Raw genomic sequence first — 144,179 nt, 5'->3', positions numbered from 1 at the left:
ATATTGCAGACATACACGGGGCATAAAGTATACCCCATGGGAAAGATAAGAGTCAAGGTGAGAGATAGGGGTAAAGAACACCCAAGAATGAACTTATACGTACTACCTGAGGGAGGACCATCACTTCTAGGACAGGAGTGGATCAAGAAAATAGACATGGAATGGCACTATCTAAAAGCCATAATGAGTGAGGACTCGGTGCAGACAATCAGCTCAGATTCTGACTCGGATGACGATAAGACCAACCCAAATGTGAAAGACAAGGCTAAAATGGACTTGCCGACTAAGGTTGGAAAAACGAAGGCATGCAGAAAGGCTTATGCTCCAGAGAAGAACAAAGTTTCAGAACAGATCTCCACCGAACAACGACAACATAGTTTGACAGAGAATTCTGAGTCTGTTCAGTTTAAGGACATATCCATGACGGAAGAACACCGAGCTCGGACTCAACTTTATTTCAAATTACGACAACAATTAGAACAATTGAGTTACCGTCTCGTACAAGAGATGAAAACAATGAAAAAGTTCTATGACACCGAATAGGAGAATCTGGAAAGACAACAGAAGCAGCTAGCTCAAGCAGAGAGCGACCATAGAGCCATCGTGACCAATCACCGATCACATCTCCCTTATGATGTTCAGGAGTTAGAATATTTGCAGAAAGAAGCAAAGGAAGAGGAATCTTCAGGAAGCCAGGATTTTATTCCAGTTCTTCTCTTCTCTACGACTCCTTACAAGCAGAGTTTGAGAAGTTGAAGGAACAGTATGAACAGGCCTGTGATAAAAATAATAACTTCCGGGAAGTTATGTCATCACTTCCTGTGAACTGTGAACTGTGTACATACCTCACTTCCTGTCATATGTCACTTTCTGTTGGACTGGTATAAATACTGGTCTGTTCAGTATTGTAAGAGGCTTCTACCAGAGGCATGGTAAAGACCTCTCTTGTATATAGTGTGTTTATAAGTTACTTAAAGCTTACTTTAAAGTTACTTGATGGTAAGTCTCCTTTTTCTTACATCAATTTAAGTAACTTAGTATTTACACTGACAAATACGAGACCTTCAGACAAACTCGGAAGTTAAGGATCCAGGGAACCACCCATCATGGAGAAAATCCTTAGACCTATTCGTCTGGACTTGGACCCGAATACACCAGCAGCTGGCAGGGTATGGAAGCATTGGTATCGTACTTTTGAGAATTTTCTGGATGAATGTAAAGCGGATGCTCCTGCTAAATTGAAGATACTTGTCAATTATGTGACCCCAAAAGTGTTCGAATATGTTGATGAATGGGATAATTACGAAGAGGTGATTCGGGCACTTAAGAAACTGTATGCGAAGACCCCAAATGAGGTCTATGCTAGACATCTACTGGCCACAGCCCGACAAGGGCCAGGGGAATCAATTGACGAATTCCTGCAAGAACTTCGCAGGCTCAGCGTAGATTGTAACTTTCAGGCAGCCTCAGCTGAGCTGTACCGCCAAGAAATGATTCGTGATGCTTTCATCTGCGGGATTGCCTCTCCATTTATATGCCAGCGTCTACTAGAAAGTAAAACACTTGAGCTACAAAAAGCTTTTGACCTAGCTTGTTCACTGGATTTGGCAAAGAGAAATGCAGACCTCTATCAGCTGCCCAGATCTCGATCTGCTGCTGTAGCTGCAACCAGACAATTCAAGCGGTCTCAGGTGAACCCTATCATGGGGGAATCTAATTCTGATAATTCTGATGAAGAAGAGGAGGACGACCCCACTTTAGCAGCCTCTTGGCAATCTAGGAAGGAATGCTTCTTTTGTGGAGATGCTTTTCACCCTAGGAAAACCTGCCCTGCTCGCAATGCAATCTGCAGTTATTGCGGGAAAAAAGGACATTTTGCTAAAGTTTGCCTATCAAGGGCCTCTACGAGGGCCAATCCAGCTAAGGCCTACCGAACTGCCCCAATTAGGGCCTATCAAGATGCTCCAGCTAGGACCTATCAAGCTTCCTCTCGAGCTCTCTCCCGAAGAAGCACACCGAGAGTTTTAGCCACTCTCTGTGCAACGACACCAATTACAGCTGCTTGCCCACAGAACCTGTCTCATGCAGCCACAAAAATTTCAATTAAAGGGCATACCTTAGATGCCTTAATTGACTCAGGAAGTACTGATAGTTTCATTAAGGAACAGATTGTTGCGAAATTGAAACTACATGTCTTCCCATCGGACCAGGCAATTGCGATGGCCCAGTCATCACTTAATACCAGAATCTCCGGCTTTTGTATTGTTGATATGACACTTCATGGTCGTATGTATCCCTCCACCCGACTTTCGGTGCTCAAGGACTTATGTAGTGATCTCCTCTTAGGACTGGACTTCCAAAAACAGCATAAGAAACTCACCATTGAGTTTGGTGGATCCAAACCCGGACTTACTATTTCTAATATACCGTCTAAATTACCATTTTGTGCATTGTCAGCAGCTTCACTTGATGAACCCTCATTATTTGCCAGTATTCCACCTCAATGCAAACCGATAATAACGAAATCGCGGCGCTTTAATCAGGAAGACCAATCTTTTATTGCGGCTGAAATCTCTCGACTTCTAGCAGAGGATATCATTGAACCATGTTCGTCGCCCTGGCGGGCTCAAGTCGTCATTGTCAAGAACCCTCTAAAACCTCACAAACAGCGACTATGCATCGATTATTCGCAAACCATCAATCAATATACCGACTTGGACGCCTACCCATTGCCACGCATTGATGATATGGTTAATAAACTGGCCGAATACAAAGTGTTCTCAACTTATGATTTAAAAAGTGCCTATCATCAGTTACCCTTGAAGGTCTCAGATAAGCAGTACACAGCCTTTGAGGCTAATGGACGGCTGTACCAATTTCGTCGCCTCCCATTCGGCATTACTAATGGAGTGGCTGTCTTCCAACGGGCAATGGATGGCCTGGTTAAGCAGGAAAACCCAAGGGACACTTTTCCCTATCTTGATAACATTACCATTGCAGGTCACGATCAACAGGAACACGACGCCAACCTCCAAAAATTTCGGGATGCCCTCCATCGCTGTAATTTGACCCTGAATGAATCCAAATCTGTTGAGTCGCAACCGACCATCAACATCCTTGGCTACTGCGTAGGCAATGGTGTCATTAAGCCAGACCCAGAAAGACTTCGCCCGCTCCAAGAGCTCCCGTCACCTAAGAATCCGGCTTCTTTACGTCGGGCTCTCGGTCTGTTTGCATACTACGCTAAATGGATTCCTCATTTTTTGGACAAAATCCAACCCTTGCTGCATGCTAGATCATTTCCACTTGGAACAGCGGCTGTTGCAGCCTTTAACCTTCTCAAAAAACAGTTGGAGAAAGCGGCTCTTCACTCCATCGATGAGAATCTCCCTTTCGTGGTTGAATGTGATGCCTCGGAGGTGGCGATCTCGGCTACTCTGAATCAGGAAGGTCGTCCTGTAGCATTTATGTCCAGGACCTTACAAGGTGCCGAGCTACATTATCCTCCGGTTGAGAAAGAAGCCACAGCCATCATAGAGGCAGTACGGAAGTGGAACCATTTTCTAGCTCGCCAGCACTTTACATTGATCACGGACCAACGATCAGTCGCCTTCATGCTCGATAATCGAAAACGAACCAAAATTAAGAATAATAAAATACAACTTTGGAGGATGGAACTGGCCTCTTTTGGTTATACCATTCTCTATCGGCCTGGCAAGGAGAATGTGGCCCCGGACACCCTCACACGGGCATTCTGCTCCACTATGTCATCCTCTACTCTCATGGATGTCCACAATGGATTGTGTCATCCTGGCGTTACGCGCATGCTACATTTCGTACGATCACGGAATCTCCCTTTTTCCACTGGAGATGTAAAGAAAATATGCTCAGAATGCCGGCTTTGTGCGGAATTAAAACCTCAGTTCTTCCGCCCCTCAGATGGTATACTCATACATGCAACCCAACCGATGCAACGACTTAGCATCGATTTTAAGGGCCCAGTGCCCTCTTCAACTCGGAACACATATTTGCTCACCATGATCGACGAATATTCACGTTTTCCGTTTGCCTTCCCCTGCTCCAATATGCTGGCGTCCACAGTAATCTGCTGCCTTGAGCAGGTATTTTCTCTCTGTGGCATGCCGGCTTATATTCACTCAGATCGGGGTCCATCCTTTATGTCAAGGGAACTCAAGGACTACCTCTCAGAACGGGGAATTGCTACAAGCAAAACAACACCATACCATCCCATCGGAAATGGGCAGGTAGAGAGGTATAATGGTATCATCTGGAATTCCGTACGTCTCGCTTTAAGATCTCGGGGCCTACCAGACCAGCAATGGGAAACAGTGCTTCCGGATGCATTGCACTCGATACGGTCCCTGCTTTCTACAGCCACAAATACTACACCTCATGAGTGGTTCTTTGGATTCCAGCGTTGCTCATCTCATGGGACATCACTCCCGTCATGGCTAACTACTCCTGGACCTGTATTACTCCGAAGATACGTTCGGACATCTAAAAATGACCCTCTCGTAGATGAGGTCGAACTAACCGATGCCAACCCCACCTATGCAAACATACGATATTCCGACGGCCGAGAATCTACCGTATCATTACGGGATCTGGCTCCCTGCCCACCAGGACCTAGTGGGACATCGGGTGATGGCATTTCACCAGGAAACTCTTGGGACCTATCGGGTACCCCTCTCCAGGATCCTGATCGGACACCAACTAGCTTGGTGCCGGTAGAATCCCGTGCTCAAGGTTGCGACCCTCCCAGTACCGCGCATGAAAGTACTGATCCGCCACAGACCAGCTCTGCACCTCCCTCTGAACAGAGGCAGTCCGACTTTGAACCTATTGGGGCTCGTACTCGAAGCCATGATCTCCCCGACCCTTCACAGGGCAATCCAGGCCACACAGACTCTGACCAATGGCCAACCGCATGTAAGCGGACCAGCGACCCTCTACGACGGGAATCCAAATGGGTGCGACTCTTCCTTGTTCGGCGGCTGTGGACCAAAAGGTAGACCACAGCCTCCTAATCCTGCAGGAGGGAAGAATGTGATAAAAATAATAACTTCCGGGAAGTTATGTCATCACTTCCTGTGAACTGTGAACTATGAACTATGAACTGTGTACATACCTCACTTCCTGTCATATGTCACTTCCTGTTGGACTGGTATAAATACTGGTCTGTTCAGTATTGTAAGAGGCTTCTACCAGAGGCATGGTAAAGACCTCTCTTGTATATAGTGTGTTTATAAGTTACTTAAAGCTTACTTTAAAGTTACTTGATGGTAAGTCTCCTTTTTCTTACATCAAGGCCCAGGCTACAATCCTGGAGGGGGTTAACTCGGCAACCTCCGAAAAGCTAGTTTCAGTGGAAGCATATGAGCAACTAAAGGTTGAACATGAGCAAGAAGTCCAAAGGCTGCAGGAAATTCTTGATGAGCTCAAGGCCAAGACAGACTCATCGGTAGAAGTTCCATCCATAGATGAGAAATTAGAGGTGAAAGACATGGCAGAACATGAAAGTCAAGATGTCCAAGAACTCATAAAAATATTGAAGGAAACCCAAGACAAATATGAGGCGGCAATGACCGAGGTTCAACAACTTGAAGAACAGATTCAACTGTGAATTCTTTCAGTGGAAGAAAAGGCAACTGTAAGAAACACAGAGACTGTAAGAATGGCCCCTGAACATGAGCTAGAGAGCATCAAGGCGCAACTTCTCCGAGCGCTTAAAGCCAAAGTACAAGAGGAAAAAAAGGTGAAAGCATTGGAGGAAAAGGTGGATGAAATGGAGAAGACTCTGATCCACAGGGTCCCCGTGGAAGAGTTAACGGTCAGCCAACTCCTTCATATGCTGAGAGACAAGACTCTGCAATGGGAACCATTTGAACACGAGCTTCAATCTTCAAAGGGAAGGGGTTCGGAGCTCTCAAAAGTTTGGGGAATAGTTGAGGTTGCAACACAGATTTTACGGGGCTGCCAAAAGTACGCTGAATCACGTCAATGTGAACTACAGAATGTTGAAACAGCTGCTCCAGTAGAAGGATTGAATAGCCCGATCAATCAATCCCCGATGGAAGGGGAAGTATTGGAATCACAAATGAGGTCATTAGTGAAGGATTGGCAGGAAACCCAGGAAGAGCGGGATGAATATGAACGCATGAAGAAGTCTCTTCAGGAAAGATGTCTAGGGAGGGAACAACAGTCGGCTAACGTCCAGTTGGGTAAGGAAGAAGTAGCAGGCCCTCTCGCTAGCCTAGCCAGGACGACACCGAATATTACCATGACCTGTTGAGTGACACGGAATATTACGATGACTTGGTCTGCCCAGCTTGTGATGAAAACTTCCGAAGTGCAGAAATCAGGATGAAGCACTTAAAGTCTAAGGAACATAGGGAGATGGTGGCGCTACAGCTGGCAGTGGATAAGGGAGCCCCGGGAGTCTCCAAGAAGCAGAAAAGAAAAAGACGAAGCAGAAGACGATAACCATCTAAATCATTATCACTTCTATCTTTAAGAGAACTATTGTATGTAACCGTTCACCTTTAAGAGAACTATTTTAGGTGTGGCACTACTTTGTTTGGCTTCTGTATACTGTAATACCGACGGTGACCACACCAGTATATAAGTGTTGTGTCAGGATTTATTGGGCAGATTCGCCCTGACCTTCGAATAGTAAAGTCCTGTTTTAAGTTACTCTTGGAGTCTGTGTATTAATTAACTAAACAACCCACAGACTTTACACAGAGGAACCTTGATGTGTGGATCCAGAGTAGTAATTCCACCCAAATTGAAGGATAGAGTGCTCAATGAGCTTCAAGAGGGTCATCTGGGTGGGGTAAAAATGAAGAACTTAGCTAGAGCGTTTGTGTGGTGGCCGGGAATCGATAGAGAAATCGAAGAGATGACCAAGAGCTGTACAGGATGCCAGAAGGTCCAAAACACCCCACCACAAGCCCCTCGACATCCATGGGAGTGGCCCTCATCTCCATGGCAAAGGGTGCACATTGATTTTGCTGGTCCCTTCATGGACTCGATGTTTTTAATTGTGGTGGATGCACATTCAAAGTGGCCAGAGGTAATAAAAATGTCCTCAACCACCCCAGAAAAAACTATTACAGTCTTACGAACCATATTCGCCAGGAATGGGCTGCCTGAACAGATTTGCTCTGACAATGGACTACAGTTTGTGCCTGAAGAGTTCCGGAGGTTCTTAAAGAACAATGGTGTTAAGCATTACACATCTGCCCCATATCATCCAGCCACTAATGGATTGGCCGAGAGGTTTGTTCAAACATTCAAGAAGGCTATCAAGGCAATGTGTAATGAAGATATACCCCTACAACACAAGGTGGACAACTTCTTGTTTGCCTACCGGAATGCGACACATGCGGTTACCAACCAAACTCCTGCCATGATGTTCTTCAATCGAAGACTACGATGCCGCTTGGATTTGGTTAAGCCAAACGTCCGAAGAGTTGTGGAGAACAGGCAGTTTCAGAATATGAATGAAAGACCGACCAGGAGTTTTAAGATAGGTCAACCAGTTTTGGCCCAGGACTACCGCACAGAGAAATGGCAGCCAGGAACGATTTGTACACGGCAAGGACCTCTCATGTATACCGTGGACGTTGGAGAGAGCATTGTAAGACGCCATGCTGACCAGATTCTAGAGTCACGGGAAAACGTCAACTCCACACCACGATCTGATACACCTGGCGATGAAACCGACGTACCAATTGCATCTACCGCAGAATCGGTGATATTGGAAGCAGATGAACCAAACAACGACATTGATCCTGACTCAACCTTGCCAGAAGAACCTGATACCCCAAAGAGGCGTTATCCAGACAGAATCAGGAAGCCTCCTCAAAGACTGAACTTATAATTGATTAACCTCAACCAATGTATCTAGCAACCGTAATTGTGATTGTAATTAGTTATTATTTAGTTGTTAAATGAATGTTATGTACTGTTTATCTAAAAGGGGAGGAATTGTTGTGTATGTGTACCTTTAAGAGAATAACTGGTCTCAGACTGCAGTACCGGCAGTGACCACCCCTGTATAAAAAGGCGCTAGCAGCCTTCTGTAGTTTCAGTTCTCCATTGTCTCCATTCAATAAAGACTTGTTAAACCAACTCCTGCATTCCGTGTCTCCATTAACAAACGGATTTAATACCCCCCCCACCTTTTTCTCTCCCCCCTTTCCTCATAGCTACTTATTGATCTGAATCCAAATTGGAATATTTGAAAGGAAACACTCGGACCAGCCAGAGAAATAAAGTCCAATAGAAAGAAATAAAATAATATACATCGAAGAGAAAAAAAAACAACTGGAAGACTTGCCAAAAACTAAAAGGAAAATGGAAGAAAATAACAGGAAATAGTAGCAAAAAGATTTAAAACAAATGAATTAAGGGGTAGAGAAAGGTGAAATAAGATGCAAATGATGCACAGACAAAAACATAGAAGAAATAAAGACTATTTTACATTAAATAATTATTTTCTAGTACAAACAGGAAATAGGAGCACCTAGGAACTGGAGAAAAAGAAGAAACTGTCGTCTGGTACAAGTCCGGTTTGTTCCTCAGTCAGGACTGGAAGCTTGCCTGCCTTTCTCAATGTGCCATTCACGTTTCATTGACAGATACGCTAGGGTAAAGAAGTGGGGGAAAATGGCTAGAAAATTTCAAGAAAGCTCAGCACTACTTTTTTAATATTGGCATCTTCAGTGTTTTATGACATGCCTATCTCCCCTACTGTTGGAATGTATTAAATCTCTTCAACAGGTTCCTGATTAAATCCATTTCCTGCATCTGAGGGAAGATTTCCTCCAGTCGTCACATTTTAGGAAATTTCACTCTGTTCACGACGTCGCCAACGCCGAGTAGGAATATTTCCTTTAATCACTATGTGTTAATAACATTGTAACCATAGTAGAATGATTTCCTATGTTCCCTATTTATAGCAAAATTATAAAGGAATTCTAAAATAAACTTTCCCATTTTGTTTTTGATGTCAGTAACACACAGACAGCAAAATAATTATTTCCAAAGCTATGCAGACCAATAAACTGGTTAAGGATAATGTCCCCAACACCATTTACCATTCTAGAGTTATGATTTCATGGAAAAAATGAATGAGGGCAGGATGAGAGTCGATTGCTTGACGGTGAGGATACAGGAAGGTGTAGGATGGCATATTTGAAACTCGGAGTACAATGATAATTGTATTGATCACAGAAAAAGATAAGAAATAAGTTAGAGATGAGAGAGAGAGAAATTGTCTGATGAACAGTAAGCTGATTCTTGTATCCTGTCCAGTTTGGCGCTGGCAGAACCTCCCTCAGATATGGGAAAGTCTTCGGCTTCTTAGGGAATTGAGGAGGAATTGAGGAGAATGTATGAGCATGAAGAAGGAAGATTTCTTGAGGCTTGTTTAGAAACCAAGATGTTTCAGGAATTCTGTTTCAGATCAAAAGTGAAAGTGAGGCCAAATAGATGGAAATGAACCAATCATCAAAGGTTAGAGGTGGTAGCTATTGGCTGGGGTTGAAAGGGACATGGAAAAACTGTCTGAGTAGAACTGAGAAAACCAAAAAAGTTCATTGAGAGCTGGACAAATTCCTGAGTGTGGTCAACATAACTGTGTATGGCCTGTGATTGCCTTTGGGTGTCAGCAATTAATTTTCCATTTTTCTTTTTCGCTAAATTGGATGGAGGTTTGTGTGGCTGATTGGTAGGGGGAGAGTGCACGTGGATTGGGGGGTCTGGTGTGCACAAGTTACTGTATGGATAAGGCTCAGTGGACCGGATGGTCTTTTGCTGTATTTTATTATATCTTGTACATTTATATCATGCACGGTGGCATAGTGGTTAGCACTGTTGCCTCACAGCGCCAGAGACCCGGGTTCGAATCCGGCCTTGGGCGACTGTCTGTGTGGAGTTTGCACATTCTCCCCGTGTTTGCGTGGGTTTGCTCCGGTTTCCTCCCACAGTCCAAAGATGTGCGGGTTAGGTTGATTGGCTATGATAAATTGACCCTTAGTGTTAGGGGGATTAAATACGTGGGGTTACAGGGATAGGGTGGGATATGTGTTGGTGTAGGGGTTACGGGGATCGGGTGGGATATGTGTCGGTGCAGGCTCGATGGGTCGAAATGGCCTCTATCTGCACTGTGGGGTTTCTGTGATTCTGTGATTCTTATTATTCTATTGAAGGGCATAGAGGAGATCAAGATTTAGTGATTCAACATCAAATTGAAAGGAAATGAAGGCAATGTGCACTGGGAACATGTGACCTGATGGAAGTTATGCATGGGTTGGATGATGAGTGGAAGAGGTCATCGATATGGTGAAGAATATGGTGAGCTCTGGGGAATTCCTGAATTGATGTCAAAATAGGCAGACGATGAACTGTCGAGAAAAAACTAAATAGTCATAAAGCAAACATTGGTGAAAGACCATATAATAACTTGTTCAGGAATGTGTAGTACCTTGTCCTGACAAAAGATTTGCAATGTTTAAGGTGATGACAAATTTATTACCAAAGTGTTCAAGAGCAGAGCTCCAAAAGTGCAAAACCCATGGAACAAAGCCTTTGTGAAAACAGTGCTGCCAACATGCTGAAACCTGTACTGGAGACATCCGATTAGTTCAGAACTTCAGGCTAGCAGTAGTTTCCATTACTTTACAAATTACAGATGTAAACACAAGAGGGTAGTAGTTGGAAAGGTTGTCGTCGTACGTGTCTTCACACTGTTCCCTTTGGGGAACTGTATGAAGTGGTGGAAGGATTTCTGGCCACGTTAACGCTCCTTCCGTGACCATAAACATCTACATACCAGCCATTAGGGTGGTTAGTCCTATGGCGGGAGGGTTTTACGGGCTCCCACAACCCATACGAGGGGGGGGCCACCCACACCCACGGATGCAAGTATCCCGCTGGATGTCAACCCAGAATTTAGAGCCGGAGCTCCGACTCCACTTGCCGGGACTGTCTGGAGCGGGGCTCGAAACCCTACGCCTTCTGGCCCAGCGGCGGGGATGCTACCGCTACGCCAAAGGCCCACTCCAGTTGGAAAGGTAAAAGGTGTCAACTTTTTTATGGATGAGAGGATTTCCTGCAAAAAGGAAAGGTCGAGTGGGAGAGACTGAAGATGGCAGTGCAATAAAGGAAAATCCATTGCCAGGATCATCAAAATTATGGAGAAAAGGGAAAAAATGGGGTGTAATGACCAGCTCTCTGTTTGAAAACTAGCAATTGAGCAATCAGGATGGAAGAGTAGTGGAATGTAGGATTCACAGAAATCTCAAGAAATCATTTTTCAAGGTGGCAGAAGGGCCAAGATAGCAACTAACAGTTCTTCTCAATAGTCACATTTAGGAGGTCTGATGGTGGATTTCCAGATCCTTCTGACTTTGATAAGGGCTCGGTGCATTCTACAGAATAGTTATGAAAAGCAGCCGAATTAAAGCAAGTTACAGTACCAGCTCTGACCCTGCAGACAGTTGTGAGGTAGGAAAGCTCTTGCCAGTTTTTATAACATTAGTCAATTCGCTGGCACAGACCGAAGGAACAGAGTAACATTAATAGTTGAACCAGGGGAAAAGCAGCAAGTAATTCTCAAAGACCATGGCAGTTGGCTGATTTATAGTGCCACACAAGACCAGTCTTGTTTACGGTTGGTGTGAGGAACACAAGAGCTGTAGCTTAATGTTCTGCATCAAAACAAAATTGCTGGAATACCAGCAATCAAATAAAATGTGCAAAATGTAATACAATAATGTCTCAGGTTATTTCCATTAATATACTGTAAATATATTCCCAGTGTTGAATTGTGTAAACCTATTTATAATTCAGAACTTAATTAAGCCATGTAACAGATGCCCCAGAATATGTTTTAGGATTAGATATTGTTGCTGAGAGTCAGAATTACAATGACAGTTGATTTTCCATTCTTATATAGCAAAGCGACATAGTTCTCTTTTTTTTCTTCTCGCTTTCTGTTGAGGATGAGACGTTCAGTGCATTGCCTCATAGGGGGGAGTAACTCAGTTACAGATGACAAAGACACTGGTATGCATTAGTAAAGTTATAGGCAGCCCTGGGGAGGGCATTAAAATTACCCGTTAGTTTCAGTAGCAGGAAACGATTAGTTAAAAAGCTTGTGGGAGTCAGTTCAAGCTTCTTCAGTTCAAAAGGCATATGCTAAAAAATCACAAAAGTTGACCACATTGCTGGTTCCCATGAGAAAACATCACTGCTAAAGCTGCTGTTATCTTTTCAGAAGTCTGATTTAACCACTTGCCAGGATTACTTTTTCAGCCAACAAGAGAATAGTGACTGTTTTTGAAAATCATATATTCTTAGCATCAATCAAAGCAGCTATGGTGGTAGTCATCTATTGACCTCTGAAAATACAAAACCAATATATTTTTGGGGTAGAACAGATTTGTTTTATTGCAAAAAAAAGAGAAATTGTCCGTACACTTAGAAAACCACAATGTATGCGGTTCAATTTAGAGTTCAGAGTGGGAAAAGACCATTCAGCCCATCAACCAAGCTCTACCCAGAATCTATATGATTATTTTATCATGGTTTCCTTTTCCCTTTTTTTTTTAAAGAAATACTAAGCCCTGAAATGATACCATGGATTAACAGCATATCAACACTCAATACATTTGTTTGAAATTCTCTCTCCATTGAGTGGAGGCAATAACCCATTTATTCTAAATGTGTCCACTAAAATAACAGAAGAATTTCAGATGAGCGTGTTAATTATTCGCACACTAGTATCCCACGGTGTAATTTTAGGGCCTAAGTTTTTACCCTCTACCTCTCTGGGTGGGGGGAAGGGGGGAGAAAACCAAAGTAGTGCGATTATAATCTCTCTAACCTTCAATTATCCTCCTCAACAGTTACTGATCCAGCTCCCGTGTAAAAGTATCAAACTGACCGCACATCAACTTTCTTTTCCGGGAGGTTTTTCCAATATCCACTCTCCATTGGGAGGAAATAAAGTTTTATCTAATCTCCAACTTTAGTCAAGAGTTGTGAATTTTGTGCTCGTCTCCTTTAGTTGTCCAAGTTAAATATTTTGCTCATTTCAACTTCATCTATATCTTTCCTAATTTCAAAGACACGTAGGATCATGTTTTCCCTCGATCTGTTTTCCAACAAAAAACAAGTTATCGTTTGAGCCCTTTTTTGTAACTTCATGCACATTGAATTATTCTGGTCATCCTCGTCAGTTACATCACATTTCCTTTTTGAATTTAAAAAATAATTTATTTAACATTTGTCTCAAACAAGGACTGAACTTTTCTTGGTGAGCGAGAGATCAGGCACCTGTTGGTATTGAGTAAATATAGTAAGTAATGTTGCAGTACTCTATTATTACCACCATAGATTGCTAAGCAAATGATCTGAATGCTCTAACAAAAAAGGACCTGTGGAATTTTCAACACGTATTAAAAAATGTTAATCTGTTGTGACGTATTGATTCCTGAAAATTAACTGTTGATATTCATTTGAGAAACTTCCAATAATTCTCTCTTAGGCAGTCCCTCAGAACTGAGGATGACTTGCTTCCACATTAAAAATGAGTTCTCAGGTGACTGATGAGTCCAATGAGGGACCTACAGTCTCTGTCACAGGTGGGGCAGATGGTGGTTGAAGGGATGGGTGGGTGGGGTGCTTGGGTTGACGTGCGCTGCTTGCGCTTGCTCCCGGCGAAGAGACTCAAGTTGTTCGGCGCCTTCCCGGATGCTTCCCCTCCATTTTGTGCGGTCTTGGGCCAGGGATTCCCAGGTGTCGGTGGGGATGTTAAACTTTTTCAAGGAGGCTTCGAGGGTGTCCTTGAAGCATTTCCTCTGCCCACCTGGGGCTCTCTTGCCGTGTCGGAGCTCCGAGTAGAGTGCTTGTTTTGGGAGTCTCGTATCGGGCATGCAGACGATGTGGCCCGTCCATCGGATCTGATCAAGCGTGGTCAAAGCTTCAATGCTGGGGATGTTGGCCTGAGCGAGAACACTGACGTTGGTGCGCCTATGGTGCCAATGAATTTGCAGGACCTTGCAGAGGCAGCGTTGGTGGTACCTCTCCAGTGCTTTGAGGTGCCTGCTGTACATGGTCCATGTCTCTGAAGCATACAGGAGGGTGGGTATCACTACTGCTCTGTAGACCATGAGCTTGGTGCTGGGTTTGAGGTCCTGGTCTTCAAACACTCTCTTCCTCAGGCGACCGAAGGCTGCACTGGCACACTGAAGGCGGTGTTGGACTTCATCATCGACGTCTGCCCTTGTTGACAGTAGACTCCCGAGGTATGGAAAGTGGTCCACGTTGTCCAAGGCCTCATCATGGATTTTGATAATCGGGGAGCAGTACTGTGTGGCGGGGGCAGGTTAGTAGAGGACCTTTGTCTTATGGATGTTTAGTGTAAGGTCCATGCTCTCGTACGCTTCGGTGAAGGTGTTGATGATTTGGAGTTCAGCCTCAGTGTGCGCAGACGCAAAGGCCGTCTGCATACTGTAATTCAGTGACAGAGGATGGGACGACCTTGGATCTGGACTAGAGGCGACAGAGTTTGAACAGTTTCCCGTTTGTTCTGTAGATTAGCTCCACTCCAAGCACAGCTCTTCCTCCCACCCTCAACTAATTTCGCCCCCCAAAACATTCTCTCTTTTTACAATATTATATCACCTTCTAAGTTGACAGTAAATCTTCTCATTCACCCTTAGCCCTGTGCATGAACCCAGGAAAGGTCTTCCCTGACCAGATGTCCCTTGTCCCAGCTGTTCCTTAGTCACCAGCTGGCTGTAATCTGCGTTGATGGTTTACTCCTCCAGAAAGGGAAGCCGTCTTCTATCCTCTGCACCACTCAGCTGCTTATTAAACGGTTCAGCTGAAAATGATTTTCTTCCACCCGCCCCCCCATTGTCAAAATGGTAAGCTTTAATAAATGATAATTCCATAAAGCATTTTCAGATCTAAATGAGGTATGGGTTTGAGAAATAAAGATGCAACATCGTTTTACAACTGAATCACTATTTGGAGATTGCTATTCAGAAGACAGGCTCATGTTTTTAATAGGTCAGAGATGAAACTTCTGCAGCATTTGCAGACATGATGTACTGTCAGTGAAGCACAATTCTTGCTGTAACAGTACAGTTGCTCTTGACGAACACATTTTTCCAAGTGGTACTTGCCATATGTTTTGGAACTGACGGGAGGATCACCAACAAGTTGCCACTGCTACCACTGGCTTCAAAAAAAAGTGTTTTAGTCCAGAGGAAACTACTTAATGTAAAATCTGGAGTACACTTCATCAAGTATTAGATTTAAAAACCTGGACGTATGATTTCTGCAGTAATTACGTGAACAATCTTTTGCTGGATGTCCAGCCAATGCAAAATTCATATGTGTAACCAATGCATTGGCTTTTATGGAATATTTATTTTGTACACAACCAAAAAAATATATATTTTGGAATGAGTATATTGTTCAGTGTGCCAAATAGCTTAATCACAGCAATGCATTCTCCTACTAATAGTACATTGGCTGTGGAATCGTGCATTCCCTATTAATCTTCAAGTCAAGTCACTCTGACTGCGTTCACAACACTTGGAATAAATATGTAACTGTTTGTTTTGGTAGCAAAACAATGCCAGCTTTCTTCTGTAGAAACAAAACAATCAGATCAAATTCATTTATATTAGTGCACCCTGCCCATAATAATGGTCCTGATGAGAAGATGATTGGTCAATTATGCAATTATCCACTGATTAACGCTTTCTTTTGATGAGCACAGCTGTAGCCCTGAGGGATGATCAAGTTTCATGAAAGTAGTGCTTGTCGATGTTTAAAAGATAAATCTTTATTATGTTGGTGTATTTTACTAGACGATCTTTTTATACAGTGCATCAAAGTGCGTTTTATGATTGCAATAAACAGGTTTATATTTTGCAATTCTACAGAGAGGAAATTCAGATAAATATATTAGAAGTTTGTATGTAATATTACGGAGCACAATTTCAGCATCTTAGTCAATAATTTATTTCCTAATTGTCTCAAAGATCCATCAAGCCATCTCTGAGTGGGAGGTGAATAAAAAGTTAAGTGGGACACTTTGCCAGAACCGACATTGTCAGGCAGGAAAACATCCATGGGTATGTGCAAATGCCTGCTCACATACGAAATGGAACAAGTATTTGAGGGGGTATGCATTTTAGTATGGCACAGTATGGTGTAAAGCAGAGCTGAGAAGGGGGCTGGAAGGAGTGGGGCTGGGGATTTAAAATTTCTAATGGCAGTGGAGTTTGTGGTATAGCAGTGAGGGTAGTTTGCAGATATGGGAGAAAGGAAGAAGTGGGGCAGAACTAGTTGTGGGAAGCATGAGCTTGGGAGTAAGACTGGCGGAATTAATTTGAGAACTACATCGTTTTCTATGGGGGAGAGGTGGTCGGGAGCTTCATAACCCTGGTAAGTAATGTTCATCTAGAACATTCTGGTTCATCTTCAGGGCTTTAACCACATTAAACATTTGAAATTCCATTGCATTGGCTGCTGGATACCAGTGGCAGCTTCAGCTGCACCTCAAATTTTAATTGCTGAAGGTGCAGTCTTCCATGGATGCGCTGGGCGGGAAGAAAGTGGAGCTGGGTTTGGAGGTAAGGTTAAAAAAAAGACTCTCATTTATATAGCGCCTTTCACGACCACCAGACGTCCCAAAGCACTTTAGTCAATTAAGTACTTTTTGAAATGTAGTCACTGTTGTATTGTAATGTAGGAAATGCGGCAGCCAAATTGCGCACAGCAAGCTCCCAAAAACAGCAATGCGATAATGACCAGATAATCTGTGTGATGTTGATTGAGGGATAAATATTGGCCAGTACACTGGGGATAACTCCCCTACTCTTCTTCGAACTCGTACCATGGGATCTTTTGACATCTGCCTGAGAGAGCTAAGGTCTTAGCAGAAAGTCGGCACCTCTGACAGTGCAACATTCCCTCGGTACTGTACTGGAGTGTCAGTCTAGATTTTTGTACTCGACTCTCTGGAGTGTGACTTGAACCCACAATCTTCTGATTCAGAGACAAGAGAGCTACCTACCCACTGAGCCACTGGCTGACACTCTAAAGGCAAGGCTAGAAACAGTAAAAAGGAGTGGGTTCTGGCTCCTGAAACACCAGCTGACGAAAGGGTAGGTATTGGAGCATGGCAGAGGCTGACAGCTGGGTTGGAAGGGAGTAGAAGTCAGTTAAGGAATGAAGTAGTGGCTGGGACCAGTGAAGAAAAAGTGGGTGTTGAGTGGGGATGGGAAGTGAAGAGGCGCCGGAGGCTGCAGCCAGTAACTGGACAGCAATTGGAGTTGAGGAATATGGCTGAGGAGTGGTAGGGGAGATCATAGGTTCATGCTAAGGAGGGCTGACCATGGGTAAAGTGCCCAGGAAGGGAAAAGAAATCAATTAAAATTAAACATCAAATATAACTTCAGATTTGGTTAAAGACAAATGGCAGAGGTGGGCAGAGTTGGGTGACTCATGTGATGGTGACATCATCAGTGGGAGGATTGAATGTTGTTCACTAAAATTAATAAAATCCTCCCACTGCTATTTACCAAAAGGAACATGAGAACAGGAGTAGGCCGTTCAGCCCCTTGAGCCTGTTCCATCATTCAATTCAGTCATGGCAGATGTGTATTTTAACTCCATCTGCCTGCCTTGGTTCTGTAACCCTTACCTGACAAAAATCCATCAATCTCAGTTTTGAAATGTTCAGTTGACCCAGCCGCAACAGCATTTTGGGGAAGAGAGTTCCAGATTTCCACCACCCTTGATATGAAGAAGTGCTTCCTGATATCACCCCTGAACAGCCTTGCTCTAATTTTAAGGTTACGCCCCCTTGTTCTGGACTCCCCCCATCAGAGGAAATAGTTTCTCTCTCTCTCTACCCTATCAACTCCTTTAATTGTTTTTAAAAACCTCAATTAGATCACATCTTAACCTTCTATCCTCAAGGGAATGCAAGTCTCGTCTGTGCAACCTGTTCTCATAATTTAACCCTTTAAGCCCTGGTATAATTCTGGTGAATCTGGGCTGCACTCCCTCCAAGGCCAATATATCCATCTCGAGGCACAGTGTCCAGAATTGAATGCAGTGCTCCAGATGGGGTTTAACCAGAACTTGCTGGAATGGTGCGGTCTCCTCTACATTGGGGAGACCAAACGCAGATTGGGTGACCGCTTTGCGGAACACCTCCATTCAGTCCGTAAGGGTGACCCCGAGCTTCCGGTCGCCTGTCATTTTAATTCACCGCTCCATTCCCACTCGGACCTCACCGTCCTTGGCCTCTTGTATTGTTCCACGGAAGCTCAACGTAAACTCGAGGAACAGCACCTCATCTTCCGATTAGGCAATCTGCAGCCTTCCGGACTCAATATCGAGTTCAACAATTTCAGATCATAAGCTGGGCCCCCATTTCATTTTCTCTTGTATTTGTTCCACTCCTTTTCCCCCCCCCCCCTTTTCTTTTGTTTCTCTCTCACACCTGGCAGCTATCTTTTGCCCTGCCAGTACACTTTACACCTAATCCCAGCCTATTACCATCTCGTCTAGCTTCTAACCTCTTTTACTTCTTTTGTTTCTTTTATTCTTTTGTCCGATCGCAGCCCTGCCTTCGATCTAGTTTCTTTTCTTTCCAGTTTTGAAGAAGGGTCCAACCCGAAACGTCAACTCAAATTTCTCTCCACGGATGTTGCCTGACCTGCTGAGTTTTTCCAGCTTTTTCTGTTGTTATTGCTGGAACTGAAACATCACTTCCATCTCTGTATTCCAGCCCTCTTGAGATATAGACCAACATTCCATTAGTCTTTTTAATTATTTTTTGTACCTGTCCACTAGCTTTTCGTGATTTCTGTACTTGACCCCTAAATTTCTCTGCTCCTCCACAGTTCCGAGCTTCTCACCATTTCGATAATACTCTGGTCTATCACTTCCCCACTTTATACTATATCTGCCATAGTTTGTCCACTCAATCTGTCAATGTCCCGTTGCAACTTTCTGCTCACATCTGCATTATTTACTGTGCCACCTAACTTGGTGTCAACAAACTTGGAAATCCGGCTCTCGATTTCTTCATTTATAAATAGAGTACAGTGCTCTGGGGGACACCAGTCGTCATGTTTTGCCAATTTATGTACACACCCATTATCCCTACTCTCTCTCTCTCCTACCTTCTAATCAATTCCCTACCTAATTCAATGCGCGCTCATTTTTTGTAGTCTCTTGTGTCGAATCTTGTCGAATGCCTTCTGGAAGTCCATGTGAATAACATCCATAGAACACTTCCTTATCTACCAAGTTAGTTACCATCCCAATAAATTCAACTAGTTTTGTTAGACGTGACTTACCCTTTACAGATCTATCCTGGCTCTCTCTCTCTCAGTTCATTTATGTCCAAGTGCTCAGTGAGCAATAGACTGTTAGGTTTCACTGTCACACTTTAGGCAATATCTAATGTTACAGAAGTGTTATTAAATCGTGACAATAGGAAATAGGCAAGCCAGACAGGGGCGCTCAAGCATTTTAATGTATTATTGATATAGCTGACCATACCTGAAGCGGGAGTTATTGATATTGAGTCCCCATGTTAGGAAAGTGCTCAGTTTTCCAGAAGAAACATTCTTCCTCTTGATAAACACAATAAGGAAACGAAGGAAGAAAAAACAAAATGCAAGGGCACAGCGCTATAAAATAGCAGTATATAAGTTCATGCCCACAGTCCTCCACATGCTGAGCTGATGTTAGCTATGCCACTCTGGGGAGGGGTGGAAAAGAGAAACTCACTCCAAGATCATTTCTTTTTTCAATATGACCTCGAGCATTGATTTCAATTTCAACTAATACAGATGTTCAGGTTTCTTTCTTACTCTAATCTATGCATTTATCACTTCTTCGATTGACTTCTCTAATGCCGCCTTCACTGAACCCTCCTTCCAACCCTTCACCAACTTTAGCTAATCCAGAATTCCATGGCCCATATCCTCTGATGTACAAAGTTCTTGTCCCTGTCCCTGCCCATCTTCATTGACTCACTTTACCCTACTGTAGCAAATTTAGCATTCTTGTCCTCCCTCTTCAGTTCTGCAGGATTTGGCTGGTGCCAACATCAGTGGGTGCATGTGCCTCAAGGATTTTTGGACTTTTAAAATGGATATGTACCCTTTTAAAATGGAGACGCACGTGGGCTGCGTTTTAAAAATGGAGTATGGACTTTTGGACATTAAAAGGGACTGCCTGTTGGTTTCTGTGAAGATAGCAGGAACTGTCTGACTTTTGGGTTGCCATGGGTCTCAACGCTGACGTCAAGAAAGGCAGGAGCCTTTTCATATTCGAACTTGTGTAATTTGGGGGAAACCACCTTTTGCCCATGGAGCCAGGATGTCTGGATGGACAATGAGGTTTGCAGGCCAAAAGTAACACCTCTGAACTCTTTCAATGAAGGAGCAGTCAAAAACTTAACAAACAGTTAGCACTTGGAGAACTGCTCTCTACAGTAATGGCCTACCATTGTTTTCTTCAAGATGACCAATCCAATTGAGACATCACCAGGAAGGCCAACTGCGACCATGGTAACCAGGAACCGCCCAGCTAGTTTTGTGTATTATACGGGGTTATAACTATGCTGAACTTTGGGGATGCGGGGGTTGCTTGCTTGCTTTTCTCTACCATCTGTAACGGGGTTCTCCGCATAACCACGCATCCGTCAACTCTCCAGGAACGCCCGAAGTGAGTGCTTTGTCGTACCGCCTGAACGTAACTCTCTAGGCCTCATCGCATGCCTCTGTTAGGCACGGTTTTGCCTCTGGAGTCAAATGGAGCCAGGACCGCGTGAATCAATGACAAGGGCTGGTAATTATATCCAGCATACACCTCTAGAAATCCCCAGACCGCCCGCGTGTTTTGCTGCTGAGGAACTGCAAGTGTCCAAGACGCAGGCTAACACGGATGTGTGTGTGAGGAGGCTTCCAAGTGTGGGTTCTGACCAAACTGGGAGAGGGGTTTAGTTAGAAGGGTTTTTCCCTCATCTAGGCATAGATTCTGGGAAGGGGTTGGTTCGGCAAAACCAACAGGGTGGGTATTTTAGTCTAAAGTTATAAGCTAGTGTCCACGGTCACCTACGCGTTCTGCCGTAAGTGAGAGTAGTAGGGATTGTCATTTTTGTGAGTGTAATAAAAGGAATCGATCTTTGACCAACCTTAACCATTTCATTTCGTCTGAGTATTATAATCTATCCATAGTAACTCCTTGGGTCCGAATTTAGGGGTTGTGGGGCTTGTGGTTCACGGTATAATTCGGAAGACCAACCGGGTGGCATCCAGTCACGGCCGGGTTACACAGTAATCCCGCTGGGGACGCTGCGCATCGGGCATAGGAGAAGACCTATCTGGCCTTGGTCTCTCTCTCTCTGGGATTACCCGCTAATCGACGGGCTGGGCAGGGACAATTGGCATAAGCTCCTGACGTCCAAGGGAAACAACCCAAACCAGGGAATATTTGTGGCACGGGTCGACTCAAGGGAGAGTCATAAAAACACTGGGCACGCAAGAACACCCTACAGTTCCCTCAATGGTTTTTTGCATCAGATTTAACCATTTACATTCAGCCAAATGTTCCTGTCCGCACTCTCCACTCCACTGACTCCAAATCAGTACTTGTTTCCTGCTTCCTCCGCTCAACTAAAGGAATAAAGGTTCATAAGAACATGAGAAATAAGAGCAGTAGTTGGCCATTCGGCCCCTTGAGCCTGCTCCGCCATTCAATAAGACCATGGCTGATCTACCTCAAATCCACTTTCCAGCACTATCCCCATATCCCTTGATTCCCTTAATAAACAAAAATCTATCGATCTCTGTCTTGAATATACTCAACGTCTGAGCCTCCAGAGCCCTCTGGGGTAGAGAATTCCAAAGATTCATCACCCTCTGAGTGAAGAAATTTCTCCTCATCTCCGTCCTAAATGACCGACCCCTTATTCTGAGACTGTGACCCCTGGTTCTAGACGCCCCAGCCAGGGGAAACATCCTCCCTGCATCTACCCTGTTGAGCCCTGTAAGAATTTTGTATGTTTCAATGAGATCACCTCTCATTCTTCTAAACTCTAGAGAATATACTCTTAGTCTACTCAATCTCTCCTCATAGGACAATCCCCCTATCCCAGGAATCAGTCTGGTGAACATTCGTTGCACTCCCTCTATGGCAAGTATATCCTTCCTTAGATAAGGAGACCAAAACTGTACACTACTCCAGGTGTGGTCTCACCAGGACCCTATATAAAGGCCAACATACCATTTGCTTTCCTAATTGCTTGCTGTACCTGCATGTTAACTTTCAGTGATTCATGTACAAGGAAACCCAGGTCCCTCTGAACACCAACATTTCCCAGTCTCTCACCATTTAAAAAATACTCTGCATTTCTATTTTTCCTACCAAAGTGGATAACTTCACATTTCTCCACATTATATTCCATTTGCCATGTTCTTGCCCACTCACTTAGCCTGTCTATATCTCCTTGCATCCTCCTCACAACTTACATTCCCACCCAGCTTTGTATCATCAGCAATCTTGGATATGTTACATTTGGTCCCCTCATCCAAATCATTGATATAGATTGTGAATAGCTGAGGCCCAAGCACTGATCCTTGCGGTCCCCCACAAGTTACAGTCTGCCAATCCAAAATATCCCGTTTATTCCTATTCTGTTTTCTGTCTATTAACCAATCCTCAATCCATGCTAGTATATTACCCCCAATCCCATGAGCCATAATTTTGTTTAATAACCTCTTGTGTGGCATCTTATCGAATGCCTTCTGAAAGTCCAAATACACCACATTCACTGGTTCCCCCTTATCTATTCTGCTAGTTGCAACCTCAAAAATCTCTCTCAGATTTGTCAAACATGATTTCCCTTTCATAAATCCGTGCTGACTCTGCCCAATCCTATTATTATTTTCTAAGTGCCCTGTTACCACATTCTTAATAATAGATTCGAGCATTTCCCCTACTACTGATGTCAGGCTAACTGGTCTGTAGTCCCCTGTTTTCTCTCTTCCTCCTTTCTTAAATAGTGGGGTTACATTTGCTACCTTCCAATCCGTGGGAACCGTTCTAGAATCTATGGAATTTTTTAAGATGACAACCAATGCATCCACTATCTCTATAACCACCTCTTTCAAAACCTTAGGATGTAGGCCATCAGGTCCAGGGGATTTAGCAGCTTTCAGTCCCATTAATTTCTCCAGTACTTTTTTTTTTACTAATTTCTTTCTGTTCTTCATTTTCGCTAGACCCTTGGTTCTCCACTATTTCCGGGAAGTTTTTTGTGTCGTCTTCCATGAAGACAGACACAAAGTATTTGTTTAATTTTTCTGCCATTTCTTTATTCCCCATTATAATTTCTCCTGTCTCAGCCTGTAAGGGACCCACATTTACTTTCGATAATCTTTTCCTTTTTACATACTGTACCTATAGAAGCTTTTACAGTCTGTTTTTATGTCTCTCGCCAACTTGCTCTCATTCTATTTTTCCTTTCTTTTTGAATTTCTTGGCCCTCCTTTGCTGAATACATTACAACTACTGTTTGTGGGCCTATAAACAACACCTACCAATGCTTTCTGCCCCTTGCTGTTTCTTGGCTCTACCCAAACTGATTCTATGTATTGATTTTCAGAGCTAAGATTCTTTCTCTCTACTGTCTTTATCCCATCCTTTATTATCAGGACTACCCCTCCTCCTTTTTGATTTTGTCTATCTCTTCTAAAAGTTAAGTATCCTGGAATATTTAGTTCCCAACCTTGGCCACTTTGTAATCACGTCTCCGTAATGGCTATTAGATCAAATCTGTTAATTTCTATTCATCTATATTGTTGCGAATGCCCCAAAATGTGCCTTCATTACCAGTAATAGAGCACCATATCAGATTGTGCTTGACTGATTTTCTGTGTTGGATCTTCATTAAATTTGCATCATTGTCTGGGTTACAAATTCGCCAGAGTTGTCAGTCATGATCATTGTCAAGTCACGCCTGTTGGCAAGTGCACGTACAGCACTGTCAGGTGGGTACAATATTGGGTTTGGCTGTGAGGTGCTGTATGGTTAAAGAGCCTGCTGATATTCACTGTCTCTGTGCACACATAAGTGAGATGCCAAAGGGTTGATGGCACACACGGAACCTCTCTCCCAGCATGAATTACAATCTGCAGGCAAGAGGATGGCAGAATAATGTTAAAATTGTTTTGTTTTTTAAAAAAGAGGCTGTGCTGTCTTTAAATTTTGCTTTTCAATAACTCCTGAATGTGGACACTAAGGTATAAATATACCAGTATGAACCCTTTAAGTAGTAATATTAGGCGTGTAGAAATAAATAGACGGTTGCTTTGAGATCATTTTGGTCAGGCTGGCAAATGGAAAGAGTTAAATGATTTTCCAATGAACAAAATGAGTATTTTAACTGGGTGCTTTAAGACTATGAGCTACTGTTATATAGCTCTTCAGTTTCGAGAGCGCTGTTGCTATTTCAGCACCTCGGAGATAAATAGCAAAAGCCAAAATTTTGACAGGGCTCGTTGTTTGAAACATTATCAAGGGATTAACCCGCAGCATTTTAAGGGTTTATATCCGCAGCACAGTTGCTGTTCGGAAAATGAAGTGTAGACGAGAGACTGTGCTAATGTTTCAGTGAGTGTACTTTTGGTACTGGAGTAAAGTACCCAATACTGCAGATCTATTGAATTATTAGGAAAGGTCATGCAATAAAATGCAGGGTTGATTCAGTAAATCTGATAATCCTTGAAGACTGTAGTAAAGTAGAGAGCTAAATGAATTAAGCATCCCTTGCTGTTTCCAGCAAGGCATCAGGAGGGAGCATACCTTTAATGTTCATGTGCTAAGAAATAGATTTGGGTTTGCAATTATATTCTCGGCAAAAGAGAAGCATGCTTTACTTTTATTACACCTGTGATAAAGGGGGGAATTTTGCCAGCCCTGGGGAGGCGGGTTTGGAGGCGGGACTACCGGGAAAATGGCAGAATCTGGGAGCAGGAACCCATCCCGCCCCCAATCCACCTCCGTGCCATCTTCCCAGGAAACGGGTAACTGACCCGCGCTGGGAGCCGCCTTCCTGAGGCAGAAAGGGGATTAGTGCCAATTAACTGCCTGTTAACAGGAAGTTAACAGGCAGTTTTTTTTTGGAGAATCCCTATTTTGACCCCTGAAGTGTGGGCTTCCCGACAGCTCCAAATCTCGCCAGGGTCAGCAAGGCGAGCCATGGGTCTGCCGGGGTCGGAGGGGCAGAGATGTCCGGTGTGCAGGTGAGTGATGAATGCAAGTGTGGAGAGGTAAGTGTGTGAGGTGTGTGTAAAGTGTTTTAATAAGTTTTACTTACCTTTACTTCTCCCTGCAGGTTTCCTCCCTTCAGGTGTTGGGAGTCCCTCAGCTCACCGGCACAGAAAGCAGAATTGCCGCTGAACTTTCAAAAGCTGCAGCCTTCTGCTTTCTGCTCAGGAAGGCTTTCTGATTGAGTCTTGATTAAAGACTCAATTAAGAAGACAGATTGTCAGTGTTTGGCAGCTGCACAGAGCTGTCAAACGATGACATTTCATCTGTCAAAAGCTCTTGACAGATGAAACGTCACTCGCTGACGTCGCCTGTAACCGGCTTTCCCTTAATTGGTGGACTTAACAAGGTCAATCAAGGGAAAATAATATGGGTTGGCCATAAGTCGATGGAAGCGGGACTAAAACCCAACAAGTGGGAGTCCCACCTCCAAAAGCTCCCCATTGACAAAATCCAGCCCAAAGTGATAGCTTTTTCTCCCCCAAAAATGAAGCAAAGTATTGTGAAGTACTATTGCAGCATTAACTGTAATCATTACATTTGTAGTTTGTTGAAAGCAATTCTCAACAATAATACATAAAATCAAAATGGAGAATTATTTGTAATTATTGCATTTATAACTGTACAGAAGCTTATGCTGAATACTGTTTCAGTTCATTTTAAATTAGGCTTGGGAAGTAAAATCTTTCAACGTAGATCTTGAGTATCCTGTCATGTTATGATAGTATCCTTTAAATAATGCTCCACAATTAACCTCCACATATCTAAAATATCACAACAAATCAATTTTTTTCTACACCTACTTTACTGTTCGCCACTCTCCCAATTCTAATGTTGAAATATTAGCTTGTACTAAAATGGTGCTGAAGAGTATATAAGCCTACAGTTAAGTATTCTCTTGGATCTACAGCAAATCTGCAGAAGTTTGACTCAATCTCTGCAAGGATCAAATTAACATCTCTATTTTTCTCCTCCGTCTAATTTTAGCAAAGAAGTTGGATTTGAGTAAAGAATTACATAGCTAAAGCAGGTAATTAAAAATGATTATTTAAATGAAGTTCAGACCCCAAGTTAGTGAATTTAATAAAGGAGAAGATTTTGAAGCATCTCTACAACAGTGACAGTGAATATAAAACACTACAGAGATATATTTTACTTGAGAGCATGGTTCCAGCAGGCAGTGCCAGATATTCTATGGTGCAGCAACAGGAGGAGCACGAGAGGGTGGCCTGGGAGTGCAGTAGGCATTGGTGGTGCATGGCTTGCAGAATCTAGTACCCCATGCAGTGGTTCTGCTGCAGCACAGTCCGCTACCTGAGAATGATGGAGGAGCAATAAATGAGTAGGAAATCACTTGAGGTGTGCCATCTGGTCTTTGATGATCTGCAAGATCAGGGAAACATCCACAATGCACTACTAGTGATGGTGAAGCTTTCAAGCTGAATGCCACTGGGTCCTTCCAGGCACCCACAGGGGATAACTCGGGAGTCATTTTCTCCCCCATTCACTTTTCTGTGCACCAATCCATAAGGAAGTAAGTGAAGTCTTGTTTCACCAAGCACCTAGCTACATAAACTTTAACAGTGACCACCAGGAGCAGCAGAGGTAGTGTTTCTAAACTGGAGTCATCTCCCAAATTTAAGGCCTCATTCACTGTTTGCACATAGCCATTTGTGAACCTATCCTACAAATGCAGTGAGTCCTATAGCATGCACAAAATAAGAAGGACTATTATTTCCTCTGTCATAAATTAATGCCTGTCAGTGCATGGTCCTAAGGGACATGGATGCTGGTTCTGTTTTGAGGCAATCAAATGTAACACAGCTCTTTGAAGAAGAAAGGATTGAGGGATGGATTCTTTAGAGTTCTGGGCTAACACGGTATAACCATATGTATAACCTGCACCACAATAATAGAGATTTAAATTTCAGATACGCACATGTCCGCTAGTGTCCCAGGGCATAATTTCAGGCACAATGTGTTCGACTCTTGTGTTGTGAACAACCTCTTGCTGGTTGTGCATGTGCTCTGCTGCCAAGTGATCTCCAGTTGAAGAAGTTGCACACTTTTTGAAATGCCTCTTGTTCAGCTTAATTTGAGCTTAAAATGTAAATGGAAGGTAAGTCAGAGTTAGCTGGTTGTGTGTGAATAAACAGTATTTACGTAGTATTATGTAATATTACATAGGGGGGAATTTTTCAGGGGTCAGCAGGAGTGATCAGTGGTGGGTTGGGTGGGAAAATGCTCTTTTTTTGACAGCGGGTCGGGACCCCGCTATCAATCCACCACCACGCACCTTTCCCAGATGTCTGGTCTGTCAGCACTGAACAGACCTGACACGCAGCGGCAGGGGAGGCAATTTAGCTCATTATGACCACCTTAACACCCCATTAAGAAGTATTTTGAGCACACCTTTACATTTTACGAGGCCGCCCAAGGGTCCACGCTGCTCGGGGATCACGTCGGGTAAGCAGGTTGGGAGTTGTATGACCATGCAATCATCTCATTACTTGACAGCTGCAAATGTGCTATAAAAGCTCCCATCTCGTATCAGTTCACTTTCCAAGGTCAGAAGCTGTTGCTTACTGCATTTGAAAGACAGATTAAGCTTTATGCAGGTTGCAAGTGTTTGGAGTAAACTCCCTGTCCAGTGTCACCGCATTGGAAGAACCTCTCTCACCATTGACAGATCGCTTCTGTCATGTCAAGTTCACCTGCCATCTATTACATCGGCATCGGTGCCCTTGAAACTATCTCCCCTTGATCCTCAGAATCCTACCATGATCAGCACCAACAACAGCACCAAACTTCTCTGCAATCAACTGATGCTGCACAGGACACAGGACATCAGCACCCGACCACATTGCTGCCAGGGATGGCCTCACCATGGCCAGATTTACTTCACTTGACGCTGTATACCCTGGCTGCCACATGATGCGCCAGGTTGGCACCACCCCACACCCACACCCTAAAGCATCCCTACAATGTCCAAGCCATTCCTTTCACACTCCAGACCACTGCGGGGGTACCATTATGTCTCACCATTCACTGCAACTCACTAAGCCACTTCCAAAAGTGTTCTCTCCTCTGTGTGCAAAGTGTTGAAAATAAAGATTTCAATGTTTGACAGCAGATTAACAGAAACTTCACATGAGCATTGGCTAAAACACCCAAGTGCCCACACTTGTGTGTTAGTTGGTATGATTCGACTAGGATGAAGGCAAGTGTGAGGAGTGGCTAGTGAGATGGGGAAGTGATAATGTAGAGAGAGCGGGATGGGTGGAGGTGCAAGGTAAGTTGGTGTGAGAAAGGATGTGCAGGAGTAGGGTAGGCAAGGCAGAGTGATGGGGATGTGATGAGTGGCACAGCAGGATGAGGTTGAGTGTGGCTTGGCACTAACATTTTGTGATCATCTGAGATATTGAAAGGTTTGCTCCACTGCAGCCTGGTCCTCCTGACGACATTCCTGCTTGTGCCCTCCTCTGCAATGTACAACCAGGCTGTGTTGGTCTCCTGAGGCGATCTCTTCCACCCATTGGAAGGGAAGAGGACCTCCCTGTGTGCTGTGACTCCCTCCCTAAGCTCTGGGAGGGAGTCATGGGAGAGCCTGGGTGCAACCACACACCTCTGTGCAGTGCTCGTCAGTGTTTGCAGCACCTCAATGCTGTAGAACACTGACAGCACAAATGTCAAAATAAATTTGCGCATGGTCCCTTTAAGGAAACCGGCTGATGTCGCGTTGTCGAATGGCGTCATCAGACCCGCTTCCTTCAGTTGGCTGGCAAATGCGCTGGGCGGGCTTGACGAGCCCAATCAGGGGAATATCATTTTGGACAGCGGGCTGGAGCCCCCAGTTGGGTCGGGACCCAACACTGACGTTGCCTGCCATGGACCTACCAAAGTTGGTAAAATCTAGCTCATAGCACAGTTACAGGCATTTTGGCCCAACAGGTCTATGCCAGTGTTTATGCTGCACACAATCCTCCACCCAACCCTCTTCATCTGACTCCCATCAACATATCCTTCTATTCCTTTCTCCCTCATTTGTTTATCTAGCTTCGCCTTAACTGCATCAATGCTATTCGCCTTAACTACTCCTTGAGGTAGAGAGTTCCATGTTCTCTGGGTGAAGTGGTTTCTCCTGCATTCCCTATTGGATTTATTAGTGGCTATCTTATATTTGTGGCCCCCAGTTCTGGTCTCGCCTGCAAGTGGGAACATCTTTACACTGTCAAACCCTTTTATAATCTTCCTTATGGAACAGAAATGTGAATGGGGGAGAAATTAACTCCTGTGTTATCCCCTGTGGGTGCCTGGAAGGACCCAACGGCATTCAGCTTGAAAGCTTCACCGTCGCTGGTAATACATTTTGGATGGGTCCCCCGTGGTCACCCCTCCATTTTCTCTTTAAAGAGTCTGTTCAATCTTTCCTGATAGTTATAACCTCTCAGTTCTGGTTTCATTCTAGTAAATTTTTTTTGCACCTTCTCCAGTGCCTCTATATCCTTTTTGTAATTTGGAGGCCAGAACGGTTCAAAGTACTCCAAATGTGGTCTGACCAAGATTCTATACTTTAACATACCTTCTCTGCTTTTTAATTCTATCCCTCTAGAAATGAACCACAGTGATTTATTTTTAATGGGCTTTATGACCTATTTTGTGACTTGATTTTTGGTTGAATTTGAATTTACGACCGTAATATAAATATGCTTTCATCAGTTAAGAGCAGATTTTCCATTAAAAAAAACAAAAGTATTCCTGTTGCTTTGAATTGAGCTGGTAGTTTTTTGAATTAGAGGCTATCAACTGCCTTGTTTCACATTGACCCAGAATTTGTTGGAGTGGGGCATCTTGCGGCATGCCCCATTATTTAGACTTTTTCTTCACCCTTCAGCTCAAAGATTTTTTTGCCCTGTAAGTTGCTTGAGCTGATAACGGTGTGGCGAGGGCAATGGGGCACTTGGGACCTTAGTGAATGATGGGACCTACAGTTTATCTCCTCAACCAATGAGATTTAAGGTTTGAGAAAGAAACCGGAATGATGGAGAAGGAGGTTTAATTAGTCAAATCAAGTACAGAAAGAGAAATAAAGAGAGGGAAAGAAAGATTGGATTAGGAGAGAGCGCACAAAGTGACAAAGGAAAAGTAAGAAAAAAAAATTAAAATAAAATTATATTTTAAAAATCTCCAACAATTTAAGACCTGTGGGAATGAGAGAGATTGGCATTGCAGGAACATAAATCTCCTCATTAAAAATGTACTCGCACTGTTGAATTCCAGCCCTAACTTTCTGCGGCAAGTTTAATTAGCAATTAATGCGCAAATGCAGCAACTTCAAGAAACTCGGAGGTTGAGGACGAGCTGCGGTTTTCGCGCCGCTAATGGCAAAGCGGCGCAAGTCGTTCAGCAACTTGTGGCAAATTGCAATTCATGGGGTGTCTCTTCCTTGCCACAAGTTGCTGGACGATTTACACATTAATAACTCATCATTATTTTGGCAGCACAGTCTGGGCCATTAACTCTTACACGGACAGGGATCCCATGAAAATACATCAGCAAATGCAATGACAATCATTGCCAAAAGAAGCTGTTGTAGAGATGACATTGTTTCTCACCACAAAGCTAGGTAATTAAATTATTTATTGCATAGCTTAACATCCTCTAATATTTCATGGTATCATGTAAGAGGACACTTCATCATCAACTAATATATCTACATCAGACTTCAATTTAATTTAGTACCTATCAGATGAGGATGTTGTATTCCCAAGGTGATCTAACCTGTACCATTACCATCTGTTCATCACACTCCCTCGTTACTGTTTGCTGTCCAGAAGGTCACAGTCCAGTATTTATTCTTGTCTTTCTTGTCTTGCATATGTTTCTAAATCCCCTGTGATTGTTGCCTTTCAACAATCGCTACATTAGCTGTATTTGTGAACTACTGTATATAATTTATTAATCTAAGATCCATTCTAGTGCATGCTGTCACTGAAATACGCTGTAGATCCAACACCAAAGTTTTAAATTTCAAACCTCCTATATTGCGTTTTAGTTGGAATCTAATGACCAGAAACTGAAATCTTAAAAAAAAACCACTCCTGTCACATAGAGTCACATAGAACCATTGTTAATGCTAAAGGTTCAGTCTTGGCTTGGTTCATATAACCTGTCTTGTTTAGGTCAGTTCAGGTTCTTTACTCATTTCTGTACCCATTGCTCATGCACTACATGCTAGTAATACAAAGTACAGATGCATCAGTACACCATTGTCACAGATCGCGAACTGTGAAAAAACAACACAATAACATTTGACTTGTATTTCTACCAGTTTTCTGTAAATAATCATTTATTCATGACTGAGTTTTAAAATCTTGTTTGGCTACTAACAATTGTACCTCTCAACTGTCCTCATTTAAATGGGGCATCCCAATATTAAACAGTGCCGCCAGGAAAAGCAGCAGTGATGCGGAGGACACTCAAACTGATGAAATCAGCTGATTTGCCAGTTCTGCAGAAACTCGAGCTCCCACCCCATGTGCCAATCTGAATTCCTCCCTTTCAACCCCTGGAGGTATGAGGTTGAGTGAGAAATTTAAGTCAATTTTTAGTCCTTTGCTGTATATTAGCAAGATGCAAATCTTTATATAATAGATCTTTATTGATGACACACTCATTATATAATAGTCAAGATATGGAATTCAAATGACAGTATGAGAGTTTGTGATTAGTAAGAGCATAGCAAGCGAAAGTTGACAGCCAGCTCATATTACTAGTTTTATGAGTGTGCTCCTAGGTCATTTTGGTCTTTCAGACTGTAGGAATGACTGATGCGTGCTGACTAATTTATGGCTTTCATTTTCACCTTAAGGAGATAGCAGATGCTCATGTAAAGATGATGTTCTAGCTGGCAGAACCAAGGCCAAAGATGTAATTATGTTCAGAAATGAATTTCCAAAGCAGGCTGCTTCTGATTTTGATTAATCATTTAACCCATTCTTAAAACTCATATGACCATTAATTTGTTTTGTGTATAATATTGGCAATCTGATTAATCCAATATTTTATGTCTGGTTAGATGGACAGAGTTTTTTTTGTTGTTGAAAATAGCATGAAAATATTTGTGCTCGTGGCTAAAAGACTAAGGTTTACAAAAACAAGGATGAGAGGAATATCATTAGGGCAGGAGAAGGAGATCGTAATAACTCGCTGCGTAAAAACATTTCTCCTAATTTCTTGGATATTTTGCCAATCATCTTAAATCTGTGTCCTCTGGTTACCCTGACCCTCCTGCCAGTAGAAACTGATGGTGGGGAGGCGCAGAATTTCTGCCAGGTTGCGCTTCGCCTGAAATGGGCCAAACCAGCATAAAGGATCGAGGAATTTCAAGCGCAGGTCATGTTCATCAAGTTTCCGCGATCTTTTGCGTTAATTTTAAAAAACATCATGCTGGAAGCCGGCCCCACCCCAAACACATTAATGAGCATGGCGAGTTTCTGTCAGTTGTGCCCATTTGCAGCTCTTTGAGGAGGCTCTTCAATAAAGCTTTTTTCTTAGGCGCAAAGGCACCAGTAGGCACATTTTAAAAGTTTTTAAACATGAAAAAATATTTGATTTGCTAAGAAACTGATTAGTGTACAGCAATGGAACTAGTAATTGGTTCTGTATAGTCTTTAAAGTCATTTTCAGTTATTTAAAATCAAGTTACTCACAGGTGTTGGACGAGACACGCTGATTAAAAATGCTTATTTTTTGAACAAACATCATTTTCAGCTGTATTAATAAAGCTGCACCAAGTTACCGCTTGTAAAGTAAATACATCAGGTCATACTTTTAAATGCAAGGGGAAAGAAATAAACGATTACATTCTAAAACGCTGCCCGATTGCGCTGGCTCTTGGAAGATTTTACGTTTGTGATTATGCAGAAGAGTTTGAGCGGAAACTTGAAATTCAGCGCAAATTCGAGCGCAATTTGCGCCCGGATTGCTGATTGTGCCCAAAGCGGATACTCTACCCCTCTCTATCTACTGTATCAAAACACCTCTATTAAGTTTCCCCTTAACCTTCTCTGCTCTAAGAGCAACAATCCTAGCTTCTCTAGTCTCTCCACATAAGTCCCTCATTCCCTGGTGCCATTCGGGTAAATCTCCTTTGTACTTTCTCTAGGGCCTTGACATCCTTCTTAAACTGTGCTGCCTGCAATTGGACACAATGCTCCAGCTGAGGCCTAACCAGCGATTTAGAAAGGTTTAACCATAACTTCCTTGCTTTTGTGCTCCATGCCTCTGTTTAAAAAGCCCAGGATCCCATATGCTTTTTGCCTTCTCAACTTGTCCTGCCACCTTCAAAGATTTGTGTATGTGAACCCCCTCAGGTCTCGCTGTTTCTGCACCCACTTTAAAATTGCACCACTTCATTTATATTGCATCTCCTTTATTCTCTGAGCAACTGAACTATTTAATATGGGATTTTTTTAAAGATAGATCAAGTTATTTTTTCAAATATTGTACATACAATTACAGTAGTCTCCGAAACCCGATTATGGTGATTTACAGAATGTGCTAAGATGAGACTGATGCCTATAAAAGGAAACTTATTGCAAATCAAGAGCAAGAACCTGAGCTAATTTTTCCCTTTCCTAACCCAAAAGCACTGAACCCAAAGCCAGCACTCCACTGTTCCAATGCTGTGACCACCAATGCCCAAGAATCAAACTGCAGATCATCTTGGACTCTCTGGCTCCGTAATGTACCAGGCAAAGCCCCCTCCCTTCATTTAAAAAAAATACATTTGAAACTCCTGGTGCTCACACATGGGGATAGCACATGGATGCTACAGTTGGTTTCAACATCCATACTCCAGGGAGGTAAAAAAAAATTAACCGTGGTTCCTGCTCCTGATCACTACCCAGTGTTTGCGCTAAAAAGAGCCTTTATGTGGGCATTGAGTGAGAAGAGAGTTGAGCTTGCCTATGATGTGCCACCTGATGGAGGGTCACACATGAAGAATAGCTGCATGAATGAGGTGCTGATCGAACTGAGCAGGAGTCAGCATCTTGAAGAAAGTTTGGAAAATAGAACTTGAAAAAATAGATTGAAGCTTACCGCAAACAGCTTACTCTTTAGTATTAATTCTCCAAAAACATAGCGTTTTCCCCATCAGTTCTCTTGAACTTGATGGCCAGCAGTAGTGCAGAGAAAATTAAAAAAACAAGCTTAGTAGTTTCTCCTCTGTTAAAGGTAATAAGATCACTCAAATGTTGCAGGGATAAAATAGGGGGATGTAAATAAGAGCATTTGTGCCTTGCATGCAAAGTTTCTGCAGTTTGGAATGAGAGAGATTGTCTAGGCAGTGTGGATGGAACCCTTGCACTGCATTGTATCACAACTAGTTCATGCTGCACTAGTTCATGCTGCACATGACCCAGGACTACTGCGTGCTGTCACTGAGTTCAGAAAATGAGAGATGAATCCATTTCCTTGCGCTGTCCAGATGAATCATGATCTGGGTAGAAAGGAATTTCTTAAATGTTAAAGCCTGCCAGCTATTTAGGTCAATTTTAAATGCAGCATTTTCCTCTTTTTAAAAAAAAAAAAATATATATATATTGCGTGCAGTTGTCTGCGAAGCCATTTGTCCCAATGAAAGCCGGTCACATTATAAGTAAGATGCACCTTTTTGCTTTGTAAAGAAGATGCCATGCTTTGATGTTATCCAATGAAAAATGCAAACCAATATGTTTCAGCTATTGAGTGCTTTGGTTGACTGATTTGATTTGTTTTGAAAAAGGCATCTGGGACCAACCTCTTCATTTTCCCAACCCCAGAACCTCATATACTACAGCTAAGGACGATAGTTCGCATATCAGCTTTGTAATTGTTTTTTGTGTTACATTTATATCCTATCTGTCTTCATTTTCACACTGTAATATTGCAGGAAATTGTATTCTAGGTATAGTATCAGGTTTAAAAATGGAAAATTGAATAATTAGAACAATAAAACACAACCAGTTTAAATTATATTCAGAAACAGCTAAACTCTACCCTAGTTTGTATTAAGCTTTAAATAGGGATTTATATAACTTTGCAAGTCTAGCATTTTGAAAGCAATGTTTTTGGAGTAGGATTGTGTATTATATCATAAACTCTAAAGTTTTAATTTTTGCTTATAAACTTTGAAGTTGAAATTAGGCCATGTGCTGTTCATAGCAGCGTATGTTTTTCCACCAATGACCCCTTTTAATAATCTTATGCTCGATTGTTAAAGTAAATGTTCTGGCATATCCCAGATGGAAGAAATAACTGAAGGAAACTGAAGTCTCGCAGTGTGATATCAGTAACATTTACTCATTTAATAAAAACAGCAAATGCTGGAAATACTCAGGTCAGGCAGCATCTGTGGAGAGAGAAACAGAGTTAACGTTTCAGGTCGATGACCCTTCATCAGAACTGGAAAACGTTAGAGATGTAACCGGTTTTAAGCAAGTGCAGAGGCAGGGAAAGAGGGGAGGAAAGAACAAAAGGGACAGTCTTGTAATGATCAATAACATGTCATTCTATAGTGGACACTAGGTGGAGCCGTAGAGCTGTATATAGCTGTATGTATAAGACTACACTACCCAGCTGTATGTATATTAAGACTACATTACCCATGAGGCACTAGGCTACCCACAAGGCAGCAGTCAAGATGGAAGCCTCTACAGATACTGTACCTAGTCCACATGTGCTCAATAAAGTAACTAGCAAAAGTTAGCTGTGTTCATAATAAGAATGTCTATTTATTAATGAACATAAGAAGTCTGTGATGGGTGGGAGGCAGGAGAGATTAAATGACAAAAGTGATGATTGTACAAAGCAAAGGTACTGGGACAAGTAAAGAAACAAAAGCTGGGTCTGGAGGCGGTGTAAATGGGTATAGCAGAATCATCAACAGCTGTTGTCTGGAAAAAATAGGAGCCGAGGTTATGATCTGAAATTGTTGAACTCGATGTTGAGTCCAGAAGGCTGTAAAGACCCTAATCGAAAGATGAGGTACTGTTCCTCGAGCTTATGTTGAGCTTCATTGGAGCAGTGTAAGAGGCCGAGGACAGAGTGGGAGTGGAGCAGAGAATTAAAGTGATATCCCCAGCTTGTTGACTATTAGAAAATATTTTGCTAATTACACCTGTAAGATTCTAACTGTTACGACCTATGACCAAGAAAAAAATATACAGATGGACAGAGGCAGACAGTATCTTATCTCACTTCTAAATTGTGTTTTTTTTTAAGTTATATTTTGAAACAAAGCTTCTTTCAGGTAAACATTAGGACTAGAGGAGGGAAATCAGGTGAACTTGCCACCTATCCTTAGGAGGTCGTGAGTGGATGGAATGTTAAGAGTGCTGAGTGCCAATGGAGTGAAGGGGAGCATACAGGAGTTGAGCAGGAAGCTTGGAGGGGAAGATGTAGGGGTAGCAATGCAAATGAAATGTTGGTAGGAAAGGGATGGAGTAGTAGGAAGGTGATACAGTCAGAACAAGGAGATGGAGGAAGCACAAGTGAATTGGAGGAGTGGATGGGAAGGGAACTGCTCAGGACTACATTTTTCCTGCAACTCCCAACTCAAATGCAGCCAGCAGGTAGTGGAACTTGCTTTCCCATCGTACAAGGCCATACCACTCAGCACCTGCCATCCAAAAGGAAAGAAGTAAAAGACAGGTAAGCCAGGTAAACGAAATTAGGGAGACAACAAATTGTATTTATTCAGTGCCTCTTCTGTGGTTGAGTTCACAAAGACGGATGGGAAAAATAGATGCTGAGACAAAGAAGATGATATTAGGAGGGGTAACCAAAAGTTTAATCAAATGCCATGACGGGGCGGGGCGGGGCGGAGCGGGGAGGTGGGGGTCTAAGGAGAGTCTTGAAGGAAGAGGGGGAGGTGGGAGGGTTTAGGGAGCGAATTTTAGCGGGGGGGGCATAGATAGCTGAAGGTATGGCTGCCAATGATGGGGTGAAGGAAAGGAGGGATGCATAAGAAGCTGGAATCAGGAATGGAAGAAGAGAAAGAGAGACAGAAGCAGATGAGTAGACACACAAAGAGAAACAGCAACACAAAGACAACAGGGACAGCTAAGGAAACTGATGCACTGCCACAGGAGATTGATTAGTTATAGTGTAAAAATCAAGACAGATAGTATAAACATTAAAAAAAGCATAAACATTATTACAACATTGGTACTGTATCTGAATATAATCATAAGCTGTGGTAGATGAAGTTCTGGTGTTGGGAAAATGAAGATGCTGGTCTTGGATGCCTTTTTTTAAAACAAAACAAATCTGTCAACTGAGGCACTTGTAACTGATGCATACCAGTTTATATTTTTAGTTGCAGGACATCAAAACATTGTATCTTCTTTAGGAAACAAAAATATATACCTTACTTTCTGGTATGATTCCAATCTGTGCTGTTAGTGGGTGAACTCAGAAAACCAGCCCTATTGTATCTACAGTGCCAAAGCCCATAACTTTCATGACTCAAATACCAAAATTTATCTCTCAATTTTATTGTAAAATCTTTTTACACTGTTTAGAAATAATACAATATTTGGTTAGACAGCCAATATCATATTGCTCCATATCAAGCTCCCTGGAAAAAGACTTTCTTCAAAACAAATCATTTTAAATGTCATCCTTGCTTCATGATTTAACTTAAACCACACAAACTTAAAGCAAAACAAAGTTACCATTGGAAAACACAACTTGTGCAGCGTATCACTGCTGTCTTCACTTTCCTGTCTTTTACGGTTTCCATATACGTGCACTGAAGCAAACATTCATGTTAGTGGCAGTAAGTAACCTCACTATTGTAGTATCCGTGTGTTGATAAAGACACTGAAAACAGGAGTTGGTTCATAGGTGTTTACTAAGCAAAGTCTGGAGGGGGGGGTTCTAACGGATATACACAATATACAGGCTTATATAGCCCGAGTGGCAATTACCGGCATTACAGCACACCTGGGGCTCTTAAAGGCACATACACTACAATTCCTCCCCTTTTAGCTAACCAGTACATCATATTTTAAGTAATTATTAATGACATGTTATAAGAAAAATAATATACACATTGCTGTAGTTAATTAATTATAAGTCAGTCTCTCAGGAGGCTTCCTGACTCGGTCCGGATAACGCCTCGGGGGTGTAGTAGTTTCTGGTGGTGTAGTAGGTTCTTTTGGCAAGGCTGATTCGGCTTGAATGCCAGTGTCGGGTACATTGGGTTCCAGTATCACCGGATCGGAGGTAGATATGGGTATCTCTACTTCATCGTTAGACGTATAGAGTTGTGGTGTAGGTTGTCCCTTTTCAGATGACTTTATGATTTGGTCAGCATGGTGCCTTATTATGCTTTCTCCGATGTCCACGGTATACATCAGTGGTCCTCGTCATGTGCAGATAGTTCCAGGCTGCCATTTCTCGGTACGGTAGTCCCGGGCCAAAACTTGTTGACCTATCTGGAAGGTTCTAGTTGGCCTTTCATTCATGCCTTGAAACTGCCGGTTCTCCACGTCCCTTCTGATGTTGGGCTTGACCAAATCCAGCTGGCATCTTAGGTTTCTATTGAAGAACATCATGGCAGGAGTTTGGTTGGTAACCATATGTGTTGCATTCCTGTATGCGAATAAGAAGTTATCCACCTTGTGCTGAAGTTTTATGTCTTCATTGCCCATGGCCTTTATGGCCTTCTTGAAGGTCTGGACAAACCTTTCAGCCAATCCATTGGTGGCGGGATGGTATGGGGCGGACGTGTAGTGCTTAACCCCATTGTTTTTTAAGAACTTGCTGAATTCTTTGGACATAAATTGCAGTCCATTATCAGAACAGATCTGTTCCGGCAGCCCATTCCTGGCAAAAATGGTCCTTAATACTGTGATGGTTTTTTTCCGTGGTGGTGGAGGACATCTTTATTACCTCCGGCCACTTGGAGTGTGCATCCACCATGATTAAGAACATTGAGTCCATAAATGGACCAGCAAAGTTGATGTGCACCCTTTGCCAGGGAGATGAGGGCCACTCCCATGGATGTAGAGGGGCTTGTGGTGGAGCGTTTCGGACCTTCTGGCATCCTAGGCAGCTCTTGGTCATTTCTTCGATGTCTCCATCGATACCTGGCCACGATACAAATGCCCTAGCTAGGTTCTTCATTTTCACTCCACCCAGATGCCCCTCATGAAGCTCCTTTAGCACTTTATCCTGGAGTTTGGGTGGAATCACCACTCTGGATCCACACATCAAGGTTCCTCGGCACACTGACAGCTGTTCTCTTCTTTGCGAGAATGCTGGCAACAGTGGTTCGCCGTGTGCTGGCCATCCCTTCACTGTTAAATCGTAAACCCATGAGAGTCGGGTCATTTCTCGTCTCCCTTTCAATGGCAGAATTTGTTACTGGTAGACATTCCACTATGGTAGAGTGGAACATCTCTACTGGGTCTACTGTAGGTGCCTCTTCTACCGTTGGCAACGGTAGGCGCGATAAACCGTCAGCATTCCCATGCTGTTTTGATCCTTTGTATTCTATGTTGTATTGGTGTGCCCCTAGAAAAAGGGACCACCTCTGTAGCCTTTGCGCTGTCATAATGGGAACACCCTTTTTAGGGTTGAATATGGAGATGAGGGGTTGATGGTCAGTCAACAAGGTAAATTTTTGTCCGTGTAGGTAATGGTTGAATTTCTTCACTCCCCATACCAGGCTGAGTGCTTCCCTGTCGATTTGGGCATAGTTACGCTCAGCTGAGTTTAATGAGCGTGACGCAAAAGCTATCGGCTGTTCTGAGCCATCAGGGAATTTATGGGATAATACTGCTCCTATGCCGTAAGGGGATGCATCGCACGCCAGTCTGATTGGCAGTGATGGGTTGTAATGAGCCAAAACTTCTTCGGATGTGATTAAGTCTTTGCATTTATGGAAGGCATGCTTACAGTCTTCGTTCCATTTCCAAATCACTCCTGTTTGTAGAAGTTCATTAAGAGGGTGTAGAAGAGTTGTTAAGTTCGGTAAAAATTTATGATAGTAATTTATTAATCCCAGGAACGACCTTAATTGTGAAACATTTTCAGGTGCTGGGGCTTTTATGACCGCTTCAATTTTTTCAGGTGATTTATGCAACCCTTCATTATTAATTATGTGGCCACAATATGATATCTGATTTTGGAAAAATTCGCACTTGGGGCGATTTGCTCGTAGGCCCTGTTCTTTCAGCCTAGTGAGCACCTGCTCCAAATTGGCAAGGTGCTCATTGTCGTTTTCTCCTGTTACAAGGATGTCATCTAGGTAGCATTGAGTCCCCGGAATCCCTTGGAGGACTTGCTCCATAGCTCTTTGCCAGATAGCTGGAGCTGATGCTACTCCAAAAACCAGTCGATTGTACTGGTACAGGCCTTTGTGTGTGTTTAACGTGAGATACTTTTTAGAGGCCTCCTCAACCTCCATCTGTAGATATGCCTGTGCCAAGTCAATTTTGGTGAAATGTTTCCCTCCGGATAGTGAGGCGAAAATATCTTCTATCCTCGGAAGAGGATACTGTACTGTGTGAAGGATCGGGTTTACAGTCACCTTGAAGTCTCCACAGATGCGAATTTTTCTCTGTTCTTCAGATTTATCATTATTCAATGCTTTTTTCATGACTGGAACGATGGGTGTTGCCCACTCGCTCCAATCTATTTTGGATAATACGCCTGCCTTTTCCAAATTCTCCAGCTCTGCCTCAACTGCTGGACGAATTGCGTATGGCACCGGTCTTGCCTTAAAAAATTTGGGAATTGCTGCGTCTTCCACTTTTATTGAGGCGGTGATGCCTTTCAAGGTTCCTAGTTTTTCTTGAAACACTTCTTTGGCGTTGGCCAAGACGTCTTTTAATCGTTCAGGTATGATGTCATCATTGTTTTTTTTTCTTACTGGTCACCGTCAGTGCCTGAATGGAGTGCCAGTCTAAACGTATCTTTCTGATCCATTCACGTCCCAACAACGGTGGACCACCATCTTGTAGAATGTATAAATACAACTTTTGTATTTCTTTGCCGTTGTATACAACAGGCACCCTTATTTTTCCTTTGGGGTATACTTTCTGCCCCGTATATGTTTTTAAGATAATGGATGTGTCTTTTAGAGGTATATGCGAAAATAGCCTCTCGTAATCCCGTCGATTTATTACGGTTAGAGCTGATCCTGTATCTAGCTCCATTTTAACTGGGGACCCTGCTATTGTGAGGGTAACCCAAATGGTTTGGTAATCATCTTTGGCAAGTACATTATGTAATTTGAGACAGCTTAGTCTCTTGTTTTTGGAGTTGCTATCGCTCTTTTGGTCTTCGGAGCTACTGTCCGTCATCATTTGTACCTTCCTGTACTTTCCTTTATTGATTTTTTTTTTTCTGTCTGTGGATTTATTTTGTCCAGATCGGCATACCCGTGCAATGTGTCCAATCTTTCCGCATTGCCTGCATGCTTTGTCCTTGAACCAGCAGTCCCTCTGGTTATGGGTGGATCTGCCGCAGCGATAACATTTTTCGAAACCCTATGTCATTTCATGGGTGCCAAAGTCCTGTGTCTTTTGTTGTATCTCTGCAGCTCCTCATGCTGCTGCTTCGTATGATTCAGCCATACTGAAAGCTTTGTCCAATGTTAAATCTTTTTCAGAAAGCAGCCTTTTTTGTGTTCCTTCACTTAAGAGACCGCAAACAAATTTGTCTCGAAGATAATCTGATAGTCCTGCCCCGAATTGGCAGTACTTTGATAGCTTTCTTAATTCAGTTAGGTAATCAGCGTTACTTTCATTCTTGTGCTGATTTCTCTTGAAGAATTTGAATCGTTCCGCTATCAGCAGCGGTGTTGGGTTTAAGTGCTCCTGCAGGGTATCAACAATTTCTTTAAAATTCTTGTCCTTTGGTTTGGCTGGAGTGATTAAATTTCGTAACAGCCCGTATGCCTTTGCGCCCATTAGGTTCAGCAGTACCGAAGCTTTTTTTTCATCTTCTATTCCATTTGCAGTGCAATATACCTCTACTCTTTCCACGTCTGTGGTCCAATCTTCTATTTCGCTATCAAAAGCATCAATATTGCCAGACTTAGGCATTTCAAAAAAGCAATGGCGCTTCCCGCGCTTTTCTTTCTTTTCAGCAGCAAAGATATGGCGCTTCCCGCGCTTTCCCGCCGCTGCTGCCGATGACGACGCTGTTTCCCGCGGTTTCCGTTCTTTTTAAAAAATTTATTTACAGTTGGAGACTCGTTCCCGCCGGACTTTCTCTCCAGGTCTGAAAGCTGACCTGCTTGCCGTGCCGGCCGTCTCCCGAGTGCTCCCTCCCAGTCCGCTATTGCTTGCCTCCGATTTCGCTGCCTGTCTCGGCTGTAGAGCCAGCCGCTGGAGCCCCAGCCCGATGCCCAGGAAGGATTAGCGCAGTACCTGCCACCAGCTTGGCCAGCTGGTGAAACCACAGCTTCTCTCACTTTCTTGAGTCTTCTGGACGCCCGAGGAATCGATGTCCTTGAGGTGCTGCCGAATTGCAGGTAAGTCCGTTTCCACTTCGTCGCCACTGTAGTGTCCGTGTGTTGATAAAGACACTGAAAACAGGAGTTGGCTCATCGGTGTTTACTAAGCAAAGTCTGGGGGGGGGTTCTAACGGATATACACAATATACAGTCTTATATAGCCCGAGTGGTAATTACCGGCATTACAGCACACCTGGGGCTCTTAAAGGCACATACATTACAATTATCAGTGAACGTAGTCTGTTTTGTGGGTCACAACACAGGCCAGCCTTTGCTTACAACAAGCAAACAGTTGTTGGAACGCAAATCAAGAATTCTTCTACATTCGTGCAGAGAAACAACGGTGGAATTCAAATCATTTTTCTATTCTTGATGACAGAGGAACAAAAATGTGATTTTTGCAACAAAGATCTTCCGTCAAATGTATTTTTATTTTCAATTGAAAGCCCCTTCAATGTTATCAATAGAATAATAGCTTGTCGTCCATGACGTGATAAAGCCGTAGCCATAACCCACTTTTCAGTCATTTGAGAGTTATCTGGTTAACCTCACTTATGAAGATATTTATCATGTGTCATGACCAACATGAGAGACATAACCTCTCTCATGTTTCTAAATGCCTGTAGTTTTAGATTACTGAATATTGCACCAAAGTTCCTCTATACTGTAATATACTTGGGTAGAACAAATGAAGGACAGAGACAGGCTGAGTTGCTAGTCCATGTGCTTGCTTTATTAGGTCAGAGCGAGCTGAGCATGCTCATACCAAACCATGTGATAATGCATTACACTTTTAAAGAAAATGTATGTGTTCCCCTCCAATACAACAAAAATATGGTCCCACCTTTCCCAGCATTACATATACCACATAATAAAAACTCCTGGCTTTGCTTTTAAATGAACTACAAATCCAGTTTAATAACAGGTTTGCGGAGCCTTCCTGATCTCCTTACAGAAGGTTTTGGTGTTGATCCAATTTTCAGGCTGTTTTGCTTTGGTTCCAAACTCAAAGATGATCCTGTTTCTATTTCAGATTTGTTTGAGCCTAGTGTTTCAGTTACTGAAGTCTGAACTGAGTCAAACGCATGTATGTGTTCATGATCAAGTGGTTCAAGATCACTGTCCAATCCAGGCCAGTAAACAAAGCTTCTTGCAATTGATTTCATACTGATGATCCCTGGATGTTCAGTATGAAGTTCAGCCAGAATTCTATCTCTCAAAGAAGTAGGTACCACCAGTCTGTTTCCCCACTTGATACAACCTTGTTCACATGACAATTCAATACAATTGTTATGGAATGGTCTCAATTCTGTGTCTATGCACTGATCAGTCCATCCAATCAAGGTGTTTTCATACAGTTTTTTCAGTATTGAGTCCTTTTGTGTCTCATCTGTAATCTCAGTTGCATTCATGGGAAAGTCTTTGTCAACTGCAACTAGCGTGAAAATCGCAGTTTCACTCCCAACACACGAGTCCTCATGTGGCAACCTGGACAAGGCATCTGCGATTGCATTTTGCTTTGAAGTGCGATATTCAATCGTGTACTCATATTGTGACAACAACACTGCCCAATGTTGCATTCTTGCTGCAGCCATTGCAGGGATGGCAGATTGCGAGGAGCGGTTTGTGATCGGTTATCAGGAACTGTTGGAATTTCTTGATTCCAAACAATATGGCGAGTGCTTCCTTTTCAATTTGCGTGTAGTTTCTCTTGGCTGTCATCCATTACATGGCTTTTGACAGCTCCTATACCAGAAGTATCACATACTAACTTAAGCTCTTGCTCTATGTCATAGTGCACAAGTAGAGCATCACTAGAGAGACTTCTCTTACAAGCGTCATAAGCTTCCTGTTACGCTTTTGTCCACTTCCACTGGATGTCCTTCCTGAGGAGCTCATGCAATGGAGCTAAGATGGTCATTAACTCAGGTAAGAAACCTGCATAGTATGGGACCATTCCAAGGAAAGATTTTAACTCAGACATGTTCTATGGCTTTGGGGCATTGATGACAGCATCAACCTTTTCCTTAACTGGTTGCAAGCCATTTGCATCAACTTTCAGTTGATAGTACACAACCTTGGGCTGTACAAAAGCACATTTTCTCCTTTTCAATTTGACATTATGGGAATTCAACCTTTGAAGCACTAAATCTAATATTTCTAGATTTTCTTCCTTGCTGCTTGTTGTGATCAGCACATTGTCTTGATTGCATAAGCAATTTGGAACTCCTTCGGGGAGGACTTTACACCATACGGCAGCTTGGTGTATGAATACGGTCCCTTGTGTGTGTTGATGGTGAGGTACTGTTGACTCTGTCAACATTCAGCCGAGCGTAAGCATGTGACAGGCCAAATTTGGAGAAAACCATTGACCCAGAGAGTGCTGCATACAAATCTTGCGATTTGGTAATCGGTACTGCTCATTGTCAACTGCTTGGTTGATAGTAACTTTGTAGTCACTGCACAAGTGTACAGTTTTGTCTGCTTTGGGCACTACCACAATCGGGGTAACTCATTCACTTTTATCAATTTTTACTAGCACTCGGTTCTCCCAGAGCTTCTCTAGCTCTTCCTCCACCTGACTTTTCAATGCATAAGGGACCAACCTTGCCTTGAAATAAATAGGCTTCACCTTGGGCTTGATGCGGATATGCGCGTCACACCCTGTGATGCCCTCATAACTGCCTGAACATGCTTTCATACTTGTTCAGCATTGTGTATAGTCGCTTCTTTGAAGGATCTCCACTGAAGACGTTTTTCTAGTCTAGTTTTAGCTTTCTCAACCAGCTTTACCCATGAGAGTTGGCGTGTTGCTGTAACTCGCTACAATAATAGGCAGCTTTACTGACTGGCCGTTGTGTTGAACTGTACATTCCATTTGTCCACATATCTCTAGGATTTCTCCGGAGTAGGTTTTTAACTCTATGGTACTCTTTGTAAGTGGTGTTTGATTAAACTTACTCTCAGATGTGTCCTTACTCATGATAGAGCAGTCCGTCATCATGTCAATACACATATCAATATATTGCTCATTGATCAAAAGTTTTGTATGGAATTCATTCTCATGACTGCTTGCATTGCAGCTAATGGCATAGATACTGTAGATGCCTAGTCCTTCAACATCAGGTGTGTTCACTTCAATATTGTGAACTCCTCCCTTTTGTTGTCGCTGCTTTGCATTGCCACTAGAATGGTTCTTATTTCCTGCTTTAGATCTAGCTCTGCAAGCTGTTGAAATATGACCTTGCTTCTGGCAGTGAAAACATTTTGCATTTCTGTATTGGCAGGACTGTGGTGAGTGATTTCCATTGCACCGATAACAATTCACTGAACTTCTCTCACCCACATGCTTTTGACTCGGTCTCACAATTTTAGGTTTGGTGGTGGCTTTGTGACTGTAGAACTCAGCTGCACTAGTCACTTGAGTTGGACGGAACTCCCTAGCATTCTTAGATGCCATCTCCATCGATAGCATGCAAAATTGCCCTATGTCAAATGTTAGGTTCAGAGTGTTCAGTAACTTGGACTGTGCGCGCTCTTCCACCAGTCCACACACAAACTTATCTCGCAATGCACGATCCAAAAATGTGCCAAAGTTACAATGCAAAGACAGGTTCTTAAGAGCTACAATGTAATCAAGTTACAATATAATCACTGATCGTTTCACTTTCTTTTTGGTTTCTGGTACCAAACTTATAGCTCTCTGCTATTTCTAACGGCTTTGGGTCGAAGTAGTCCTCGAGCTTCTCGACAATGTATTCAAACAACGCATTCTTCGCTTTCCCTGGCACGAGTAGGGTTGTCAACGTTATATAGACATCTGGTTCGATCGCCATTAGAAAAATTACTTTTTTCCGTTCATGAATTACTTTATTTTGAGCTTGAACATTCTCATCTGTACCTTCGGTCTCAATAATATTATTGGCCCTAAAAAAAATCTCTGTCCGCTCAATGTAAAAACTGAATGGTTCGCGAGCTCGGTCATACATGCCGAGGCTGCCGACGAATCCTGTAAGTGCGGCCATGATTGTCCCGATCCCGACGAACAGTGACTCAGCACGCTACATGTGTACCTGTGAGAATCAATGCGGCTGTTGATGTGTATACACACACATGAAGGCGAAGCACAGACGATTCAGCATCAGCATTAATGGTAAAAATCGCAAAAATTCAGTTTAGATGCCACAAATTCACCTAAAAATTGTCCGCTCAAAGGTTGAACACTGTGTCCTTCCGTGATCCCGAAAAATGGCTTTGGGGATCCCATCCTCATCGGCAAAAATGTAATATATGTGGGTAGAATAAATGAAGGACAGACACACCAGTTACTAGTCCATGTGCTTGCTTTATTAGGCCAGAGCGAACTGAGCATGCTCATAATAATGTGATAAACCATGTGATAATATATTACGCAAACCAATTGTCATGTACAGGTCATGCTTAGATTTTGTGTTCCAGAATCATACTCTTCAAATTATTAGATGCCTATTTGTTGCTGATTTAAAAAAAAAAAAATATTTTAAATCAGTTAAGGTGCCATCTCTTTCTTTCCATTCCATGTAGTGACTAGGATAGATTTTAACTTTCACTGCCATGTCAAAAACTGGCAGTAGCGGTTCGACCAATTTTTCTTTTCAATGAAGTTAATTGGTGTGTAACTGGTGTCCGATCCGCTACTGCCAGCTTTCACTCTATGGTGAAAGTTAAAAGCGATCCCTATAACTTAGCCAATATATAGTGTGGCCAATATTTGCAGAAGGGAGTGATTCATGAACTACTGACTCTTGCATGGGTCGTCAGTCAGTCTCTTATTCCCAATTTAAAATAGTGAGCATTTTTATAGTTTGTATGTTGCCCAAGAAAATCCAATAAAACTCCTTTGAGGAATCACTTGTTACTTTGATGGTACATTTGTGGAAATCTGTTTGTTAATTCCACTGGTATTTCTTCATGCAAGTGTCATAAACAAAAGATCATGAATGGCTCCAAGTACATTACACAGCAATAATTCAATCAAGAAATGCAATTGACTTTCTAAATCAAGAGAGCAAAGCTAGCACACTTGAATTGTAGTGGAACCCCCGAGAATGGATTTATGTCTGTAATTCATGTATATCCATTCAGTATTCTTCATATTATATGAAACTTAGTGAACTGCCATTATTCATTTGCAGTTCTTTTGATAGTGGAAATCAGTGGGGAAACAAAAACCAACTGAACAGTGTGCTGCAATGTGATGTACGGGATGGTTATGATGTCTAAAGGTGCATAATGCAACTCTTTATGTGGCTAGGGTCTACATTTACTGCGCTAAAACAAGCTTTCCAAAACTTGGCCATTCTTTTGGCTGATTGTCAATTAATGCTGAATAGAACTTTTACAATGTCGTCAGACATGTCTAAAGGTGGGTGGTGTGTGAAATGAGGAAAGAAAAGCCATGCTGGTGCTCTTCTGAAGCTAGAGCTGAGGCACCTTGTTGTGGCAGGGTGGAAGGAACTTTATTGTGCTACACCTGATCTGGGAGTGCTTGATGCTGACACTGGCACCTAAGAGGGAAAGTAATCTATTTCCAAGCACAAAACCGCCCTTACCTTGATGAGATACACATGAAAAAACTGTTGTTAAAAATGGCAACCACTTTACTGTTCAAACTGATGAGAAGCTGTGATATGTTGCTATTTGTAACACTATTGTGAAGCTGCTCAGATTGATGAAAAGATCACCAGAGAACTGATGCAATTTACGTCGAGGAAGTAAAGACGATTACAATCTCTATGCAAACACGCAGACTCTGTTAAAAGAGCTCTAAGGTCCCCTGCTGGTTTTAAAACACTTCACTGATAAGTTCTTATAAACATTTTTTGTTGAAATTTTGATTCACAGTGGAAATGACAAAACAGTTGTCAGTCACGTGGATTGAATAAGAAGGGAAAGACAGAGTATGAGAGTAAACTTGCAAGGAACATAAAAGCGGACTGTAAAAGCTTCTACAAGTATGTAAAAAGTAAAAGATTGGTAAAAACAAATGTAGGTCCTTTACAGTCAGAAACGGGAGAATTTATAATGGGAACAAGGAAATGGCGGAGCAATTAGACAAATACTTTGGTTCTGTCTTCACGGAAGAGGACACCAATAACTTCCTAGAAGTGCTAGGGATCCAAGGGTCTAGTGAGAAGGAGAAATTAAAGGAAATTAGTATTAGTAAAAAAAATAGTGCTGGAGAAATTAATGGGACTGAAAGCCGTTAAATCCCCAGGGCCTGATAATCTGCATCCCAGAGTACTAAAGGAGGTAGCCATGGAAATAGTGGATGCATTGGTTGTCATCTTCCAAAATTCTATAGACTATGGAATAATTTCTGCAGATTGGAGGGTGGCAAATGTAAACCCACTATTTTAAAAAGAAGGGAGAGGAAACCGGGAACTACAGACCGGTTAGCCTAACATCAGTAATAGGGAAAATGCTAGCGTCTGTTATAAAGGATGTGATAACAGGACACTTAGAAGATATCCACAGGATTAGACAAAGTCAACACGGATTTATGAAAGGGAAATCGTGTTTGACAAACCTACTGGAGTTTTTTGAGGATGTAACTGGTAGAATAGATAATGGAAACCACTAGATGTGGTGTATTTGGATTTTCAGAAGGCCTTTGATAAAGTCCCACATAAGGTTAGTGTACAAAATTAAAGCACATGGGATTGGGGGTAATATACTGGCATGGATTGAAAATTGGTCAACAGACAGGAAACAGAGTAGGAATGATTGGGTATTTTTCGGGGTGGCAGGCGGTGACTAGTGGGGTACCGCAGGGATCAGTGCTTGGGCCCCAGTTGTTCACAATATATATCAATGATTTGGATGAGGGAACCAAATGTAATATTTCCAAGTTTGCTAACAACATGAAACTAGGAGGGATTGTGAGTTGTGAGGAGGATGCAAAGAGGCTTCAAGGCGATTTAGACAAGTTGAGTGAGTGGGCAAATACATGGCAGATGCAGTATAACGTGGATAAATGTGAAGTTATCCACTTTGGTGGAAAAAACAGAAAGGCAGAGTATTATTTAATTGGTGATAGATTGGGAAATGTTGATGTACAAAGGGACCTGGGTGTCCTTGTACACCAGTCACTGAAAGCAAACATGCAGGTGCAGCAAGCAGTTAGGAAGGCTAATGGTATGTTGGCCTTCATTGCAAGAGGATTTGAGTACAGGAGCAGGGATGTCTTACTACAGTTATACAGGGCCTTGGTGAGACCACACCTGGAGTATTGTGTGCAGTTTTGGTCTCCTTACCTAAGAAACGATATACTTGCCATAGAGGGAGTGCAACGAAGGTTCACCAGACTGATTCCTGGGATGGCAGGACTGTCGTATGAGGAGAGATTGGGTCGACTAGGCCTGTATTCACTAGATTTTAGAAGAGAGGAGATGAAATGTATAAAATTCTGACGGGGCTAGACAGACTGGATGCAGGGAAGATATTTCCCCTGGCTGGGGGGGTCTAGAATGAGGTGTCACTGTCTCAGGATATGGGGTAGGACATTTAGGACTGAGATGAGGAGAAATTCCTTCACTCAGAGGGTGGTGAACCTGTGGAATTCTCTACCACAGAAGGCTGTGGAGGCGAAGTCACTGAATATATTTAAGAAGGAGATAGATAGATTTCTAGACACAAAAGGCATCAAGGGGTATGGGGAGAGAGCGGGAATATGGCATTGAGATAGAGGATCAGCCATGATCGTATTGAATGGTGGAGCAGGCTCGAAGTGCCGAATGGCCTACTCCTGCTCCTAGTTTTCTATGTTTCCCAACTCTCTCATGCAGAGAGATAACTACCATTGTTGTTATATTACACACACCAGCCTCAAACCATTTATCTGTAGAATGCAATGTGGATAGACATTGGTGGGTGCATTTCACACTTAGTCCAGTGATGCAAGAGTGCTGGACCTGCACACTTGGAAACAAGCACAGAGCTTTGCTTACCAGCTGGTTTAATTTGAATGTTAAGATGAAGCCAACAGTGGAGACTGCTAACATTTAAAATTAAGTTCAAAATATTGAGGTAGGCCAACTGACTCATCAAACTTGGCTTTGTGCTACACTTAAACCGCATGTATATTAAGTTAAGTGCCATGTTAGTGCCAATGGATTCTGACACACAGGTCATTGTGCATAGAGCATCAGCGCCAAAGTAAACTTTTCGCATTTGCTCAAGCCATTGGCTGGAATAACCTCTCTTTCACTCTGTCTTCTTGGTAAGCGACCTTAACAGATCCTGCAGGTTTACTTTGGGATTCTAACCAGCTGTGCGAGAAACAACCCATCGATATCTAATGGCACTAGCATGGCATTTCACCCTATCTACAAGCAGTTTAAATGTAGTATTGCTCAATGTAAAAGCAGGGTTATAACCATTCTGGAATGGGTCTCGCAGCTATTGTCTTTAAAGCAGTCTGATTTATTCTACCATTTTTGTGTTGATGTAGATTTGAAACTACTTAGCATCAATATGAAAGGGGTTATGTACAAAGTGCATTATCTACAGGAAACCAAGTTATAGGTTCTTCAACCACACAGAAGCATGAGCATGTTGTAGAATGAATCGTAGAATGGTCACAGCATGGAAGAAGGCCATTTGGCCCGTCTAGCCCAAAACAGCTTTCTGCAAGAGCACTTCAGCTGGACCCACTCCCTGTCCTTTCCCCGTAGCCCTGAAATTATTTTTCCTTCGGGTACTTATCCAACTCCCTTTATAAAGCTGTGATTGAGTCTGCCTCCTCCACCCGTACAGGCAGTGCATTCCAGATCCTAACCATTTGCTGAGTGAAAGAAGCACTTCCTCGTGTCGCCTTTGGTACTTCTGCCAATCACTTTAAATCTGTGTCCTCTGGTTCTCAACCCTTCTGCCAATAAGAACAGTTTCTCTTTAACTATTCTGTCCAGACCCCTCATGATTTTGAACACCTCTATCAAATCTCCTCAATCTTCTCTGCTCTAAGGAGAGCAACCCCAGCTTTCTCCCATCTATCCACATAACTGAAGACCCTCATCCCTGGAATCATTCTCGTAAATCATTTCTGCACCCTATCCCACCACGATCAGCCCCAACATCAGCAGCAGCACCAACAACACCACCTACCTTCTCCACAATCACCTAATGCTGCACAGGACAGAGGATATCAGCACCCGACCACATTGCTGCCAGGGATGGCCTCACCATGACCAGATTTACTTCGCTTGATGCTATACACCCTGGCTGCCACATGATGTGCCAGGTTGACACCACCCCACACCAACACCATAAAACATCCCTACAATGCCCAAGCCATTCCTTTCACACTCATGACCATTGCAGGGGGTACCGTTATGTCTCACCATTCACTGCAACCCACTAAGCCACTTCCAAAGGTTCACACAAATCTGTCCAAGAATGCACAAGGTGTTGAAAATAAAGGTTTCAATGTTTGACAGCACCTTAACAGAAACCATACATGAACATTGCATAAAGCACCCAAGTGGCTGCCCTTGTGTGTTGTTAGTTGGAATGATTGCACAAGATGAGGGTGAGTGTGAGGAGTGGCTAGTGAGATAGGGATGTGATAATGTAGATAGAGAGGGATGGATGGTGGAGGTGCAAGGTAAGTTGGTGTGAGTAAGGATGTGCAGGAATAGGGTAGGGAAGGCAGGGTGATGGGGATGTGATGAGTGGCACAGCAGGATGAGGTTGAGTGTGGCTTTGTACTAACATTCCGTGATCATCTGAGGTCATTGAAAGGTTTGCGGCACTGCACCCAGGTCCTCCTGACGATATCCCTGCTTGTGTCCTCCTGTGCAATGTGTAAGCAGGCTGTGTTGATCTCCTGGGGAGGTCTCTTCTGTCCCAGAGAAGGGAAGAGGACCTCCCTGCATGCTGTGACTCCCTCCATAAACATATGGAGCGGGGTTTTGGGAGAGCCTGGGTGCAGCCCTGTGCCTTTGTGCAGTGATTGTCAGTGTTTGCAGCACTTCAATGTTAAAATAAATTTGGCCATGGTCCCTTTAAGCAAACTGGCTGATGACGCATCATCAAATGGCGTCACCAGACCCGCTTCTTCTAATTGGCTGGGAAACGTGCTAGGCGGGGCTTAACAAGCCTAAGCAAGAGAAACTCATTTTGGACAGCCCGACGTCGCCCGCCACGGACCCACTGAGGTCAGCACAATTGCGGCCAGAGAGTTAACATGCACGTACAGCAAGCAATTAGGAAGACAAATGGCATGCTACAATTGTACAGGGTTTTAGTGAGAACTCACCTGGGCTATTATGCACAGTTTTGTTCTCTTTATCTGAGGAAGGATATACTTGCCTTAGAGGCGGTGGAGTGAAAGTTCACGAGATTAATTCCTGGGATGAGAGGGTTATCCTATGAGGAGACATTGAGTAGATTAGGCCTAAACTCTCTGGAGTTTATAAGAGTGTCTTGGGATATTTTTCAATGTTTTAAGGTGCTATGTAAATGCAATTTGTTGTATTTATCCGAGATAATTTCTGCAGTTGTGGGTAACTAGCTAAGGGTAGATGGTGCTGCATCTTTGGGAATTGGTGCACGTTTGAAAAATGTGTCTGGAGAGTACATACTTTTGCTGCTCAGATTTTCTTGGGGAAAATCAAAGTACACTTCCTGACCAGTGATTTAAAAAAAAAAAGAACTGTTCTAATTTTCACCAAATTCTAATGGAGTCATAAGTAAACAAAGAACAGCACTGCAGGTCTTAGAAATCAAACAAAGCTAGATGCTGGAAACATTCAGCAGGTCAGGCAGCATCTGTAAAGAAAGGGAAACTGTTGATCCTTCAGGTATAACCAACCCTTGGTCAAAACTGAAAGATATTACAGATGAACAGCATGTAAGAGGGAAAGGGGAGAAAAAAGAGCATATCCTCCACAAATGAAAAAAGGATGAGATGTAAAGTGATTAGGGGGAGAACAGGAGATGTTTAAAAAACAGAAGTGATAATAGTATTTGAGTCACATCCTCTACCATGTACATGATGTCCAATACATTTTCACCCAATTCTCCTCTACACTACCATGAATTCTAATCCTTTGATCAGCTAACATCTTATTCTGCACCATCAGAAAAATATTCTCTGGATATTGTTGAAGTAAAGTGCAAACATTTTTAATGCCCTAAAAATATTTTTTATCTTTTATATGGCTGGTTTGTCTCCCCCACCCCCCCCCCCCACCACCACCACCCCCCCAACAACCCCGTGTGCTGTTGTAACAATCTTAGTACTCATTCTAGGTACTCCTCTAGTTGCAGGAGTGAGTGATCTACTTGGTTGCTGAGTGTCATTTAGAACCTCCTGCAACAGAGATGATCCTCCTCCTCTTGGTTCTGGGTCATGTCTGTGGTGGTTACCTGGTCCAAGATTCTTTATGACATATACTAAGGTAGTTTGAGTCAGTGGAGGCTGGATTGTCCAGAGCTTGCATGACTCTGAGATACAGCAGCCTCTCATCTTTTGCGTAAGATTACATCCTTGTAGCTCATTCCCAATTAGCCACAATTTTCTCTAATGAATCTTATAGCATCAAAATACATTGGTTAAGTGTTTTACATGTAGCTTGTATTCATCGTGCATCCATTACTGTTTCCACATAATGACTTAGAATTACCTGTGAGCTGTCATAGCTATAATGGTGCAAAAACAGAAATGCTTGGGATAGTTTATTTAGTTCTTTGTTTTGTTGTGTTTGTCATTATCTTAATGAGCCTAGGATTGACATGAGCTTATTAAGCAGTCTTAAATGAGTCATTAAAAGCTGAATGATTTATTACAAAGCAGTGGTTAGCTTGAAAACAATTCTAAGAATGGATCTCAAGCTCATAAAGGCTTGAAGTACTCATCGTGCTTTCCCTTCAAGTGAACTGTTGTGCATTTGTGACATAATCTACTCATTATGTCTCTATATATTTCTACTGTTGTGCTTTAGTTACATCCCTATTGTAACGGCCTTTCTAATGTGTTGTATATCGTGGTATTGGCTTTAGCAGCGCATGCAATTTTTAAATATTGCACCTTTGTTTTAATGCACACGATTCATGAGTTTACCACCTAGAAGGACAAGGGCAGCAGGCGCATGGGAACACCACCACCTCCAAGTTCCGCTCCAAGTCACACACCATCATGACTTGAAAGTATATCGCCGTTCCTTCATTGTCCCTGGGTCAAAATCCTGGAACTGACTCCCTAACAGCACTGTGGGAGGACCTTCACCACACGGACTGCAGCGGTTCAAGAAGGCAGCTCACCACCACCTTCTCGAGGGCAACTAGGGATGGGCAATAAATGCTGGCCTTGCCAGCGACGCCCACATCCCTTGAACCAATAAAAGAAAATGTGCCATATGATGACATGCAGTGACTGTTATGTATGGCAACTGAAATAGACTATGATATTGTAAGTATTTTGTTATGTTTGTAGATTTTCTAAAAATAAAATTAGAAATAATGCAAACTAAATTCAAAATCTGGATCTTTCAAGTAGCTGGTAAGAGGTAGCACCGGCAGTTCAATGTGAATAAGTATAAAATCATTAATATGTTGGCAAGAAACCAAAAGGGGAGAGTTTATTAAGTGGAGATGTGGTCCAGTATACTGATTATGAAAGAAATTCATAAATTATGTTAATCACTGCTTCATACACAGAATATTGGAAAAAAGACTTTCATTTAAATAGGGCTGGATTTTGCCAATGGGGAGCTTTTGGAGGCGGGACTCCCTCTTGTTGGGTTTCAGTCCCGCCTCCATCAACTTCTGGCCAACCCACGCTATTTTCCCAGTGGGCTTAACAGGCCAATTAAGGGAAAGCCAGTTACAGAAAACATCAATGTATGATGTTTCATCTGTCAAATTTTTGACAGATGAATTGTCATCATTTGACAGCTCTGTGAAACTGTCAAACACTGACACTCTCTGTAGTTTGATGAGTTCTTGAATTCAAGACCTCATCAAACCTTTTTCTTTTGCAGAAATTAGATGGTTGTTGCATTGGAGAATGCAATGGCCATCTGTCATCTCTGCCGTGGAGGTGCGAGACTCTCCGCATACTCATCAATTGAAGCCTGCAGGAAGAAACAAAGGTAAGTAAACTTTTTCTAATACTTTCCACTTAACTCACACACTCACATCTCCACACTTACCATCACAGCACACTTTTGCAACCTTCCGACCCCCGCAGACCCACTACTCGCCTCGGTGACCCTGGCGGGGTTCGGAGCCTTCGGAAAGCCCGCACTTGTGTGGGCAAAAAGGGGATAATCCTCTTATCTGCCTGTTAACTACCTGGCGCAGGATGGCTACCCTGGGAGGATGGCACGGAGGTGGGTTGGGCACCTGCCCCCAGATTCTGCCATTTTCCCGGCAGACCCGCCTCCCCAGGGCTGGCAACATCGTGCCCATAGTCTTTCACAGCATCCCAAAGCATTTACAGCCACTGAAATACTTTTGAAGTTTAGTCACTGTTGTGATGTTGAAAATGTGGCAGCCAATTTGCACACAGCAAGCTCCCAGCCATGTGATAATGAGCAGATGATCTGTTTTTTCGTGATTTTGTTTGTCCAGGACATCGGGGAGAATGCTGCTTCTCTTCAAAATAGTGCCATGGTATCTTTTCTGTCTACCTGAGGGGACAAACAGGGCCTTGGTTTAACGTCTCATCTGAAAGACACCACCTCCGACAGTGCAACACTCCCTCGGTACTGCACTGAAGTGTCAGCCTCTGGTGAGGCAAGAGTGCTACCGCTGACTAGCATGGTACTAGTCGTTCAGCGGCGTATGACACAGTATGGAAGAATAGACTGCTTTTTAAGATCTCCACCATTTACCCTGCAGAACAACAATCCATCTTCTCAACGCCATGCTTAACAACTGCGCTTCCATGTGTACTCTGGCACCCAGAAGAACAGATATAGGACATTGAACAACTCCCAGTGACCTGCCCAAAACAGAGTCCCGCAAGTTCGTAAACGCTGATGACATTGTCTTGGCCGCGCAAAACATGAATCTGCCCATTACCGAGGAGACCCTGACCAGTGATTTACAGAGGATGGAGGCCTACTTCCTCCGATGATGACCTCAGCCAAACCCGCAAAGACCATCACCTCGACATTCCACCTCAACACCCATCAAGCAAACCAAGCTTTGAAAATCTCCTTTTGTGGCACAGGTAAACCATGCCAAAAAAACCTTCTATTTAGGAGTCACGCTCGATCGCACCCTGTCGTATAGACAATATCTCCAGAACTTGGGGAAGAAACTAAAGAGTAGAGTCAATTTGATCCAGAAGCTCACCGAATCCACATGGGGAGCAGACGCTCAAACCCTCCGTATGGCAGCACTCGCCCTGGTGTACTCTACAGCGGAGTACTGCTTTCCGGAATGGCTATTAAATCTGCATGTCAAATTCATTGATGTCCAGCTGAATTCTACTATGGGAATTATCACCGGTACGCTTTTATCGACATCAACACCTTGGCTGCCCATGCTTGCAAACATCGCACCACCACACCTACGCCACGAATATGCAGTCTCCATGGGAATTAACCACAACACTAGCACAGACATGCCGATCCAGGCCGACTTGAACAACCTACCACCAACCCGTCTAAAATCTGGAAGGCCATTTTGGACTGTCGCCAAAGTCCTTCAGCGATCTCACCTCAGCCTAGATGACCGATGGCGATGCTTCGAAGAACTGTGGCATACCAAATGGGCTCCTTTATAGAGAACTCCACAGTACAACCTGAAGGATCAAATCTTCCTTGCAAACAGTGGACAACCATCAACTGCCTCAGAACCGGTCATGGTAGATGCTGCCACCTTCTCTGTAGATGGAAGATTAAAGCATCCCCATCATGCGACTGTGGAGCTCCTAATCCGACCCTGGAGCACGCCATTGAGCACTGCCCTCAGAGGAAATTCACAGGCAGCCTACAAGATATCCACGCTGTTACACCGGAAGCTTTGGCCTGGCTATCTGACTTTGATATTGACATCTGATTTGCTTTGCTACTACCATACGAAGGAAGAAGCAGAAGTCGTTGAGCATTAGTGTATGCTGGGAATAATACTTGCAGACACAATCTCTGACAGAAATCTTCTGTTTGCACTTATCATTGCAGGGATATCTTTAACATTTATGCAAATAAGACTTTTGATTGCAGCAAAGGAAAACTCAGGCTAACTGTGTCTTAACCCTAATTTCAGCGGGTCAGCCCTAAAGTAGTGGTGGTGCAACAAGTTGTGGAGTGGCAGATATAGGTGTGCACTTGCAATTTCCACGATGGCTAAAAGCCACTCTCAAATTAGAGACATGGCCATGTAGAGCAGGCACCTCAAAGCACTGGAGAGGTATCACCAACGCTGCCTCCTCCAGATCCTGCAAATCCATTGGCAGGATAGGCACACCAACGTCTGTTCTCGCTCAGGCCAACATCCCCAGCATCAAAGCTTTGACCACGCTCGATCAGCTCCGATGGATGGGTCACATCGTCCGTGCTCAATGTTAGCGGAACAAAACAAGGCTTTTATTAACTTAGAAGGTAACACACAGTGGAGAGGTGTCTTCCATCCAGAGGTCTGCAGTACTGGATGTGAGGCACGCTGAGCCTGCTTACATAGGGGCCAGGTATGGGCGGAGCCCTACACACAATACAATACAAGGTGAGGAAACGGAACTGAGGTAAGGGAAATGAAACTGAAACTAAACCACAGTCACAGGCACAATCACACAGAGAATACAGATGAGTGATGAATGGCATATTTCATCACATTCACCCCTTCTATAGATTTAGTCTGTTCGGGGGTTTGATAGTCCTCTGTGACCGACGTGGCTGTTGTGGTGCCGCGGGTGTCGGCTGGGTGTCCCCGGTGGCCTCCTGGGTCTCTGCCGGGGGTGCCGCCAGGGTTGTTGAAGGGGTAGTTGGTGGGGGTACCGTTGGTCGATGTTCTTCCGGGGGTGATGAAAGAGTAGTGGGTGGGTAAGAGTTGCTGTGATCGTTGTTGCTGCTGTTGTCGTTACCGGCTGGGGCGACGTCTTTTATGGACACGGTGTCCTCCCTTCCGTCGGCGCGCCGGACATACGCGTATTGGGGGTTGGCCGCCTGGTTAAGGGTTGCAGCTAGGGCGAAGTCGGATGCATCGCTCTCCACTTGGAAAAGGATGGACTCGTCCACTGCGTGCATTGTTGCCTTCGCAATGTCTCCTTTTATGAGGGAGAAGGCTGCGCATGCTTCTGCTGTCGGGGAAGGAGGTGGACTTCATGAGGGGTCTGGCTTTGTCCGCATAATTGGGCACCCATTGGGCATAGTAAGCGAAGAGCCCCAGGGTTCTCTTCAGTGCCTTTTGACAGTGGGGAAGGGGAAGCTCCATGAGGGGGCGCATTCTTTCGGGGTCGGGGCTGATGACTCCGTTCTCTACTACGCAGCCGAGGATGGCAAGGCGCGAGGTGTTAAATATACATTTCTCCTTATTGTAAGTGAGATTCAGCCATTGGGCCGTACGGAGGAATTTCTCCAGATTAACATCGTGGTCCTGCTGGTCGTGGCCGCAGATGGTGACGTTATCTAGCTAAGGAAACGTGGCCTGCAGCGCGTTCTGGTCAACCATCTGGTCCATCTCCCTTTGGAAGACCGAAACCCCGTTGGTGACGCCGAAGGGAACCCTAAGGAAGTGGTAGAGGCGGCCATTCGCCTCGAAGGCGGTATACTGGCGGTCCTCAGGGCGGATAGGGAGTTGGTGATAGGCCGACTTAAGGTCGATGGTGGAGAATACCCGGTACTGTGCAATCTGGTTGACCATGTCAGATATGCAGGGAAGGGGGTATGCGTCCAGCTGGGTGTACCGGTTTATGGTTTGGCTGTAGTCAATGACCAGGCGGTTTTTATTGCCGGTCTTAACGACTACGACCTGGGCACGCCAGGGGCTGGTGCTCCCCTCGATGATGCCCTCCTTCAGGAGACGCTGCACCTCAGAGCTAATAAAAGCTCTGTCCCCGGCGCTGTACCACCCGCTCTTGGTAGCGACGGGTTTACAGTCGCGGGTGAGGTTAGCGAACAAGGAGGGGGGCGGGACTTTGAAAGTGGAGAGGCCGCAGGTGGTATGCGGCGGGCGGTTTAAAAACTGCTGGTTGTAGACTGTGAGTGGGGGGAGGGGTCCACCGTATGCCAAAGTGACACTTTGGAGGTGGCATTGGAAATCCAGCCCTAGTAGGACGGCAGCGCAGAGCTGGGGCAGGACGAGAAGTTTAAAGTTTTTATATTCCGTGCCCCTAACCGACAGGGTCACCACACAGTATCCACTGACATCTGTTGAATGGGACTTCGACGCCATCGAGTTCCGATGGCGCGTTGGCCGGACAGTGAGGGAGTAGCAGCGCACCGTGTCTGGGTGAATAAAACTCTCCGTGCTCCCGCTGTCGAACAGGCAGGTCGTGGCGTGGCCGTTTACCTCGATGTCCATCATGGACCTGGACAGATGATGTGGGAGAGCTTGGTCAAGCGTGACGGAGGCCAGTGTATGGCTGAGTGTGCTGCTGTCGTCGGCAGGTGAGGCGGTGGTCGGGTCTGGAGACAACATGGCGGCCGAGTGCGGCGAACAAAATGGCGGAGAAGATGGCCGCCCCCATGGCTCACATGAGGCACTGCTGGCGTCTGTGGCCTTGATCAAAGATGGCCGCCCCACGACTCACGAGGTACTGCTGGCGTCTGTGGCCTTGATCAAAGATGGCCACCCCCACAACTCACATGAGGCACTGCTGGCGTCTGTGGCTTTCCCTCTGCAGGCGTTCGCGAAGTGGCCTTTTTTCTGCGCCCGGAGCAGGTCGCGTTCCTTGCAGGGCAGCACGCCCTTTGATGTCTCGCCTGGCCACAGAAATAGCAGCTGGCGGCCCGATCGCGGGGCTCCACTGCCGCAGCAGGTCCCGGGGGTGGCGGTCCCGATCGATTCCGGGACACCGATGCCGTAGTAGGTCCCAGGGGCGGCGGTGCGAGGGGTATTGCGGCCGGAGTCGGGCCCGAGTCCCACGGTCGCGCAGCACTGTACCTGGAGTACGCCTCGAGGTCCCGATGGGCCACTTCCAGGGAGCGAGCGAGGGCTGTAGCTGCTTTCAAGTCGAGGTCCTTTGATTCAAGCAGTCTTTGCCGTGAGTAGTCGGACCGAAGGCCTTTCACGAAGGCATCACGGATATTTCCTTCAGCATGTTGTGCAGCCGATACAGCTTTAAAGTCACAGTCCCTGCTGAGTGTTTGTAGCGCCCGTAAAAATTCATCTACAGACTCTCCTGGCTGTTGCGAGCGGGATCTTAGGAGATGTCTGGCATACATTGAATTTACTGGGCTCCGGTACTGCTCTTTTAGCAGGTCGAGGGCCTCCTCGTATGTAGTAAGGTCCCGGATGAGTGCAAATACTTTAGGGCTCACCTGGGCGGTCAGAAATCTTAGTTTGTCGGCTTCCGATGGCACGCCGGAGGCTACCAGGTAGGATTCAAAGCAGCTCAGCCAGTGATCGAAGTCGAGGGCTGAATTCGCTGCCTGTGGATTTAGATCCAGGTACGGCGGTCGGAGGGCTCGCAGCCAAGTCGGCTGCTGGGGCTGGTCAGTCATTTCAAAATTTAGCCAATAAAATTGATATACCTATCAATTCATTCCATGAAAAGCGACGAGTTAAGATAGTAACTATAGGTTTTTATTGGCTAAATAACAGAGCCCACCCTCGTGGGTGATCGGTTCCAGCAAGGAAGAATACTAGCCAAGCAATCACCTTTATACCTGGGCAAGCAGGCGGAGCCATGGGCAGAGTCAGCTGAGGTATGCCTAGGTATAACAGCGTGCGAGGCAAGAGGTAACCTTGTGTAGGTGATAACAACAGTGTAACAATAACAGTGGTTTACCACAGTCCGCATGCCCGATACGAAACTCCCAAAACAAGCACTCTACTCGGAGCTCTGACACGGCAAGAGAGCCCCAGGTGGGCAGAGGAAACTCTTCAAGAACACCCTCAAAGCCTCCTTGAAAAAGTGCAACATCCCCACTGACACCTGGGACTCCCTGGCCCAAGACCGCACAAAGTGGAGGAGAAGCAACCGGGAAGGCGCCGAACACCTTGAGTCTCCTCGCTGGGAGCAAGCGGAAGGAGCGCACATCAACCCAAGCACCCCACCCACCCACTCCTTCAACCATCGTCTGCCCCACCTGTGACAGAGACTGTAGGTCCCGCATTGGACTCATCAGTCACCTGAGAACTCATTTTTAGTGTGGAAGCAAGTCATCCTCGGTTTCGAGGGACTGCCTAAGAAGTAAGAAGATAGTATCTTAAAATTCTGAGGAATTCCTGCCCGACTGCACTGATGCCATCAAAGGCCAGTCTAAAGACGAGGCTAAGGCCTTCGCTACAAGGTTGGAAAAGAAACCTTAACTCACACGGGTGTCTGGGATATCATGCATAGTGCAAGGAGACCTAAACAGATGAAGGGTTTAAAAAAAACATTCCCACTCCACCAATGCATTTCCCACACAAGTCTTTCTGAGGCCTGCTTTGAATGCGACTGTCTAATTCATAGCAATTGTGCTGAATTAAGGACAGTCTTTGAGCTATGACTGCTGAGAACTAGAGTAATGTCTGAGCTTATTTTACTTTGGGCCCTTAAGCAATCATTATCAAAACCATATTTTGATTACATGTACTTTAGTAGGATTTGAGTTCTCCTTCAGTGTATGGAAGAGCAGTATTTCCAATCTCCTCAGGTCATCTGTTCGTAAGAGATTTGCATGTGCTCACTGCATATGATGTTGCTTCAGGTTGATGCTAGTGCCAGCACAGAAAAGGAAATTGATCTTAAGCCAATATCTTGAATGGATTCATTTCCAATTATTGCTTGCTTATTTATCATGCATTGATGGCTAAATGCAGGTTCCAGTTGAACAATTTCCTTTCTAATATAATGGTAGAATTACAGCTGCATATAATGGTAAAAGCTATCATTTAGTATTTTAGTATCAAATTGCAAAACCTTAGTTGCTGCAAATTAAAATCACAAATTCGCAAAACATTCAGTCAGTGATCTAGAACAGGCGATTTGTGAAGGTGGAGGTGTGCTCAGTTAATTCATTATGATAAAGTTATACCATCAAACCTCCCACAGTCCAAAGATGTGCGGGTTAGGTTGATTGGCTATGATAAAAATTGACCCTTAGTGTTAGGGGGGATTAAATACGTGGGGTTACGGGGTTACGGGGATAGGGCTTGGGTGGGATGGCTGTCGGTGTAGGGACCGGGTGCTAGGGTTTGGATGATCAGCCATGATCTCGTTGAATGGCGGAGCAGGCTCGAAGGGCCAAATGGGCTACTCCTGCTCCTATCTTCTATGTTTCTATGACCTCTTGGCTTTTGGCAAAGCAATTCCTCATATCGGGGACTGATCTGATCAAGCTCTGAGCTTCTCTTTTCATTGTTATGAAGCTTCCATTGGAACCAGAGAAAACCCTTACCTTGCAGGCAGAGTCAGTAATAACAGATGGTAATAATAAGGCTCCATTGTGCTTGGTTAACAAATGCAACATAATTAAGTGATTAAATATCCATATTGTAGTATACACAATAATCACCACAAAAAGATTTTCAGATGGACTGGTGTCTGAGCCAAAATATCTCACCCACGGGTAAATCACCGATAACTCTTCTTAAACCACATCTTATAAATAAAGTTGGGAGGATGGGAAAAATGATTTGTATGTGGTCACCCATAGTAACGGATTGTTTCAGGTGAAGAAGCATCAGACAATCAGCATTCAGAGAGATATGCAAATTAGATGGATGGACATTTGGAGACTATATAGTTTAATTAGGCAAAAGCGTCAAGAAAAATTCTAGATTCCAAATGAACAATGCTTGTTGCTGAAAACCCCCTATAATTGCTCAAAGCTGCTGTCAAATTATCACACCTTAACATTTAAGATGGTGGATTTACAACACAAATATTGCATTTATTGAGTCCAATTTGTAATGTTGCCATACAGGTTTCTGACGTCATAATGTTAAATATAAAATATATCGATGTTTTGATGTACCCATGACATTAATTGTGATGTAAAATGCTCGTGTGTTCTCATTCACAAATGTAGCTTCAAAATTTTCTATTGGCTGAAGAAATTAGTACGTGTGTTATGGGAGTTGAATGTGGATTCCGAGAGAGAGAGCACATACTTGACCAAGGAAGAGGGAGACATAAATGGGTTTGACCTCATAGAACCTTTTCTTTAATGAGAAAACCCAACAGAGCCATGTGTCATATTTCATGATTACATCATGCACAAGTGCGCCAATGATTCATTTCAACAGAATTTGTACTTTGTGTTGGCAGCTTTGCTAGAGACTTTTCATCAAGAGCCTGCCCCTTTGTTTTATAAGTTACAAATTTGATAGCCCCGCTCTCTTGGTGTCAGTGAGGCATTTGAGCTGTCAGTTCCCAAAGGGCGTGTGTCGAAGCGCTGCCAACAATCCCAGTGTTAACCTGCCACGTTCATTAAATGGTCTGCTGGGAAGTCCCACTTTTTACTGTGACTTCCTGGTGTCCAGATTTAGCAAACCAGATATGTTCTCAATGGGGTTGTTGCTGGCTGAGCAAGACCTGTGATTCAAGAAGTGCTGATGTAAATTCCCCACTAATAAATTGGTTTTACATTGCTTTGATGCCATGTGCCCCAGCGTGAGCTTTGTAAGTGATCAAGTATCATAGAATCATAGAATGGTTACAGCATGGAAGAAGGCCATTCGGCCGGTCGAGCCCGTGCTGGCACTCTGCAAGAGCACCTCAGCTAGTCCAACTTCCCCGCCCTTTCCCCGTAGCCCTGCAAAATGATTTTCTTTCAGGCACTTATCCAACTCCCTTTTGAAAGCCGTGATTGAGTCTGCCTCCATCATCCTTTCAGGCAGTGCGTTCCAGACCTAACCACGTACTGAGTAAAAAAGTATTTTCTTATATCACCTTTGGTTCTTTTGCTAATCGCCTCAAATCTGTGTCCTCTGGTTCTTGACCCTTCTGCCAGTGGGAACAGTTTCTCTATCTACTCTGTCCAGACCCCTCATGTTTTTGAACACCTCTATCAAATCTCCTCTCAACCTTTTCTGCTCTAAGGAGAACAACCCCAGCTTCTCCCATCTAGCCACGTAACTGAAGTCCCTCATCCCTGGAATCATTCTCGTATTTCTTTTCTGCAGCCTATATAAGGCCTTCACATTCTTCCTAAAGTGCGGTGCACAGAATTGGACACACTACTCCAGTTGAGGCTGAACCAGTGTTTTATACAGGTGGTTCATAATTTCCATGCTTTTGTACTCTTAAACCGCTATTCATGAAGCCCAGGATCCCATAAGCTTTTTTAACTGCTTTCTCAACCTGCCCTGCCACCTTCAACGATTTGTACACATATACCCCCAGGTCGCTCTGTTCATGCACCCACTTTAGACTTGTCCCCTTTAGTTTATATTCCCTCTCCTCATTCGTTCTACCAAAATGTAACACTTCACACTTTTCTGCGTTAAATTTCATCTGCCACATGTCCACCCATTCCACCAGCCTGTCTGTCCTTTTGAAGTCTATCACTATCCTCCTCACTGTTCACTGTACTTTCAAGTTTTGTTTCATTTGCAAATTTTGAAATTGTGCCCTGTACACCCACGTCCAAGTCATTAATATATATCAAGGAAAGCAGTGGTCCTAGAACCGACCCCTGGGGAACACCACTGTATACCTTCAAGTCCGAAAAACAACCGTTCACCACTACTCACTGTTTCCTGTCACTTAGCCAATTTTGTATCCATGCTGGCACTTTCCCTTTTATTCCATGGGCTTCAACTTTGCTAGCAAGCCTATTATGTGGCACTTTGTCGAATGCCTTTTGGGAATACATGTACACCACATCAACCACATTGCCCTCATCAACCCTCTCTGTTACCTCATCAGAAAACTCGATCAAGTTGGTTAAACATGATTTGCCTTTAACAAATCCAGGCTTTCCTTCATTAATCCACACTTGTCGAGGTGACTGTTAATTTTGTCGCTGATTATTGTTTCTAAAAGCTTCCCCACTACCGAGGTTAAACTGACTGGCCTGTAGTTGCTGGTTTTATCCTTGCATCCTTTTTTGAAAAGGGTGTAACATTTGCAATTCTCCAGCCCTCTGGCACCACCCCTGTTTCTAAGGAGGATTGGAAGATTATGGCCAGTACCTCCGCAATTTCTTCTTTCACTTCCCTCAGCATCCGATGATGCATCCCATCCGGTCCTGGTGACATATCTTTAAGTACAGCCAGCCTTTCTAGTAATAACAACAGAAAATGCTGGAAAAACTCAGCAGGCCAGGCAACATCTGTGGAGAGAGAAATGGAGTCAATGTTTCGGGCCGAAACCCTTCTACAGAACTGTAGAAGGGTTTCGACCCGAAACGTTGACTCTATTTCTCTCTCCACGGATGTTGCCTGGCCTGCTGAGTTTTTCCAGCATTTTCTGTTGTTATTTCGGATTTCCAGCATCCGCTGTATTTTGCTGTAGTATCAGCCTTTCTAGTACCTTGTCTTTATAAATTCTTAACCCATCCAATATCTCCTCTACTTCCTCCTTTTACTATGTCTATCTTCTTCCTTGATGAAGACAGATGCAAAGTACTCATTTAGTACCTCAGCCATGCCCTGTGCCTCCATGCGTAGATCTCCTTTTTGGTCCCTAATTGGCCCCACCCCTCTTATTACCCGTTTACTATTTATATGCCTATAGAAGACGTTTGGATTACCTTTTATGTTGGTTGCCATTCTATTCTAATACCCTTTCTTTTCACCTCTTATTTTCTTTTTCACTTCTCTCAACTTTCTATATGTAGCCTGATATTTTATTGAGTCCCTGACCCTGATTCAATATTAGTTTTCTTGGGATTTCTGGCATATACTGTAAATACTGATGCAAAGTAATACTCAACACGTCCACCATTTCCTTATCATAGACAAAATCACTGATTTCGGTTTTTAAGGGGCCAACATTGCTCCAGACTACCCTCTTTTTCCTAATGTAATTATAAAAATTCTTTGTATTGATTTTGATATCCCTTGCACGTTTCTTTTCATACTCTCTTTATTTAGCTCTTACTATCTGTTTTGTCACCCTTTGCTGTTCTTTGTATCTTTCCCATTCGCCAGGATCTGTGCTTTTTTTGCATTTTTGTACACGTTTTCTTTAGTTTTACGCTGCCCCTCACTTCTTTAGTTTTACGCTGCCCCTCACTTCTTTAGTTTTACGCTGCCCCTCACTTCTTTAGTTTTACGCTGCCCCTCACTTCTTTAGTTTTACGCTGCCCCTCACTACTTTAGTTTTACGCTGCCCCTCACTTCTTTAGTTTTACGCTGCCCCTCACTTCTTTAGTTTTACGCTGTCCCTCACTTCTTTAGTTTTACGCTGCCCCTCACTTCTTTAGTTTTACGCTGTCCCTCACTTCTTTAGTTTTACGCTGCCCCTCACTTCTTTAGTTTTACGCTGCCCCTCACTTCTTTAGTTTTACGCTGTCCCTCACTTCTTTAGTTTTACGCTGCCCCTCACCTCTTTAGTTTTACGCTGTCCCTCACTTCTTTAGTTTTACGCTGTCCCTCACTTCTTTAGTTTTACGCTGTCCCTCACTTCTTTAGTTTTACGCTGTCCCTCACTTCTTTAGTTTTACGCTGTCCCTCACCTCTTTAGTTTTACGCTGCCCCTCACTTCTTTAGTTTTACGCTGTCCCTCACTTCTTTAGTTTTACACTGCCCCTCACTTCTTTAGTTTTACGCTGTCCCTCACCTCTTTAGTTTTACGCTGTCCCTCACTTCTTTAGTTTTACGCTGTCCCTCACTTCTTTAGTTTTACGCTGTCCCTCACTTCTTTAGTTTTACGCTGCCCCTCACTTCTTTAGTTTTACACTGCCCCTCACTTCTTTAGTTTTACGCTGTCCCTCACCTCTTTAGTTTTACGCTGCCCCTCACTTCTTTAGTTTTACACTGTCCCTCACTTCTTTAGTTTTACGCTGTCCCTCACTTCTTTAGTTTTACGCTGCCCCTCACTTCTTTAGTTTTACGCTGCCCCTCACTTCTTTAGTTTTACGCTGTCCCTCACTTCTTTAGTTTTACGCTATCCCTCACTTCTTTAGTTTTACGCTGTCCCTCACTTCTTTAGTTTTACACTGTCCCTCACTTCTTTAGTTTTACGCTGTCCCTCACTTCTTTAGTTTTACGCTGTCCCTCACTTCTTTAGTTTTACGCTGTCCCTCACTTCTTTAGTTTTACGCTGTCCCTCACTTCTTTAGTTTTACGCTATCCCTCACTTCTTTAGTTTTACGCTGCCCCTCACTTCTTTAGTTTTACGCTGTCCCTCACTTCTTTAGTTTTACGCTGTCCCTCACTTCTTTAGTTTTACGCTGCCCCTCACTTCTTTAGTTTTACACTGCCCCTCACTTCTTTAGTTTTACGCTGTCCCTCACTTCTTTAGTTTTACACTGTCCCTCACTTCTTTAGTTTTACGCTGTCCCTCACTTCTTTAGTTTTACGCTATCCCTCACTTCTTTAGTTTTACGCTGCCCCTCACCTCTTTAGTTTTACACTGCCCCTCACTTCTTTAGTTTTACGCTATCCCTCACTTCTTTAGTTTTACGCTGCCCCTCACTTCTTTAGTTTTACGCTGCCCCTCACTTCTTTAGTTTTACGCTGCCCCTCACTTCTTTAGTTTTACGCTATCCCTCACTTCTTTAGTTTTACGCTGCCCCTCACTTCTTTAGTTTTACGCTGTCCCTCACTTCTTTAGTTTTACGCTGTCCCTCACTTCTTTAGTTTTACGCTGTCCCTCACTTCTTTAGTTTTACGCTGCCCCTCACTTCTTTAGTTTTACACTGTCCCTCACTTCTTTAGTTTTACGCTGTCCCTCACTTCTTTAGTTTTACACTGCCCCTCACCTCTTTAGTTTTACACTGCCCCTCACCTCTTTAGTTTTACACTGTCCCTCACTTCTTTAGTTTTACACTGTCCCTCACCTCTTTAGTTTTACACTGCCCCTCACCTCTTTAGTTTTACACTGTCCCTCACTTCTTTAGTTTTACACTGCCCCTCACCTCTTTAGTTTTACGCTGCCCCTCACTTCTTTAGTTTTACACTGTCCCTCACTTCTTTAGTTTTACACTGCCCCTCACCTCTTTAGTTTTACACTGCCCCTCACCTCTTTAGTTTTACACTGTCCCTCACTTCTTTAGTTTTACACTGTCCCTCACTTCTTTAGTTTTACACTGCCCCTCACCTCTTTAGTTTTACACTGTCCCTCACTTCTTTAGTTTTACACTGCCCCTCACCTCTTTAGTTTTACGCTGCCCCTCACTTCTTTAGTTTTACGCTGCCCTCACTTCTTTAGTTTTACACTGCCCCTCACTTCTTTAGTTTTACGCTGTCCCTCACTTCTTTAGTTTTACACTGCCCCTCACTTCTTTAGTTTTACGCTGCCCCTCACTTCTTTAGTTTTACACTGCCCCTCACTTCTTTAGTTTTACACTGCCCCTCACTTCTTTAGTTTTACACTGCCCCTCACTTCTTTAGTTTTACACTGTCCCTCACTTCTTTAGTTTTACGCTGCCCCTCACTTCTTTAGTTTTACACTGTCCCTCACTTCTTTAGTTTTACGCTGTCCCTCACTTCTTTAGTTTTACGATGTCCCTCACTTCTTTAGTTTTACACTGTCCCTCACTTCTTTAGTTTTACGATGTCCCTCACCTCTTTAGTTTTACGCTGTCCCTCACTTCTTTAGTTTTACACTGCCCCTCACTTCTTTAGTTTTACGCTGCCCCTCACTACTTTAGTTTTACGCTGCCCCTCACTTCTTTAGTTTTACGCTGCCCCTCACTTCTTTAGTTTTACGCTGTCCCTCACTTCTTTAGTTTTACGCTGCCCCTCACTTCTTTAGTTTTACGCTGTCCCTCACTTCTTTAGTTTTACGCTGCCCCTCACTTCTTTAGTTTTACGCTGCCCCTCACTTCTTTAGTTTTACGCTGTCCCTCACTTCTTTAGTTTTACGCTGCCCCTCACCTCTTTAGTTTTACGCTGTCCCTCACTTCTTTAGTTTTACGCTGTCCCTCACTTCTTTAGTTTTACGCTGTCCCTCACTTCTTTAGTTTTACGCTGTCCCTCACTTCTTTAGTTTTACGCTGTCCCTCACCTCTTTAGTTTTACGCTGCCCCTCACTTCTTTAGTTTTACGCTGTCCCTCACTTCTTTAGTTTTACACTGCCCCTCACTTCTTTAGTTTTACGCTGTCCCTCACCTCTTTAGTTTTACGCTGTCCCTCACTTCTTTAGTTTTACGCTGTCCCTCACTTCTTTAGTTTTACGCTGTCCCTCACTTCTTTAGTTTTACGCTGCCCCTCACTTCTTTAGTTTTACACTGCCCCTCACTTCTTTAGTTTTACGCTGTCCCTCACCTCTTTAGTTTTACGCTGCCCCTCACTTCTTTAGTTTTACACTGTCCCTCACTTCTTTAGTTTTACGCTGTCCCTCACTTCTTTAGTTTTACGCTGCCCCTCACTTCTTTAGTTTTACGCTGCCCCTCACTTCTTTAGTTTTACGCTGTCCCTCACTTCTTTAGTTTTACGCTATCCCTCACTTCTTTAGTTTTACGCTGTCCCTCACTTCTTTAGTTTTACACTGTCCCTCACTTCTTTAGTTTTACGCTGTCCCTCACTTCTTTAGTTTTACGCTGTCCCTCACTTCTTTAGTTTTACGCTGTCCCTCACTTCTTTAGTTTTACGCTGTCCCTCACTTCTTTAGTTTTACGCTATCCCTCACTTCTTTAGTTTTACGCTGCCCCTCACTTCTTTAGTTTTACGCTGTCCCTCACTTCTTTAGTTTTACGCTGTCCCTCACTTCTTTAGTTTTACGCTGCCCCTCACTTCTTTAGTTTTACACTGCCCCTCACTTCTTTAGTTTTACGCTGTCCCTCACTTCTTTAGTTTTACACTGTCCCTCACTTCTTTAGTTTTACGCTGTCCCTCACTTCTTTAGTTTTACGCTATCCCTCACTTCTTTAGTTTTACGCTGCCCCTCACCTCTTTAGTTTTACACTGCCCCTCACTTCTTTAGTTTTACGCTATCCCTCACTTCTTTAGTTTTACGCTGCCCCTCACTTCTTTAGTTTTACGCTGCCCCTCACTTCTTTAGTTTTACGCTGCCCCTCACTTCTTTAGTTTTACGCTATCCCTCACTTCTTTAGTTTTACGCTGCCCCTCACTTCTTTAGTTTTACGCTGTCCCTCACTTCTTTAGTTTTACGCTGTCCCTCACTTCTTTAGTTTTACGCTGTCCCTCACTTCTTTAGTTTTACGCTGCCCCTCACTTCTTTAGTTTTACACTGTCCCTCACTTCTTTAGTTTTACGCTGTCCCTCACTTCTTTAGTTTTACACTGCCCCTCACCTCTTTAGTTTTACACTGCCCCTCACCTCTTTAGTTTTACACTGTCCCTCACTTCTTTAGTTTTACACTGTCCCTCACCTCTTTAGTTTTACACTGCCCCTCACCTCTTTAGTTTTACACTGTCCCTCACTTCTTTAGTTTTACACTGCCCCTCACCTCTTTAGTTTTACGCTGCCCCTCACTTCTTTAGTTTTACACTGTCCCTCACTTCTTTAGTTTTACACTGCCCCTCACCTCTTTAGTTTTACACTGCCCCTCACCTCTTTAGTTTTACACTGTCCCTCACTTCTTTAGTTTTACACTGTCCCTCACTTCTTTAGTTTTACACTGCCCCTCACCTCTTTAGTTTTACACTGTCCCTCACTTCTTTAGTTTTACACTGCCCCTCACCTCTTTAGTTTTACGCTGCCCCTCACTTCTTTAGTTTTACGCTGCCCTCACTTCTTTAGTTTTACACTGCCCCTCACTTCTTTAGTTTTACGCTGTCCCTCACTTCTTTAGTTTTACACTGCCCCTCACTTCTTTAGTTTTACGCTGCCCCTCACTTCTTTAGTTTTACACTGCCCCTCACTTCTTTAGTTTTACACTGCCCCTCACTTCTTTAGTTTTACACTGCCCCTCACTTCTTTAGTTTTACACTGTCCCTCACTTCTTTAGTTTTACGCTGCCCCTCACTTCTTTAGTTTTACACTGTCCCTCACTTCTTTAGTTTTACGCTGTCCCTCACTTCTTTAGTTTTACGATGTCCCTCACTTCTTTAGTTTTACACTGTCCCTCACTTCTTTAGTTTTACGATGTCCCTCACCTCTTTAGTTTTACGCTGTCCCTCACTTCTTTAGTTTTACACTGTCCCTCACTTCTTTAGTTTTACACTGTCCCTCACTTCTTTAGTTTTACACTGTCCCTCACTTCTTTAGTTTTACGATGTCCCTCACCTCTTTAGTTTTACGCTGTCCCTCACCTCTTTAGTTTTACGCTGTCCCTCACTTCTTTAGTTTTACACTGTCCCTCACTTCTTTAGTTTTACGCTGCCCCTCACTTCTTTAGTTTTACGCTGCCCCTCACCTCTTTAGTTTTACACTGTCCCTCACTTCTTTAGTTTTACGCTGCCCCTCACTTCTTTAGTTTTACACTGTCCCTCACTTCTTTAGTTTTACACTGTCCCTCACTTCTTTAGTTTTACGCTGTCCCTCACTTCTTTAGTTTTACACTGTCCCTCACTTCTTTAGTTTTACGCTGTCCCTCACTTCTTTAGTTTTACGCTGTCCCTCACTTCTTTAGTTTTACACTGTCCCTCACTTCTTTAGTTTTACACTGTCCCTCACTTCTTTAGTTTTACGCTGTCCCTCACTTCTTTAGTTTTACGCTGCCCCTCACTTCTTTAGTTTTACGCTGTCCCTCACCTCTTTAGTTTTACGCTGTCCCTCACTTCTTTAGTTTTACACTGTCCCTCACTTCTTTAGTTTTACACTGCCCCTCACTTCTTTAGTTTTACGCTGTCCCTCACTTCTTTAGTTTTACACTGCCCCTCACTTCTTTAGTTTTACGCTGTCCCTCACTTCTTTAGTTTTACACTGCCCCTCACTTCTTTAGTTTTACACTGCCCCTCACTTCTTTAGTTTTACGCTGTCCCTCACTTCTTTAGTTTTACACTGCCCCTCACTTCTTTAGTTTTACACTGTCCCTCACTTCTTTAGTTTTACACTGCCCCTCACTTCTTTAGTTTTACACTGCCCCTCACTTCTTTAGTTTTACACTGTCCCTCACTTCTTTAGTTTTACACTGTCCCTCACTTCTTTAGTTTTACACTGTCCCTCACTTCTTTAGTTTTACACTGCCCCTCACTTCTTTAGTTTTACACTGCCCCTCACTTCTTTAGTTTTACACTGTCCCTCACTTCTTTAGTTTTACACTGTCCCTCACTTCTTTAGTTTTACACTGTCCCTCACTTCTTTAGTTTTACACTGTCCCTCACTTCTTTAGTTTTACACTGTCCCTCACTTCTTTAGTTTTACACTGTCCCTCACTTCTTTAGTTTTACACTGCCCCTCACTTCTTTAGTTTTACACTGTCCCTCACTTCTTTAGTTTTACACTGCCCCTCACTTCTTTAGTTTTACGCTGCCCCTCACTTCTTTAGTTTTACGCTGCCCCTCACTTCTTTAGTTTTACACTGTCCCTCACTTCTTTAGTTTTACACTGCCCCTCACTTCTTTAGTTTTACACTGTCCCTCACTTCTTTAGTTTTACACTGTCCCTCACTTCTTTAGTTTTACGCTGTCCCTCACTTCTTTAGTTTTACGCTGCCCCTCACTTCTTTAGTTTTACGCTGTCCCTCACTTCTTTAGTTTTACACTGCCCCTCACTTCTTTAGTTTTACGCTGTCCCTCACTTCTTTAGTTTTACACTGTCCCTCACTTCTTTAGTTTTACACTGTCCCTCACTTCTTTAGTTTTACACTGTCCCTCACTTCTTTAGTTTTACACTGTCCCTCACTTCTTTAGTTTTACGCTGTCCCTCACTTCTTTAGTTTTACACTGTCCCTCACCTCTTTAGTTTTACGCTGTCCCTCACTTCTTTAGTTTTACACTGTCCCTCACTTCTTTAGTTTTACGCTGTCCCTCACTTCTTTAGTTTTACACTGCCCCTCACTTCTTTAGTTTTACGCTGCCCCTCACTTCTTTAGTTTTACACTGCCCCTCACTTCGTTAGTTTTACGCTGTCCCTCACTTCTTTAGTTTTACGCTGTCCCTCACTTCTTTAGTTTTACGCTGCCCCTCACTTCTTTAGTTTTACGCTGTCCCTCACTTCTTTAGTTTTACGCTGCCCCTCACTTCTTTAGTTTTACACTGCCCCTCACTTCTTTAGTTTTACGCTGCCCCTCACCTCTTTAGTTTTACGCTGCCCCTCACTTCTTTAGTTTTACACTGCCCCTCACTTCTTTAGTTTTACGCTGCCCCTCACTTCTTTAGTTTTACGCTGTCCCTCACCTCTTTAGTTTTACGCTGCCCCTCACTTCTTTAGTTTTACGCTGTCCCTCACTTCTTTAGTTTTACACTGTCCCTCACTTCTTTAGTTTTACACTGCCCCTCACTTCTTTAGTTTTACACTGTCCCTCACTTCTTTAGTTTTACGCTGTCCCTCACTTCTTTAGTTTTACACTGCCCCTCACTTCTTTAGTTTTACACTGCCCCTCACTTCTTTAGTTTTACACTGTCCCTCACTTCTTTAGTTTTACACTGTCCCTCACTTCTTTAGTTTTACACTGTCCCTCACTTCTTTAGTTTTACGCTGCCCCTCACTTCTTTAGTTTTACGCTGCCCCTCACTTCTTTAGTTTTACACTGCCCCTCACTTCTTTAGTTTTACACTGTCCCTCACTTCTTTAGTTTTACACTGCCCCTCACTTCTTTAGTTTTACACTGCCCCTCACTTCTTTAGTTTTACACTGCCCCTCACTTCTTTAGTTTTACGCTGTCCCTCACTTCTTTAGTTTTACACTGCCCCTCACTTCTTTAGTTTTACACTGTCCCTCACTTCTTTAGTTTTACACTGCCCCTCACTTCTTTAGTTTTACACTGCCCCTCACTTCTTTAGTTTTACGCTGTCCCTCACTTCTTTAGTTTTACGCTGTCCCTCACTTCTTTAGTTTTACACTGTCCCTCACTTCTTTAGTTTTACACTGCCCCTCACTTCGTTAGTTTTACGCTGTCCCTCACCTCTTTAGTTTTACGCTGTCCCTCACTTCTTTAGTTTTATGCTGTCCCTCACTTCTTTAGTTTTACGCTGCCCCTCACTTCTTTAGTTTTACACTGTCCCTCACTTCTTTAGTTTTATGCTGTCCCTCACTTCTTTAGTTTTACGCTGCCCCTCACTTCTTTAGTTTTACACTGTCCCTCACTTCTTTAGTTTTACACTGCCCCTCACTTCGTTAGTTTTACGCTGTCCCTCACCTCTTTAGTTTTACGCTGTCCCTCACTTCTTTAGTTTTATGCTGTCCCTCACTTCTTTAGTTTTACGCTGCCCCTCACTTCTTTAGTTTTACACTGTCCCTCACTTCTTTAGTTTTATGCTGTCCCTCACTTCTTTAGTTTTACGCTGCCCCTCACTTCTTTAGTTTTACACTGCCCCTCACTTCTTTAGTTTTACGCTGTCCCTCACTTCTTTAGTTTTACGCTGCCCCTCACTTCTTTAGTTTTACGCTGTCCCTCACTTCTTTAGTTTTACGCTGTCCCTCACTTCTTTAGTTTTACACTGTCCCTCACTTCTTTAGTTTTACGCTGTCCCTCACTTCTTTAGTTTTACGCTGTCCCTCACTTCTTTAGTTTTACACTGTCCCTCACTTCTTTAGTTTTACACTGCCCCTCACTTCTTTAGTTTTACACTGCCCCTCACTTCTTTAGTTTTACGCTGTCCCTCACTTCTTTAGTTTTATGCTGTCCCTCACTTCTTTAGTTTTACACTGCCCCTCACTTCTTTAGTTTTACACTGCCCCTCACTTCTTTAGTTTTACGCTGTCCCTCACTTCTTTAGTTTTATGCTGTCCCTCACTTCTTTAGTTTTACACTGCCCCTCACCTCTTTAGTTTTACACTGTCCCTCACCTCTTTAGTTTTATGCTGTCCCTCACTTCTTTAGTTTTACGCTGCCCCTCACTTCTTTAGTTTTACACTGCCCCTCACTTCTTTAGTTTTACACTGTCCCTCACTTCTTTAGTTTTACGCTGCCCCTCACTTCTTTAGTTTTACGCTGTCCCTCACTTCTTTAGTTTTACGCTGTCCCTCACTTCTTTAGTTTTACACTGTCCCTCACTTCTTTAGTTTTACGCTGTCCCTCACTTCTTTAGTTTTACACTGTCCCTCACTTCTTTAGTTTTACACTGCCCCTCACTTCTTTAGTTTTACACTGTCCCTCACTTCTTTAGTTTTACGCTGTCCCTCACTTCTTTAGTTTTACACTGTCCCTCACTTCTTTAGTTTTACACTGTCCCTCACTTCTTTAGTTTTACGCTGCCCCTCACTTCTTTAGTTTTACGCTGTCCCTCACTTCTTTAGTTTTACGCTGTCCCTCACTTCTTTAGTTTTACGCTGTCCCTCACTTCTTTAGTTTTACGCTGCCCCTCACTTCTTTAGTTTTACACTGTCCCTCACCTCTTTAGTTTTACACTGTCCCTCACTTCTTTAGTTTTACACTGTCCCTCACCTCTTTAGTTTTACACTGTCCCTCACTTCTTTAGTTTTACACTGCCCCTCACTTCTTTAGTTTTACGCTGCCCCTCACTTCTTTAGTTTTACGCTGTCCCTCACTTCTTTAGTTTTACGCTGTCCCTCACTTCTTTAGTTTTACGCTGCCCCTCACTTCTTTAGTTTTACACTGTCCCTCACTTCTTTAGTTTTACACTGTCCCTCACTTCTTTAGTTTTACACTGTCCCTCACTTCTTTAGTTTTACACTGCCCCTCACTTCTTTAGTTTTACACTGTCCCTCACTTCTTTAGTTTTACACTGTCCCTCACTTCTTTAGTTTTACGCTGTCCCTCACTTCTTTAGTTTTACGCTGCCCCTCACTTCTTTAGTTTTACGCTGTCCCTCACTTCTTTAGTTTTACACTGCCCCTCACTTCTTTAGTTTTACGCTGTCCCTCACTTCTTTAGTTTTACACTGTCCCTCACTTCTTTAGTTTTACACTGTCCCTCACTTCTTTAGTTTTACACTGTCCCTCACTTCTTTAGTTTTACGCTGTCCCTCACTTCTTTAGTTTTACACTGTCCCTCACCTCTTTAGTTTTACGCTGTCCCTCACTTCTTTAGTTTTACACTGTCCCTCACTTCTTTAGTTTTACGCTGTCCCTCACTTCTTTAGTTTTACACTGCCCCTCACTTCTTTAGTTTTACGCTGCCCCTCACTTCTTTAGTTTTACACTGCCCCTCACTTCGTTAGTTTTACGCTGTCCCTCACTTCTTTAGTTTTACGCTGTCCCTCACTTCTTTAGTTTTACGCTGCCCCTCACTTCTTTAGTTTTACGCTGTCCCTCACTTCTTTAGTTTTACACTGCCCCTCACTTCTTTAGTTTTACGCTGCCCCTCACCTCTTTAGTTTTACGCTGCCCCTCACCTCTTTAGTTTTACGCTGTCCCTCACTTCTTTAGTTTTACGCTGCCCCTCACCTCTTTAGTTTTACACTGCCCCTCACTTCTTTAGTTTTACGCTGTCCCTCACTTCTTTAGTTTTACGCTGCCCCTCACTTCTTTAGTTTTACGCTGTCCCTCACCTCTTTAGTTTTACGCTGCCCCTCACTTCTTTAGTTTTACGCTGTCCCTCACTTCTTTAGTTTTACACTGTCCCTCACTTCTTTAGTTTTACACTGCCCCTCACTTCTTTAGTTTTACACTGTCCCTCACTTCTTTAGTTTTACGCTGTCCCTCACTTCTTTAGTTTTACACTGCCCCTCACTTCTTTAGTTTTACACTGTCCCTCACTTCTTTAGTTTTACACTGTCCCTCACTTCTTTAGTTTTACACTGCCCCTCACCTCTTTAGTTTTATGCTGTCCCTCACTTCTTTAGTTTTACGCTGTCCCTCACTTCTTTAATTTTATGCTGTCCCTCACTTCTTTAGTTTTACGCTGTCCCTCACTTCTTTAATTTTATGCTGTCCCTCACTTCTTTAGTTTTACACTGCCCCTCACTTCTTTAATTTTATGCTGTCCCTCACTTCTTTAGTTTTACACTGCCCCTCACTTCTTTAGTTTTACGCTGTCCCTCACCTCTTTAGTTTTACGCTGCCCCTCACTTCTTTAGTTTTACGCTGTCCCTCACTTCTTTAGTTTTACGCTGTCCCTCACTTCTTTAGTTTTACGCTGTCCCTCACCTCTTTAGTTTTACGCTGCCCCTCACTTCTTTAGTTTTACACTGTCCCTCACTTCTTTAGTTTTACGCTGTCCCTCACCTCTTTAGTTTTACGCTGCCCCTCACTTCTTTAGTTTTACGCTGTCCCTCACTTCTTTAGTTTTACGCTGTCCCTCACTTCTTTAGTTTTACGCTGCCCCTCACCTCTTTAGTTTTACGCTGTCCCTCACTTCTTTAGTTTTACACTGTCCCTCACTTCTTTAGTTTTACACTGTCCCTCACTTCTTTAGTTTTACGCTGTCCCTCACCTCTTTAGTTTTACGCTGTCCCTCACCTCTTTAGTTTTACGCTGCCCCTCACTTCTTTAGTTTTACGCTGCCCCTCACTTCTTTAGTTTTACACTGCCCCTCACTTCTTTAGTTTTACACTGTCCCTCACTTCTTTAGTTTTACGCTGTCCCTCACTTCTTTAGTTTTACACTGCCCCTCACTTCTTTAGTTTTACACTGTCCCTCACTTCTTTAGTTTTACGCTGTCCCTCACTTCTTTAGTTTTACACTGCCCCTCACTTCTTTAGTTTTACACTGTCCCTCACTTCTTTAGTTTTACGCTGTCCCTCACTTCTTTAGTTTTACACTGCCCCTCACTTCTTTAGTTTTACACTGCCCCTCACTTCTTTAGTTTTACACTGTCCCTCACTTCTTTAGTTTTACACTGTCCCTCACTTCTTTAGTTTTACGCTGTCCCTCACTTCTTTAGTTTTACGCTGTCCCTCACTTCTTTAGTTTTACGCTGCCCCTCACTTCTTTAGTTTTACACTGTCCCTCACTTCTTTAGTTTTACACTGCCCCTCACTTCTTTAGTTTTACACTGTCCCTCACTTCTTTAGTTTTACACTGCCCCTCACTTCTTTAGTTTTACACTGTCCCTCACTTCTTTAGTTTTACACTGCCCCTCACTTCTTTAGTTTTACACTGCCCCTCACCTCTTTAGTTTTACGATGTCCCTCACTTCTTTAGTTTTACACTGTCCCTCACTTCTTTAGTTTTACACTGTCCCTCACTTCTTTAGTTTTACACTGCCCCTCACCTCTTTAGTTTTACGATGTCCCTCACTTCTTTAGTTTTACACTGCCCCTCACTTCTTTAGTTTTACACTGCCCCTCACCTCTTTAGTTTTACGATGTCCCTCACTTCTTTAGTTTTACACTGCCCCTCACTTCTTTAGTTTTACGCTGTCCCTCACTTCTTTAGTTTTATGCTGTCCCTCACCTCTTTAGTTTTACGCTGTCCCTCACTTCTTTAGTTTTACACTGCCCCTCACTTCTTTAGTTTTACACTGCCCCTCACTTCTTTAGTTTTACACTGCCCCTCACTTCTTTAGTTTTACACTGCCCCTCACTTCTTTAGTTTTACGCTGCCCCTCACTTCTTTAGTTTTACGCTGTCCCTCACTTCTTTAGTTTTACACTGTCCCTCACTTCTTTAGTTTTACACTGTCCCTCACCTCTTTAGTTTTACACTGCCCCTCACTTCTTTAGTTTTACACTGCCCCTCACTTCTTTAGTTTTACACTGCCCCTCACTTCTTTAGTTTTACACTGCCCCTCACTTCTTTAGTTTTACACTGTCCCTCACCTCTTTAGTTTTACACTGTCCCTCACTTCTTTAGTTTTACGCTGCCCCTCACTTCTTTAGTTTTACACTGTCCCTCACTTCTTTAGTTTTACACTGCCCCTCACTTCTTTAGTTTTATGCTGTCCCTCACCTCTTTAGTTTTACACTGTCCCTCACTTCTTTAGTTTTACACTGTCCCTCACTTCTTTAGTTTTACACTGTCCCTCACTTCTTTAGTTTTACGCTGTCCCTCACTTCTTTAGTTTTACGCTGCCCCTCACTTCTTTAGTTTTACACTGTCCCTCACTTCTTTAGTTTTACACTGTCCCTCACCTCTTTAGTTTTACACTGCCCCTCACTTCTTTAGTTTTACGCTGCCCCTCACTTCTTTAGTTTTACGCTGTCCCTCACTTCTTTAGTTTTACGCTGTCCCTCACTTCTTTAGTTTTACACTGTCCCTCACTTCTTTAGTTTTACACTGTCCCTCACTTCTTTAGTTTTACACTGCCCCTCACTTCTTTAGTTTTACGCTGTCCCTCACTTCTTTAGTTTTACGCTGTCCCTCACTTCTTTAGTTTTACACTGTCCCTCACTTCTTTAGTTTTACACTGTCCCTCACTTCTTTAGTTTTACACTGTCCCTCACTTCTTTAGTTTTACACTGTCCCTCACTTCTTTAGTTTTACACTGCCCCTCACTTCTTTAGTTTTACACTGTCCCTCACTTCTTTAGTTTTACACTGTCCCTCACTTCTTTAGTTTTACACTGTCCCTCACTTCTTTAGTTTTACACTGTCCCTCACTTCTTTAGTTTTACACTGTCCCTCACTTCTTTAGTTTTACACTGTCCCTCACTTCTTTAGTTTTACACTGTCCCTCACTTCTTTAGTTTTACACTGTCCCTCACTTCTTTAGTTTTACACTGCCCCTCACTTCTTTAGTTTTACACTGTCCCTCACTTCTTTAGTTTTACACTGTCCCTCACTTCTTTAGTTTTACGCTGTCCCTCACCTCTTTAGTTTTACGCTGTCCCTCACTTCTTTAGTTTTACACTGCCCCTCACTTCTTTAGTTTTACACTGTCCCCTCACTTCTTTAGTTTTACACTGCCCCTCACCTCTTTAGTTTTACACTGCCCCTCACTTCTTTAGTTTTACACTGTCCCTCACTTCTTTAGTTTTACGATGTCCCTCACTTCTTTAGTTTTACGCTGTCCCTCACCTCTTTAGTTTTACGCTGCCCCTCACTTCTTTAGTTTTACACTGCCCCTCACTTCTTTAGTTTTACACTGCCCCTCACTTCTTTAGTTTTACGCTGTCCCTCACTTCTTTAGTTTTACACTGTCCCTCACTTCTTTAGTTTTACACTGTCCCTCACTTCTTTAGTTTTACACTGTCCCTCACTTCTTTAGTTTTACACTGTCCCTCACTTCTTTAGTTTTACACTGTCCCTCACTTCTTTAGTTTTACACTGTCCCTCACTTCTTTAGTTTTACACTGTCCCTCACTTCTTTAGTTTTACACTGTCCCTCACTTCTTTAGTTTTACGCTGCCCCTCACTTCTTTAGTTTTACACTGTCCCTCACCTCTTTAGTTTTACACTGCCCCTCACTTCTTTAGTTTTACACTGTCCCTCACTTCTTTAGTTTTACGCTGTCCCTCACTTCTTTAGTTTTACGCTGCCCCTCACTTCTTTAGTTTTACGCTGTCCCTCACTTCTTTAGTTTTACACTGCCCCTCACCTCTTTAGTTTTACACTGTCCCTCACTTCTTTAGTTTTACGCTGTCCCTCACTTCTTTAGTTTTACACTGCCCCTCACCTCTTTAGTTTTACGATGTCCCTCACTTCTTTAGTTTTACACTGTCCCTCACTTCTTTAGTTTTACGCTGCCCCTCACTTCTTTAGTTTTACGCTGTCCCTCACTTCTTTAGTTTTACACTGTCCCTCACTTCTTTAGTTTTACGCTGTCCCTCACTTCTTTAGTTTTACGCTGTCCCTCACTTCTTTAGTTTTACACTGTCCCTCACTTCTTTAGTTTTACGCTGTCCCTCACTTCTTTAGTTTTACACTGTCCCTCACTTCTTTAGTTTTACACTGCCCCTCACCTCTTTAGTTTTACACTGCCCCTCACTTCTTTAGTTTTACGCTGTCCCTCACTTCTTTAGTTTTACACTGTCCCTCACTTCTTTAGTTTTACACTGCCCCTCACTTCTTTAGTTTTACACTGCCCCTCACTTCTTTAGTTTTACGCTGCCCCTCACTTCTTTAGTTTTACACTGCCCCTCACTTCTTTAGTTTTACACTGTCCCTCACTTCTTTAGTTTTACACTGTCCCTCACTTCTTTAGTTTTACGCTGTCCCTCACTTCTTTAGTTTTACGCTGTCCCTCACTTCTTTAGTTTTACACTGTCCCTCACTTCTTTAGTTTTACACTGCCCCTCACTTCTTTAGTTTTACGCTGCCCCTCACTTCTTTAGTTTTACACTGCCCCTCACTTCTTTAGTTTTACGCTGTCCCTCACTTCTTTAGTTTTACACTGTCCCTCACTTCTTTAGTTTTACACTGCCCCTCACTTCTTTAGTTTTACGCTGTCCCTCACCTCTTTAGTTTTACACTGTCCCTCACTTCTTTAGTTTTACGCTGTCCCTCACCTCTTTAGTTTTACACTGTCCCTCACTTCTTTAGTTTTACGCTGTCCCTCACTTCTTTAGTTTTACGCTGTCCCTCACTTCTTTAGTTTTACGCTGTCCCTCACTTCTTTAGTTTTACACTGTCCCTCACTTCTTTAGTTTTACACTGCCCCTCACTTCTTTAGTTTTACGCTGTCCCTCACTTCTTTAGTTTTACGCTGTCCCTCACTTCTTTAGTTTTACACTGTCCCTCACTTCTTTAGTTTTACGCTGTCCCTCACTTCTTTAGTTTTACACTGCCCCTCACCTCTTTAGTTTTACACTGCCCCTCACTTCTTTAGTTTTACGCTGTCCCTCACTTCTTTAGTTTTACGCTGTCCCTCACTTCTTTAGTTTTACGCTGTCCCTCACTTCTTTAGTTTTACACTGTCCCTCACTTCTTTAGTTTTACACTGTCCCTCACTTCTTTAGTTTTACGCTGTCCCTCACTTCTTTAGTTTTACGCTGTCCCTCACTTCTTTAGTTTTACACTGTCCCTCACTTCTTTAGTTTTACACTGCCCCTCACTTCTTTAGTTTTACGCTGTCCCTCACCTCTTTAGTTTTACGCTGCCCCTCACTTCTTTAGTTTTACGCTGTCCCTCACTTCTTTAGTTTTACACTGCCCCTCACTTCTTTAGTTTTACACTGCCCCTCACTTCTTTAGTTTTACACTGCCCCTCACTTCTTTAGTTTTACACTGCCCCTCACTTCTTTAGTTTTACACTGCCCCTCACTTCTTTAGTTTTACACTGCCCCTCACTTCTTTAGTTTTACGCTGTCCCTCACCTCTTTAGTTTTACACTGTCCCTCACTTCTTTAGTTTTACGCTGTCCCTCACTTCTTTAGTTTTACACTGTCCCTCACTTCTTTAGTTTTACACTGTCCCTCACTTCTTTAGTTTTACACTGCCCCTCACTTCTTTAGTTTTACACTGCCCCTCACTTCTTTAGTTTTACACTGCCCCTCACTTCTTTAGTTTTACACTGCCCCTCACTTCTTTAGTTTTACACTGCCCTCACTTCTTTAGTTTTACACTGCCCCTCACTTCTTTAGTTTTACACTGCCCCTCACTTCTTTAGTTTTACACTGCCCCTCACTTCTTTAGTTTTACACTGCCCCTCACTTCTTTAGTTTTACGCTGTCCCTCACCTCTTTAGTTTTACACTGTCCCTCACTTCTTTAGTTTTACGCTGTCCCTCACTTCTTTAGTTTTACACTGTCCCTCACTTCTTTAGTTTTACACTGTCCCTCACTTCTTTAGTTTTACACTGTCCCTCACTTCTTTAGTTTTACACTGTCCCTCACTTCTTTAGTTTTACACTGTCCCTCACTTCTTTAGTTTTACACTGTCCCTCACTTCTTTAGTTTTACACTGTCCCTCACCTCTTTAGTTTTACACTGTCCCTCACTTCTTTAGTTTTACACTGTCCCTCACTTCTTTAGTTTTACACTGTCCCTCACTTCTTTAGTTTTACACTGTCCCTCACTTCTTTAGTTTTACGCTGTCCCTCACTTCTTTAGTTTTACACTGCCCCTCACTTCTTTAGTTTTACGCTGCCCCTCAGTTCTTTAGTTTTACACTGCCCCTCACTTCTTTAGTTTTACGCTGTCCCTCACTTCTTTAGTTTTACGCTGCCCCTCAGTTCTTTAGTTTTACACTGTCCCTCACTTCTTTAGTTTTACGCTGTCCCTCACCTCTTTAGTTTTACGCTGTCCCTCACCTCTTTAGTTTTACGCTGCCCCTCAGTTCTTTAGTTTTACACTGCCCCTCACTTCTTTAGTTTTACGCTGTCCCTCACTTCTTTAGTTTTACGCTGCCCCTCACTTCTTTAGTTTTACACTGCCCCTCACTTCTTTAGTTTTACGCTGTCCCTCACTTCTTTAGTTTTACGCTGCCCCTCACTTCTTTAGTTTTACGCTGCCCCTCACTTCTTTAGTTTTACGCTGCCCCTCACTTCTTTAGTTTTACACTGCCCCTCACTTCTTTAGTTTTACGCTGTCCCTCACTTCTTTAGTTTTACACTGCCCCTCACTTCTTTAGTTTTACGCTGTCCCTCACTTCTTTAGTTTTACGCTGCCCCTCAGTTCTTTAGTTTTACACTGCCCCTCACTTCTTTAGTTTTACGCTGTCCCTCACTTCTTTAGTTTTACACTGTCCCTCACTTCTTTAGTTTTACGCTGTCCCTCACTTCTTTAGTTTTACACTGCCCCTCAGTTCTTTAGTTTTACACTGTCCCTCACCTCTTTAGTTTTACGCTGTCCCTCACTTCTTTAGTTTTACGCTGTCCCTCACCTCTTTAGTTTTACGCTGTCCCTCACTTCTTTAGTTTTACACTGCCCCTCACTTCTTTAGTTTTACGCTGCCCCTCACTTCTTTAGTTTTACACTGTCCCTCACCTCTTTAGTTTTACGCTGTCCCTCACTTCTTTAGTTTTACGCTGTCCCTCACCTCTTTAGTTTTACGCTGTCCCTCACCTCTTTAGTTTTACACTGTCCCTCACTTCTTTAGTTTTACACTGCCCCTCACCTCTTTAGTTTTACACTGTCCCTCACTTCTTTAGTTTTACACTGCCCCTCACTTCTTTAGTTTTACGCTGTCCCTCACCTCTTTAGTTTTACGCTGTCCCTCACCTCTTTAGTTTTACACTGTCCCTCACTTCTTTAGTTTTACACTGTCCCTCACCTCTTTAGTTTTACACTGTCCCTCACTTCTTTAGTTTTACACTGCCCCTCACCTCTTTAGTTTTACACTGTCCCTCACTTCTTTAGTTTTACACTGCCCCTCACTTCTTTAGTTTTACGCTGCCCCTCACTTCTTTAGTTTTACACTGTCCCTCACTTCTTTAGTTTTACGCTGTCCCTCACCTCTTTAGTTTTACACTGTCCCTCACTTCTTTAGTTTTACACTGTCCCTCACTTCTTTAGTTTTACGCTGTCCCTCACTTCTTTAGTTTTACACTGCCCCTCACTTCTTTAGTTTTACGCTGTCCCTCACTTCTTTAGTTTTACGCTGTCCCTCACTTCTTTAGTTTTACGCTGTCCCTCACTTCTTTAGTTTTACGCTGCCCCTCACTTCTTTAGTTTTACACTGCCCCTCACTTCTTTAGTTTTACGCTGTCCCTCACTTCTTTAGTTTTACACTGCCCCTCACTTCTTTAGTTTTACGCTGTCCCTCACTTCTTTAGTTTTACGCTGTCCCTCACTTCTTTAGTTTTACGCTGTCCCTCACTTCTTTAGTTTTACGCTGTCCCTCACTTCTTTAGTTTTACACTGCCCCTCACTTCTTTAGTTTTACGCTGTCCCTCACTTCTTTAGTTTTACGCTGTCCCTCACCTCTTTAGTTTTACGCTGTCCCTCACTTCTTTAGTTTTACACTGTCCCTCACTTCTTTAGTTTTACGCTGTCCCTCACTTCTTTAGTTTTACACTGTCCCTCACTTCTTTAGTTTTACACTGCCCCTCACTTCTTTAGTTTTACGCTGTCCCTCACCTCTTTAGTTTTACGCTGTCCCTCACCTCTTTAGTTTTACACTGTCCCTCACTTCTTTAGTTTTACACTGCCCCTCACTTCTTTAGTTTTACGCTGCCCCTCACTTCTTTAGTTTTACACTGTCCCTCACTTCTTTAGTTTTACGCTGTCCCTCACCTCTTTAGTTTTACACTGTCCCTCACTTCTTTAGTTTTACACTGTCCCTCACTTCTTTAGTTTTACGCTGTCCCTCACTTCTTTAGTTTTACACTGCCCCTCACTTCTTTAGTTTTACGCTGTCCCTCACTTCTTTAGTTTTACGCTGTCCCTCACTTCTTTAGTTTTACGCTGTCCCTCACTTCTTTAGTTTTACGCTGCCCCTCACTTCTTTAGTTTTACACTGCCCCTCACTTCTTTAGTTTTACGCTGTCCCTCACTTCTTTAGTTTTACGCTGTCCCTCACTTCTTTAGTTTTACGCTGTCCCTCACTTCTTTAGTTTTACGCTGTCCCTCACTTCTTTAGTTTTACACTGCCCCTCACTTCTTTAGTTTTACGCTGTCCCTCACTTCTTTAGTTTTACGCTGTCCCTCACCTCTTTAGTTTTACGCTGTCCCTCACTTCTTTAGTTTTACACTGTCCCTCACTTCTTTAGTTTTACGCTGTCCCTCACTTCTTTAGTTTTACACTGCCCCTCACTTCTTTAGTTTTACGCTGTCCCTCACTTCTTTAGTTTTACGCTGTCCCTCACCTCTTTAGTTTTACGCTGTCCCTCACTTCTTTAGTTTTACACTGTCCCTCACCTCTTTAGTTTTACACTGTCCCTCACTTCTTTAGTTTTACACTGCCCCTCACTTCTTTAGTTTTACACTGTCCCTCACTTCTTTAGTTTTACACTGCCCCTCACTTCTTTAGTTTTACGCTGTCCCTCACTTCTTTAGTTTTACACTGCCCCTCACTTCTTTAGTTTTACACTGTCCCTCACTTCTTTAGTTTTACACTGCCCCTCACTTCTTTAGTTTTACACTGTCCCTCACTTCTTTAGTTTTACACTGTCCCTCACCTCTTTAGTTTTACACTGCCCCTCACTTCTTTAGTTTTACACTGCCCCTCACTTCTTTAGTTTTACACTGTCCCTCACTTCTTTAGTTTTACACTGCCCCTCACTTCTTTAGTTTTACACTGCCCCTCACTTCTTTAGTTTTACACTGTCCCTCACTTCTTTAGTTTTACACTGCCCCTCACTTCTTTAGTTTTACACTGCCCCTCACTTCTTTAGTTTTACGCTGTCCCTCACTTCTTTAGTTTTACACTGTCCCTCACTTCTTTAGTTTTACACTGTCCCTCACTTCTTTAGTTTTACACTGCCCCTCACTTCTTTAGTTTTACGCTGTCCCTCACTTCTTTAGTTTTACACTGTCCCTCACTTCTTTAGTTTTACGCTGCCCCTCACTTCTTTAGTTTTACGATGTCCCTCACTTCTTTAGTTTTACGCTGCCCCTCACTTCTTTAGTTTTACACTGTCCCTCACTTCTTTAGTTTTACGCTGTCCCTCACTTCTTTAGTTTTACACTGTCCCTCACTTCTTTAGTTTTACACTGCCCCTCACTTCTTTAGTTTTACGCTGTCCCTCACCTCTTTAGTTTTACGCTGCCCCTCACTTCTTTAGTTTTACACTGTCCCTCACTTCTTTAGTTTTACACTGTCCCTCACTTCTTTAGTTTTACACTGCCCCTCACTTCTTTAGTTTTACGCTGTCCCTCACTTCTTTAGTTTTACACTGTCCCTCACTTCTTTAGTTTTACACTGTCCCTCACTTCTTTAGTTTTACACTGCCCCTCACTTCTTTAGTTTTACACTGTCCCTCACTTCTTTAGTTTTACGCTGTCCCTCACTTCTTTAGTTTTACACTGCCCCTCACTTCTTTAGTTTTACACTGCCCCTCACTTCTTTAGTTTTACGCTGCCCCTCACTTCTTTAGTTTTACGCTGTCCCTCACTTCTTTAGTTTTACACTGCCCCTCACTTCTTTAGTTTTACACTGTCCCTCACTTCTTTAGTTTTACACTGCCCCTCACTTCTTTAGTTTTACACTGTCCCTCACTTCTTTAGTTTTACACTGTCCCTCACCTCTTTAGTTTTACACTGCCCCTCACTTCTTTAGTTTTACACTGTCCCTCACTTCTTTAGTTTTACACTGTCCCTCACCTCTTTAGTTTTACGCTGCCCCTCACTTCTTTAGTTTTACACTGTCCCTCACCTCTTTAGTTTTACACTGCCCCTCACTTCTTTAGTTTTACACTGTCCCTCACTTCTTTAGTTTTACACTGCCCCTCACCTCTTTAGTTTTACACTGCCCCTCACTTCTTTAGTTTTACACTGCCCCTCACTTCTTTAGTTTTACACTGCCCCTCACTTCTTTAGTTTTACGCTGCCCCTCACTTCTTTAGTTTTACGCTGTCCCTCACTTCTTTAGTTTTACGCTGCCCCTCACTTCTTTAGTTTTACACTGCCCCTCACTTCTTTAGTTTTACGCTGCCCCTCACTTCTTTAGTTTTACGCTGTCCCTCACTTCTTTAGTTTTACACTGTCCCTCACCTCTTTAGTTTTACACTGTCCCTCACTTCTTTAGTTTTACGCTGCCCCTCACTTCTTTAGTTTTACGCTGTCCCTCACTTCTTTAGTTTTACACTGTCCCTCACTTCTTTAGTTTTACACTGCCCCTCACTTCTTTAGTTTTACACTGTCCCTCACTTCTTTAGTTTTACGCTGCCCCTCACTTCTTTAGTTTTACACTGCCCCTCACTTCTTTAGTTTTACGCTGCCCCTCACTTCTTTAGTTTTACACTGTCCCTCACTTCTTTAGTTTTACACTGTCCCTCACTTCTTTAGTTTTACGCTGCCCCTCACTTCTTTAGTTTTACGCTGTCCCTCACTTCTTTAGTTTTACGCTGCCCCTCACTTCTTTAGTTTTACGCTGTCCCTCACTTCTTTAGTTTTACACTGCCCCTCACTTCTTTAGTTTTACGCTGCCCCTCACTTCTTTAGTTGCCCACGGCTTTTTATTGGCAAGTAGAGCTCTTGCCCCTCGGGCATAAGTTGGTTCTGTATCACATAAAACATTATTTTAAACATCTCTCACTAATCATCTGTCATATTACCATTAACAGATTTGCCCAGTTTACTGTGGACAGTCTCTGCCTGATCCTATTGAAGTTGGCCTTACCCAAATCTAGAATCTTATAGCTGTTTCCCGTTTCTCTCTTTCAAACTCTACGTTGTACTTGATCATGTTATGATCACTATTGGATAAATGTTCACGCCCAGTTAGGCAGTTAACTAAACCTGCCTCATTACTAAATATAATATGGCATGCCCCCTTGTTGCCTCTGGGACATATTGTTGTAGGAAACTATCCCGGACACGCTCAAGAAATTTGCTCCATTTCTGACAGGTGCTAGTCTGCTTTTCCCAATCTATATGAAAGTTAAAATCCCCCATTAAAATCATTCTGCCTTTACTACACGCTTGTCTAATCTCTCTATTTATACAATCTAGCACTTCACAGCTGCTACCAGGGGGCCTGTACACAACTCCCACTACAGTCTTAAATCCTTTTATATTTCTTAATTGTACCCATAAAGTCTCCACTGCCTGCTTACCTCTCTTTATATCCTCTCATAATTGAAGTGATTTCATCCTTAATCACTAAGGCTACTCCTCCCCCTCTGCCATTTTCCCTATCTTTCCTGTAGACCTTATAACCTGGTATACTTAGTTCCCAGTCCTGACCATCTTGCAGCCATGTCTCAGTAATGGCTACAATGTTGTACCCTCCAATTTGAATTTGTGCCTGCAGTTCATTCAGTTTATTCGTTATACTCTGTGCATTTGTGTAAAGAACGCTTATTTGGGCCACACACCCTTGCCTGTCCTTCAGCTCCAATGTTTTACTCGCATGTTTTTTATTTCTCTCTCCTGGTTTAATCACTTTACAGCTAAAGGGAAAACTAAAAGATATAAAGCCTAAAGCACAATTTCTGACTGTTACTCTGCTCTCTCCCCTTTTGTTTGTTTTTGAACTATTTCTACTACAATTTTCACTTCAGCCCTCATCTCCCCCCCCCCCCCCCACCCCTGCCATTTACTTGTTTAAAGTCTTTGTGACCACATTATTTGTCCTTAACGCTCGGACCCTGGTCCCAGCCCAGTTCAGGTGGAGCCCGTCCCAAAGGTACAGTTCCTTCCTGTCCCAATACTGGTGCCAGTGCCCCATGAAATGGAACGCCTCTTTCCCACACCACTCCTTTTTAGCCACGTGTTCACTTCCCTAATCAGCTTATCCTTACACCAATTTGCAGGTGGCTCAGGTAATAATCCAGAGATTATAACCCTTAAAAGATCTGTCTGCCAGAAGTGGGATTCAAACTCACGCCTCCAGAGGAAACAGCGACCTGCGGCCTTAGACTGCTCGGCCAACCTGACTCACATTGTACATGGTTGATACACTCTTGATAGCTGTGTCAGTAATGTTGCTTCTTCCTATAGCAACAATAATGCTTATAATGTATAAAAATGTACACAGGCATGTTGAGGTGTCGGAAAAACATTGAATTATGAACTTAAGGAAATATTAACGAGGATGATCAAAAGCTTGGCTAAAGCGTTTGGTTTTAAAGGAGAGGAAGGTGGAGTGGATGTGGCTTTAATGTTTAGGAATTTGAATGTTTGGCCTAGGCAGCTAAAAGCAAGGCCACAAATGATGGGATGCACAAGAGGCCAGAGTCAGAAAAATGGAGCGTTTAGGGGGGAGAAGGTTACAGAGACGGGGAGAGATGTGGCAATGGACCAATTTAAACATACTGACAATTTTTTTGATTTGGGTGGGGGGGCCTGGAGCCAAAGTAGGTCAGTGGAAAAATTGTATGTGTATGAGTGGGAGTGTTTGTCTGAATTAAGTTGTCTTAATTCACTTTTTAGATTTTAAAGAATGTGCTTTTGATAGATTTGTGATGTGATTGCTACTGAAATTTGGTTGTAAACTTGTTTTTCTCTTTAATTCTTGTGGATGTTATCCAAAACAAATCCCAAAGGGGAAATCGATTCTTACTACCTGTTTTGTAATATTTGATGTAATCAGCGCTGTTCAATTAGCTGCCACTTGTTGCTTTTTTATGTACATGAAATTTGAGACAATAATGTTTCCAGTGTGACAGACTTTTGACACTGAAGTTTGATTGACTCTTACCCATGCATTTCAGACATGTACTAGATCAAGACTTTTAACTAGATAAATGGATTACATCTGCACAGCATTATTTCTTGCGCCTAGCAATGTGATATCAAACACTGAAAATTAATAACCGTGAATAATTTAAGATTTAGATGTTATGATTAAAAAAAAATCATGTTCCCTTTTATGTAGACGAGAAATATATTCGGTATTGAAAATTGTATTGTCAGATACACAATGTCTTTAAATATAATTTGGGTTCAGGTCGGTGAAATCAGACGCATTTTCATATATGCATATTTAAAAAATCAATTTAGTCTTTATTTGCAGCAGATTTCACGTACACCAACAAAGCTCACAGCATTGACCGCAGCCGCAGTAAGAGGAAATTGCACATCAATCCAATATGAGGAAACCCTTAGATCAGGGCACAGTGATTATCTCCTTCCTGAGAGCGTGGCCAGCCAACAACATCTTTCTGCTGGCTCCCAGTCAAGCGGAAGAACCTCTCTATACCTTTTTGTTATTATTACTGATCATTGTGCTCGGCATGCTGCTCCAGCAACAACTTTCCTTTGTCTCCCAGGCTTCATATAACTTATTACAGGAAGAAAAGATGCCCCGTTAATGGAACTGGGTCACTTTTGTTGAGTTAATACCTTGATATCCTTGCAATTTGTATCACTAAGTACCAGTTATCCTTTCTCTCAGCACATTCTTCCTGCAATCAATTGTTGTTCAGCCATGTGGATTTGTTGGCCACAAGTCTGGTTACAGCGTGTTCTTAGGCAGACTTGGAAGGTGACTAGTTCCTATCTCCTCCTCCAATGCAGTATTTTATTCAAAGACATACCCGACTTGTTTCTCCAACCTCAATGCTCATCTCTAACCACAGATTCTACTTCTCCATTCATTCACTCACTGGACAAACCATGGGGGAGAAATTCGGTATCACCCCGTTTGGGGCGCAATTATCGGCCGGGCGCAAAGTTTAGCGCCTGGCGCTAATTATTGCCTCTGACTACAAACTTGGCTTCTATCATCCCTGGAGGTGATTGGAGCGCTAAATCAGGCACCACACACCTCTCTCGGCGCTAACGCTGAGGAGCGAGGCTCTACCTCAGAGCGCTGGCGAAGCTCATGTGATGTCAGTCAGCAATGGAATACAGACACACAGGCGCTGGCCAGTTCTTAAAGGGGAGGGTCGATCTTGCTCTCCACCCACACTCTGCTCACTGCAGCCTTGAATCTCAGCTTGGAGAGACCTGTACATCAATTCTGCTGGAAAAAACAATGGAGAGGCCCAGGGAAAGAGCTTAGCGTGCAGCCCCCATAGTCTCTTCTAAATCGATGCAAGGAAATGAAAATGAACCTGCAAAGTGCTGCTCAGTGTCCAAAACTCCTTCACACTGCGTTGAATCTCTCCAGAAGTCTGTCTCTCTCTTAAAATGTGTGGTGCAAAAATGTAGCCAACAAAAAAGGCAGGAAGCAGTCGCCTTTAAATAGCGCTCCCCCAGTCCCTTCCCCACTGCAAAACGCTCCCCTCAACCTGTCGTTGCTAGCGGCAGGCAGTAAGGCAGGGGGCGCAACTTGATATCCGGTCTGGGGTGTTGCACACTCGACTGATGTCACGATCTGCGGGTGCAGGGGATCGTGGCAGTAGTGTTTAGTGCCACTGCAAAATGTCTGGTCAATTGAGTGAGCGGCACAAACATGGCCGCGCCCGGGCGCTAGTTGCTTTGTGCCGCATTAGCACCCTCTTAGGGCACTAATGGGAGGCGCAAAGCAACCAAATTTTCCCCCCATATGTTTATTGATTTCCTTATGTAATACCCACTGGAAATGTTATGTACGCTAAGTATGGTCATCAATCTTTAAATTAGACACTGTATTATCATTGTTATAAAACCCTGGGTTAAAGTTGCCCATGTGAAGGTACGGCAAGAACTTTTAAGGACACAATGTGACTAAGAGCAGACTTTCCATAATTCTGCACCAGTATCAACTGTTGCAGACAGTGAGGCTGCGCAGTCTCCAGGCAGAAACCCCAGGAGGAAGGGGTGGAGTCGGGTTTTTCGAGCGGGAAACGCGAGCGACTGGAAGAAAAGAGGGCAGGAGCTCTGAAAAGAGGGCTCAGGAGGCAAATGGCTGCCGCATCCCGTCCCGGGCTTCCAAACTCGGCTGCCGCCCTTCGTATTAGTAGCTCTGTATCCAGAACTCAAAGTGGGATTCAGTGATCGTGAAGAGAATTCAACGAAGGGGTTCGGAGTCGTAAGTCTTGCAGACATTATACATACCATGAGCTCCAACTTAAGCGCACCAACGAAAGAGTGCACTCGAATTTGGACACAGGGACAGATTCTCCTTTGAATCCATATAAATGGAGAATGTATGTTTATTATGTCTAGATTCATTCTAATGTATGCAAATGTCTAATTTAGGTAATTGACCCGTAATCTTCTTGTACTGTCTGACGTTAAAACTATAAAGTAAGATAATTAGAATGAAGCCATTGTAGTAGTGATCTCCTTACTGGACTATAGAATACTGTCTACAACAGAGACCACATCTCACATATATCTAGAGAACCGTGAAGGGGTTACACTTACATACAACTGCAAAAACAGTAATGAGGCACTGATTAGCTACTTTAAGACATTGTGGGCTAGAAATTCGTTATAGCCAACGAATGGGCGGTGTCGGTAGAAAAGTTGGAGAATTAGTGCCAGGCGCAAATGCTTCAAACTGCACGCAAAATTCATCCTCACTGCTCAATAAAATGATTGGAGTCCTAAATCAAGTCGTAAAACCCAAGATCATTGGCGTTAGACTTAAAGGGTGGACCAATATTAGCGAGAGTCGGCGGGAATTGTGGAGCGGCGGCAGTACAAAAGGCTCCTAGAGACCAGGTAGGCCTCAGTGCGGAGCGGGAATCGCAGAGCGGCGGCAGTACAAAAGGCTCCAAGAGATCAGGTAGGTCTCAGTGCGGAGCGAGAGTCGGCAGGAATCGCGGAGTGGCGGCAGTACAAAAGGCTCCAAGAGACCAGGTAGGCGTACTAATCTCCAGTCTCCCAACTTGGAGGGAAGGAGAGAAGTAAAAAGTAATCGAAGTGTGACGTCACCAGAAAGCAGGTAAGTGATTGGTTGGTGAGTATTTCCCTCTTTTTTAAACTTAAACTCTGTGGTTTATAGTTTCTGAAGTCTCTGTGGTGTAGCGGGGATTGTTTGTAAACCAGGGTCCTTAAATATACCATTTAACTGTAGTGTAATTGGTGGGATTGATTTGATTTAATTTAATTGCAATTAATTAAGGGGTAAGTCATGGCAGGACAGCCCGGTGCCGTGGGATGCTCCTCCTGCACTATGTGGGAACTCGGACACTTCCTGTGTCCCTGACAACCATGTGTGCAGGAAGTGTGTCCAGTTGCAGCTACTGGCAGACCGCATTGCGGAGCTGGAGCAGTGATTGGATACATACTGGACCATTCGCGATGCTGAGGACGTCGTGAATAGCACATTTAATCAGTTGGTCACACCGCAGGTAAAGGTGGCACAAGCAGAAAGGGAATGGGTGACCAACAGGCAGAGTAGTAGGTGCAGGCAGGTAGTGCACGGATCCCCTGTGGCCATCCCCCTCTCAAACAAATATACCGCTTTGGATACTGATGGGGGCGAAGATAGGAAGGAGAAAAACAAAAGTGGCAGTCAGAGAAATCAACGGTTTAAATCAAACATGGCCACAGTAAATGATAATTCTAATAGATCTAAGAGCGTTAAAAAAGAAAAAAAAACCTGAAGGCTTTGTGTCTTAATGCGAGGAGCATTCGTGAAAAGGTGGATGAATTAGCTGCGCAAATAGAGGTAAACGAATGTCTTTTGATTGGGATTATGGAAACATAGCTCCAGGGTGGCGAAGGCTGGGAACTCAACATCCAGGTGTACTCAATATTCGGGAAAGATGGGCAAAAAGGAAAAGGAGGTGGGGTAGCATTACTGGTTAAAGAAGGGATTAACACAATCGTAAGGAAGGATATTAGCTCTGATGATGTGGAATCTGTATGGGTAGAACTGAGAAATACCAAGTGGCAGAAAACGTTAGTGGGAGTGGTATATAGACCTCGAAACGTAATGCGGAGGTTGGGGATGGCATTAAAAGGGAAATTAGAGAAGCGTGCAAAAAGGGCACAGCAGTCATCATGGATGACTTTAATCTACATATAGATTGGGCTAACCAAATTAATAACAATACTGTGGAGGAGGAATTCCTGGAGTGTTTACGGGATGGTTTCCTGGACCAATATGTCGAGGAACCAACCAGAGATCAGGCCATTTTAGACTGGGTATTATGTAACAAGAAAGGATTAATTAACAATCTTGTTGTACGAGGCCCCTTGGGTCGGAGCGATCGTAATATGATCGAATTCTTCATTAAGATGGAGAATGAAGTAGTTGACTCGGAGACTAGGGTCCTGAATTTAAATAAAGGAAACTACGATGGCCTGAGGCGCGAATTGGGTAGGATTGATTGGGAAATGTCACTCAAAGGGTTAACGATGGCCAAGCAATGGCAAACATTCAAAGACCGCATGGATGAACTACAGAATTTGTTCATCCCAGTTTGCCATAAAAATAAAACAAAAAAGGTGACTCAACCATGGCTAATGAGGGAAATTAGGGATAGCATAAGATCCAAGGAGAGGACATATAAATTGGCCAAAAAAAGCAGTAATCCAGAGGATTGGGAGCAGTTTAGGATTCAACAAAGGAGGACAAAGGGATTAATTAAGAAAGGGAAAATAGAATATGAGAGTAAGCTTGTAGGGAACATGAAAACTGACTGTAAAAGCTTTTATAAATATGTGAAGAGAAAAAGATTGGTGAAGTCAAGCGTAGGTCCCTTGCAGTCAGAATCAGGGGAATTTATAATGGGGAACAAAGAAATGGCAGACCAATTAAATACATATTTTGGTTCTGTCTTCACAAAGGAAGACACAAATAACCTCCCGGAAATGTCGGGGAACATAGGGTCTGATGAAAGGGAGGAACTGAAAGAAATCAGTATTTGTAGGGAAATGGTGTTAGGGAAATTGATGGGATTGAAGGCCGATAAATCCCCAGGGCCTGATAATCTACATCCTAGGGTACTTAAGGAAGTGGCCCTAGAAATAGTAGATGCATTGCTGATCATCTTCCAACATTCAATGGAATCTGGAACAGTACCCATGGTTGGAGGGTAGCTAATATTACCCCGCTATTCAAAAAAGGTGGTAGAGAGAAAACGGGGAATTACAGACCGGTCAGTCTGACATCGGTAGTGGGGAAAATGCTAGAGTCCATTATAAAAGATGTAATAGCAGAGCACTTGGAAAACAGTGACAGGATCGGACAAAGTCAACATGGATTTACAAAAGGTAAATCGTGCTTGACTAATCTACTGGAATTTTTTGAGGATGTAACTGATAAAATAGATAAGGGAGAACCAGTAAATGTGGTGTATTTGGACTTTCAGAAGGCTTTCGATAAGGTCCCACATAAGAGATTAGCATGTAAATTTAAGGCACATGGGATTGGGGGCAAGGTATTGACTTGGATAGAGAACTGGTTGGCAGATAGAAAGCAAAGAGTTGGAATAAACGGGTCCTTTTCTGAGTGGCAGGCAGTGACTAGTGGGGTACCGCAGGGATCGGTCCTTGGACCCCAGCTATTCACAAGATATATTAATGATCTAGACAAGGGAACTAGATGTAATATCTCCAAATTTGCAGATGAGACAAAGCTGGGTGGGCGTGTGTGCTGTGAGGAGGATGCCGAGAAACTACAGGATGATTTGGACAGGTTGGGTGATTGGGCAGAAGCATGGCAGATGCAATATAACGTGGATAAATGTGAGGTTATCCACTTTGGTGTCAAAAACAGGAAGGCAGATTATTATCTGAATGGCAATAGATTTGGAGATGGGGAAGTGCAACGAGACCTGGGCGTCCTTGTGCACCAGTCGCTGAAGCTAAGCATGCAGGTGCAGCAGGCGGTTAAGAAGGCAAATGGTATGTTGGCCTTCATAGCGAGAGGGTTTGAGTATAAGAACAAGGATGTCTTGCTGCAGTTGTACAGGGCCTTGGTGAGACCACATCTTCAGTATTGTGTGCAGTTTTGGTCGCCTTATCTGAGGAAGGATATTCTTGCCATGGAAGGAGTTCAGCGAAGATTCACCAGGCTGATACCTGGGATGGCAGGAATGACGTATGAGGAGAGATTGTGTCGATTGGGCTTGTACTCGCTGGAGTTTAGAAGAATGAGAGGGGATCTCATTGAAACTTATAAAATTCTTGCAGGACTGAACAGACTAGATGCAGGGAGGATGTTCTCGATGTTCAGGGAATCTAGAACCAGGGGTCACAGTCTAAGGATAAGGGGTAGGCCTTTTAGGACAGAAATGAGGAAGAAATTCTTCACCCAGAGAGTGGTGAACCTGTGGAATTCTCTACCAGAGAAGGCAGTAGAGGCCAATTCATTAAATATATTCAAGAAGGAGTTGGATATATTTCTTAAGGCTAAAGGGATCAAGGGATATGGGGAGAAAGCAGTGACCCGGTACTGAACTTGGATGATCAGCCATGATCGCATTGAATGGCGGAGCAGGCTAGAGGGGCCGAATGGCCTACTCCTGCTCCTATCTTCTATGTTTCTAGGTGTAGTCTAATTGCAACTCCTCATTGCCAAAGGCTGCAGCACCTCATTCTCCGCATTGCTGGCTGTGCAGCTGCATCAGCAAGTAGAAGCAGGACAAGGAGAAGTAGCCGGAGGCCTGAACCAGGTGTATTCATGGCAGGTCCACGCCCCAGGGAGAGCGCCCACAGATTCTCCGATGAAGCATCGGAGGCATTGGTTTTCGCTGTGCAGAGACGGAGGGCGGTGCTCTACCAGGCAAGTGGCAGGAGGCCCTCGCCACAAGTCTTCCACACCATGTGGAGGGAGGTAACGCAGCACATCTCGGGCAGCACTGTGGTCCCCTGGACCCCCATACAGTGCAGGAAGAAATTTAAAAACCTCTCTCGGGTGATCAGGGTGAGTGAATGCTTAAGAACATAAGAAACAAGAGCAGGAGTAGGCCATAAGGCCCCTCGAGCCTGCTCCGCCATACAATAAGATCATGGCTGATCATCGACCTCAACTCCACTTTCCCTCCCGGTCTCCATATCCCTTGATTCCCCGAGAGTCCAAAAATCTATCTATCTCAGCCTTGAATATACGCAAAAGACTCAGCATTCACAGCCCTCTGAGGCAGAGAATTCCAAAGATTCACAACCCTCTGAGTGAAGAAATTACTCCTCATCTCAGTCTTAAATGGTCTACCCCATTATCCTGAGACTGTGCCCCTTAGTTCTAGACACTCGAGCCAGAGGAAACAACCTCTCAGCATCTACCCTGTCAATCCTCTTCAGAATCGTGAATGTTTCTATGAGATCACCTCTCATTCTTCTAAATTCCAGAGAGTATAGGCCCATTCTACACAATCTCTCCTCATAGGACAGCCCTCTCCTCCCAGGAATCAATCTAGTGAACCTTCGTTGCACTGCCTCCAAGGCAAGTATATTCTTCCTTAGATAAGGAGACCAAAACTCTGCACAGTACTCCAGGTGTGGTCTCACCAAGGCCCTGTACAATTGTAGCAAGATTTCCTTACTCTTATACTCCAACCCCCTTGCAATAAAGGCCAACATGCCATTTGCCTTCCTTATTGCTTGCTGTACCTGCATGCTAGCTTTCTGTGTTTCTTGCGTGAGGACACCCAAATCTCTCTGAACTCCAACATTTGAAAGTTTTTTATCATTTAAAAATTATTCTGTTTTTCAATTCTTCCTACTAAAGTGAATAACCTCACATTTCCCTACATTATATTCCATCTGCCACCTTACTGCCCACTCACGTAGTTTATCTCTATCCCTTTGCAGACGCTTTGTGTTCTCCTCACAGCTTACTGTCCCACCTAGCTTTGTATCATCAGCAAACTTGGATACATTACACTCGGTCCCTTCATCTAGGTCATTAATATAGATTGTAAATAACTGAGGACCCAACAGTGATCCTTGCGGCACCCCACTAGTTACAGCCTGCCAAATTGAAAAAGATCCATTTATCGCTAACCTCTATTTTCTGTCCGTTAACCAATCCTCTATCCATGCTACTTTATTACCCTCAACTCTGTGAGCCCTAATCTTGTGTAATAATATTTTATGTGGCACCTTATCGAATGCCTTTTGGAAATCTAAATATACTCCATCCACTGGTTCCCTTTTATCTACCCTGTTAGTTACATCCTCAAAAAACTCTAATAAATTTGTCAAACACGATTTCCCTTTCATAAAACCATGTTGACTCTGCCTAATCATGTTATGATTTTCTAAGTGCCCTGATACCACTTCCTTAACAATGGATTCCAGCATTTTCCTGATGACTGATGTCAGGCTAACTGGCCTTGTAGTTCCATTTTTTCTCTTCCCTCCTTTCTTGAATAGCGGTGTTACATTTGCAACCTTCCAATCCTCTGGGACCATTCTAGAATCTAGGGAATTTTGGAAGGTCAAAACCAATGCATTCACTATCTCTTCAGCCACCTCTTTTAGAACCCTAGGATGCAGGCCATTGGGTCCAGGGGATTTGTCGGCTTTTAGACCCATTAGTTTCTCTAGTACTTTTTGTCAACTTATATTAATTATGTTAAGTTCCTCACCCTCATTCGTCCCTTGGTTCCCCACCATTTTTGGCATGCTTTTTGTGTCTTCTACTGTGAAGACAGATACGAAATATTTGTTTAACGTTTCTGCCATTTCCTTATTCCCCATAATTTCTCCTGTCTCAGCCTCTAAGGGACCAACATTTACTTTTGCTACTCTCTTCCTTTTTACATACTTTTAGAAGCTCTTACAATCTGCTTTTATATTTCTTGCTAGTTTTCTCTCATTTTATTTTTTCCCTTTTTATCAGTTTTTTTGGTCAACCTTTGCTGATTTCTGAAACTCTCCCAATCCTCAGGCTTACAATTATTCTTTGCAATATTATAAATTTCTTTCAATCTAATGCTATTCTTACCTTCTTTAGTTAGTCACGGTTGGATCACTTTTCCTGTGGAGTTTTTGTTTCTCAATGGAATGTATTTTTGTTGAAACTTATGAAATATTTCTTTAAATGCTAGCTACTGCTTATCTACCACCATACCTTTTAATCTATTTTTTCAATCTCCCTTAGCCAACTTGCTCCTCATACCTTTATAATTGCCTTTATTTAAGTTGAAGACTCAAGTTTCGGACTTGGGCAAGTCACTCTCAAAATTGATGTGAAATTCTATCATATTATGATCCCTCTGTCCCAGAGGATCCTTTACTCTGAGATTGCTAATTAATCCTGTCTCATTACACTGTACAAGATCTAAAATAGCCGGTTCCCTGGTTGGTTCCATGAAATATTGTTCCAGAAATCTGTCCCGAACTCTTCCTCCATACTACCTTTGCCAATTTGATTTGTCCAGTCTATATGAAGATTAAAGTCCACCAAGATTATTGCATTACCTTTGTTACAAGCTCCTACTATTTCTTGATTGATATTCTGTCCTATTGTACAGATACTCTTAGAGGGTCTATATACTACTCCCACCAGTGTTTTCTGCCCCTTGTTATTCCTTATCTCTAGCCATACTGATTCTACTTCCTGATCTTCCTGAGATCCTTTCTCGCGACTGTCCTTATGTCATCCTTTATTATCAGGGCTACTCCCCATCCTTTTCCATTCTGCCTGTCTTTTCAACAAATGTTACATACCATCTGTACCACAATCACCACACACTGTCCAATGCATCACACCCCCAGCGCTCACTGACCAACAATCTCTACCTAGCAACAGTCACACCCACATCTCACACCTTGCACACAGTGACAGCTATTCAACTGTGGCAGGCACAAGGGTCATTATTTATTCGAATGCATGTGATATGTGTGATACGTTTATAGAAAAATGTATCAATGGTCTTTGAAATATTTTGTGGACTCTCTAATTTTACCTTTGCACCCAGGAGGATGCTGTGATATGGCATGAGACCGGGATTGTATGATGAGGATGGGGTGAGCTGCAGGGATCTGGGGTTTCATTCGTGTGAATCAGAGTTTGGTGAGCTGCAGCCCATTCAGAGAGCTGATTGTCTCACTGCCTCCTCTCTCCCTCCCTCCTGCTCCTTGTCCTCTTCCTCCTTGCCCTCCTCATCCTCCTCCTCCTCCTGAGGTGGTCTCGCAGTCCCTGCTGGCAAGGGCTGCGCCCTCATGATGGCCAAGTTGTGGCGCATGCAGCAGACCACCACAAAATGGGGCACCCACTCTCACAAGTACTGGAGGGCTCCTCCTGAGCGGTCAAGGCAGCGGAACCGTTGCTTCAATAAGCTGATGATCTGCTGGATGATGTTCCTGGTGGCAGCATGGCTCTCATTATGAGTGCTGGGCACGAGTGTTGTGGTTGCGGAGGGGAGTCATGAGCCAGGTGGAGAGCGGATAACCCTTATCTCCGAGCAGCCTCTCTTGAGCTTGGCGTGGTGGCTGGAAGAGTGCTGGCGCAGAATGAAGGCATCATGGCTGCTGCCAGGATAGTGGGCATTGACTTTAAGAATTCGCTGTGGGTGGTCACACAACAACTGCATATTAAGTGAGTGGTAGCCTTTGCAGTTACGGAAGATCTCAGGATTGTTATGCGGTGCCCGCAAAGCGATGTGGGTGCAGTCGATGGTGCCCTGCACCATGGGGAAGCCCCCTAACCTGGCAAAGCCACATGCACACTCATCCTGCTTCTCTTTGGTGATCCTGAAGCCAATGTAGTCCTTTCTCCTGCTGCAGAGAGCCTCAGTGACCCCCCGGATGCAGCGATAGTCAGCGAACTGTGAGATGTTAGCTATGTCTCCTGTTGCAAACTGGAAGGATCCGCTGGCAAAGAAATTGAGGGCCACAGTGACCTTGACTGCCACTGGGAGAGCCGTAGTCGCCCTGGTCTGAGGCTGGATACTGGTCAACCACCCCATTAGCACCATCTATTGATGCTAAAGGGAGGCTTTAAGGGAATGTATTTTTCCCCCCTGTGGCTTTACGATCATATCCAGGAGGTAGAGCTGGAGGAGCCGCAGCCCTTGTTCTTGTCCAACAGGTTCGAGGTTCTTACTCCCTGTGGGGACAGGAGCAGGGACTGCAGGGAGGATGAGCAACCTGGCCACAGCACCGTGGAAAGGGGGGCCATTCAAGAGGGGGAAGTAAATAGAAATGTTGTAGTGGTAGGGGATAGATCGAGTTCTCTGCAGCCGAGAGCGAGAGTCCCGAAGGCTGTGTTGCCTACCTGGTGCCAGGGTTAAGGACATCTCCTCTGGGCTGGAAAGAAACTTGCAGTGGGAGGGGGTGGATCCAGTTGTCGTGGTCCATGTTGGTACAAACGAAGTAGATAGGACTAGGAAGCCGGTTCTGTTAAAGGAGTATGAGCGGCTAGGGGTCAAATTAAAATACAGAACCTCAAGGGTAATAATCTGAGCCACAAGCGAATTTGGCTAGGACAAATAAAATTAGAGAGTTAAATGCGTGGCTCAAAGACTGGTGTGGGAGAAATGGGTTTTGCCTCCTGGGACACTGGCACCAGTCCTGGGGCAGGAGGGAGCTTTTCCGTTGGGATGGGCTTCACTTGGCCAGTGCTGGGACTAGAGTCCTGGCAGATCATATAACTAGGGCTGTAGAGAGGGCTTTAAACTCATTAGTGGGGGGGGAGGTTCCTAGAGAGCAAATAATAAAAATGACAACAGAGAAGGTCATAGACTTAGGTAGCAGTGGGGAAATTAAAAACCAGAGCATGTCAGGAAGGGGCAGAAGGTATGTAGTAAAAGGTAAAGTAATAAAAAGGGCAAAAGCAGGAACTAAGTGTCACAAAACATATTTGAAAGTTCTCTATCTGAATGCACGTAGCATTCGTAACAAAATAGATGAGTTAATGGCACAAATAACTACATATGGGTATGATCTTGTGGCCATTACAGAAACATGGCTGCAGGGTGACAATGCCTGGGAATTAAACATACCAGGTTATTTAATGATCAGGAAGGACAGGCAGGAAGGAAGGGGAGGTGGGGTGGCTATGTTAATAAAGGATGGAATCACTGTAATACAGAGAAATGATATTGGGTCAAAAGATCAGGATAATGAAACACGATAGCAAAATACTGCAGATGTTGGAAATCCGAAATAACAACAGAAAATGCTGGAAAAACTCAGCAGGTCAGGCAACATCCGCGGAGAGAAATTTGAGTTGACGTTTCGGGTTGGACCCTTCTTCAAAACTGGAAAGAAAAGAAACTAGATCGAAGGCAGGGCTGCGATCGGACAAAAGAATAAAAGAAACAAAAGAAGTAAAAGAGATTAGAAGCTAGACAAGATGGTAATAGGCTGGGATTAGGTGTAAAGTGTACTGGCAGGGCAAAAGATAGCTGCCAGGTGTGAGAGAGAAACAAAAGGAAAGGGGCAGGGGGGGGAAAGGAGTGGAAAATGAAATGGGGGCCAAGCTTATGATCTGAAATTGTAGAACTCGATATTGAGTCCGGAAGGCTGCAGACTGCCTAATCGGAAGATGAGGTGCTGTTCCTCGAGTTTACGCTGAGCTTCCGCGGAACAATACAAGAGGCCAAGGACGGTGAGGTCCGAGTGGGAATGGAGCGGTGAATTAAAATGACAGGCGACCGGAAGCTCGGGGTCACCCTTACGGACTGAACAGAGGTGTTCCGCAAAGCGGTCACCCAATCTGCGTTTGGTCTCCCCAATGTAGAGGAGACCGCATCGTGAGCAGCGAATACAGTATACTAGATTGCGAGAAGTACAAGTAAATCGCTGTTTCACCTGGAAGGGGTATTTGGGGCCCTGGACAGTGGGAAGGGGGGAGGTATAGGGGCAGGTGTTACATCTCCGCTTGCACGGGAAGGTGCCAGGCGAAGAGGAAGGGCTGTTTGGGGTGATAGAGGAGTGGACTAGGGTGTCTCGGAGGGAGCGGTCCCTGCGGAATGCTGAAAGGGGAGGGGAGGGGAAGATACGTTTGGTGGTGGGATCACTTTGGAGGTGGCGGAAATGCCGGAGGATGATCCGTTGAATGTGGAGGCTGGTGGGGTGAAAGGTGAGGACAAGGGGAACCCTATCGTGGTTCCGGGAGGGAGGGGCAGGGGTGAGGGCAGAAGTGCGGGAGATAGAACTGACACAGTCGAGGGCAGTGTCAACCACAGTAGAGGGGAATCCTCGGTTGCGGAAAAAGGAAGACATGTCTGAAGCACTGGTGTGGAAGGTGGTGTCGTCGGAGCAGATACGGCGGAGGCGGAGAAACTGGGAGAATGGAATAAAGTCCTTACAGGAAGCGGAGCGGGGTGGGAGAAAGTGTAGTCCAGGTAGCTGTGGGAGTCAGTGGGCTTGTAGTAAATATTGGTCGATAACCTATCCCCAGAGATGGAGACGGAGAAGTCGAGGAAGGGAAGGGAAGAGTCCGAGATGGACCATGTGAAAGTGAGGGAAGGGTGGAAATTGGAGGCAAAGTGAATGAAATTGTCAAGTTCGGGGCGAGAGCAGGAAACGGCACCGATACAGTCATCAATGTATCGGAAAAAGAGGTGAGGGAGGGGACCCGAGTAGGACTGGAACAAAGATTGTTCCACATAGCCCACGAAAAGGCAGGCATAGCTAGGACCCATGCGGGTACCCATGGCAACACCTTTGATTTGGAGGAAATGAGTGGAGTTAAAGGAGAAGTTGTTCAATGTGAGAACAAGTTCAGCCAGGCGGAGGAGGGTCGTGGTGGATGGGGACTGGTCAGGCCTCTGTTCAAGGAAGAAGCGGAGCGCCCTCAGGCCATCCGGGTGGGGGATGGAGGTGTAGAGGGATTGTACGTCCATGGTGAAAAGGAAGCGGTTGGGGCCAGGAAACTGGAAACTGTTAAAGTGGCGGAGGGCATCTGAAGAGTCGCGGATGTAGGTGGGAAGAGACTGGACAAGGGGAGAAAAGATAGAGTCAAGATAGGAAGAGATAAGTTCTGTAGGGCAAGAACAGGCTGAAACGATGGGTCTACCGGGGCAGTCCTGTTTGTGGATCTTGGGAAGGAGGTAGAAGCGGGCTGTGCGGGACTGGGGAACTATGAGGTTGGTGGCAGCAGGGGGAAGATCTCCAGAGGAGATGAGGTCAGTGACAGTCTTGGAAACGGTGGTTTGATGTTCGGTAGTGGGGTCATGGTCCAGGTGGAGATAGGAGGAGGTGTCGGCGAGTTGGCGTTCAGCTTCCGCTAGGTAGATGTCAGTACGCCAAACAACAACAGCACCACCCTTGTCAGCGGGTTTAATGACAATGTCAGGGTTGGATCGAAGAGAATGGAGTGCTGCAAGTTCAGAGGGAGGTAGGTTGGAGTGAGTGAGGGGAGCAGAGAAATGGAGACGGCCGATGTCACGGCGGCAGTTAGCGATGAAAAGATCTAGAGAGGGTAAGAGGCCAGGGGGAGGGGTCCAGGCAGAACGGGAATTCTGCAAGCGGGAGAAAGGGTCAGTTGTGCGGGGGGAAGACTCCTGGCCAGTGAAGTGGGCACGGAGATGAAGGCGGCGGAAAAAGAGCTCAACATCGTGCCGAGCTCGAAATTCATTGAGGTGGGGGCGTAAGGGGATGAAGCTCAGGCCTTTACTGAGGACTGATCGTTCAGGGTCAGAGAGTGGAAGGTCAGAGGGGATAGTGAAAACGCGGCAGGGGGTGGGATTGGGAGAAGGGGGGTCAGAGGAAAGTGAAGGGGAAGAAGGTTCCGGAGGGGCGTTGGTGTCCAAGAGTTGATGAAGCTTGCGATCCTTGACATCGGAAAGGAAGACGAAAAGTTTTTTGTTGAAGCGTCGGATGAGTCAAAGGATGAAATGGAACTGTGGACCCGGACAGCTTTGAGATAGAGTGCGCCGGTGTTGCTGAAGAGAGAAGTCGAGTGTGTTCATGTGGCGCCGCATGGCGTTGAGCGTGGATCTCAGGATGCAGCGAGAGCAGTAGTTCGAGGAACGATGAATATCTTGGAGATATTTGTAATCCTGGGTGGATCCGAAGCACGAAGGGTGGAAGTTTAGTTGGAATCCACGTGGAGTAAGTCGGAACCGGAGACAGTTGCTGAGGAAAATGATGTGGCTGTGAAACCGAGTCTTGGCAGATACCTGATCAAACACGAGAAGGGAAACTGAAAGTAATGAAGATGAACAAGGTTGAAGAGCCAAACGGAGATCCCGTCGAAGAGAAGAGCAGAACTTCTTCAAGGTAGGCATTCCTAGAAGAGGTGTGGCAGTGAACCAAACACTAGTATGAAAGCAAAATACTGCAGATGTTGGAAATCCGAAATAACAACAGAAAATGCTGGAAAAACTCAGCAGGTCAGGCAACATCCGTGGAGAGAAATTTGAGTTGATGTTTCGGGTTGGACCCTTCTTCAAAACTGGAAAGAAAAGAAACTAGATCGAAGGCAGGGCTGCGATCGGACAAAAGAATAAAAGAAACAAAAGAAGTAAAAGAGATTAGAAGCTAGACGAGATGGTAATAGGCTGGGATTAGGTGTAAAGTGTACTGGCAGGGCAAAAGATAGCTGCCAGGTGTGAGAGAGAAACAAAAGGAAAGGGGGGGGGGAAAAGGAGTGGAAAATGAAATGGGGGCCAAGCTTATGATCTGAAATTGTTGAACTCGATATTGCGTCCGGAAGGCTGCAGACTGCCTAATCGGAAGATGAGGTGCTGTTCCTCGAGTTTACGTTGAGCTTCCGTGGAACAATACAAGAGGCCAAGGACGGTGGAGGTAAGGAATAATAAGGGGAAAAAAACACTAGTGGGCATAGTCTATAGGCCTCCGAACAGTTGCAACTCTGTTGGACGGAGTATCAATCAGGAAATAGTTGAGGCTTGTAATAAGGGAACATCTATAATTATGGGGGATTTTAACTATCATATTAATTGGACAAATCAAATTGGGCAGGGCTGCCTTGAGCATGAGTGTATTAGGGATGGGTTTCTTGAGCAGTATGTAACTGAACCGACCAGGGGGCAAGCAACCTTAGATCTGGTCCTGTGTAACGAGAGAGGATTAATTAAAAATGTCCTAGTAAAGGATCCCCTTGGAATGAGTGACCATAACATGGTTGAATTCCATATTCAATTAGAGGGTGAGAAGGTTGGATCTCAAACAAGCGTGCTAAGCTTGAATAAAGGAGACTATGAAGGTATGAGAGCGGAATTGAGTAGAGTGGATTGGGAAAATAGATTAAAGGGTAAGACGATACATGATCAGTGGTGTACATTTAAGGAGTTATTTTACAACTTCCAAAAAATATATATTCCACTGAGAAGAAAAGGGTGTAAAAGAAAAGACAGCCATCCGTGGCTAAGTAAAGAAATTAAGGATAGTATTCGACTAAAAACAAGGGCATATAAGGTAGCCAAATCTAGTGGGAGGATAGAGGATTGGGAAAACTTTAAAAGACAGCAAAAAATAACAAAAAGATTGATTAAGAAAGGGAAGATAGATTATGAAAGTAAATTAGCAAAAAATATAAAAACAGATAGTAAGAGTTTTTATAGTTATATAAAAAGAAAAAGGGTGGCTAAAGTAAATGTTGGTCCCTTAGAGGATGAGACCGGGAAATTAATGGTGGGAAATATGGAGATGGCAAAAACACTGAATGAATATTTTACATCAGTCTTTACAGTAGAAGACACTAAGAATGTCCCAACACTGGACAAACAGGGGGCTATAGGGGGGGAGGAGCTAAACACGATCAAAATCACTAAGGAAGTGGTACTCGGTAAAATAATGGGACTCAAGGCGGATAAATCACCTGGACCTGATGGCTTACATCCTAGGGTCTTGAGGGAAGTGGCGGTAGGGATTGTGGATGCATTGGTAATAATTTTCCAAAACTCCCTGGACTCAGCAAAGGTACCGGCAGACTGGAAAACTGCTAATGTAACACACTTATTTAAAAAGGGCAGTAGACAGAAGGCTGGAAACTATAGATCGGTTAGCCTAACATCTGTGGTAGGTAACATTTTGGAGTCCATTATTAAGGAGACAGTAACAGGACATTTGGATAAACATAATTTAATAGGACAAAGTCAGCATGGTTTTGTGAAGGGGAAGTCATGTTTGACAAATTTGCTGGAGTTCTTTGAGGAAGTAACATATAGGGTGGATAAAGGGGAACCAGTGGACGTAGTGTATTTAGACTTCCAAAAGGCATTTGACAAGGTGCCACACAAAAGATTATTACTTAAGATAAAAAATCACGGGATTGGGGGTAATATTCTGGCATGGATAGAGGATTGGCTATCTAACAGAAGGCAGAGAGTTGGGATAAATGGTTCATTCTCAGACTGGCAATCAGTAATTATTGGTGTTCCGCAGGGGTCAGTGCTGGGTCCCCAACTCTTTACAATCTATATTAACGATTTGGAGGAGGGGACTATTATGTCCGTGTATAATTGAGACACGGACTGCAGGAGTTGATTATAACAAGTCTTTACTGAATGGAGACAACCTGGAAACTGAAACTACAGAAGCCTGCTAGGGCCTTTTATACAGGGGTGGTCACTGCCGGTACTGCAATCTGAGACCAGTTATTCCCTTTAAAGGTACATACACAACAATTCCTCCCCTTTTAGATAAACAGTACATAACATTCATTTAACAACTAAATAATAATTAATTACAATTACGGTTGCTAGATACATTGGTTGAAGTTAAGCAATTATAAGTTCAGTCTTTGAGGAGGCTTCCTGATTCTGTCTGGATAACGCCTCTTTGGGATATCAGGTTCTTCTGGCAAGGTTGAGTCGGGATCAATGTCGTTGTTTGGTTCGTCTGCTTCCAATATCACCGATTCTGCGGTAGATGCAATTGGTACTTCGGTTTCATCGTCAGGTGTATCAGATCGTGGTGTGGAGTTGACGTTTTCCAGTGAGTCTAGAATCTGGTCAGCATGGCGTCTTACAATGCTCTCTCCAACGTCCACGGTATACATGAGAGGTCCTTGCCGTGTACAGATCGTTCCTGGCTGCCATTTCTCTGTGCGGTAGTCCCGGGCCAAAACTGGTTGACCTATCTTAAAACTCCTGGTCGGCCTTTCATTCATATTCTGAAACTGCCTGTTCTCCACATCTCTTCGGACGTTTGGCTTAACCAAATCCAAGTGGCATCGTAGTCTTCGATTGAAGAACATCATGGCTGGAGTTTGGTTGGTAACCGCATGTGTCGCATTCCTGTAGGCAAATAAGAAGTTATCCACCTTGTGTTGTTGGGGTATATCTTCATTACACATTGCCTTGATAGCCTTCTTGAATGTTTGAACAAACCTCTCGGCCAATCCATTAGTGGCTGGATGATATGGGGCGGATGTGTAATGCTTAACACCATTGTTCTTTAAGAACCTCCGGAACTCTTCAGACACAAACTGTGGTCCATTGTCAGAGCAAATCTGTTCAGGCAGCCCATTCCTGGTGAACATGGTTCGTAAGACTGTGATAGTTTTTCTGTGGTGGTTGAGGACATTTTTATTACCTCTGGCCACTTTGAATGTGCATCCACCGCAATTAAAAACATCGAGTCCATAAAGGGACCAGCAAAATCAACGTGCACCCTTTGCCATGGAGATGAGGGCCACTCCCATGGATGCAGAGGGGCTTGTGGTGGGGCGCTTTGGACCTTCTGGCATCCTGTACAGCTCTTGGTCATCTCTTCGATTTCTCTATCGATTCCCGGCCACCACACAAACGCTCTGGCTAAGTTCTTCATTTTTACCCCTCCCAGATGACCCTCATGAAGCTCATTGAGCACTCTATCCTTCAATTTGGGTGGATTACTGCTCTGGATCCACACATCAAGGTTCCTCTGCACACTGACAGCTGTTCTCTTCTCGGCGAGAATGCTGGCAGCAGTGGTTCGCCATGTGCTGGCCATCCCTTCACCGTTAAATCATAGACCCAGGAGAGTGTTGGGTCATTTCGTGTTTCCTTTTCTATGTTTGCATTCGTCACAGGGAGACATTCGACTATAGTCGAGTGGAATAACTCCACTGGATCCTCTGCCAGTTCTTCTTCCACCGTCGGCAACGGTCGGCGCGACAATCCATCAGCATTCCCGTGCTGTTTAGTTCCTTTGTACTCGATGTCATATTGGTGTGCCCCTAGGAAAAGCGACCACCTCTGTAGCCGTTGTGCCGTCTGAGGGTTGAAAATGGAGACGAGAGGTTGATGATCAGTAAGTAGAGTAAATTTCTGACTCTGCAGGTCGTGATTGAAATTCTTCACCCCCCCACACCAGGCTGAGGGCCTCTCTGTCAATCTGGGCGTAGCTACACTCGGCTGAAGTTAATGAGCGTGACGCAAAAGCTATCGGCCTCTCTGAACCATCAAGGAATTTATGTGACCGTACCGCCCCAACACCGTAGGGAAACGCATCACATGCCAGTCTTATCGGTAGTGATGGGTTGTAGTGAGCCAATACTTGTCTTGAAGTGATTAGGTCCTTACTCTTCTGAAAGGCCCGCTTACATTCATCGCTCCATTTCCATGCTACTCCCGTTTGTAGTAGGGCGTTCAGTGGGTGCAGAATTGTGGACAAATTCAGCAAAAACTTATGGTAGTAATTCACCAATCCGAGGAATGACCTCAGTTGCGACACATTTTCAGGCGCTGGAGCCTTAACTACTGCTTCAATTTTGTCAGGGGACTTATGCAACCCCTCTTCATCAATCACGTGGCCACAATACGATATCTGTTTCTTAAAAAACTCACACTTAGGGCGATTGGCTCATAGCCCATGTTCACGTAGTCTAGTGAGCACCTGCTCTAGGTTGGCAAGGTGTTCACTGTCATCTTCACCTGTCACTAGGATGTCGTCCAAGTAACACTGAGTCCCCGGAATCCCTTGCAGGACTTGTTCCATCGCTCTTTGCCATAGCGCCGGAGCTGATGCTACTCCGAATACCAGTCGATTATACTGGTGAAGACCTTTGTGAGTGTTTATCGTGAGATACTTCCTAAAGGATTCTTCAACCTCCATCTGCAAATATGCTTGTGCTAGGTCAATTTTTGTAAAACGCTTCCCTCCAGATAGTGAGGCGAAGATATCTTCTATCTTGGAAGAGGATATTGTACTGTGTGAAGGACTGGGTTCACCGTCACTTTGAAGTCCCCACAGATGCGAACCTTCCTTGTCTCCTCAGACTTATTGTTTAACGTTTTCTTCATGACAGGAACGATGGGTGTCGCCCACTCGCTCCAGGCTACCTTAGATAACACACCTGCCTTCTCCAGATTCTCCAGCTCTGCCTCGACGGCTGGGCGAATTGCATATGGTACCGGTCTTGCTTTGAAAAACTTGGGAATTGCATTCTTCTCTATTTTTATCGAGGTGGTTACGCCTTTAAGAGTGCCCAGTTCTTGTTGAAATACCTCTTTGGCGTCAGCTAAGATTGTTGACAATCGTCCAGGAGTGACGTCGTCATCCTTTTTACCAGCCACCATCAGTGCCTGAATGGAGTGCCAGTCTAAACTTATCTTTCTGATCCATTCACGTCCCAATAACGGTGGCCCACCATCTTGCAGAATGTAGAGATAAAATTTCCGTATTTTCTTGCTGTTTTATTCAACAGGCACCCTTATTTTTCCTCTGGGGTATACTTTTTGCCCCGTATACGAGCTCAAGACAATGGATGTCTCTCTCAAGGGTATGTGTGAGAATAGCCACTCGTAGTCTCGTCGATTCATGATGGTTAGAGCTGATTCTGTATCCAATTCCATTTTGACTTGGGACCCTGCTATCCTGAGGGTGACCCAAATGGTTCGGTGATCCTCTTTTGTGATTATGTTGTGTAGTTTGAGACAGCTTGGTCTCTTGTTCCCGGATTCACTATCGCTCATCTGGTCTTCGGAACTACTGTCCGTCATCTTCTGTACTTTCCTGTACGGTTCCTTAGTAGCCTTTTTGTTGTCGTTGGTCTTCTTCCCAGACCTGCAAACTCGTGCAATGTGTCCCATCTTTCCGCATTGCCTGCATATTTTGTCCTTGGACCAGCAGTCCTTCTGGTCAAGGTTTGTTCTGCCGCAGCGATAACATTTTGCAAATCCCCGTGTCATTTCGTGGGTGCCGTATTCCTGTGGCTTTTGTTGTATTTCTGCAGCTCCCCTTGCTGCTGCTTCGTATGATACTGCCACACTGAAAGCCTTATCTAGCGTCAGCTCTTTCTCTGAGAGTAACCTCTTCTGGGTTCCTTCACTCAGGAGTCCACAGACAAATTTGTCCGGTAAGGTATCTGCCAGTCCTGCTCCGAACTGGCAGTGCTTTGATAGCTTGCGTAGTTCCGTAAGGTAATCAGCATTGCTCTCATCTTTATGCTGATTTCTCTTGTGGAATTTAAATCTTTCTGCTATCAGCAGCGGTGTAGGATTTAGGTGTTCCTGTAGGATAGCAACAATTTCATTAAAACTCTTCGCCTTCGGTTTGGCTGGAGTAATCAGGTCTCGCAATAGGCCGTACGTTCTTGCGCCCATTAAATTTAGCAATACCGATGCCTTTTTCTCATCGGCTATTTCGCTTGCCTCGCAATATACCTCGACTCTTTCCACATACGTGGTCCAGTCTTCTATTGCATTATCGAAGGCAGTGATATCGCCAGTCTTTGGCATCTTGAAAATCTAAGATGGCGCCTCCCGCGCTTTGCCTTCATCACCGATGGATCAAAATGGCGCCTCCCGCGCTTTTCCTTCTTCCCCGCCGAGTTAAGATGGCGCCTCCCGCGCTTTCCCGCCGCTGCCGCTGCTGCCAACGCTGTTGCTGGCGATTATATTTATTTTACTATCCTGTAATGGCGACGCCCTATGGTCTTCGCGCCTCCCCGATCGCTGCTGCCAACGCCGCTCTCCGCGGTATTTTTATTTTTCTATCGCGCTTCAATATTTGCTTCGTTAATTGAAGAACCATTCCCGTCATGGAGCGGACCCTCTGGGACACTTCCCTCCCTCTTAGGTCTGAACGCTGCCCGGCTGCGAAGCACCGGCCGCGCCCTGTCTGCTCCACCCTCTCTCTCTCTCTTTGCTTCCCGACTCGCCCGGCCCCGTTGCAGAGCCACCCGATCGAGCTCTAGCCCGCCGCAGCCCAGGAAGGATCAGTGCACTATCTGCCACCAGCCCGATTAGCTGGGAAACCACAGACTGGAGACCAAGCCTGGCTCTCGACAGTCTCTCCTGCACTTTTCAATTCGATGATTTGGAGGGTGGTTGCCCACGGTCGACGCCCGTTTCTCGAGTTTCTTTGGATTATTTTTTTTTAATTTCTTCTGGCTTCGACCTTCAATAACATCATCTGAGGTGTTGCCGAGTTGCAGGCAAGTTTGTTTCTTACTCGTCGCCAGTATTATGTCCGTGTATAATTGAGACACGGACTGCAGGAGTTGATGATAACAAGTCTTTACTGAATGGAGACAACCTGGAAACTGAAACTACAGAAGCCTGCTAGGGCCTTTTATACAGGGGTGGTCACTGCCGGTACTGCAGTCTGAGACCAGTTATTCCCTTAAAGGTACATACACAACAGGGACCGACCGAGTGTAACATATCAAAGTTTGCAGCTGATACTAAGATGGGAGGGAAAGTAGTGAGTGAGGAGGACATAAAAAACCTGCAAGGGGACATAGACAGGCTAAGTGGGCAGAGATTTGGCAGATGGAATACAATACTGGAAAGTGTGAGGTTATGCACTTTGGCAGGAAAAATCGTAGAGCAAGTTATTATCTTAATGGCAAGAAACTGGAAAGTACTGAAGTACAAAGGGATCTGGGGGTCCTGGTGCACGAAACTCAAAAGGTTAGTATGCAGGTGCAGCAAGTGATTAAGAAGGCCAATGGAATGTTGGCCTTCATTGCTAGGGGGATAGAATATAAAAATAGGGAGGTATTGCTTCAGTTGTACAAGATATTGGTGAGACCGCACCTGGAATACTGCATACAGTTTTGGTGTCCATACTTAAGAAAAGACATACTTGCTCTCGAGTCAGTACAAAGAAGGTTCACTCGGTTAATCCCGGGGATGAGGGGATGGACATATGAGGAGAGGTTGAGTAGATTGGGACTCTACTCATTGGAGTTCAGAAGAATGAGAGGCGATCTTATTGAAACATATAAGATTGTGAAGGGGTTGGATCGGGTGGATGCAGGGAGGATGATCCCGATGATGGGTGAAACTAGAACTAGGGGGCATAGTCTTAGAATAAGGGGCTGCTCTTTCAAAACTGAGATGAGGAGGAACTACTTCACTCAGAGGGTGGTAGGTCCATGGAATATGCTGCCCCAAAAAGCTGTAGAAGCTACATCATTACATAAATTTAAAACAGAAATAGACAGTTTCCTAGAAGTAAAGGGAATTAAGGGTTATGGGGAGCGGGCAGGAATTTGGACATGAGTCTAGGTTCGGATCGGACATGGCCCTGTGGGTAGCGGAGCGGGCCCAGGGGCCGTGTAGCCTGATCCTGCTCCTATTTCATGTGCCTAATTCTGTTCGATTCAGGAGATGGTTCTGTGATAGTGGATTGACGGTTAGGATCAGATCAGCCATGATTTTATTGAATGGCGGAGCAGGCTCGAGGGGCCGATTGGCCTACTCCTGCTCCTAGTTCTTATGTTCTTACCATATTTGACCAAAAAATGTTAACATTTACACATCTCCACTTGCCTGGATGAGTGCAGCTCCAATAACACTCAAGAAGCTCAACACCATCCGGGACAAAGCAGCCCATTTGATTGGCACCCCATCCACCACCTTAAACATTCACACCCTCCACCACCAGCGTACCGTGGCTGCAGTGTGCACCATCTACAAGATGCACTGCAGCAACTCGCCAAGGCTTTCTTCGGCAGCACCTCCCAAATCCGCGACCTCTTCCACCTAGAAGGACAAGGGCAGCAGGCGCATGGGAACACCACCACCTCCAAGTTCCCCTCCAAGTCACACACCATCCTGGCTTGGAATTATATCACCGATCCTTCATCGTCGCTGGGTCAAAATCCTGGAAAGCTCTCCCTAACAGCACTATGGGAGCACCTTCACCACATGGACTGCAGCGGTTCAAGAAGGAGGCTCACCATCACCTTCTCCAGGGCAACTAGGGATGGGCAATAAATGCTGGCTTGCCAGCGACGCCCAGATCCCATAAGCGAATAAAAAAAATTTAAAAAAATTAAGCCAAGCCTAGCATTGCTAAACTAGTAGATTCCCTCAGCCGTCAAATCAACCACAGGATTGCTGCCCTCAATATAAAGATTAAACTATTTTATGGTAAGAACAAAACGTAATCCCTCTAAATGTACTAGCATCCTGAATAATAAAATATAAGTTTTCCCCCAGCATTAAGCAAAGATAAGGAAGAAGACACCATAGACTTTGCAGGGTTTGTTTCTCTGATCACTGACCTGTGCAGAACAGCCTCGAGCATTTTCTGTCATTCTTGCCATTATTACTTAAATTTATTGACTAAGTGTCAGTCTTGTATACAATCAAATTACTTATTTATGATAAAAGACCTGCATCGTAACCTGCAATCAATCTGTTTCATTCAAAACATGTACTAAAAAAAATTGTATTGTTGGTTTAACTTACTGAAAAGATAAAAGGTAGTTTGTTTCCTTGATTTACTGAAAAGCATTGTTCCTTTGATGTGAACTATCTGCTTGGTTCTAGTGTATACATTTTGGTGTTACCAAATCAGACATGTGAAGTGGCCACATCTTTTGGGATATGGACCATGGTATTTATAATGTTAGTTTTCTGTTATTAATTGTATTTATGTAAAAGTTATAATTGTATTTATGTAAAAGTTATAATCAGGGTGTCTGGGAACTTCTACATTTAAAGGAGTTAACATAAATGTTGGTTTTAACATTTTAAAGATTTTAAACAGGGCAACAGTTTTTGCCCCCAGAATTTTCCTTGAACTACTGCAGGCCTTGTGGCGATGGTGCCCCTGCGGTGGATTGCCAAGATTTGGACCTACAACCTTAAGGTTCACGTGCCCATGTCAGGATGGTCTCAGACTGGGAGGGAGCTTGTCGGAGATTGCTGCTCCTGTCTTAATTCAAATATTTTTAGCAGTAAAAACTCCGACTTTGGTTTTATTTATATTGCATAATTTAAATTATTGGATAATGCATTTAATGCAGCAAAGTCTCTGAATTATCTGCACTTAATCCAAAGCTAGTTTTAGGAAGGAAAATTGGCCGATTTGTAAATATTCTCACTGTTACAAGATTTTATTGTACTTTTAGTATTTATTCATTTTTTTCTTTTGTGTACTCCATTTAATAACTAAATAAATATACTTTAGTCTGTAAACTTCTGGCCAATGTGGAAATGTCTGCCATTTTGAAGAGTGTTTTATAGCGTTAAATCCAATAAATGGAGTGGGGCAATTGTTAACCTGCCAGATGCACACCTTTGTAAGGACAGATTACAGAAAATATATGCTGTCTGAATTATAAAGAAAAAGAACCCCCGGGGGCGGGGGGGGGGGCGACTGCTTAAATATGATCTATTACTACAATGTAACATCTCGGAAAGCAAAAGGATGGCTTCACAGTTTGTTCCCTCAGTGAGTTTATTATTTTCAGTAGACTGGAAGAGTAAATACTGTGTTGCAGACCATAATATTAGCACTATTGGATGCAATAATTTTTAAAGCATAGTTAATTAAACCAACTTTAAAATATATTTTCTGAACCATAAACTTGTGCAAATTGCAATTATTTTAATCATTGGAAAGTTTTTATGCCTCTTTTTTGTAAAATTAATGTACCTCTTGGTTTTGCTACAATTAAATATTAATGGTTATGCAAATTACATTTAATTGGGAATTTAAATTTATTTAAAACTTGAAATAACATTTCCCTTCACATTCTGGAGTAGGTTTTGCCCTTCACCTAAACTGATATGGCATTTATTTAATGGTCATTCTATTATTAGTTAATCATCTTTACCTCTCAGTTTGATCATACAGATTTTAACAAAAGCAGCGAATGCAATGGCTCAGATTTAGTCATAGTATTAAAAGATGTCATAGTAATTGGTCCATTGGTGATTCCCCCCACCGCCCCCCCTCTTCTCTCCCCCCCCCCCCCTCCCGCCCCCACCCCGCATGTATGACCATGACCTGAGGTCAAGATAATTGTGCAATTTCACTCCTGATGGGAGCATTTGTCCCTTGGGATGTGGTTTCATAAAATCAGCCCGAATGGGACACAAGAATCTTTCTTGTTGGGGGTGCGTTGGAGGCGGGACAGCTGCTTGGCAGGTCGATGTCCCGCCTCCATCAATTTGTGGTCAACCCATGCTATTTTCCCTTGATTGACCCTGTTAAGCCCACCCAACGGGTTTAGCAGGCCAATTAAGGGAAAGCCGGTTACAGAAAACGTCGGCATATGATGTTTCATATGTCAAATTTTTGACATATGAATTGTCATCGTTTGACAGCTCTGTGAAGCTGTCAAACAGTGACATTCTCTGTAGTTTGATGAGTTCTTGAATTCAAGACTGAACAAACCTCTTTCTTTAGCAGAAATTAGATGGTTGTTGCATTGGAGAATGAAACGGCCATCTGTCATCTCTGCCGCAGAGGTGCGAGACTCTCCGCATACACACTGATTGAAGCCTGCAGGAAGAAACAAAGGGGAGTAAACTTTTTCTGACACTTTGCACTTACCTCAGATACTCATCTCTCCACACTTGCACCCATTACTCACCTCCACAGCACATTTTGCACCCCGCAGACCCTCTACTCACCTCGGTGACCTGGCGGGGTTCGGAGCCTTCGGGAATCACGCACTTTTGTGGGTAAAATGGGGATAATCCTCTTATCTGCCTGTTGACTACATGTTAACAGGCAGATAAGTGGCTGTAATCTCCTTTGCACCTCCAAGGAGACGGGACCCAGTGCGGGACGGCTACCTGCCTCCTGGCAAGATGGCACAGAGGCGGGTACTGTGGTTCTGCTACAGCCTAAATGTAACAGAGATTCGCCCATCATTTCAGGAATGTGTTTACTCAAAGCGGGAACAATTTGGTTGATTTGCACCTCCTGTTGGTGCCCTAAGGAGCGCTAATGGGGCACAAAGCAACTAGCGCCTGGGCGTGGCGCGGCGCTGCCCACAAAATTCAGTGGGCGGTTAGCAGCAGCGGTAACCGTTAGCACCCCGCCCTGCAGCGCTGTGCAGCACCCCAGCTGTGATCTTCATTAGCGCCCACTGACCTACCGCCGGACACTATGAGGTTGATTTTCAGTGTGCCGTGAGGCGGGCTTTTAGGCGTGCGGGGGGCTAAAATCCCGAATTCGGGGGTCCCGATACCATCCCGCCCAAAACCCGTCTCCATGTAAGTTTCAAAGGAGGCGGGTACCCGCCCCACACTGGGACCCGCCGACCCAAGGCGGGAAGAGATTAGTGCCAATTAACTGCCTGTTAACAGGTAGCTAACGGGCAGTTTTTAGCCTAATCCCTATTTTGAAGGTTGTCGTGTGGAATTCCCGACGGCTCCAAACCACGCCAGGTTAGAGGAGTCGGGCCGTCGGGTTGAAGGACTTGGAGGGGTCGAGATGTCGGTGTTCAGGTGAGTGATGGGTGCATGAGTGCAAAGGTAAGTGTGTCTAAAGTGTGTAAAGAAGTTTAAATTACCTGTACTTACCTTTTTAGCGTTCCTTTCTCTAGGTCTCGGGAGTCCATCTTTCAGCCGGCACAGAAAGCAGAATGGCCGCGAGCTGTCAAAAGTGACAGCCTGCAGCTTTCAGTGCCGGTGAGATTTCTAATTGAGTCTGTGGAGAAGGACTCAGGTTAGAAGTAAGACTGTCAATGTTTGACAGCTTCAAACAGCTGTGAAACACTGATATTTCATAGATGAAATTTCAGTCTGTGACGTCACCTGTTGCCGGGTGGCCCTTAATTGGCCTGCTGAGCCCGCTGGGCGGGCTCAACAAGGTCAATCAAGTGAAAATCGCGTGGATTGGCCGCATCTCGATGGAGGCGAGACTACAACCCGAAAGCTGTAGTCCCGCCTCCTTCCCGACTTCTGAATGAAAATCCAGCCCTATGTCTGATAGCTTCAGGAGGGCCTACCTGCGGCCAGGGTGACACAAATTAAAGGGGAGGTGCCGGGCAGCCATTTTGTTGCTGGCCGCCCGGCAGCACCTTCCCCCGTTGCTGTCACCGTCCTCCTGTGAAGCTCCCCCGCGGGGTGCCAGCTGTGCTCCGTGAACCCGGCACTCCTTTTGAGTGCTGGGCTCTTTTGCTGGCACTCTGATCCCTGGTGGCCCAGCTGGGCCCCAGGTCGCGCTGTGCTAGGCCCCTCCCCTTTAATAAGGGGAGGAAGGCCTGCAGTACCGCGGTGCTGCTGCACGTAGTGCTGCGATATTCACTCGCGGTGCCCCAAGAGGTAGGCGGGGCGCTTCCAGTAGCACCCCGCCTCCCTCTTGAGGTGCTGCCAGTGAATTTTGGTCATGGGGTGCTAATTTTTTCAGGGTGCTAAAAGTAGCTCCCCAATTTTGCCCCCAAAGACTTTAGCCTGGGCGTGGACTTGATATTTTTCTTCAGAGTGGTGGCTTCTTTGCCTCTGTTCACTGAAGGCAGATCTTGTGCTCATAGAATTACATAGCCTGTTTCTGGGTTGTAATTTCTATGTAATTCAACCAGTCCATTTCAGCTGCCAAAACCCTCATTTAGGCCCTTATCACCTTTAGACTTGACTATTCCAACACTCTCCTGTGTGGCCTCCCATTTTCCACCCTCCATAAACTTCAGGTACATCCAAAGTTTTGCGACTTGCATCCTATCCTGCACCAAGTACTGCTCACCTTGTCTCGCTGACACACATTGGCTCCCAGTCCCCCAACATCTCCATTTTAAAATTCGCATACTTTTGTTTAACTCCATTCAAGGCATCACCTGTCCCAATCTCTACAACCTTCTCCAGCCCTACAGTACTGCACCCACCATCCTCCCTCCAAAACGAATTATAACTATTTTGTGGAAATGAGGTTTTTAATAATAATCTTGCCAACAATACGTATGGGAAGTCAAGACCAAGTGCAGCAATCAGGTGAAGCAGGGTTAGCGGGTGGGGAGATAATTGGATAAATTGTCACTATTTTAAAGTTAAATATTCTGTCTTTTATTTTTATCTTATTTATTTTTAATTAAATAGCAAAACATATGGCAATTTGTGAAGCGGAGAATTAAGACTAAGAAAGACTACGAAAAATTCAAAAATGGATTTAGAATGCATGTACGTAAACGCACAAAGTGTGGTGAATAAGGTTGGTGAGCTACAAGCACAATTAGCTGTGTGGCAATAACGGAAACGTGGCTTAAAAACGGTGAGGAGTGGGCATTTAATATTCAAGGATACAAGGTGTTCAGAAAAGATAGGGAAGGAAAAAGGGAAGGTGGGGTGGCAGTGCTGATTAAGGAGACATTGTCGTGTTGGAAAGGGAGGATGTTCTTGAGGGGACAAGGACATAATCCATTTGGTTAGAGTTGAGGTGCAAAAAGGGTATGATCATGTGATTGGGGGTATTCTACAGGTCCCAAAAAGTGAGAGGGAGGTAGGGCAGCAAATCTGCAGGGAAATCGCAGAGATATGCAAGAGCTATAGAGTGGTGCTTTTGGGAAAATTTAATTAGCCAAATATCGATTGGGATAATGCTGGAGTAAAAGGAAAGGAGGGGGAGGAATTTCTGAAATGTGTTCAGGAGAATTTCCTTGACCAGTATGTTCTTGGCCCAACTAGGAAGGAGGCATTGCTGGATCTGGTGCTGGGGAATGAGCTGGGCCAGGTCAGCCAAGTGTCTGTGGGAGGACACTTGGGTACGAGTGATCATCGTATCATAAGATTTAGATTAGCAATGGAGAGGAGCAAGGAACAATCTAGAGTGGAACTTCTGAACTGGAATAGGGCTAACTTCAATGGGATGCGAAAGGATCTAGCCAGGGTAAAATGGAACCAAAGACTGATAGGAAAATCTGTAATGGAACACTGGGTGATCTTTAAGGAGGAGCTGTTCCAAGTACAGGCTAGGTACATTCCAACAAGAGGGAAGGGTAAGGGAACCAAAGCAAGGGCTCCTTGGATGATGAGGGAAATTGAGAAGATGATGAAACAAAAAAATGATGTATGTCAAGGGAGAACCAGACCAAATACAATAAGTTGAGAGGGGACGTGAAGATGAAAAGAGAGAATATGAGAGTAGAGTGGCGGTTAACATAAAAGGGAACCCAAAAATCTTCTACCAGCATGTAAACAGTAAGTGGGTAGTAAGAGGTGGGGTGGGGCCTATTAGGGACAAAGAAGGTGATCTATGCTTAGAGGCACAGGGCAAGGCTAGTACACTCACTGAGTACTTTGTATTGGTGTTTACTAAGGAGGTGGATGCTAACAAAATATCGGTAGAAGTGGAAAAGGTAGAATGGAAGGGGTGAAAATTGATAGACAGGATGTACTAGAAAGGCTGGGTATGCTTGGAGTGGATAAGTCGCCTGGTCCAGATGGCTTGCATTCCAGGTTGCAAAGGGAATTGGGGGAGGAGATAGCAGAAGGGCTTGCCATCATTTTCTAATCTTCCTTAGATGCGGGGGAGGTGCCTGAGGATTGGAAAGTGGCAAATGTGACACCATGGGGGTGATTTTACCAATGGGGGCACTTTGGAGGCTGGAATGTTGCTTGTCGGGTCGATATCCCGCCTCCATCGATTTGTGGCCAACCCACACTAATTTCCCTTGATTGACCTTGTTAAGCCCGCCCAGCGGAATTAGCAGGCCAATTAAGGGAAAGCCAGTTGCAGAGAACGTCAATGTATGACGTTTCATCTGTCAAGTTTTTGACAGATGAATTGTCATCATTTGACAGCTCTGTGAAGCTGTAAAACACTGACATTCTCTGTAGTTTGATGAGTTCTTGAATTCAAGACCTCATCAATCTTCTGTCTTTTACAGAAATAAGATGGTTGTTGCATCTGAGAATGCAACAGCCATCTCTCATCTGCAACACGGAGGTCTGAGACTCTCCGCATACAAACCGACTGAAGCCTGCAGGAAGAAACAAAGGTAAGTACACTTTTACTAACACTTTACACTTACCTCACATACTCACCTCTCCACTCTTGCACCCATCACTTGCCTTCATAGCACACTTCTGCACCACCCACCCCCCCGCAGACCCAGTACTCGCCTCGCTGACTTGGCAGATTTCGGAGCCTTCGGCAAGCCTGCACCTGTGAGGGCAAAAAGGGGATAATCCTATTTTCTGCCTGTTACCTACCTGTTAACAGGCAATTAATAGGCTTTAATCACTTCCCGCCTCCAAGGAGACGGGACCCGGCTTGGGATGGCTAGCCGCCTCCTAGGAAGATGGCATGGAGGCAGTGTGAGGCTGGATTGGGCACCCAACCCCAAATTCTGCCATGTTCCCAGCAGACCCACCTCCCCAGGGCTGGCAAAATTGCCCTCCATTGTTTAAGAAAGGATGTAAGGACACTCCTAGTAACTACAGGCCAATCAGTTTAACATCAGTCGTGGGTAAAGTTTTAGAAACAATAACCAAGGAAAAAATTTAACGGGCATTTGGAGAGGTTTAAGCTAATTAAGGAGAGCCAACATGGATTTGTAAAAGCCAGATCATGTTTGACTAATCTAATTGAATTTTTTGATGAAGTAACAGGGAGGATTGTTGAAGGGATTGCAATGGATGTTGTCTACATGGATTCCAGGAAGGTGTTTGACAAAGTACCACATAGAAGGCTGGTTAATAAAATTGAGGCTCATGGAATAGGTGGGTCAGTGGCAGCTTGGATAAGGAGTTGGCTTAAGGACAGAAAACAGCGTGTTGTGGTAATTGGCTGTTTTTCAGACTGGCGGATGGTAGACAGTGGTGTTCCCCATGGGTCAGTGCTGGTGGCACTGTTGTTTTTTTTATATATATATATAAATGACCTGGATATTGGAATACAGAGTAGAATTTCTAAATTTGCCGATGACACCAAACTTGGGGGTGTGGCAAACGGTGAGGATGATATCAATTGACTGCAACAGGACAGAGAAAGGCTAGCAGAATGGGCAGACAAGTGGCAGATGGAATTTAATGCAGAGAAGTGTGAGGTGATGCATTTTGGCAGAAGGAACAGGGAGAGGCAATATACACTTAATGGCACAGTTTTAAAGAGTGTGCAGGGATAGGGGACCTGGGAGTTAATGTGCATAGGTCCCTGAAGGTGGTGGGACATATTGAGAGAGTGGTTAGCAAAGCATATGGGATCTTGGGCTTCATAAATAGAGGTATTGAGTACAAAAGTAGAGAAGTTATGCTGACTCTTTTTAAAGCGCTGGTTAGGCCACAACTGGAGTATTGCATCCAGTTCTGGTCACCACATTTTAGGAAGGATGTGAAGGCACTTGAGAGGGTGCAGAGGAGATTTACCAGAATGGGGGATCTTAGCTACAAGGACAAGTTGGAGAAGCTGAATTTGTTTTCATTAGAGCAAAGGAGGTTGAGGGGTGATTTGATAGAGGTGTACAAGATTATGACAGGTTTGGATAGGCTAGATGGGGAAAGGCTATTCCCACTAGTTGATGGTACAAGGACTAGGGAACATAGATTTAAGATTTGGGCAAGAGATACAGGGGGGATGTGAGGAGAAACTTTTTTACGCAGCGAGTGGCGAGGACCTGGAACTCGCTGCCGATGGAAGTGGAGGAAGCGGAGACACTCAATGTTTTCAAGGGGGGACTGGATAGGCACTTGAGGGAGGTTAATAAACTTGCAGGGCTACGGGGATAGAGCGTGGGAATGGGATTGACTGGATTGCTCTGCAGAGAGCCGATGCAGACTCGATGGGCCGAATGGCCTCCTTCTGTGCTGTTATGCTATGGGTGCGATCTTGCCAGCCCGTAGAAGGCGGGTATGGAGGCGGGACTGCCGGGAAAATGGCAGAATCTGGGGGCGGGTGCCGAACCCGCCCCTAACCCGCCTCGTCCCATCTTGCCAGGAGGTGGGTAACCGACCCGCACCGGGTCCCGTCTCCTTGGTGGCGGGAAGGGGATTACTGCCACTTATCTGCCTGTTAACAGGTAATTAACAGGCAGAAAAGAGGATTATCCCCATTTTACCCACACACGTGCAGGCTTCCCGAAGGCTCCGAACACCGCCAGGGTCACCGAGGTGATCAGTGGATCTGCGGGGGTCGGAGGGGTGCAAAAGTGTGCTATGAAGGTAAGTGATGGGTGCAAGTGTGGAGAGGTGAGTATGTGAGGTGAGTGGAAAGTGTGAGTAAAAGTTTACTTAACTTTGTTTCTTCCTGCAGGCTTCAAGAGTTGGGTATGTGGAGAGTCTCGCACCTCCGCGGCAGAGATGACAGATGGCCGCTGCATTCTCCAATGCAGCAACCATCTAATTTCTGCTAAATAAAGAGGTTTGATGAGTTTTGAATTCAAGAACTCGTCAAACTACAGAGAATGTCAGTGTTTGACAGATTCACAGAGCTGTCAAACGATGACAATTCATCTGTCAAAAATTTTTGACAAAAAAAACGTCATACGTTGATGTTCTCTGCAACCAGCTTTCTCTTAATTGGCCTGCTAAGCCTGTCGGGCAGGCTCAACAAGGTCAATCAAGGGAAAATAGCGTGGGTTGGCCAGAAGTTGATGGAGGCGGGACATCGACCCGACAAGTGGGAGTCCCGCCTCCAAAAGCTCCCCATTGGCAAAATCCAGCCCTATGACTCTCTGACTTGGTTGGTGTATAGGAACTTCTCTGCAGTACAGGCTGAAGAGCTGGGAGATGCAAAACTGAGGCACCTCAGTGCTGTAACTGGCAAGGGGATGTAATTACAGCATGAAAAGTTTGCATAGGCAGTTTCTATTACAAATGTGGATGTACAAATTTATAGTGGAGAAAAGTTGACAGGATATGTGCACAAACATGAGATGTTTAATCACACTAGTGAGGCAGTGGATATGCTGTTTTATAAAATAGGGGTGTCATGCAATGCAATATTAAATACATAATCAGGGCAAGTCATTTACAGTGAAAAATCTATTTGCTTTTTTTAATACAGTATTCAGGATATTTCCCTGTATTTCTGGGATTAAATTCCACCATTTTGTCCACTTTTCAATGCAAAATGAAAATCTGTGGTTTTGTTAATGTTTGTTTACATCTGTATTCTACTTCATTTTGCTGTTTTAAAGCCCAGAATACAAAGCAATTATTGACCCCAACCTTGGCCAATGATTCTCTTCCCAACTAAGGGCCATTGAGGTCAATTGTGGTGCCACAAGTGGCATCCTAGTTCAGGTCAATTAATTCAGCAAAAACCATAGACTGAACTTGCAATTATCCTGGTTTGTGTGGCTCAACTGTTCACTGAATAATGAATTAAATGAGAGATTGTAGGAGCACATCTTCATTAGTACAATGTAGTATACACTCTTTCAACCTTCATTAAGTCTGTTTAGTTTGAGCAAGGCATTGAGCATAGCTTACCATTATTTCCAGTCACCAGAGACCAGTATTTATAGTATCTTTCCATCTGTGTTGTGAATGGGAAGGGGTGATTATCTCCGGTGCAATGAGTGGATTGGTGATGCATCTTCCCACGGCAGTGTAATTTCACAAGCAGCCTATTGCACAAAGCCGTTCCCAGCCAAGCACATCGTGCTTACTTTGTCATGATGCTACAGTATTATCCTATGTGTGTGTGTGTGTGTGTGAAAAAAAATCATGTTTGCTAACATTTAAACGTTTGCTGCTATTAAAACAAATTGGAGGACGGTTGGATGTTATCCTTAATTAAAACATGTTGATAAATTATAAGTGTATATTGTAGAATGATCATTGTGATGGCAGTGGAAATAAGTTGTATCAATCAGATCTTTTCTAAAGCTTGTATGGCAAAACCTGTTAAACCTTGAAGCTGGAGGTTCCTGTATTCATTTCCTAGGACCATGCAGGTAAATTTTACTCCCAGCACAGATGTGATCACGTATTGTGAATTTGATTTGTGACCCAAATGGTTTTCCACCTATGAATTCCTGATGAGTGTTCCTGTTGAACAAAGTCCTGTGACAGGATATGGTAGCACAGTGGTTATGTAACTGGACTGGTAATCCAGAAGTCTGGACAATGAACCAAATGAGTTCAAATACCACCAAGGCAGCTGGGGAATTTAAAGTCAGTTAATTAAATAAATCTGGAATTAAAAAGCTAGCATAAAAAGCATGCAATTGTCATAAAAACACATCTGGTTCACTAATGTCCTTTTAGGGAAGAAAATCTGCGGTCCTTATTCCTTACCTGGTTTGACTCTTAATTGCCCTCTGAGATAGCCTAACAAGCCATTCAGTTGTCAAGAAGATGGCTCACTACCACCTTCTCCAGGGCAATTAGGGATGGGCAATAAATGCTGGCCTTGCCAGTGACTCCCACATCCCATGACTGAATAAAAAAAACACTCAAAATTTAGACTAATAACATGTACCAAATTGCAGGTTTCATCAAAAGAGAGAAGAAAATAATACGTGGGTACGTCTGTGAAAAAATTGTTGTTGTGTGCTGAGATTCATGGCTGAAGACACAATGACATGAGAATTTGCAATTCACACGTTACCAGACAGCTGCCAAGTGTAGTCGGATACCTTCTAGCAGTGTCATGTCGACTGAGCGTTGACATCGGCCAGATTCCAAAGTGCAATCAGGATGAAATCCATATAACCTTGAGTGAATTTTTAATGCGGGTTCCTCAACGGAAACCTAGACTAATGCAGCAAAGTTTAGTGCAAGGTCAAATTTGTGATAGCCACTGTAAAATAAAACATGTGGAATGAACAGGGCGATGTTCTTGTGCCTTCGCTAGACACTTTTGGTAATGGCCCTATTTGGTCATTTTTATTGTACCGCTATCAATACAAATTGAATTAACACCAAATGATAATTGCAGCAGAATTACAGTCAGCTAAAAGTTTTATTAAAAATATCAACAGGCCCATTTTGCATTAAACTACAGATGATGCTGCATGCTCATGTGTCTGTTTAATTGAGTGTATAAGCCTGTGAGTGAATGGATGGATGCACTGCCCAAAACAACAAGTACAACAACATCTTGCATTTATATAGCGTCTTTGACTTAGTAAAACATCCCAAGGGGCTTCACAGGAGTGTTATCAAACATAATTTGACACCGAGAGACATAAGGTGATATTAAAGCAGAAGCTTGGTCAGAGAGGTAAGTTTTAAGGAGTGTCTTAAAATAGGAAAGGGAGGCGGAGAGGTTTAGGGAGGGAATTCCAGAGTTGCTTCTTCTTCTTAGGCAGTCCCTCGGAACCGAGGATGACTTGCTTCCACACTCAAAATGAGTTCTCAGGTGACTGCTGAGTCCAATGCGGGACCTACAGTCTCTGTCACAGGTGGGGCAGACGGTGGTTGAAGGGGCGGGTGGGTGGGGTGTTTGGGTTGACGTGCGCTCCTTCTGATGTTTGTGCTTGGCACCCACTTGCTCCCGGTGAAGAGACTCAGTGTTCGATGCCTTCCCGGATACTTTTCCTCCACTTTGTGTGGGCTTGGGCCAGGGATTCCCAGGTGTCAGTGGTGTTATGTATTGTGTGTTCTATTGTGTGTTCTCCTCCCACCTGTGGTGGCGCTGTCACAGGAGACAAACATTGTGCTAAAGACGTATACCGGCGAACCTGTGGCCATGAGAGGCGTCATTGAGGTGACAGTTAAATTGAACGGACAGACTGCAAAACTGCCACTATATGTGGTAAACGGAAAATACCCATCGCTACTGGGACGTGCGTGGCTAGAGAAAATCACGCTGGACTGGCCTGCAGTCCGCATGATGTCAAAAGGGGAGTCAGGTCTGACTGCAGTGTTAAACAAACATGCAGAACTCTTCAATGGGGAACTTGGGAGCATGAAAAAGATCAGCGTGAGACTGGACATTAAACCTGACAGCAAGCCGAAGTTTCACAAAGCCCGACCTGTACCCTATGCAATTAGGCCAAAAGTTGAGGCTAACTTGGAGGCCTTAGTCGAGAATGGAGTCCTGGAGCCTGTGAGCGTGAGCAAATGGGCCACACCCATTGTTCCTGTCCTGAAAAAGGATGGATCTGTTCGAATCCGCGGGGATTTTAAAGTGACTATTAACCCGGTGCTGTCTGTGGAACAGTAACCTCTTCCCCTCATTGATGATCTTTTTACGGGCCTGGCCGGAGGGCAAAAGTTCAGCAAAATAGACTTATGCCAGGCTTATCTACAAATGCATGTCGATGACAAATCAAAGAAGCTACTTCTGGTGGCCAGGTCTCGATGGGAATATTGAGGAGAAAGCCAAAACATGTTCCCCATGTCAAAGGGTCCGGAATTTTCCACAGCTGGCAACCCTACACCCCTGGGATTGGCCTGCAGAAGTGTGGCAGCGAGTACATGTGGACTTCGCCAGTCTTTTCGAAGGGAAGATGTTTATGGTGGTTGTGGACGCTCGTAGCAAGTGGCCAGAGGTCGCTGTGATGAGGTCTACCACGGCAGAGAAAACAATTGAGAAACTTGGTGAGATGTTCAGCCATTATGGCTCACCAGAACAACTCGTAAGTGACAACGGTCTACTATTTGTATCACAGGAGTTTGCAACCTTCCTGCATGTGAATGGTGTCCAACACATCAGGTCTGCGCCCTATCATCCCTCTACTAACGGCCAGGCAGAAAGGTTTGTGCAAACTTTGAAGCACGCCTTGAAGGCATCGCAAGGTCAGGGCTCAATCCACCAACGTCTGAACAGCTTCCTGTTGTCCTACAGGAACGAGCCGCATGCCACAACCAAAACTTCCCCCGCTTCGCTCATGATGAAGAGGCAGTTGCGGACAAGTTTTGACTTACTCAAACCTCCAAGGGCAGAACAGGTTGTCCATTGTCAACAACAAGCTCAAGTTGAAAAGAGAGAGAAAAGAGCCAAGGAGAGACGGTTTCATCCGGGAGAGCACGTCCTAGCTCGAAACTACAACACTGGACCGAAATGGGTTCCTGCTACGGTGATCGCGCAGACGGGCCCTGTGTCTTACACGGTTGAGACTGCTGAGGACGTCGTCTGGAGAAGACACACAGATCAACTGTTGCTAGGAGCAGAGACAGCCACAGGGGCTCCAACGGCTGGTTGGCCTGAACTGTTTCCGGATGATACCGCAAACCAGCATCCTTTGCCACAGTGCTCTTCTCCAACACAGGAAGTCAAAGAGACTGTTCCACCTGTGCAAACTCCTGACTTTCGACTGACACAGGCACCTTCTCCATCCAGGCCTGTGTCAATGCCTACTGCTGTGGAAGCCAGCGATGACCGCCGGTATCCTGTCAGAGAGCGGCGGCCTCCAAGACGCTTGGATCTGTAGGCTTAGTGACTTACCCACAAGACTGGGGCAGAATATACCCCAGGGTAAAGTCAGGGGTTGAGGCAGTCTACCTCTACCCTAGGTTCGTTGAGTGCATTGAAAGTAACTTACCTGTTGAGGAATAATGTGGACCTTCCATTTAAGAGGGGAGGAAATGTTATGTATTGTGTGTTCTGTTGTGTGTTCTCCTCCCACCTGTGGTGGCGCTGTCACAGGAGATAAATGGTTGGGTGTTCTCTGTTAAGTTTTAGCTCTCTCTGTTCGGAACTTTCCAGAACTTCCTTTCCTTCCAATAAAGCACTTCATGTTTGAATCTCTGAGTTCTGAGTCCTAAATTGTGTCTAGGTAGAAAGGTACTGACACAACAGGTGGGGATGTTGCACTTTTCCAAGGAGGCTTTGAGGGTGCCCTTGTACCGTTTCCTCTGCCCACTTGGGGCTCCCTTGCCGTGTCGGAGCTCCGAGTAGAGCGCTTGTTTTGGGAGTCTCGTATTTGGCATGTGGACGATGTGGCTCATCCATTGCAGTTGATCGCGCGTGGTCAAAGCTTCAATGCTGGGGATGTTGGCCTGAGCGAGAACACTGACATTGGCGTGCCTATCCAGCCAATGGATTTGCAGGATCTTGCAGAGGTAGCATTGGTGGTACCTCTCCAGTGCTTTGAGGTGCCTGCTGTACATGGTCCATGTCTCTGAGGCATACAGCAGGGCGGGTATCACTACTGCTCTGTAGACCATGAGCTTGATGCTGGGTTTGAGGTCCTGGTCTTCAAGCACTCTTTTCCTCAGGTGACCGTAGGCTGCACTGACACACTGAAGGCGGTGTTGGACTTCGTCATCGATGTCTGCCCTTGTTGACAGTAGGCTCCCGAGGTATGGAAAGTGGTCCACGTTGTCCAAGGCTTCGTCATGGATTGTGATAATCGGGGAGCAGTACTGTGTGGCGGAGGCAGATTGGTAGAGGACCTTTGTCTTACGGATGTTTAGTGTAAGGCCCATGCTCTCGTACGCTTTGGTGAAGGTGGTGACAATGGTTTACAGTTGGGCCTCCCGAGTGCCAGAATTCCAGAGCTCAGGGCCTTCGTAGCTGAGGGCACGGTCGTCACTGGTGGAGCAGTTAAAATCAGGGATGTGCAAGAGGGGATGTGTGAGTTAGGACATGGGCAGCCGATTTTTACATGACCTCAAGTTTACGGAGGTTACAAGATGGGAGACGGCCAGGAGAGCTTTGGATTCAAGAGTAGAGGTAACAAAAGCATGGATGCAGGTTTCATCAGCAGATGAGCTGAGACGGGGCGGAGTCAGGTGATGTGACGGAGGTGGAAATAAGTAAATTAGCAGTAATTTTGCTTGATTCAAAAAATATTGTGGAACAGAAAGTGATTTAGTTAAAAATGAGATCCTCTGTGCTGGAAATATGAAATCACATTTCTGGTATTTATTAGGGTTGTACTTGGTAATTTCTAGCCTGAATAAATGAATAAGGCTTAACATTTGTAGGTAAAATAATAAGTAACAGCAATGAGGGAAAGAGCAACTGTTACGCTGTCAGAATTGTGACAGCTACACGCATCTATCTGTGTGGACACGCAGACCTGAGGCTGACGCATCATTCAAATATAAATAAGCAAGGAAAGAGGAAAAGCCATTCAGCCTATCAAGCTTATTCTTTTCACAGTCTCTATATGCTATAGAAGACTTGCATTTATATAGCATCTTTCACGACCACTGGACGTCCCAAAGCGCTTTACACTCAATGAAGTAGTTTTTGAAGTGTAGTCACTGTTGTAATATAGAAAACACGGCAGCCAATTTGCTCACAGCAAGCTCCCACAAACAACAATGTGATAATGACCAGATAATCTGTTTTTGTTATGTTGATTGAGGGATAAATATTGGCCAGGACACCAGGGATAACTCCCCTGCTCTTCTTTGAAATAGTGCCATGGGATCTTTTACATCCACCTGAGAAAGCAGGCGGGGCCTCGGTTTAATGTCTCATGTGAAAGATGGCACCTCCGACAGTGCAACACTCCCTCAGTGTCGGCCTAGATTTTTGTGTTCAAGTCTCTGGAGTGAGACTTGAACCCACAAACTTCTGACTCAGAGGCAAGACTGCTACCCACTGAGCCACGGCTGACACATCATGAAATTTCTCCAACTCATTTCATCTCCTGAGACCAGCTTCTTTGCAAAATTTCTCCGAAGGGCAAGTTGAAACTTTAGGGATAGAGGTGACAGATGGATAAGGATAAGGCTTTGCGATTGGGGATGGAGCTGGGATATGCAAAGCTGGGATATTTAGGGAAAGGGAAAGAGCATAATGATCAGCAAGAATAGGTTTTTGACCTACCCTGCAGCTAAATGTTGAAGATGCATGAATGCGGAGATATGATATCATGGAAATAGATCCTGGAGGTGGACAAAGCCAAAGCTATGGCATGATTGGAGGGGGCCCTGGATGTTGATAAGGACAGAGATGAGAGCTTGGATACTATAAGAGTAGAATGAAATAGATGGTGATGGAAAGATTGAGGATTAAATAAAATAAGAAGTAACAGAAAAAGGCAAGAGACAAATGAAAAAGTACAAGAGCATGGAAAAAGGGAGCTGTTTGATTTAAAAAAAAAAACAATTCCTCCAGTGATCGTGTATAATTTGCAATCATGGAGTTTGCCCAGCTTTTATAACACTGGAAATCACTTTTGGTGTTGAAAAGAATATTGTGCTATTTGTGGAGTAGATAGCAGTAACATCGGGAGTGTGGGGTAGTGGCCATTTTACCCTTAGTTATCGCACACCACGACAATTACTTTAGGTAGTAGCTTTCATCTGGTACATTGTTATGCAGTTCCTCAGATAGCATCAATATCATCTTTTTCTGTTTCTCATACCTAACGATACACAAATATGAGTAAAATGTTGTAATCAAATGCGTTGTATGGTAGGTCCGTGATAGCATGATTTCCCATGGTCTTTTCCATTTCATACTGGCACAAATACTGCTGACCTCAGATTCACAACCAGCCTGCTGAGATAACTGGTGCTCTATACTTCACACAATACAAAAGCAAAATACTGTGGATACTGACAATCTGAAATAAAAACAGAAAATGCTAGAAATGCTCAGTAGGCAGGATCCATGGAGAGAGAAACCGTTAACGTTTCAGGTCAATGACCCTTCGTCAGAACTGGAAAAATTTAGAGATGGAACAGGTTTTTAAGCAAGTGCAGGGGCAGGGAAAGGGGGGAGGGGAGGAAAGAACAAAAGGGAAAGTCTGTGATGGGATGGAAGGCAGGAGAGATTAAGAGACAAAAGGAATGATGGTACATGGCAAAAGGAGATGGTAATGGGACAAGTTAAGAAACAAAAAATGAGACTAGATGAGGTGTAAATGGGAATGGCAGAATCAACAGCTGCCATGTGGGGAAAAAAAATAGGGGCAGAGATTATGGTCTGAAATTGTTGAACTCTATGTTGAGTCCAGAAGGCTGTAAAGTGCCTAATCGAAAGATGAGGTGCAGTTCCTCGAGCTTACACTGAGCTTCTTTGGAACAGTCTAAGAGGCTGAGGACAGAGAGGTCAGAGTGGGAGTGGAGCGAGGAATTAAAGTGACAGGCGACCAGAAGCTCGGGGTCACACTTACGGACTGAATGGAGGTGTTCCGACAAGTGGTCACCCAATCTGTGTTTGGTCTCCCCAATGTAGAGGAGACCGCTCTATATTTCATGTGTATGTATTCTGATGGCCCTGAATCTGAGTCAGTCACATCAAGTGCTGTTGTGACAGAAAGCAAGCAGCACTGAACAGCCACATTTACAGGGATGCTTGATGACCTGTTGTCGACTAATACAGGCACCTTGCTGCTGCTGAGCACTCTTTCGACCTGTCCAGTTACTATCTGTGAAGAAAACTTTGTGCAGCTCTGAGGACTGTGAATCCCTGGTTAAAAGCTGTTCAATCTCCAAGTATTGTTGAAGGCAGCCAAGTGTATATCTTTAAGAGTAAATGTGCATGTGGCTCAGTTGGTACGCTCTCACCTCTGAGTCAGAAGATTTAGGCTCAATGCCCAATCCAGAACTTGAGCACATAATTTACGTTGACACTTCAGCACAGGACTGAGGGAGTGTTGTATTGTCAGAGGTGCCATTTTCCAGAAGAGCTGTTAAACCAGGGCCCTGTTCATCAGCTCAGGTAGACACAAAAGATCCTCATGTTCTGGTCAACATTGTTCCCTCATCCAATACTAGTAAAAACAGTTCAACTAGTCAGTTGTGGAATTCTCTACCACTGAAGGCTGTGGAGGGCAAGTCACTGAATATATTTAAGAAGGAGACAGATAGATTTCTAGGCACAAAAGGCATCAAGGGGTATGGGGAGAGAGTGGGAATATGGTATTGAGATAGAGGATCAGCCATGATCATATTGAATGGCGGAGCAGGCTTGAAGGGCCGAATGGCCTACTCCTATTTTTCTATGTTTCTCTGGGTGCAATCTTGCCAGCCCTGGGGAGGTGGGTTTGGAGGCGGGACTGCCAGGAAAATGGCAGAATCTGGGGGCGGGTGCCCAACCCACTTCCATGCCATCTTGCCAGGAGGCGGGAAGCTGTCCCGAGCCGGGTCCCGTCTCCTTGGAGGCGGGAAGGGATTACAGCCACTTAACTGCCTGTTAACAGGTAGCTAACAGGCAGAAAATAGGATTATGCCCTTTTTGCCCACACAAGTGCGAGCTTCCCGAAGGCTCTGAACCCCACCAGTTTAGCGAGGCGAGTAGGGGGTCTGCGGGGTCCAAATGTGTGCTGTGGAGTGAATGATAGGTGCAAGTGTGGAGAGGTGAGTATCTGAGGTAACTGCAAAGTGTTAGAAAAAGTGTACTTACCTTTGTTTCTTCCTGCAGGCTTCAGTTGGTGTGTATGCAGAGAGTTTCGCACCTCCGCGGTAGGGATGACAGATGGCCGTTGCGTTCTCCAATACAACAACCATCTCATTTCTGCAAAAGAAAGATTTGATGAGGTCTTGAATTCAACATCTCGTCAAACAACAGAGAATGTCAGTGTTTGTCAAACGATGACAATTCATCTGTCAAAGTTTTGACAGGTGAAACTTCATACGTTGGCGTTCTCTGCAACCGGCTTCCCCTTAATTGGCCTGCTAAGCCCGCTGGGCGGGATTAACACGGTCAATCAAGGGAAAATAGCGTGGGTTGGCCACAAGTCGATGAAGGCTGGACTAAAACCCAACAAGTGGGAGTCCCGCCTCCAGAAGCTCCCCATTGAGAAAATCACCCCCCAAGTTTCTATGTTTCATTTATTGTCTGTGGGATCTTGCTGTGTGTAAATTGGCTGCTGTATTTACCTACTCAACAGCGACTAAGCTTCAAAAGTGCTTTAGGATGTCCTGAGTATATGATCACGTGCTACGTAAATGAAAGTGTTCTCTTTAGAATTTAACTTGTTATAGCAGTAGTATGAGCATTCATAACCGGTGCCCTCACTCTGCTCCATGTTCAGTGCCACAGGAGTTTCTATGTGCTCTATGGCAGACTTCAGTGCAGACTGCATCATGGATTTCTCCCCAGAGCTTTGAGTATCTTGTATGGACACATGTGACTTATGCAGATGGCTGTGATCTGACAGCAATCTCTGTAAGAAGCCGTTGCTGTAGCTCTGGCTATAATTGCACATTTTATTTTAGCACAAGATTAAAATGCAGTTGTGTGTGTGTTAAAACATGTCAGTTAAAATAAATACATCTACCATTCCTGTGCACGTGGAAGCATTGCCCACTAATACTAATAAATTGCAACCACATCAGTGCACATTGCAAATACCTTCTTGGCATTTTCTGATACCAAACATTGGACATGGATATAAGTGCAATATTTACATACTTGAAGTTTCCTATTTGTCCCAAAAGATCAAGCATTCTTTTCCGATTTTTGCATGATATTGACTTTAATTCTGTCATAGCATATAAGGAGTTTAAAAAACAACTTCACGCACAGAAATCATATCCCAGCCTAACTTGATAAAATTGTTGCAGATATTTGTCATTTTTCACACAACTATCATTTGGTTTCAGAGAGGCCTGTGCTGAAGCTGAGAAGTAGGTTGCCCTCCCGCACTCTTTGGCTGAACATTGTATGTCTTGTGAGAAGGCAAGAAAGTATGTCTTGTGAGAAGGCAAGAAAGTAATAGTTCAAGCTAAAATAAACTCTTATTCTGTGTGTTTTTCCTCCAATTGATTTTATTTTCCCTGAACAATGTTTTATTTTGGTAGAAGCACAGGTTGAAAATAGGTCAGCCAACAGGCCTGAATAGAACATTTTAACTAGTGTTGAATTCAAACTCACTATACTTTGACAGATTTTGCACCCAGCTTGCAAGCTTGACCATTTGATATTGCTATGGCTGGTAAATCCATAGACCATGTAAGGAATATTAATCAAAGGGTATCAGATGAATCTTTAATCATTTAAAACTCAGTTTTACATCAGAGAACTGGCTGAAGATTTATCCCCTCCAGTCTCAGGGTTATTAAATGCCAGAAGTTTTAGTGCATCTCTGAACTGTATTATATTACCCAGTCCAAAGTATATCAACAGTTACATAAGCCAAGCTAACTCCTTCGGGGATGCAGCACACGATGGAGTGAACAAGTTAACCTTTTCCTGTAGAAGATGGGGTTAGACACAGAAATTAACATAACATCGTCACAAGATTAAGAATTAAGAGGTACACAAAATATTTGTGCAGATATTATTAACTGAGTTTAAATCATTATAGGCACAGAGATGATTTAAGTGTAGCACAGTAGCTTTGTTTTATGCAACAGTTATATTTAGTGTCCAAGGTCGATGCAAGGTGGACAAAGTTACTTTACAGTTAGATTCCTTGCATAGTTGACAGTTTCACAGCTCTGAATAACTAAGGATATCCCTTGCTAACCATAGTAGAAGGATAGGAGGTTGTCCATCCAGGGCTAGTTGTGGTAAAGTTGGGTGGTTTTGCCTCCCTCTGGAATACTGCCAGAGGGATTTGGGTTAATCTCATCTGTAAACATGGTGTCCCTTCCCTCTTTGGTAGTCTTTTTCATGTCCTCTTGTATCCAACCTTGCACCTATGCTATTTTGCTATTTCGTTACACAGTCATGATTTATTTCTCTCTACTCACAGATTTGAACTGTTACATAACAGTTGCACATTTTCTTCCAACTTCTATTCCTTCCAACCACCAACTTTTTGGAAACTTTCTTTGGCTTAGAGGAATTAGTTCATAAGTTCTGACAACTTCCCAAGCTTTTTGAAACTTTTTTTTCTTTGGTTGATTCCAAAATGCTCTGTGCTTTGGATGTCAAAATATGCACCTTTTTATATCCATAATTATATTTTGTTTAAATCTCCATTTCAACTTTTGTTTGTTTGACCAATCAAGCGTATCTATTTATTTTCATGAGTATTCAGTTTAGGTGTCATTCACTGTGGACACGAACCTGTCATGACCAGATTCCAATTTGTTAAACAAGACCCATTGGGCAGATACTCAACTGCCGTTCGTTTTCTTCGGCTTTATTCACTCTACAAGGGATTAGCATTGGGTAAACATGGCATTCCTCAGGAAGATTCCCGATATTCCTTATCCGCCAGACAATGCAGCCATTTATTTAGTGACCTTGATGGACCTGTCTTCGCTGGCAACTGAAAACGGTTTTCATTTACAAGAGCCTTTAGTTTGACTCTTGCTCTAAGGGTGTTGTTTGAACTTCTGGGTTTCTCAGAATTCAGCTGAAAATATCAGTTTTCAAGGCACTTTTCCTGCAGCCTTCTGGCAAAATACATGTTCAGAAAACCTCAGTATATGCTGATTCATTGAAAAATTATGGCCATTGCTTCAGGATTTCAAAAAGGTGTCTTGTTAATTTATACATCATTGGTTCCTGAAATAATACAAGAACATCCACAAGAAAAGACCATTCAAGTTCACTGCTTCTAGAGTCCATGTATGATTACTCTATGTCATGCATTAACTACTTTCCACACCACTTATTGTTAGCTAAACACTAAAAGCCTAATTTTTACCCGCCGTGCCCGATGAGCATGGGATTATAATCGGGGTCGCAGGTTACTCGCCGTTTTTGCACTGAATTTACGTCCAACTCCATTGTAAACACGCGTTTGGTAGCATCGAAAGCAATCGCCCAGGCAGGTGAGGGCCTCGAGAATATTAAAAAGCCGGGGTCCAATGCAGTCATTGGGAACCCGGTACTGTTTTCATGCTGGGGGCCAGTCGCGCAGAGTGCCGACTGCAATCGATCGCACTGTTAAATCGGGGCTTAAGTTCCTTCTGAAATTTAACTTGGGGAGGTGGGGGGGGAGAAAATAAAGAAATGTTATTAACCATCCTTGACTGTCAACCCGCGGGGGGAGAAAATAAAGAAATGTTATTAAACATGTCTGACTGTCAACCCACGGTGGGGGGGGCGGGGTGGAGAAGGAGAAATAAAGAGATGTTATTAAACATCTCTGACTGTCAACCCGCGGGGGGGGGGAGAAGGAGAAATAAAGAAATGTTATTAAACATGTCTGACTGTCAACCCGCGGGGGGGGGAAGGAGAAATAAAGAAATGTTATTAAACATCTCTGTCAACCCGCGGGGGGAAAGGGTGGTGGAGGAGAAAATAAAGAAATGTTATTAAACATCTCTGACTGTTAACCCGACTTCTTAAAGGATAATGATCCAGCTCCCTTTTAAAGATACAAAATCAATTGTCTTCTCTGGGAATTTGTTCCACATATCTACTGTCTTGTAGGGGAAAGGTTTTCTGATCTCGAGCATTGCTGAAGTCTTGTCATTAGTGCTGTGTTTCTATGTCCAAATATAAATAGCTTGTATACTTCCACCTTAGCAGTACCTTTCATTATTTTGAAGACCTGTATCCTAGCTCCCTACATTCCTTTCCCCAGTAAAAGTAGGTGTGATCAATTCAGTTTTTCTTCATTATCCAGTCCCTTTAAAACTGCAATCACCCTGTTCACTCATCTCTGAAAGCTTTCTAATGCACCTATATTGTTTGATGACTGTATATGCTATAAATTGCTCAGCCCCATTTACTAGAACTCAACCGAGAACACGCCTGCTTTGTGAAAACTGATGTGAAGAATTAATTCAATATTCCTGACACATCCTGATCAGTACTGCCCAATTTATGCTTTCAGCAGATCCAGTAGTTCATTAATCTTCCGAGTTGTAAAACTCTTTGAGTCGCTACTGCAGCTCTCTGCAATTTGTTTCTCCTGCCCTTATTTTTTTGGATACTTTCTTTTATTATCTTTTGTAGGTATCCCAATCCTCATTATGTTTTTGTTTCCTCGTATCTTTTAAAGTGTCTTTGCTTACTTTAGATTCCTCTTTATTTAACCCCTGTAGTCTAGCTCTTGTTATGCTCTTTAAGAGCATTTTTTCTTTCTTCATCCTGCATAATAGCCTTAAAGGTGTCCCATTTCCTTCTGTTCTATTTTAAACCTGTTTTCCCAATTAATATTGCCTGTGACTCTTGTGATGCCAAAATCTACTTTTACAAAGTCCTGCACCATCACTTTTGGCCATAACGATATCAAGTCTACTAATGCATGGATCCCACATGCTTACCAATCTCCAGGTTACTTCACAGCTTTCGTGGATTGCTAACCAATAAATTCACCACAGCCTCTGATCCAGTATCCTACTGAAATGTTGGGGTGGTGGAAATTGCGGTCGGAGTCTTGCCGTGGGCGAATGCTTCCGAACCGCAAGAAAATTACGCACCTACCTGATTGCTCTGGATATTTGAACACTTGCACATCTGGGCCTGCAGGCTTACGGCTGGGTAAATGCACACGTATCCCAGGGGCGCAGGCGGATTTACGTACGGAATCCCCATAAGCATAATAGGAATCACCTAAAAAATACATTTTCACAACACTGAAATAAAAATAAATCATCACCGATTCAAAATTAATTAAAATACCATTTAACTAAACATTTAAAATTAAATTTATTTTTCAAAAAATTGAATTTTTAACATTTTTAAATGGGATAAAAATAACCTAAACTAATTTTAAATCTAAGGGAATGTTTAAATGATTTATAAAATGTTATTTCCACATTTATTTTAACCCTTACGCTGGTAAAAGAAGGCCTTACACTGCTTTTACCAGGTGTAAGGGTTTGGTGGGCATTCGCTGGACAAATAGCCCAGCTCTCCACCAGCGAATGTTCGTTTCCAGCGGATGCGCACGATCTGTCGAGTAGAAACTTGGCAGATCGCAAGTTCTGGGTTTTCGCACATGCACATCACACATGGAAACTAGGAACTTGTGGGGCACTGTGTGTACGCAGTCATTGGCCCCAGAAAATCCAGGCCTTTGTATAAAGAAACCATCCCTGACTTCCTCCATTAATTTATTTGTATTTTAATTTTTCCTTTTCAGGCGGTCCTTGGTCTGTCGTTCAACTTGTGGGATGTTGAAATCCTCATGATTTGCACATTGCAATGTTCCACAGCCCTCCTTATCTACCCAACCTGTTCCCTATCTACCTGCTCACCTTGTGCTGGCGGTCTAAAGCAGTTACCAATTAAAAACCGTGGTCTTTATCATTACTCAGTTCTATTTATATTGTGGTAGCACTCTCGCCGCTGAGTCAGAAGTTTGTGGGTTCAAGTCCCACTCCAGACACTTGAGCACAGAAATCTAAGCTGACACTCCAGCGTAGTGCTGAGGGAGTGCTGCACTGTCGGAGGTGCCGTCCTTCGGATGAGACGTTAAACTGAGTCTGCCGTTTCAGGTGGATGTAGAAGGCCCCATGGCACTACTTCGGAGAGGAGCAGGTGAGTTCTCCTCGGTGTCTTGGCCAATATTTATCCCTCAACCGACACCTAAAAGCAAATTATCTGGTCATTATCACATTGATATTTGTGGGACTTTGTTGTACGCAAATTGCCTGATGCGTTTCCTAAATTACAACAGTGACTGCCCTTCAAAATTAGTTTGTTGGCTGTGAAGTGCTTTGGGACATCCTGAGGTCATGATTGGTACTATATAAATGCAAGTCTTTTATCCCGTTACTGCTGCTATATTCAACCATTCAATAACTGCAATATCATTCCCAATAAGACAACTCTTCCATCTATCTTTGTCGCTCTATCTTTGAAACCCATTTTATATCGCCTTGGGTCCAACTCTTGGCCATCCTTTGCTATCAACCACATTTCTGATCTCATTCGGAAGGCTCTGATATGCCATTATCCAATAACCATTTAAGGAAAAAAAAGGTCATGCTCAGTAGAATTGTTTCTATAATCACGAGACTATACAACAGCGACAAAAACGTAATTCTGAATTGCTGATGACATTATTGCATTGCTGCCAAAACAAAATAATCTAATGAAATTAGCGCAATCCAACCACAGACAGAAAACATGCTGGCCTGACTGGTAGAGGAAACTATATTATGGAGACTCTAATATCATTGATAAAATACCTTTATGATATTTCTTGAAATTATGCTGAACAAAATAGTTTTATAGAGTGATGGCTCCTATAGTTTACATTTTTGAAGAGATTTAAAATTCACACAAAGCATATAGGATTGATAAGGCAATGCATTACTTGTGGAAACAATTAGCAAAAGTCACTGAAGTGCAAGGTCTGAAGTAAATTTGCACCAGGTTAGGGAAAAGCATGTTATTTTGTCTACTGGTGCTCTATTTAAGTAGATGTTGAGAGAGAATAGGGGTGTTGTGAATAATGGTTTTGGTAGTGTGACTCCATAATGATCAGGTTAATTGCTTTGACAAGAGTGTCTCCAAATTCACTTGAACATCCCTTCTCAATGTGCAGCATCCTGAACATTCTGTTTTGTACTGGTTATTATGACATAAACCCAAGATTGAATTATATAACAAAACCGATAAATTGCAATATTTATACGTAACAACAGAGTAACTGTTTCAGGCATGGAAAGACCGTCAATCCATCGAGCCCACCAATGCGCAGTATTTCATTGGTGCATTTACAATAACCCTAAATCCGATTGGTTTACAAGAACCTGAACAGTTCTTTCTTGAAAGCCATTAGCGGTTTTATTTCACAACCCTTTGCTTGTAATCTCTTCCACATACCACCCTTTTAGTAAAAATAAACGTTCCTCCTGCATTTTCTATGTTTCGTTTTGTTGCCCTCAAATTGTAAATATGACCCCTTGTGCTTATATTCTGTTCATGGCAGAAATGCTTACTTGGATCTAATTTGTCCAAACTTTTCATAATTTTAAACATTTCTATTATATCCCCTCTTGGTCTTCTCTTTTCAAGAAAGAAAAGATCCAGGGTTGTCCACCTTTCCTCATGTGACCTTCCCTTAAGTTCTGGGATCAACTGTGTAGCCCTTCTCTGTACCTCCTCCAATAACTGAATATCCATTTTGAAATAAGGAGACCAAAACTGCATGTTGTACTCCAGATATGGTGACACCAGGGCCAAATCCTATTTTAAAATTACCTCTCTGGATTGATGTGGCACCCCTTGCTTTGCATCTTAGCATTTTGTTTGTTTTCAGGCTGTTTAAAAAAAAAAGCATTCTGCTGATGGTTTTAGTGACCTGTCCATGAAAACCCCAAGTTCTCTCTCCTGCTCCGATGCCTCAAGTACATTCCCATTTAGCAGATAATCCACATCAAATTTCCCTCTGCCAAATCCCGTAAACTTACATTTTCCTATATTAAATTGCACCGTCATTTCTCCACCCATTGATCGGGCTTGTCAAAACCCTTTTGAATTTGTGTGTATTGATATTCATCATTTGCCACTGCTTTTATGTTGACTAATAATCAATTTGAATGCTCAAATGGTATATCAACCCTCCAAGCAGAGCAGAACAGCAATACATTTGCTGTCCTGAAGTGCATTAGCTAGATTTCCAATCAATAGACAGAAGTATCCTGAAGCTTATTTTTTTGTATTAAAATACCCATTTAAAAAAAAATAATAATTTAATGTTTGACGGACCATTTGCTCAAAAAAACCAACAAGTTGCACTATGATTTCCATTGAGACCTGTTAATCATGTATGACTTTGATGCAGGCTACGTGCAATTTTGAACCTGCCTTGAACATTTACGTTAGTTTTCAAACTAGCTAGGTGCAGCAGATGTGTGTATTGGTCCTACAAAGGGCCATTTCTGATGGCCATAGCACCTTGTCTTTGCATGTGTGTGTCTGTGTAAGTTGTTTTTTTGGATGGGGGTGGGGTGGGTGCGGGGGGTTGTGGATATTCATGCTTTCCTAATTATTTAAAGTTCTTCTTTATTATTCTTTCTCCCTGTGCTGAAGGCTCTCTCCCTCTGCCAATGCTGCTGTAAATTGTCGAGTAGGAAGCTGATAGGGATGACCCACAGTTGACTTGCCCTCCAATTTTCCTTTCCTCCCTGTGTGTATGAAGTTGTTTTCCACTTGTATTCCACAGATATTATTAGCAACTCAGTGGAGTTGTGAACTAAATTTGCACACTACCACCCTGTTCTTGTTCCAACACACAGCCACCATGCTACTGAAGAATTATAACTTTGATGCACTTGGTAGATGTAACATTGCCGTTTGATAAATAGACACATGTCTATTTTCACAGTTAAATCTGTTGCTGTTCTGTGCTTTCAACAGCCACAATGGCTAAAGATGTGAAATATCAGTGCTCATCCTAGTTGTCGTCTTCAGCACTATATTGTGAAGCCAACCCCTAACATTTAAAACAAAGAATGTGAAGTCTACAGAATCCAGACAATAATAACACTTCACTGTGTATCTTTGATGCCAGTGATCCAGAAAGCTCCCGGTGGAAATGAGCAACCACAGCCAGTTCACTCAATTGGTCACCAGTAGAGAAGAATCAACATTAATTCCACCTTGAACCTTTACGGTGCAGTGGGTCACCTCAGTGCACAACTATTGTTTCGTACTAACACTCAGAACTGATATCATGCAAGGGAAACAGCCCCTTCTGGTAGATAGTACCGTGTTAAAAAAGAGCAAGTAGTGTGTGTTTTTTGCTCTCTACGCACACCCAGAACAGTAGGTATACTCTCACCTTCATGAACACTTCATTACAGCCATATGATCCTTCGAGTGAAGTGATAATATCAGGAACAAAATGTTTGCAGCATAAATGTCCACAAGAAATTTCAAACTGTACTCCATTGCAGTTGTACAATATGAGCAATGTACAGGATCAGTTAGCTTATCAAGCCTGCTTAATCCTGACATGGTGCAACCTCCTTCACATTGCTTCCCCCCTCGCATTCACACAATCTCCTGATGGAGGCAGAAAACAGAAGGGGGAAAAAACTCAGGTCAATTAGAGGGAAAGAAACACACTGGGAAATCACTCTCTGACT

This window comes from Somniosus microcephalus, chromosome 1 (genome assembly GCF_052327205.1).
Source record: "Somniosus microcephalus isolate GS21.2 chromosome 1, FLI_Smic_1.0, whole genome shotgun sequence".
Taxonomy (NCBI): domain Eukaryota; kingdom Metazoa; phylum Chordata; class Chondrichthyes; order Squaliformes; family Somniosidae; genus Somniosus; species Somniosus microcephalus.
Note: the sequence above shows the minus strand (reverse complement) of the source record.